Source organism: Crinia signifera, chromosome 3, assembly GCF_055691185.1.
Source record: "Crinia signifera chromosome 3, ASM5569118v1, whole genome shotgun sequence".
Lineage (NCBI taxonomy): Eukaryota > Metazoa > Chordata > Amphibia > Anura > Myobatrachidae > Crinia > Crinia signifera.
This window is the reverse complement of record NC_139219.1, coordinates 94,707,482-94,851,660: the sequence shown is the minus strand read 5'-3', so window position 1 is coordinate 94,851,660 and position 144,179 is coordinate 94,707,482. Positions and strand designations below refer to the sequence as shown.

The window sequence follows — 144,179 nt, the reverse complement described above, 5'->3', positions numbered from 1 at the left end:
CGCTTCAAGTGTGATCAAAACAGAATAGTAAGTTATTTACCAGTTTTATGATTTCTTAGTATTGAATAATTTAGCTTTGCACATTAGAGAACTGTAACTTTGAATGATTTGTACATTCCATCCTGCAACGTTTACCTTGTTTTCTCCTGTATGTATTAAGCGTGGCATAATTACTTCCAATGCCCTTTTCAGTAGAATGTGACCAATTTAATGTAAGGAATAAGTCTATAAAGGTGTGTCCTCATGCATCTAACCTCAGTACTCAGGTAGTGGGAGGTGCCTGGCATGAGTGAGCCCCTTCAAATCGCACCGTGTATGGGCACCTTTATTTAGTCCCAACACGATTTCATTAAGTGCCCATGGGAACGCCCAGCGTTTCATCGGATGTCAGCTGCCTGCCTACTTCCCCCCGAGGGTGCTGGTCAACCTTCCCCTTGTCAAACAACATATCCCATTGTCAGCGCATTATCAGTGTATGCCTTTTTCATGTCCCCATACTAGTGTATTATATTCAGGAAGGATTATTACACCTCAGAAAGCTCGGCATCTGTCTTCAATGGTGAACTCTCTTAGTAAACTATCCATCACCATCATCAGTCAGTTGTACGATATGGTTTGGAATACAGTCTTTATGTAGTTTTTATACTAAACAAAATGTTACCGTAATCTATATTATTGTGTTAAAGGTCCTTTAAACTTTATTTTCTAAAACGGAGTGACATGTACAGTGTAATGCTTTCCAATACTTTCCTAAGTTACAAATCCATTATCAAGCAGTACACTTACCTATCTGATTGTATTTGTAGGACTCCATCCCTCAGTTAATAACAGTATTGGAGAACTGTGACTATAACTTGATGTGGAGCACAGCGGCAGCATGCCCATTGACGATAAACACACACGATAATTGTCAAGTCACAAATCCTGCCACAGGTAATAAGGACTCTGATCATCTTATGGAAAACCTTAACTGGATTTGAATTGTAAAATTCATTTTAATTTAGTAGTGTTTTGGCTGCTGAATGTGTAACTTAAAGTATCTTTCCATTCCACTGACCTGGAATCTCACCCAGGTCCTTGGTAAGGACCTGGGTGAGATGCAGTGTAAACATGTAACTCAGGTCTTCCGACCCAGGACCAATTTACAGCATGATGCAAGAAGATGTTCACTTTAAGATCCAGCACTGCAGTGTGAATGGTGCCAATCCAGGAATAAGCTGGATCGGTGCAGCGTTGGAAAAGGATCTGACTTACTTTGGAACTGCTCCAAATTCTGGTTCAGACTAGGAACTTAGGTGGAAATGTAGTGTCTTGATTTATAGCTATATAACTAATTCTGTGTTATTTATAAGTATTTTATACTTTTAAACCATGTGATTGTAATAGTTCTTAGATTTGCCTGGACTATGATAAATTTAAAATGTAGTAACTATCCCCTACAGGTTATCTCTTTGATCTGTCATCGTTATCAAGCAACAATGATTATATTATTAAGGATGGGGAACGAGCAGTTCGGTTGAATATTTGTGGTGATGTTAAAAATAGCTTATGTGGCTCTGGAGTGGGTAAGTGGCAAAAACCTTGTCTACAAAGTTGTGTTTGTGACATGAAAACAGATGTATCATAGGCTCTGGGAAGGGAGGTTTGTGGTGAGGGATTGGCAAGGGGGTGTCTTGCCCCACCAAATATTTGAGGGCAGTACCAGTCAATATATTGGGTCACTCTACTAGTCAGAAGATGACTGACTCTTGCTTATTTAACAGTAATACACTGAAAAGGGTGCTCTACTGCCCCCCCTTCTGCCAATCAGGATCCAGTGAGTTAATGGAGGGTACATGTGTAATATCAGAATATGATGTGGGGGAAGCTATTACCCACCCTCGCTAATCAGCCTGTGTTAAGGCCACCATACACTGGGCTGATTTGCCAAATCTGAACTAGTGCGCGGTCCCGAGAACATTGGATGGGATCTGGAGGTCAGACCTACTTGACTCTGACCCCCCCTCCCGGTGGCAGAGATCGGGGTTGCATGTGATACATCACATGTGAAATGATGATCGCATGCAATCTTGCCTCCCAGGTAGGTCATGGACGACACAAGGGGGGTCAGATGTCCATACACTGCCTGTTTTAGAGTCTGCTCGAAACAGATAGGCGGAGTGGTGTCTGTGACGGAGAGAAAGCTGCAGGGACTTAAGCTGGGTACACGATTATCGCTAACGATATTTTCATGCACATTGAGAAATGGGTACGAGCTATATCGTTTACTCTGCGGGGCAAGGTCATTATCATCATCCTCTGTCACCTGTACATGCAGTCATATCCTGACTATGCTCCTGGATGTGGCCGCTGAGCGATATAGATAACAATATTATTCAGTGTGCAGTAATCGTTAATGATATGGTTGATGGGCGATATCATCTTATGTGTACCCAGCTTTAGGATGGTGATGAAAAGTAGCTGCTGCACCACTGTAACAGATGGAAAGAGGGCTGTCTGAGTTTATGATTTGTGCAGACAAGGGGCTAGGTGAGGACGATAGTGGAAAGGGTGTAAAGGGCTAACAGTCCATGTTATAAGGAGGGACAATTATTATGAGGAGGGGACTGTGGCAAAGAGGAGCTGTTGGCTTTAGGGGAGAGGGAGTCATTCTAGATAAATATATAGATACATATATAGGAGAATCAAGATTAAATTATATCCTAACCCCCCTGTCCTAAATTTGACAAGGCACCCAATCAGTCAAGATCACAGTTCTTTGTGGCGGACTCCATCGCACAGTAACACCACTCGCATTTGCACTGTGGGAGTGGACAGGCCTGAACAGGCTGTGACTTTTCAGTGCCTGGCCCAGCGACAGTGTGACCAGGCCAGCAGGCTGGCTGTGTGCTTGGCATACTTGTGCATTGGATGATAGTTGTTTCTGGTTTGGTCAGACAGTGCAGAGGGTCTGTTCTGCTAATGATCCTAACAACGCCAACAGGCAAACCCAGTTTTGGCTTAGGGGTTTCTGTCATGAGAGGACTGGATCTATAGTAACTATACTTTTTATGTGAGCTAGAACACCAAGCCATCTGATTATGTAGCTGGTAATTAATCTGCAGTTTTAGGAACTTTGACTGCATTTTTCTTGAACTACATTGTCACAAAGTAGCTTACAATACAACATGTAAAATTTGGAATGTGTTAGAACATTATGTAGGACATTTGGTGCGGATTGCCACTATCAGGATTCTCCTCCCCATCTTTGTATTATCATATAATGCTTCTCTCATCTTATATTGTCACAATGGTATTGGGATAAAAGCATTAAATAAGCATTTTATAACTCACTGTTCCTGTTGTGTGCTGGTCAGGTGTGTGCATACTGGAAGGTGGGAAGCACTTCAGTGCAGGGAAGTCTCAGAGCCAGATCACATATTCGGATCAAGTGTTGCGATTGGTTTATGAGGATGGTGAACGGTGCAGCAGTAACCTTATAATGAAACACCGGAGTGTTTTTACCTTTTTGTGTGGGGCGGACAACGCTGCCGGCAGTCAACCTTCGCTGGTGTCATTCATTGAAGAAACGTGTACGTGGCAGTTCTCCTGGCACACGTCCCTGGCCTGTGAAAGAGAGGTGTGTAATTAAGTTTTTATTTTAAGAACTGTTAAAAATCAGATCATTTTAGAACTGAAACGGATAGTCCTCCGTAAAATAACTATTTGTTTATTCCTGCAACAGATGAAGTGCTCAGTGGAGAACGGCACATCCATTATTGACCTGAGTCCCTTGATGATGCGCTTTGATAACTATGAAGTGTTGCACGGTGCTCAGGAGGATGTCTCTTCAGACTTTTACATCAATATCTGCAAGCCTTTAAATAATGATGTCGATGTTAAGTGTCCAGCAGGGGCAGCAGCGTGTTTGGTGACTGCTGGCGGACAATTCATTGTAAGTGCACATGCATTCAAAATACATTATTCTTATTTTCTTATGTTGATCTTTTCATGTCCTTTTTCTTCAAACGTGAAATTATTCAAATTCAACGTTCTGGGGGACTGAGGATTCCCCGAACGGTGAGGTTCACTGTTAATGTAGCGAGCCCACTGCATTTAATGAAGCGAGCCCGCTCGCTAATGAGCATAGAATACTGCCTAATATCTGAATCTTGACCACCTTCCTCCATTTTTCTGAATTGATTATAAAATACCCACCTCGATTTATTGTCAGTAACATGCTATCCTAGGTGATAAAGAGATTTGTGCGCTGCGATCTTCTGCTATGGTCCACTGAATATACAGCGCTGTGTAATAAATTGCACTGTTCTAGAGGGTGGAATTGGAAATGTGAGTTTATTTTATGCACTTTATGACCTTTAGCAGTTTATAATCTTCTTTCTGTTTTGTGAAGGACATTGGCCACTCAACTAGTGCCCCACAGATAGATGAAGCAAAGCAAACCATTTCAATTAAAATGGACAGCCCGACGATCTGTGATTCAGATAAACAATCAAACTATTCCACCCTGATTATCTTTCATTGTAACATGGGAACAGATTTGGTAAGTACACTGTGTAGTCATGATGATCTGATATATAATAATCTGAGTCAGGCTCCAGCCAATCAGGAGCCAGTCCATGAGGTATGAGTGGCTGACGGCTCAGATACACAGTGAAGGGGAAGGAGAGATGCGCAATGCGCTACCCTTCCCTGCCCTCCCCAAGGAAGCAGCAGCAGAGGCGATGGCAGCGGGGGGAGACCCAGAGACAGTGAGTTGTGCTGCTTCTGGCACTGTGGGGGCATATGTGTGGTACTGTGGGGGCATATGTGTGGCACTGTGGAGGCATATGTGTGGCGCTGTGGGGGCAAATATGTGTGGCGCTGTGGGGGCAAATAGGTGTGGCGCTGTGGGGGCAAATAGGTGTGGCGCTGTGGGGGCAAATAGGTGTGGCGCTGTGGGGGCAAATAGGTGTGGCGCAGTGGGGGCATATATGTGTGGCACTGGGGGCATAGCTGTCACTGTGGGGGCATATATGTGTGGCACTGTGGGGCGCATATTAGTAAACGTAATCAGTTGTGCGGCAGCGGCGCGTGAGGAATAATGTGTAATGGGCATTAAGGTGTGGGGAGTATTGTGTAATTTAATCAGTGTGGGGTGTAATGGGCATCACAGTGTGGGGTCTAATGGGCATCATGGTGTGCGACATAATGTGTAATTGTCATCACGGTGTGCGGCGTAATATGTAATTGTCATCACAGTATGCAGCGTAATGTGTAATTGTCATCACAGATAAACAGTGTATAATTATTTAAGTAGCCTGTCCTTGTTTGGCCTTGATCTGTGAGGCGTACTAGGTCACTGTGTGGCCTTCAGCCGGCCAACTTAAGTGCGCGAGGACTATGACAATTCCTGCGGTAACCAATGTCTGGTCATGCAGGTTGCAAATGTGTGATATAAGGTAATTGTTTTCCTGATAGACCACGCCCCCATATTAAGCCACACCACCTTTTAAATCCATCCACACCCCCTATTTCGTCGCACGCCTCGGTCGCGTGCAGTTTCTGCGATACCATGTTATGTATTGGGGGGGGGGGGAGGGGGGAGCATTTTTTATTTCTTCGCCCCGGGAGCTAAATTGTCTAGAAACTGCCCTGCTAGGCACTAGTGAGGGAGGTTTGGGATGGGCTGTGGGAAAGGTGGGTTTGGTTATGATAGTGTTGGGGGAGGGTTTAGTGTTCAGAGATACCCCATGCAGGAAAGAGGATGCAAGGGTTTTGAAAGGTGCAGGGTGCTAGAATGAATATAAGTTAAGATATGATAGGGACGGTTATGGTTGGGCACTAGTTAGGGGGTAGGCTACTGGGGGTACAGGGTTAGAAACTGGGATTATTCAGGCTAGTATTACCTTGCCACAGGATCTCTTGTAAATCATCAGTACATCACAGTTAATCCCAGAAGATGCTGCTAGAGAACTAGATCACCAATGGTATTGTAGGCCCCAAAGATCACCACGACTGATCTAATATGTAAATACAGTAATCACATAAACTACCAAAAAGCAGAACCTACAGAAGTGAGGCTGTCCTATTGCCTCTATAATCCATGGGGTCAATGCTTTTAGCGGCAGATGATTTGCGTATGCGAATCATCGCAACATCAGGCGCACTTTACAGCAGATGGAATTTGCCTAAAAGCGCTTAGGCTTGCAAGCAATTAAAGTGAATTTGGGTCAGCGAGGGGTGCAAGATTGGGTTAAATTGAGTGACATTGCCAGCGTTTGCGGCTAATACGGTCGACCCCCATATATTTCCAATTAAACAGTAGTTTTATTTTAAAAGCTTCCAATAAAAACAATATTTTTGACAAAAAAATAAATAAATGCTGGCACGTCACATAAACCCTACACATTCTCCGGTGGTCTCTTGGTTTATAATAGTATAAAGTGGGAAATAACAGTTTATTTCAGCAAATGAAACCCAGCATAAGATCAAGCAGTGACTCCACAGCTGCTCCATCTGGGGTCTTGTATTTGTACATTACAGTGAAGCTGAGTGAGTAGTTACTGTACATTGTTTGGTCTTACAAGCATTAACCGTGCCATGCCACGCCACAGGAGACTGCATGGGGCTGCCTGTCAGATAGTGTTGATATTATTGCCTAATGAATGTGTTTCTATTGTTCCACATAAATGTTATTCTGACACCAAAGTGCAGCTTATGAATGTAACCGAGATCGGCTAGCTAAAAGAAATATTTTGAAGCACAGTAACACATTTCCTTTTGTCATCCACAGGGAAAACCCAAGTTTGTCCAGCGCTCTGGCTGCACTTATCTGTTTGAATGGGACACCCCATTAGTGTGTCCAGATGATGAAAGCCTTTCAGGATGTTTATTGGCAGATCAGCAGCTCCAGTACACATTTAACTTATCCAGCCTCTCCGGGGAAACATACAAAGTAAGAAGCAGCTGCTTATAGAAGTGTAAATATATTTACACATAGAATTCTGTATAACTGTGTGATCAGTCCCAGCCAGTATCCTTAGCTGTGCTCATGTTACATAACCACGGAATAGTATACGTCATGTGTTTAATCATGGTTATTTGTTTGCACCATGAGAATAAACATGTGGTTTACTTGTTGGGATGGTTCGGAGTGAAATATGTGAATAAACATTACACATCTGTCCTGATTTTCCCCAACTGTCACTTATATTAGTCCTAAAGTGATTCATCATGGTCAGGAAATAGTCACACACTCGCTAGACTCGCAGAATTGTTTTCATGCCACCTCTAGGCCAAAAGGTTTGTCAATTGTGTTAATATGTCATCCTTAGGTTCAGTTATGTGGTGAGGGACAGGATTTGTGTTTGTTCACACAGTTTGATAGGAAGCAACAAGCACTGGTTTTGTTTATTACATTGATCATAAATAATAGTAATTGTTCCTGGACCACCATTTTTGTGGAAGATACCGTTTCTTGCAATTATTTTTCCTCAGTCAATACAATCTGCCAGGTGGAAGTTCTGTCCGGGAGCTTCCTGCAGAAACTGATAGGGGTAGCCTATTACCATGTTAAAATTTTAGTCATCTGCCATTTTCCTGATGTTTAGCAGGTTTTCTTTATCGGGCGATTCAATCGGATGAGACCTGCTTTGCACAAAAACACACAGGTTCATAGAAACCTGTGTTTTCTCAAAGCTGAGGCTGGGCTGCTTTCAGGAATTATGCCCTGTCTGCCTGAGAGCGAGAGCCCGAGGTTGTGGGTAATAGGATATTGTCTCTTAGGGATTCTTTTACAGTCACAGTAAAGGTGGCCATACACTACTGCAGTGTCTTGCAGCAGTTTATGGTCATCCGATCCCCTTAAGCCGCCCGGGATTTTCCAGAGTGGCAGGATGCATGGGATACACCGCATGCAGTCGTTTCACATGCGATGTTTCGCATGCAACCCTATGCCAGGATGTGGTCCAAGTCGGAGGTCGGACGGGCAGCAGGTCTGTCCTTCGACTTCAGAACAGATGGGATGTCATACACGTGATTTGGGCCGATTTTCATCGGATTTCCTGTCCCGATCAACAGAATCCAGTGACATCAGGCCAGAATCGCATAGTGTGTGGGGGGTCCTTTAGCGTTGACTCCTACAGCCATCTATGCAACCACCAGTCCAGATCGATATCCATCCCCTAACTTTGAGATCTTTTGTGTAGAATCGTTATCACTCCCTTGCTCAGGAAGCAGCTGTCAGTCTGTTAGATCCTAATGCGGCTGCTGCTGATTAATGCGCAAGAGGAGGGGCTATACACAGACAGGAGCTGTGAGGTCTATTGTTCTACCCATATGATTATCTGGTCCCAGTGTGGTTACTTACTGGGTGGGTAACTGCTCAGACCAGTAGGAGTAGATTGCAGAGGATGCGCATGTTAGTCCCTTCTTGCTTAACATATACATCCTCTGTAATCTCCTTCTGTTGCCTTGCAGGTTAGTTGTGGCTTGAATCTACATTCCCTGTGATTTATGTATATTCATCTATATATATGTCTAGTGTCCGTGAGTTTCTGAAACACTGCCATCTGCTGGCAGAGAGTGAAACTACAGCTCTTTCTCACACATGCACAAACACAGAAGGTAGCAGACTAGCTTTCGAAGCTTTTGCTTCGAGCAGGCTTACTGGTATCTTATATGATCATCTCAGAATGTGTTTTGTAAATTCGTAAAATGCCTAAAATGAATGAGTTGTTTAATTGTATTCCTTTATGTAGACATCTGACTCTAAGCCGTATTACATTGGAGTGTGTTCTGCTGCACGAAATGTACCTTCCGGTAAGTGTGACGGTGCAGTGTGTCTTCAGTCAGAAAACACAGCCTATTCTTATGGGAGCACCAAGCAAATGAAAATGGAGTATCGCCATCAGGAGGACATGATCGTACTTCAGTATTCAGGAGGAGACGAGTGCCCATCAAGTAAGCCTTTTCCTAAGTTACAATGACCTTAATGTCTACTGCTTCTGTTCACACACACACACACACACACACACACACACACACACACACACACACACAATGCAACATACCTTTGACACGTTTTCATATAGATTTCTAGAATAAGATTTTGTACATGCGCAGGGATATTACACAGAAAATTGTATAATGTACAGATGCGCCCTCATACGTCTTTGCTGCAGTCACAGCAAAAAGCCTCACCTGGCACGCCATGTTCTTGAGACTCTGCTAGTGTTGGCCATCATTTTATGAAGAAAATACATCTTAGTTGCAGTGCGATTCAGCTAATATGCATCTAGGACTATGCTGATTAATCTGATATGTAACCATAGTATATCTGTGTCTGACCGAGTCACTGAGTTTGTGTACTGAGTACTACAAGGTAGCAGCCAAAAGGTTTTTGTTCCAATACAAGCTCTCTTCTACTCCATATAGCATTGTGTTCTGTTTCAGATGCATTTTCTTTAAAAAAAATAAAATAATCCCCATCGTTAGCAGAGTTGCACGGGACCTTGCTGCTCACTCACACCAGGCATAATGGCAGCTAGATGTATGAAGACTCATATGCACATTAGTCTAATTATCTTTCCTCGTTATGGTATTGGAGTGGGTGATTTTCTTGCTGTGGTGTCTCCCTCAAGCTTATTGGTCTGCAAACAATAAATGCATTATATGTACTGGATAACAGATATTAGTGTTATACAGTGGCATCACTATGGGGTGACCCGCTGTTACCCACTGAGGATTGACACCAAAATGCCAACTCCTGCTCTATGACATTATGTGCAGCACACTAGCTCCTGTCACAGTAGCCAGCAGTCTCCAGGCAGCCATCACCCCTGTACTCCAGAAAGATGGAAACAGGGGTCAGGACATTAAGCCATTCCCGGAAAGTAACCTCTTTATGCAATACTCGCTTGTGATGCGCCCATCGACCCTTCTCTGCCCCACTGGATGTCAGCTATGTAATGGATGCCGCTGGTGTTATAGCCTAGAAATCTCTAGTAGGATGACATATAATAAAGTCAGACTTAGCCGCTCTCGTAGCACGATGGATGGTCACACAGAGATCTACTGTATCTAGGAATGATATTGCAGTTTTAAAGTTAATCTTTAATGAGATGTGAGTGATAACAGAAAATAATTAACAGCATAGTCTATTAAAAGAAAATAACTTTTCCTTTCACAGAGATGTCCTACAGTGATTTACTGAAATATTCTGTCAGTGTTAGGAAAAATATTACACTTGTTTAAGCATAATTTAAAGTACACAAACGAGCATTATACATACAGTAAGTGCTATGCATTACACAGGCAGGTGGTATACATATACAGTAAGTACTGTATAAATACGTATACCTTTTCTATAATGAACCAGATAAATGAAAGCTAGAAGCTGTTCACTTGACTTCTTCACTTGTCCTCTATTGAAGGTTTGATGCATAACCCCCATAATCTCCTATAAACTCTGTGACCCAATCTGTCTCCCCAATATCTCTGCCTCGCCCCTACCACCCAGCTGCTCACAATTGTTCTCTCCCTCATCTGATTGACCCCCGGTGCTCTCTGTCACCTGCCTTGCTTTAGTGCACTCTTTAACTTTGCTGTCTCACTTTTTTTGTCTCTACCTTGGCTCTATGCTGACTTTGGTTTTTTTTCTAGCCCAGCACACACTCACCATGTCTTTAACCCTGTCTCTACCTCAGTGCTCTTACCCATTCTTGGTCTCTAGCCAAGTGCCCCCTCACCTATGCTTGGTCTTTACCCCAGATCTCTCTTGCCTGTGTGCGGTCTCCAGCCCAGTGCTCTCTGTTACCTGTGCTTTGTTTTAGCTGAGCATTCACTCTGACCTATGCACTCATAGCTCTGTCTGTAGCCCAGCAATTTGTTTATAATGTGAAATCTGTCTCTACCCAAGCACTCACAACTCTGCTTTCTGTACCCGATCTTTTTGGTCTCCCATAGCCACTTTTTTAATTCTAGTATCCCCTCTCTCACACACACACACTCTCTCTCTCTCTCTCTCTCTCTCCCTCTCTCCTCTTTTTCTCTCTACCCCCTCTTTATCTCTCTACCCCCCTCTCTTTCTCTCTCTACCACCCTCCCCCTCCCTCTTTCTCCCTTTCCCCCTCTCCCAGGCCCTCTTATCAGGTCCCATTCTCATGTGTGGATTGCTGTAATGTGCTGGTATTAAATAGGGGATTATTTTGATCAGCATTAGCTGCATATCTTTTCTGAATTGCCATTCACAGACTGACTTGTTAGGCAGGCCAGAACAATTACTACAGTTGGCTCATGCTGGGTACACAATGGACTGCATAAAGGTCCGTCAATTGAATGGCCGATGTATCCGTTGTTCGTTGAACGGTGTGTACCAGCAGTGTGTCTGTGACTGATGCTGTTCCAATACATATTAGGGAGGCAGTGTAGCATATTGTGCTGTGTACGGGTGATCTGCGGACAGTCCATGCACCCTCTGACAGTGCTGTTTGGCAGCCTGATCCATCTGCAGATATGTCTATGTGTATACCCAGCCTCAGGTTTGGACAATCCAGGTAGTAATCTAAGACAAAGGTTAAAAATCAGGACAGTCTATTCAAAATCTGAGAAGTTAAGCCAGCCATACATCTACAGATTTATTGTCAGATCTGGCTGATTGGAACAGAAACCTGGTAATGGATAAGAGAAAATGACAGTTGGCCATTTGCTTCGAAATGCTGGAAAACTGACAAACTGTCATTTAGCTATTACCAGATTTTTTCATCCAACCAGCCAGATCTGACAAGCAATCTGTAGATGTATGGGCAGCTTTAGTTGAGCAATCCATCCAGCAGTCTGTCAAGTGTATGTCATTGCTCTGCAGTGGGCGATGGCAAATGAACTTTCCTATAGAAATAACACTGCCACCCTGAGGCCAAATGATCGTCATCTCTCTAATATTGCTTTCGCATTGCTATGCCGAGTCCGACCCAGGATCTCGATTTGGGTCCAGCACTTTAACACTGAAACCAGATTACCCATTCTACACAGGGCGACCCGGGTTTAACCCTCCTTTTAACGCGGGTCAAATTACCGAGTTGGTGGACCTGGGTTATTAGGTTTCGTGCTTTCACATTGTACCTCGACCCGGCAATATCCTGGGATTTTAATGCGATGTGAAAGGGTATAATACTCATATAACAAAAGCAACTGTTAACAGATACTGGAGAGTACTGTACAGTCAAGTGTTACAGTAATGTCAATTGTTCTCTTCCAGATAAAGACAGGAGACAGTCCACGATCTTGTTTAAATGTGATGAAAGTGCTGGAAAGGGAAACCCTACACTGCTGAGGGAGACCGACCAATGCTCGGCTACTTTTGAATGGAAAACACAGTTAGCTTGTCTTCCGAGGAAGCTGGACTGCAAGTTCATAATGCACCACAAGACCTATGACCTGAGAATGTTGTCTTCAATGACTGGATCCTGGCATTTCACTGATAAAGGCAATAAGTAAGTTGCTGCTGACTAATACTCAGTGAGAAGCCGTGGTTGGGATTTTGGCTGCACTAAAGAGGAAACAAAGATTTAGTCATTTTTTTTTTAAATTGCTGTCCCACAACTTGTGTAACTGCTACCACCAGTAATTGAGTAAAGCAGTGGTACCCAAACACGGTCCTCAAGGCACCCCAAAAGAAGAGGTTTTAGTGATATGCCTGCTTGTGCATAGATAGTATAATCAAACCTCAGGTACTAATTAAGTTACCTGTGCTTATACATGGATAGCATTAAAGCCTGGACTGATGGGGTGCTATGGGGGCCATATTTGGGAAGCAATAGAGTGAGGACATTAGTTTTTCACATTTTATGTAAAAGAACACACAATGGAGTTAGTAATACATTTTATTAAGCATTGCACACCTAATTTCTATCTTAATTTATTATAGGTATTATCTAAATCTTTGTCAAAGGGTGAACCAAGGGCCTAACGCCTGCTCAGAAAGTGCAAGTGTGTGCCGGGAAAGCAATGGAAAGGTTCAGGTGTTGGGTCAAGTTTATACACAGAATGTAACTGTGAAAAGTAAGTTATAGTGCCCAGTTTGTCTAGACTCATCCGCAGACATTGTACTCTTCCTAAGACAATGGAAGTATGTTCATAAGACGATTGGTCAGTTTGAATCCTTTTTTGTGTGGTCGCACTGATTTATTAGCATTTTATTTTCTGGGCATTTTGCAAGTATTCTGTGCTGCCTTTCGGACACCGTAAGGTGTGTATGGCTGTAGTTTTCAATGTTACCTTAGTGACGGCGTGTCCCTACTATGCTGAAAGTATATTGGCTACAACAGACATGTCCAAAATATGGCCCTCCGGCTGTTGTAAAACTACACATCCCAGTATGCCTTGCCACAGTTTTAGCATTCCCAAATAGAAAAACAGTAGCAAGACATGATGGGACTTGTAGTTTCACAACAGCGTGAGATCCATAGTTTGGACCTGCTTGGGCTACAGCAACCATAGCCTATTTTTGCCACTTCTGTCTGTACATTGTAGGCATAATGAGCAGAAAAACACCAAGCTCAGTACTGAGCAGAGAAAGTGCTAGTCTGGCACAACCCAGTGCACAGGAAGCTGCTGGTGCTACACTTGGAATTGGAAATTAAAGATACTTTATAGATAATCAATATCTTGTGCAGTTACACTATGCCAATATAAACGAAATAAGGCAACTGTGTGTGTGTGTGTGTGTGTGTTGTTTTAAGCAGAAATATTCCAATTGTATAAGACTCCATAACAATGTCACAGGTGCTCTCTGACACTAGTGTATGAATGCTGATCTATCCCACAATCCATGTATCTGCTTTGGCTGGTAGACAATGGGTGGTCTGACTCAATGGCTGAAACATATTGAATGTGGGCTGGAAGATTCAGTAGTACATTTGTATTGTACATTTCTTAATAAACCTATTTAAACATCTCCTCTGCACCTACCAGATGATGCCGTGTACGTGAGCTACTCAAATGGAGACCCTTGTGGAAAAGACGACAAAAGGTGGTCTACTACGATAGAACTGAAATGTGCAAATATAACTGGCAAGCCAATACTACAAAGGTAATTTGATGTACAGCAAGAGTGACTGTCGTACAGGGCATCCATTCATATAGCATGGTTTGCCTACATTAACTAGGACTGGGGAGAAATTGCCGGCAGTAGGTAATATTGGTAAAGACCTTTTGACAACAATGAAAATATTAAATTAGATGGCTTAAATGTTCTCTGCCATTCACATTTGGTATATAGTCAACATGCATTGGGTCTCCAACTGAAGGTTGACATGCATTTGTCGACACAACTGAAGGTCGACATGGACTTAGGTCAAGGTACGCATTAGGTCGACAACCAAAAAGTTGACATAGGGTTTATCACATTTTATTTGTGTAGCTGACATTTGCCGACGGGCTGTATTTTATGCCTTACCATCCACTAGGGCGTATAGGGAGAACAATATCGAGGCACCGCGCCCGAAGCATGGCGAGTGCAGCAGTGCACTTTTTCAGTGTCCATGTCGACATTTGGGAGAAAACAAAAAAAACGTGAAAAACCCCATGTCAACCGAATGTCCTGTTGACCAATTGTGACGACCTTGATGCATGTCGACATTCAGTGGTTGACCCAATGCATGTCGACCTTAGTGCTGTCAATGCTTTGACCCATACTCTTCACATTCATAAGACATTTTAATCTCATGTTCCCTTTATCAGTCTCTGTCCTGCTCCTGTTTCTCATCTGTTTTATCCCCTTCTCCCATCTGTCTTTCATCTCTGTGCTCCCCCCTCACCTATCTCATCTTTGCCCCCATCTTTTATTCTCTGTCATAGAAGTCTCCTCCCCGTGCATTTTTTTTTGTTGGTATTGGCTTCTATCACTGAGAAGAGGGTACAGATCTTTATGCAATTTATCACATTAAATAAAAAATAAAAAAAATACTAAATATGTAACTCAGTATCTTGATTAATCAATATAAGTTGTTTAAAAGTCATATGTCAGTTGTATGGGATAGAAATTATATTACCATCCTTGGTCCTCCTTACAGTTTTATGTAGAGGGTATTTGTCACCTGAGGGTTGTTACCAGGCAACGCGGGTCACTTTCCCCTATGCTTTGGCGCACTTCCGGGTCACATGATCGGTCACATGACCGGACTTTGTTGCCAAGCAATAGGAGGAATGCTGGTTCCTCTGCTTGCAGGGACCTTATCGCCCTAACCGCCTATACCGGCAATCAGCGGCGGGTGGTCGGACTCCCCGCAGCTAGGACCCTGAAGAGGTAAAACAACATCACTCATTAGATAGTGTAACCTTTTTATTGCTTGATTTGTTCTTCCCTTCTTGAATATATAGGACACTTCCGGGTCACATGACCCGTTCATACACAGATGTGGATGATTGTTCTTTTACATATTTAAGAATCATAAAATTGTTCTATTTGGTTTTATCATGCTTACTGCATTTTATGATTATTGTGGGACTGCCTCCCCTTGTGTATATATAGTAAAAATGTGTTTTACAAGACGGTGATCATATTTCTGTTTAGCCTAAGGGCGGTACTCACACAGGTGAGATAATTCAGCCAATTAGTATAAATCTAGCTACTGTGGACACAGTCAGCACTTGCTCCTGAGGAAGCCGGATACATACTAAGTAGGGGAAACGCGTTGAGCACCTTGATTGTCAGTTGATGGGACCTTTCTTTTGGAGACCTACCCACTTCTCCCGATAAGAGCACACCACGCTGAACTGCATCTGTGAGAAACACCGAGGCTGTGGGATAAAAGCACTATCCCTAATTAATCGGATGACAGGGTGAGCCACACTATAGGAGTCTTGAGCTCTTGAAATTATAGGGCACGGGGAAATATCGGTGTATGGGGCAGATGTATTAAGCCTTAACAAGAGATAAATGCAAGGGTGATAGAGAGATAAACATCCAGCCAATCACCTGCTAACTGCCATGTTACAGGCTGTGTTTAAAAAAAGTCCGTAAGGAGCTGATTGGCTGGATGTTTATCTCTCCTTATCACCCTTGCATTTATCTCTTGTTAAGTTAGTAGTAGTACGTTTATTTATAAGGCGCCGCAAAGTGTCCGCAGCGCCGTACATAGCAAACAAAAAAACAAATTACAAGGCTTAATACATCTGCCCCAATATACCTAAAAACCCTTGGATTACAAATACCCTCTAAATACAACTGTGAGGAGGACCAAGGATGGTAATATGATTTCTATCCCCATACAACTGACATATGTCTTTTAAACCACTTATATTGATTAATCAAGAGACTGAGTTATATATTTAGTCAATTTTTTATTTTTCATTTAATGTTTTAAATTGTGATATGTTATTTTATTGTATTTAGTAAGAAAAATATCAGTTGATCTACCGTCTTGTGTATATTATTCAGTATATATGGTATATCTTTTTTTCCTTATTACTTTGCGCAGTGGGCTATTAATGATCTCTCGTTCCAGTCTGCCTCCCTTTAGCTCTAGAACATATTTACTCTGTAATATTATATTATCTACTGTGCATTTTTTGTTTATTCACATTGACGTTGCAATCCTTTCAGTTATAAGTAGATGGTAACCTTCTGGTGGTTTTCCTACAGTTCCATCCATGCATAACTGATTTGACAAGTGACCTTTGTTATATCTTCTGTAGGGTTGATTCACCATCTTGTAACTATTTAATGGTGTGGGAAACACGAGCAGCTTGTGCTGTTGATCCAAAAGAGGCCTCCATGACTAATGGAATAGTACAAGTACACAATGGTGGGAGCCTGAACTTAACCAGCATCTACATCAAGTGAGTATTTTATATGCGGGTTTATGTGATGTGCTACTTTTATTATTTCACACCATTTAACCTGACATTATATACAATTTCACATGTTTTATACAACTTTCACTTCATGTAATATAAACGTATTGCGTAGATATCTGTGGAATGTGAACTGTACATACATTTTGAGCCGGTTACACACTGAAATAACAAATCAGCTAATCCATCACCTATCTGACACACATACACACTTAACCAGTTGTCAGCCTGATGTGTCGTGTCTCGCATCACATCTGGTGGGCATGTACATTAGGCCGCCCAGTTGGGATGTCAGTAACCAGCAGCCTCTGCGGCAAGTGTAAGACAGCCCATACACACAGCATAATGCGCTGATGTATCTGCATGTGCCCAGCTGACTTTTTATATGTCTTTCTGTCATTCAGACATTTTGCTGGACCACACCCACCGACGTGCCCACTATATATCAAGACTATCTTCAAATTGAATTTTACCTTTCTCAACGCTCTAATGTGTGTTTCTACCCCCAGATCATACAATGCCAGTGGTGATATAAGGCTGAAGGATCAGTATGTATATGAAATTCAGCTATCTGGGAGAGAGAACTCTGCCTATCAAAAATGTATTGGAGCCAGTGTATGCCAAGTAAAGACGAATGGAGATTTCACTAGAGTAGTCGGCACTTCTGGCAAAGCCAAATATTACCTTGATGGTGAGTTCACTCTTCCTTCATTCCTTATTAGATCCAAAGTAAATCAGAAATTTTAAAGAAATATAGACTTAAGGTTTCTATATTGATCGAATTACATTTATGTACAAGTGTTTATACCTACTCTAAAATAAGTCATTTGCAGCTCTGACTGGACCTGTCTAGGTGAATTCAGCTAAATGATGCAACACACTGATCTGACAGTGCTGTGCGCACAACCATATACAGTAAGCAATTTCTAGCTCACTGTGTACCTCTTCCAGATTTCTAACCTGGGCTGTGGGGGTGCCTTGATGATGTGTTTGGCTGGATAGTGCATTGGTGCCCAATCAGCCAATTATCAGCTGATCGGCAAATAATTGGATAGTATGTACCTAGTTTAAGTATGCAGTGAAAACATTGGGGTTATACATGTATGTATGTATGTATGTATGTATGTATCTTTCCTGTAGGAGCATACCCCTTTCACATTGCAGCTTTAACATGGTATGCCATTTTTTTACCGTTTTAAAACGGGTACAGCTGCAGTGTAAAAGCTCCATTATCAATTTACCGGTTACAGAATACCAGTAATTTGAAAAGTGTTAAAAGCAGGATCATACACGTTTCTGAGCCATTTTTCCTGCAGTCTGAACAGCTCAGAAACGGTATTTGCTACAAATGATAACCACACAAAGGTGATAGGTTATCTCCCTGCATGATCCCCGCCCACAAGCAGGAAATAAACAAAGGAGATTCATTGCGAAGGAGCACTGCTTGAACTTGTTGCTTGAAACGGGTTGAATCTGAAAGTACAATAACGGTATTGAAACTGCAATATATCGTTTACAACTAGGGGTTTAACTGGCTTTTGACCTGTTTTAAGACACGTTCACAAAAACGGGTTGAAAGCATGTTTGCAATGTGAAAGCAGTATCAGTGTGTTCAGTTTCTACATTGTATTTTGTTTTCATATTAGGTGCAGAAAAAGATCTGTGGCTGATTAGCACAGTCTGAGTGTGTTAACATACAAAATGTGACACCCTTAAGTGACAAAGAGTTCAAATATAAATAACTTTAGATGATATGATGTAGAACATTTTCCTTCATGTGGACGTCAAATGAACCCGAAAAGACATGAATAAAACACCCCTAACCCAAAATATGGGTATATCATAGGGGGCGAGTAACAAAAAGTCATGATAGTGTAGTATTTATGATATGAAAGCAAATTTAATTTTATACATAAAACTCACAATAGGCAGACGTAATTAGCGCATAAATAACACTTCAATGGCAACACTGAAACAAAGTGGACTGTCGCTGGATCCAGGCCTCCTTGATGACATCAACAGTGCGAGAGGACTCACAGAACCGGTATAGGAATCCTCTTAGTCAGGCACATGGAACCAGCAAAGTCAGTGGTGAAGTCAGGAGAGGTGTAGGGAAGTACCACCACTTAACGCATTTCGGACACACTGGTCCTTCTTCAAGTGTGGCAAGTATGAACAAACAGTGTCCTTTTATCCTCCAAATAATTGACATAAAGAATTACAGACAAGTAACAACATCTGGGGAAAAGATGGCCGCAGGGAGTTTCCACACCACATGGCTGCCAAAAGTGTCCTCAGTGCGGTGGGTGGAATTTCGAACTGCCCCACTTCCACCAGAAGTTATCGAAACATGCTGGCACATCCGCCGGAAGTCAGATCACGGTTACCGGAAGTCAGTTTGCGGCCATTTTGACACTAACAAAGGTGGAACTGATCTTCATTAATGCTGTACGGACCATATTGCGGGTCACTTTGCATTCCAATGAACAGGAAATCAGGGGTCAGTTTTTTTAATGAGTTGATTTTAAAAAGTGTGGCAAGCGCACGTGGATTACTTCACATGTGTTCCACGTCCCCTCGCGGGGCTCACTGCACTCGACACGCTTCGGGCTCGGTGGCTCGCTGCGCTCGACACACTTTTTTAAATAAACTCCACGCCGACGTGGAAAGTGGGGTTATGAACAGGTCGGGAGGGTGTGTAACGCGTCCCCTCGTGGGGCTGGTGTGGATACTGGGTGTTTGAAAATGCCTCTTTTATTGTGCATAGGATGCATTTGCGCCCACATACCCCCATTATGCATGAGGCGCACGTGCTAATAATTACTGAGATGCACCTGCGTCTCATACAGCTGAAGCGCCTCTCAGCTGGCGCCCACATGATCCCCTCTCCGCCGTCATCTGCCAGCGCAGGGGATCTGGCGGTTACCGGCGCTGTGTGAGAGGCGCTCACTATGCTTGCCATGGACACCGGGGCCAGAGCCATAGATGCCGGGTACAGAGCCGGGCTGCCGCGGAGTCACTACGCTAGGCAGCTGTTGGACTATGTTGGTCAACAATTTTTTTCCCCACGAGCATTCCAAAAGATCCACAAAAGACTGCTTGTCTAAAGCAGGTGGTGGACTCTTAGTATAAGCTATTACTTGAGCTGCACGCGTTGTGGTGTTTCTGCTGAACAGTTGTGCATGGCAACAATGTGGTCCTCGGTCCATACGTTCCTAAAGTTTTATGCCTTTGACAAATTTGCTTCTCGAGATGATTCTTTTGGTTGCCAGGTTTTTCTGGCCACCCCCAGGCGTCTTCCCGCCCTTAATTGTACAGCTTTTGACATCTCCGATGTTAATCCTGTGGGACTCAGGAACCCTGAAGAAGAAAAGGGGAGTAATGGTAAACCTACCTTCGGTTAACTCCCTTTCTTTGAGTTTCTTAGGACCACAGGGTGCCCACCCTGACACGCCTGAGAAAATTGGGTGCATCTTCGACCTTGGTCAGTGGTCCTCTTTCTCTGTATGAGTGAATGCACTGCTGTGTCCATTTTCTGTAGTCTTTCCTTCTCTGCTTCCTGCTGGGACTTTGAGTGTCCTATGCAAGGGGGTGGTTTTATAGAGGAGAGGTGCCAGGCATGCTGGAAAGCATTAATCTTTGGAGATTGTGCCCCAGTCCTCTGGATCCACATACAACCCCGATGTTAACCCTGTGGTACCAGGAACCTCAAAGAAAGGGAGTTAACCGAAGGTAGGTTTACCATAACTCCTTTTGTAAGCGCTGCTTATTACATTTGCATTTGTTATCCAAGTCACACTAGCCTGTGTACATCAATGCATGTATGAAAGCATCAGTAACTTATTTAAAGCAAGAAAGTGTCAGTGATACTTTTATTAATTAAGGTGAATAACTATGTTTTTTTTACAACTTTTTTTCAGATGATGATTTAGATGTGGTTTTTTCTTCCAACTCAAAATGTGGTAAAGATCCATCAAAAAATGCCACCTCCACCATAGTCTTCCATTGCAGCCAAACCCAGGGCGAGGGAAGGCCAGAATTCCTGCATGAAACAGCGGACTGTCAATACTTGTTCTCTTGGCACACCTCTGCTGTGTGTTCTCTGGTGTGAGTTATCATCTGGTGCCTTGCCACCAAGTTTCTTCTCATGATAACAGTATGACCATGATTTGTAAAGAGATTCAAATGATTTATTGGGGCTAAAGGCATACAAGGTTTTCTACCAAAGCTGCTTATAGATTGGGTCAACACCTTTTAGGATATGTACATACTCTCTTGAAACGCTTCTATCTACAATGCATCGTCTGTGGTAGATGCTTTTATTCTTGTACTATTTTCCGTATGTTTATTTTTAGGAAAAATGTGTTGCTTCTTTGCAATGTGACATGCTGTGGATTTCTCAGTACAAGTATATTCAGTGCAGGGAGCACATCAGAACTTTTTTATTAGTACCAAGAACAATTTAAAAACATAAAAATTATTGGAATTGTGCCCATAATATAATATTGGAGAAAATGCAAGTACAGATGCACCACTGGGCAGCACAGTAAGGACTGTTCCTGTATAGGCTGTTGTGGCTTGTAAGGGGAATGGATCTCAGGTGAAGGCACACTGTTGTACAGCAAGGTGCAGGTACTGTAATAGACAGTGACTACGTAGTCTGAGCAGGAATTGTGTTAGTAGCATTTATATAGTGAGTTTGCAGGAGTAAATAATAGCACATACCAGTTTTGACAAAGATTCCTCTGATGCATGCTGTGCCAATCTTGGCCTAGACTTTTTGTATTGAACATATGGATTGGTTCAGCATCTAAAAGGAATCCTATAACAACGCTGCTGCTCGCAGCCCTACCTGTATTTCCTCAGTCCCTTCCACCACGAAACACCTGGTCTGGTGGCCGCTCTATAAATCCTTGGATTATCTTTTGACAAGTCCATGCAATATCCAGTGGAGCAGGAAAGCGATTTCCTCACCTTGGTCTGATGATTGGCCAGATCACGTTGTATTTTTTGTCGCCCACTGCCATTGTGCATGACGCTCCAGAGACCAACTTCCAACATGTAGTTTGAGAAGAGCTTCTATAGAGGACTCTACTGTGCAGCCCAGTGGTACTGTACATAATTAGTATTTTCTCTGACATATGTTCTATGTCTGGTCTGTTTTTAAAATGTTCTTGCAACCTTAAACACACTGAGGGCCGAGATGTCGATTTTAGTTCTCAAACATTGTTTGCCCTAGTAGATATATATCGCCCCCAGTTTGTATCCAATATTAGTTTAATTTTTTTTTTTACTAGATTACTGTATTGGTATGTTTGTCATACTTTAATCGAGTTTAACCTGTGACTGTGCCTTTTGTGTTTAATTAATTAGCATACACTACTGCGTTGCTTCCTTTGATACATTTTGCCCTATCATTTACCACGGTACCCGCCAGCTTATGTCTCCCTTTTACCTTTTGTGGTGTGGACTTTCCTTACTAGGCTGTTACTGGCAAGGTACCATATACTGAAATCATTAGGGTGATTCAGGCACCAGGTGTCATATTGTCCTAATTTGTAGAAGAGAAACACAGAAATAAATCAGACTGATAAAGTGTATACAATTTGTAAAAGGAGGGTTTTCAAATAAATAGCGTCTACAAAAAAATAGAAAATGTGTTTCATTAGACACATTAAATTCTTGCAGTAATGACACCCGTTTGGTGCAGTTTCAGTGTGGCTGATTTGCTGCTGGCTTTCTTTCAGCATTTCCTCCCCTCTGTCTGTTTAGCTGTAACCTTGTGCTGTGCATTGGTTGTGGTGCAGCATGACTTCTGTATTCCCTCATCTAACTGGCATCCTGTTATTAGGTATGACAAACCGGAGGACACTGAGAAGAGTGATGACCTCCCCGATGATAGTCAGAATCAATACCAAGGCTTGTCAGGGAGAAGCCAAGCCGTAGGTGCTGTTCTCAGCATTCTCCTGGTGATCCTTGTGGTTTGCCTGATAGTGCTGCTGCTATACAAAAAAGAGAGGAGGTAAGCGGAATGTCACGGGAATGCCCATGAACTTCCTTCAGTTCTTTTAAAAAATATATTTTTAACCCGTAGATTGGCCTCTGGACATGGTCACGGGAATTATTATTACTTGTTAAAGACAATAGGCAGCATGCAGCAAAACAAAACATTACAATGGATAACATGGGAAATGTACCACTGACACGCATTTTCATTTCTATTTGCCTCCATTATTCCGGATATGGGTCATAGGGTCGACAGTAATTAGGTCGACAGTCAATGGGTGGACCACTATTGGTGGTTCAGTGCTTGTGTCAACATTTTGACCCAAAAAAAAGAGAGAGCTTCTCTTTCCTCTACTGGAGGGTTTTAATGCCCCCATACATTAAGCCGAGGAACCACATGCAGCTTGCATGTGATACATCGTATGCAGTTATTTTGATGTATCACATGCAATCCGTTTCACTGCTGCAGGATACAATGTATCCTTACTGCAGCAGTGACAATCTCCATATCCTATCCAATGTAATGTACATGAGACCATGCATCGGATTGGAATCATAAGTAAATTACATACCGTTTGTCCGTTTTTACGTATTTTATTGGGCCGATGTGTCAAAATTGTGTAGAAAAGTGTCAAATCGTACTCGCCTTTACACGGATTGCTCCCCTGTCAACTACTGGGCTGTATCCAGTAGTCCATCTGCCACAGGACATTATAGCGTATCTATTTTCTAAACAGTCACTGTCTGCTGTCATAGACGTGCACCTCACAGGATTATCATGAAGCTTATAATGCATCATTTCAGATACTTACATGTTTGAATGTATGAAATAAAAAAATATATATAAATAATATATATTTTTAGTCCTGATTAGTGGAAATACAAGTCCCAGGATTAGTTCAGTCACAGGCACCTAGGTTCGCTATAAAATTGGCAGCTCCACTTTCAGCCCAGTGGGCACCTGGATTCACAGGTAAAAAAATTCTAAAATGACAAATTGGAGCACTCCATTGTACTTTGATCAAGATTAAAAATGTGTTTTTATACAATTTTCCACGGTATAGATGGTAATAAATCACAAACCAACAGCAGGAATGACCGCATATGATCACCGTGTGTATAAACACAAGCCGGCGGAGCGGTTACACTCTCACAGTCTCCACACAAACAATGCTAGGCCATGCCCCTGTGCATTCCATCACAATATAGGGCTATTTATATTGTGTATAAAATGGAAAAATGTAGAGAATGTGAATTTTCAAATCCACCTGAAAACTTTTTATGTTTTTTTTTAAGGGAAACGGTGATGTACAAGATAACCAACTGCTGTAGAAGAAGTTCCAATGTGTCTTACAAGTACACCAAGGTAACATTCATCTTACAAAGGAAGCCCTGTCTCTCCCAGGAAATGCTCCCACACATAACTTTCGGTACTTGTTTCCTAGCACGGCCACAACGATCATGATCGTGCGCATCGTGAGGAAAAATCGGGGGCATCGCGGCCATCGCATGCACTAAAAAATCGGGTGCGATGGTACCGACGCGATGCCCGCGATTTCCCCATAGGGAACAATGTTAAATGCCTCAATTTAGCCGCGATGCCCCCGATTTCCCATAGGAATCAATGTTAAATGGCTCAATTTACCCAAATCATCATAGGGAACAATGGTAAATGGGCCAGAAAACCCAAAAAACACCCCTGAACAGTGAAATGTCCCCCCAAAAGTAGTTAACGCCACCCCACGATCAAAGCGAACCCGAAGCGTGGGGAGCGCAGCGAGCCCGCGAGGGGCGGCGGTACGCGTCCTCCGACCTTTTCATACCCCCACTATCCCGCGATTTCCCCATAGGGAACAATGTTAAATGCCTCAATTTAGCCGCGATGCCCCCGATTTCCCATAGGAATCAATGTTAAATGGCTCAATTTACCCAAATCATCATAGGGAACAATGGTAAATGGGCCAGAAAACCCCAAAAACACCCCTGGACAGTGAAATGTCCCCCCAAAAGTAGTTAACGCCACCCCACGATCAACGCGAACCCGAAGCGTGGGGAGCGCAGCGAGCCCGCGAGGGGTGGCGGTACGCGTCCTCCGACCTTTTCATACCCCCACTATCCACGTCGGCGTGGAGTTGAGAAAAGAATAGTGTGGCGAGCGCAGCGAGCCACCGAGCCCGAAGCGTGACGAGCGGACGCGGATACCTGTGAAGCCCGCAAAGGGACGCGTTTACCTGTGAAGGTATCCGCGTCCCCTCGCGGGGCTCGCTACGCTCGCCACGCTTCAGGCTCGGTGGCTCGCTGCGCTCGCCACACTATTCTATTCTCAACTCCACGCCGACGTGGATAGTGGGGGTATGAAAAGGTCGGAGGACGCGTACCGCCGCCCCTCGCGGGCTCGCTGCGCTCACCACGCTTCTGGTTCGCGTTGATCGTGGGGTGGCGTCAACTACTTTTGTGGGGACATTTCACTGTTCAGGGGTGTTTTTGGGGGTTTCTGGCCCATTAACCATTGTTCCCTATGATGATTTTGTGAAATTGAGGCATTTAACATTGTTTCCTATGGGAAATCGGGGGCATCGCGGCTAAATTGAGGCATTTAACATTGTTCCCTATGGGGAAATCGGGGGCATCGCGTCTGGACCATTTAAGCCTTTTTTAGCCGCATACGACGTGACCGACGCGATTTTGACTTTTTTTAATGCATTTCAATGGGAAAATCGGGGGCATCGCGTCGGTCGCGTCGCAGACCACTAAAAATGACACCCGATGGCCGCGATTGTGGCCGTGCTAGGAAACAAGTACCTAACTTTCTAATCTATCCAAGGTGGGGGTATATTATATAAAAGCTCATCAGTTCTCTGGTATCATCATGTACACATCTGTGTTTGCAGTTATTGACTGGTCTTGACAAAACAAAAAAGAAAAATATGCATTCCTAATGGTTCAGATTCTTAGATATACTTTAGAAAAAATATTTATTTATCTATCTTGTACTTACATTAAGAGTAGAATAAAGCTTCAGAAATTGCTAACTATATAGTGAAGATGCTCCAACTCACAGAGGGGTATTCAAAGCTCCTGATGGTGAGAAGTGCCGATAGCTCGCCATCAGTATTCAACTCCCTCCCCTTCACTCCGTTTCCACCTCGCTTATTCCCTGAGGTGAGGTGGAAACGGCAAGTGTGGCCATCACAAAATACAGTGGACATGCTACATTTGCGGCAAACCTCACCGTTTCAGGGAATCCTCGCTGTCCTCTCACACCGAGGGTTTGTCCCTTACATTAAATACAGATAGGTGTTTTGACGGTGAGGATGGCTTGTTTTATTTTATGAAAAGCAAACTCCCTTGTTTGTATTGTTAAAGATTATTATTCATATTTCTATGTACGCAGTGATGCTCATCTGGTTTATATCCCGTAGATCAATACTGAAGAAGAGGTAAATGAAACGGAGTGGCTTATGGAAGAAGTGTCCGCAAACCATGCAAAGCCACACCATGAGAATGGCCATGTCCGAAGCGTCAAGGCCGAAGCCTTCACTTCACTGCACGTTGACGATCTTGACAGCGAAGACGAAGTCTTGACGATACCAGAGGTCAGAATACAGTCTTCAAGGAGCAATCCGAGAAATGCAAACCAGGCCATAGGCAGATACAATTCTGGCCATGAAGAGAACTTGATAGGAATAGTAAATGGAGGACAAGAAAAGACTGGAAAGTCAAGGTCGGTCCAGCATAAAAAGGAGGATGAGCGGAACATAGCTTCATTTCATGATGACAGTGATGAGGATATGCTTAATATCTAGTACAAACTCTGCATCTTCAATCCTTCCTAATTGTGCCTAAAATAAAATCGTGTTTGAATGGACAATGCTACTGCAACCAAATAACCATAACTCAAGTTTTTTTTTGTCTTTTGACCTTCAACAGGTTAAATATAAAATGTATACATGTACATTAGGGAAGACTAGGATTGTTTGTTTGCTTTATTTTTTGTTTTGGACTACAGCGATTTATTGCATTGGCGGTTTGGATTGGTTTTTATGTTTTAACGCATCCCTGCTCTAAATGGGATTTGTAATGATTGGGACTTGTGTTTTTTATTTTTTTTCCTTTTACATATGGGAGCTGGAATCTTCTTCTTGTATGATGTAAATTGCGCTAAATAATCAATGAAAGTCAGAAAATGCAAACTGTTTCCATGCATATGAGATGCTCTGCCGCTGGTGACATGAAGTTTGACTACTATTTATTCACTTGAACTAAAACTCAGGTTGGCAAAAAAAAAAAAGCATAGAGCTTTTCCTGCCGGCAGGGTGTTAATGTAAACCTTAGATCAACGAAAAGGAGACAGTTCCAATAAGTGATTGATAAAAATGCACTCCTACTTGGTAATATTTACAGGTACCATTGTCATAGACTATAATTTCAATGTGTGTTGTTAATATCCTAGTTTTGGATTCAGTTCAGAAGCATTTAAGTGAAGGATGGGGAAGTGTGATTGTTTAAATATATGTACATATATCTGCTGCTGTCCTGTGCACGGTACCCAATGGCAAACCTAATGGATTGAAACGTGTTTTGGAAATAAGTTACGAATTTAAAGCAGAATAATGGAATCTGTATACGGATTAAAATTAATTTAAGTTATATTTCTGCGGTATGCTTAGAACACAGTCCAGATTATCAGACTTTTTTTGCTGCCAAAAATTCAAGTGGTGTATATTTCCATTGTTCAAAACCGATTACCTATAAGAAGCCTTAATTTGCACATGTGGACTTTTTATATATTAAAGGGAATAAGTATAACAAGCCAAATAGGTAATGATAGGACCACCTAAAATAGATTCAGTATCTACGGCTGCAAAAATCCCTTCTCTCTGTCGTGTATTACAGTGTTTTTGTTTTATGATCTCTCTTGTAATAGAGGGATTACAGCTGTAATTCTGAACAGCTTTTTGCTCTGAGCAAACAAGTTTTTAAAACTGTTTAAACTTGAAAATCGACCTGTTCTGAAAATCTTCTTACTCAGTATTGTGTCATTTCTAATATGTGGACGATGAGGGAGATTTTCAGTGTATGATCATTTCGGAGTCGTCATTAAAATGTAATGGTAATAAATAATAGTCTCCTGCATTTTTAAGTGCTGTGCATAATAATAATAATCTAGCACAATTCTCCTAAATCAGTTTAAGGAACTGCTGATATGTGAAAAGATTTTGCTGCACAAGATTGTTATGTAAAGGCTGCGTATATTCCATTTTTATGCAGAACAGAAATGACGGCACTGCTTAAAACAGGATCTCCATATTAGTCCTTATGGTATCATCCTGTAACTACGTACTGGTACACCACCTCCGTCTAATCTCCTTAGTTTTGTATCTTCCAATTGATTTCTTTGGGTCAAATGGTACTATGGACTTTTTCATTTTGGATCTACTTGTAATATAAAAGTATTGAACAAATAAATTAAAAGATAAGTTATAACAAACTGTGTTCTTTTCTATTTTGTTCTTTTTGCGTCAGGATCACTTACGGCAGGCAGCCGCCAGGGAATTGGTAACTTGCACACGCTAGTATAATAAGCAATGTAAGAAATTGGTAGGTTACATACTGTTATTGAAGTCTGATTATTCATTTAACGCAAGTATACTTAATTATGCGAACGGGCTGCGCAATTCTCTAGCTCTACCCACCTAGTAATAAGTAAATGTCCAGAAATATAATCAATGAATAATATTTATGTAAGTAGATGAATAAACAGCATTAAAGGTTACACATTATATGATAAACAACATTCCAGTTATTACATTTATAAACCAATATCCTTAATACATTTAAGTTTAAGTTCAATGTTGTTATATGTGTGTGTGTGTGTGTGTGTGTGTGTGTGTATACGGGGCTGGAGGCTTGGCTAAGAGGACAGCAGCCATCTTCCTTATCTAACAATGGTTCACCGCATGGCACAGGGGCCATTTTTGGAGTAGACAATACAAAGCACACATTGTCGGCCATCTTGTCACGACCTAAACTCATGGTTGCAGATCGAAACCATGACCTTCAATACAAAGATATTCTTCAGCACAATATAACATTCTATAATAACACTGAACTGACTGCACCTTCAATCATCCGTCCACAACATTACATCAAATTACCACTAAACAGCATCATGCAATACTCACAATCCTGCATGTAACTCTCACATTCAGCAACCATGGCAAGCCTACAACATATGCACATTTAATCCTTGAGTTATAATGTATTCTCTATTTAATGCACCTAAATGGCACTATACAATCCAAGGCCTTGCTATACCAAAATACATCACATGGCTAGAGGGCCTTGCTGAATCTAGGCCCAAACACATGGCCGTACACAAAGCACATCACAGATCTTTGGTCACATTGAATGAGAGAAAAATACTATTCCTAGAATCACTGTGCTTTCCTAATAACCATTTTAAGACCATACTGGGTTCAATCTATCACTAAAACAGCATGTAACCATCACCAAGACTTATCATTCCAAATACCAAGCTACATTTAGATAAGGGTAATGCAGGGTAACAATCCATCACACAGATCTTGTCTAAAACAGGCTTAAGAACTTGCTTCTTAGGCCTGGCCTTGAGCACATGGGAACACAGAAATCTAGGCCTCATCCTGAACACTTGGTACTATGCTGAGTCTTAACCATTGTACAAACTTATTATATCTATAGAATCACTAGACAATTCATTCACCTACACAGGCTAGTTCATGCAAACCACCAAGCTGCAATTCATCTCACTATCCGGCCACCGCTATTGAAACATACCATGTTAACAATCCGTGGAATACCATATTCCTGGCTAGCTTCTGGCTAGCTAGAGTCTTAAGGATCAGAACTCACTACAGATGCAATCTAGTATGTTCCACTCACAGACACAATTCTCACCCATCCAGCAATATCTACCTGACTAAACATATATCTGAAGTTACTATGCTTCTTCCATTTTATCCATTTTCCAAAGCCATGAGTCCTATTTGCCAAATTCTAGAATAAAACCTAATACTGATACTTAATACATCCTTCCTGGGGAGTCTAGATCCATCTTGTGTGTTGTCCTTCCAACAGTTGGCCAGCACTGAGCTGTGGTTGTCTGTGCCTTTTCAAGTGTCTCTCTGGGGGGAGGGGGAAGCTCCTTGCCCATTGTTTAAACTGGTTTCCCCATGCAACACTGTCTCAATAGTCAGCCACACCCCTCTGCTGGTATCATGGAAACTCTGGTCAAAGTTTCTATGTAAATGCCCTTCAATAGCCACAGCTCGGCAGGGTCAAACGTCTCTTTAGATCTTAATTATGGAAATTAGTATGCTGTGGGAAAGTAGACTTTGACACTGTATAACAAATAACAAAATTAAGTATGTTGAAACAATAACTATGGTATATGTGCCATATTACAATTCTGTGACTGAACACACTAAATATTAAATTATATTAATGATATGAATATTAAATAGCTGCACAGGAAAACCTATTCAGCGGACAACTGTTTTTATCCACATTTTTCAAACGTTTGCACCTCTATGTTTTCCTGTGTTCATTTACTGGTTGTCAGAACATTATAGGAATTTTGGTTTCAGTGCTGCGCTCTGTCACTAAGATTCTACAAGTTGGTAATTTAATTGGTTTTTATTGTGCAAAAAAACCTGTATATAACAAATGCTCTTTTCAATACCAGTGTCCAGTCACTTGGGGCTGGAAGATATGTATTCCTTCATGGGCAATTAGTCTATACAGGATGAAATAAAAATAGAACAAATGGAAGGAAAAAATAGAAAGAAAAAAAGGAGAAAAAAGAAGAAAAAAGTGTACGGGGTAGAAATTAGATCATAATTAATTGAACAGACAATCGCAATCAGCATCATTTTGCAATTTTTTCACCATCATCATCCTGCACTGTCGGTCAAACAATAACATTTCTCAAGCAGTGACAATTTGTTCAAAATCGATAATACTGTATATATTTATGATCTAATTTCTACCCCGTACACTTTTTTCTTCTTTTTTCTCCTTTTTTTCTTTCTATTTTTTCCTTCCATTTGTTCTATTTTTATTTCATCCTGTATAGACTAATTGCCCTTGAAGGAATACATATCTTCCAGCCCCAAGTGACTGGACACTGGTATTGAAAAGAGCATTTGTTATATACAGGTTTTTTTGCACAATAAAAACCAATTAAATTACCAACTTGTAGAATCTTAGTGACAGAGCGCAGCACTGAAACCAAAATTCCTATACTGTAATCCACAAACGGACATAGTCACCCGTTCTGAGTGCAGCTGCTAGTCCTAGGTACACACCAATAGAATCTGTGCGCAGGTATACCAAAAACAGCCCCCTGTTTTTTCCTACTGTATTGTCAGAACATTAGTTTTAAAAAAATTCGGAAAGGTAGCATACAAAATAAATAAATAAATATATATATATATATATATATATATATATATATATATATATATATATATATATATATATATATATATATATATATAAAGATAAGGGAGGTAATTCAGTTAGCTCCATTAATTAATGGGGGTGTAAACGGGAGGTTGCCTCAAGCTTTAAAGCCTGGTGCTATTCAATTAGAGACCATTTTCTCACCCGTTAAATTAACCTGTTTTCAGGGCATTAACTCATAGAATCTGGGATAAGATCTTATTGAATTGTTAAATGTTTAAAATATTAGCTTGATAATAAAGAAATTAGAGATGGGAAATAAGGGAAGAACTATGATGACCTATAACTAAATAATCCTCACATACAGGACAATGGGGGTTATTCTGATTCTCTCGGAAAGGCACAATCGCTCTCTAATGGACAAAACCATGTGCACTGCAGGTGGGGCTGATGTAACATGTGCAGAGAGTTAGATTTGGGTGTTTTTTATTGTTTTATTTTTACATTGCACTATCTCTGCGCATGTTACATCAGCCCCACCCGTAGTGCACATGGTTATGTCCATTAGAGACTGATTGTGCCTTTCTGACTCAGAATTATTATTTTTTGTGAGCAGCATAGTGTAAGGGCGGTTTCACACACTCCGGCTCCTGCCGGGCGGCGAAAACCCACACGGCCAGGAAGCTGTGCAGCACACAGTAGTTTATCATGGAGGGGATGGCCACAGCCCGGCAGCCATCCCTTCCAGTGGCGGGGTCCGGCTGCAACCGGACGGCCGGGCCGTGGCCGTCCCGTGGGAATGGACACAATAGTGTCCATTCACAACTTCTGTGCACGGCACGGCTTCCTGGCCGTGCGGGATTTCGCCGTCCGGCAGGAGCCGGACAGTGTGAAATAGCCCAAAGTTAAATAATTTGTAGGTTAAAAAGAGTGTGCAATTAATATGGAAAGTGTAGGCTGCACATAGGGATATTAGAATAGTTTACTGTACAAATAACCTCAGTTTCAGAGTTGCATGTATCCAGTGTGGCAGTTAAAAGGCCAAGCAGCCTGACTGGTCAAAAACGCCGTAAGGCAGTGGCTCCCAACCCCAGTCCTCAAGTACACCTAACAGTTCAGGTTTTCCCAGTCACCTAGCCTGTGTTCTGTGTATCACCAACTGTCACAAGGTCAGCATTGGCAAACTGTTGACAAAAGGTTGACATGCGTTTTCCATGATATTTCTTTTCTTCGATCTTTAGACTTTTTTATACTTGAACATCCATGTGGGCTCCGATCAGGAGATGTAAAGTGTGCCGGGCGGCAGCAAGGCAATTACCCGAAGCATGGTGAACAAAGCTCTACACTAATTGGAGGTCCACGTGCTCAGGTGTTGACATTGACACCAAAGAAAAACCTGGAAAACTCATATTGAGCTTTTTATCTGCCAACCTTTTCCACTTTCTGTCCACATAATTATCCAATAGATCAAAGCTTTACATTTATATAGCCAATATATTAATTGAAGATGTGTATAATATTTTTCACCTTTTTTTATATTTTTAAACTGTGTAATATGGTAATAGCTTCGATTGAATTGACACAGATTTTTGCTATAAGTCCAGGTGATACCTACATCTAAGCTGCCCCTGCTGCAAGAAAAACACAATAACCACCGATGTCTTTACCTTAACTACAACTTCAGCCAACATGCACTTTGTCTAGTTAAACCCCTCTCAGATTGCTATTCTGAGTGCTCACACAGGGATTTTTTCCATGGGTCCATCCCGGGTAAAACCCAGCCAGCACCCCTTTAAGACTGGCAGCTCAACCTGGCCTTTTGCGTGATTGGTGACATCACCTCTGACTGGTCCCAAGCCGGCACTTGAGCAGGAGTTAATCTCTAAGCGCTGGCCTTTCCTGAGGTGTGAACAGATGCTAGGTCTCATCGACTCAGCAGCCCTGCTTGCTACCCAAGTTATTATGTTGGGTTGCTCAACCTGGCTTATTTCAACTGGGTGATTTCACACTGCATAGTATCCCAGGTTGCTGCTTGGTCACATGCAATAACTAAAGATATTGAAGGCAATGTGAAAGGGGTATCATTATAATGCCTGGTGATGTTACCTTGCCTATCCTCTCTACTGGTTTGAAGAGAAGACTATTTTCTGTTTTATCCAGAACTGTAGATTGCTGCAACTTAACTTGTTTAAATATAATTATTTTCCCTTCATTGTGGTCATTCTTTGTATTTATTTATTTGCTTGGTAACTTTTTGTTCTGATATCCGTGTGAATGTTTTCTGTATGCCACTTGTTCTCTCAATGCATCCATGTATTATTCTGTGCACTCGTGGGTCGGGATGCTGAATTATGTTGCTGTATGCCGTTCAATGTAATTCTGTTAATTGCATCAATTTACTTTGTTTAGTTATGTCTCATCATATAGGGTGCTAATTTATTTTCTGTATGCCAATTATATTTATTATGTTAATTGAATTAATGTATTAAGTATTTTAACATAATTAGTTATACCAACTTATCTGTTCATTTTTTAGCCTTTTTATTTTTAACATTCTTCTGTTACCTTTCTTCTGTTAGCATATATGTACGGGGCTATTTAAAATATGGCACCATATGTCTTTCTTCCTTTTTCTCCCCTCCCTCTTTCCCTATCCCCCCCCACCTCTCCGTGCTCCCCCCCCCCCCCCCCCTGTTCAAAAGTATCCAAACTTCCGATTGCTTACTTGACACTGTCAGGATTTCTTGTGTTTTACTTCTCTTGACCAAGTAAATGTTTTTTTTATAAGATTCTTAATCCTTAGCTGTTACTTTGTTTAAAACTTTCTGTTAAATTGGAGAAACTAATCGTACCAATGCCATGCCACAAATATAATTTTGCTTACCATGTACATTATATACTCATGACTCTTGTATATTTGCTCTGATGCTTATTTACCTTTCTGAAAGCAATAAAAAATGCATAAAAAAAAAAATATGGCACCACATAAGTAAATTAGTCTGATCCTTGGAATGTAAGCTCTCACGAGCAGGGCCCCCTCTCCTCATGTGCTTTTCTTAGAATATATATCTCTCTGCCACCCTAGTAACTGCTTCAGTTTCCTGTCCCCTGATGTAACACACTTTCTTTACAATGTCCTAAATTGCCTTGTACTGTTCTTTTTTCTTTTTTTTCTTTTCTCATTTATGTATTGTTAGATGCTGCATAAACCTTGTGATGCCATATAAAGGATAATAAAAATGTTACTACATAAAGGGCGGTATTCAATGTACATGGCGAGCGGGGGCGTGGAAAAGCCATTCTCGCCATCCAGTCCGCTTGCATATTCAACGCTCTGGGGGATTCTCCGGAACTTCGAGGTTCGCCGAAAATGCAGGGAGCCCGCTGCATATAGCGGCAAGCCTTGACGTTCTGACGGCCACGCAAAGATCATCATTTTACAGGGTGATGAATGCCACAGTTATTCCATTATTTAGCCTTTTACTGTGTAGTAAAATATCTGGAAATGTGGAATATAATGAGTTTTCCGATGGAGGAACGCATTTCATGCAGTTTTTTGTGCGGATTACATGAGGGTTCAGCAGCTAATTGAATCAGGCAGTGCTGGCAATTAGTCAGCTAATATGCTATTGCTTTATCCTGGCAGTCATTCATTGATAGATTACGGTTTTACTAAATAAGATCACATGCCCTCTACCCCATGAATAAACAGCACCAATGCAATTGGCTTATAGAAGCAGCTACCATTATTCGGTAATGCCAATGGGCTGTTCACACTATAACAGAGATATCAGCAAAATCTAAAAATTTGCGGGCACCAATAGCACGTAGAACTCCTCTAATGAATAGCACTTGGGCTCTTACTGGCACCATCTGTGCAATTAGTGTCAAGGTAGAGAGATAATGTGAAAAATGCACAAGTGTGCAAAGCTGCCATCCCCAGCAAGACCTGACCACTATTCATTGCTTTGGCATGCTGCCACTTGTAAGAACTATAGATGACGGAATATCCATGGCTGCCAGAGTAGATTGACCCTGGTAGTCAGGACAGGTTCACAGGTCTTTGACTACACCCTACAAACTATAGATTAGCTACCTCCCTCCCTCATCAGGGATAATAAAAGGATGGCGTATGCAGCAAAAAGGGTTGTGGTCTCAAGGAAGTGACATGACACAATAGTACACTCAATTTAAATTCCAACACACAGTAGAGCAATCTTATTCGTATTTCACAGCATGATTCATGTATTTTTTTCATCTTATGATGTACAGTAGTGCTTCTTATTTACATTACTTTACACAATAATGCCCTTATTTACTTTGTGCTACACAGTGGTACCACTTGCAGTAGTGCCACTTATGCACATAATGATTACAGTAGTAGTACCCCCTATACACATTATGCTCATAGGATGGTGGGGAGAGAAGAGGGGGTACAACATGCTGGGCACACTGACACCCTCTCACCATTAACCTGTAATAATGCTGTATTAAAAGCTCTCGTGTATTAAACACATTTCAGTAGGCAGGGATATTCTATATGTGAAAAACACTGGAGTTACCCTCCTGTCACCTCACAACCACTTACACTCCTTTTCTATTAATCCAGTTATCCAACAAATTGTGTCTATCCGCAACTGTTTGGATAGTGGGGCTTTTGGTGCCCCTCAGGTGGGGATGAATGGGGATCTGGAGTTACCTTATTTGAGGGTATTGGAGATTTGAAGTTTCATCAGTTGGGGATGTGTTTATTTGGAAGATGTCTCAGGTGGGGGTAAGTAGGTTTCACAATCCTGCCTGAATCCTGTTTATCTGGCTTGCCATGTCTGCTATTCACTTCTGTGTATTCCAGCCAGCTTCAATTAGACTGCAATCATGCTTCCTAGAACTTAACACCTGTGATAGGCTGTGTGAGATCTTCTGCTGAAAATCACCTGTAGTCTGGTTCCTTGTCGTAATTGCCCAGCCAATACCGGTTTCTCAGTGGGTATATGTATGCTGGGAGATCCAAGACACATTGGTAGTGCTTCAATTGTCTCCTGTTGGTACAGTTGTGTCTCTCTGCTGCAGTGTGCTTCGTTCCAGGTATTCTGTGATCCTGTGTCCAGGTGAAAAGATACTCACCTCAGCAGTTCTTTGCCTAGCTCCAGTCAATGTTCCAGCCATCGTTCCTTCATTCGATGTTCCAACCATCGTTCCTGTATTCGATGTTCCAGCCATCGTTCCTGTATTCGATGTTCCAGGCATCATTCCTGTATTCGATGTTCCAACCATCGTTCCTGCATTTGATGTTTCAACCATTTTTCCTGCATCCGATGTTCTAACCATTGCTCTCAAGCATCCGATGTTCTGAACAACATCCCTATTCATTAGTATTCGCAGGCAACACCAAGTAACGTACTTTGCCCTCATTATGATTACCAGCTTTTAGCCGCATTTACGAACTGCATCAGTGCACTGCACCTTAGCATCTCATTGTATCACAGTCATGTGTACCAATTCCTTCTCTTGTGCATACGTTACTATCTGCCAGTTGCCAAGTACAATCTTCTCTGTTATCATCTGCTGAGCTTTAATAAAAGTGATTGTACTTTTACCATTGTCTTCTCCATGCTCCTCCTGCCTCTGGGTGCACTACAGTGCAATTCCGTGTGTACAAGTACAAAGGTCTATTCAAGCCTCCCCGATTCATACATCAGTCCAAGCCTACTCCTGAGGCCTTCATCACGTTGACAGACCTCAGGCGTGACAGTAAGCACTAGCCTACTGGATCCAGCTGCAGGCCAAACCCCGCCCTCCAGCCCCGTTCAACAGCTGGCTGCCCGCTTGGATCAACAAAAAGCGGTGCAGGGTCAGATGTTTCATTGTCTCCAAGGTCTTAACGCTAGGCTGGATAAAATTCAGACCACTCTAAGTGGCCCAGAGACTGTTCATGCTTCCCAAGTAGAACTTCTTCCTCTGATTGCTACTGCTGCTCCTCGGCTTCATCTGTCAACTCCTACAAAATTTGATGGATCTCCTAAAGCTTGCAGAGGTTTTCTGAATCAGTGTGAAATTCATTTAGAATTACAGCCCAGTAACTTTCCTACAGAGAGAACAAAAGTTGCATACATTATCTCTCTTTTGTCCGGATCAGCCCTGGAGTGGGCATCACCGCTGCGGGAGAGATCTGATGACATCTTGTCCTCTTATAAGAACTTTGTGTAGACATTCCACTGCATCTTCGACGAGCCTGGGCGTGTAACCTGTGCATCCACTGAAATTCTTCACCTCCGGCAAGGATCCCGTTCCGTGCGACAGCATTTAGTTCAGTTCCAGGTCCTAGCTAATGAACTTTCCTGGAATGACGGGGCCTTGTATGCAGCATTCTGGCATGGTCTGTCCGACTTAAAGATGAACTTGCTACTCGTGAGTTACCATCTAAATTATATTAACTTATTTCTTTGTGTATAAAAGTGGACTTAAGTTTCCGAGAGAGGGCAGTTGAGCGCGGTAAAAATTATGTTGAGACGCCATCTTCGAAATCTTCTACACCTCCTTCTCCGGTGCCTCAGACAGATGAAGAACCCATGGAGGTTAATCACTTCCGTCTGACTCCAGAAGAGCGTTGATTTTGCCACAAGACACATTTATGCCTTTACTGTGCGGCTAATTCCCAAATTATATCTGCCTTCCCTAAGCATAAGGAAAAACTCCACCTCCTAGCCCATCAAGAAGAGAGTCGGCTAGGAGTGATTAAAACCTCTTCATCTTCGTCTGATTGTATTCTACCAGTATCTCTACAAGTTGGCCAGCGTTTCAGGATGGTCTCTGCACTTCTAGATTCCTGAGCGGCTGGGAACTTTGTAATGGCTGAACTGGATCAGCAGTGGGCATTACCCACTGAGACTCTTCCTAATGCTGTTTATCTTACTGCTGTGGATGGCAGCAGGATTTCTGATGCAACATTTACTCTCAGAACTCTCTGCCTCTTCAAGTTAAAGTGGGGGTTCTTCATCATGAACTTCTGTCATTTCTTGTGATACCTGGAGCCACACATCCACATCCAACCCTCAGATTTATTGGAGGACTTTGAAATTTACCACCTGGGGTCCTTCCTGCTCATGTACCTGTCACCAAAAGGTACTTGCAGCTCACATAGCTACCGTGGAAGCAGTGGATCTTCCGTTCCCTCAGTATAGTGAGTATACAGATGTCTTACCTCCTCACAGACCACGAGACTGCCTCATGGATCTCTTTCCTAATAAAAGTCTTCCGGGAGGTCATACGTACCCACTATGTATTCCAGAGATACAGTCCATGGTTGGGCATATCAAGGTAGACCCTGCCAAGGGGTTTATCCATCCTTCCACGTCTTCTGCTTCGAATGAGGGATTCCGATCCAAGTTGTGCCGCAGGCTCTCAGTGAAGGAACGTGAGCTTCGCAGAAGGCACCATCTCTGTTTATATTGTGGAGGTTCAGATCATATTATTGAAAGTTGTTCTATTCGCAGACCCAAAGGAAGAACTACTCCACAATAACTTCCTCGTCTCCTATGTCTCACCTTCTGGACAAGGAGAGCATCAAATGCTTCAGAAAGAAGTTGTCTAAAAATTATTTTTCCAAGAGTATTGCCCAAAAAGGGGCATCTATTGACTTTGCTTCTACACAAGCATCGGTTCTGCCATCTCCTGACGGAACATCTAGTGTTCAGATTCGAGAAGTGGCATCGGAGTCATCCAGTTTGTTTACCTCAAGTGGATTACTGGTGTCGCAAACTTCTAAGGGGATCTCCAGCAATAGTTCTCCAAAAGGGATACGGGATTCGCAAACCCCTAAAAGGACTCCCACCAATGGTTCCCCAAAAGGGAGTATCCAGGACCAAGTTCATAAGTAGAAATTTCAGAGTCACAAACAAAGCTATGAACTCTTGCTTGTCAGCTGCTCTAAGTGCTCCCAGCACAGTCCAGCATCATGTTGGATTATCTGAACATTTTGTTGTCTCTGCATCCAATCCAGTTCCATCTGTAGGTCCAAAGACTCAGCCGGTCCCAGCCGGTTCAAGTATCTCCAGTGACAATCCGGTTCCAGCTGTCTGTTAGGAGATTCATTCGGTCACAGCCGATTCAAACACCTCTGGGCCTCATCCGGTTCTACCCATTAGTCCAGAGTCCATGCTGGTCCCAGATGGTTCAAGCATATCCAGTGACATTCCGGTTCCAGCTGTCCATCAGGAGATTCATTCGGCCCCAGCCAATTCCTCAGTCTCTGGATTTGATCCGGTGTTACCCGTAGGTTCACAGACTTCCCCATTTCCAGTCAAAAATACTTCTGTTACCCACGATGACTATGATTCTATGCCTCTTCCTAGTGGTCCTCTTCGACCTAGCCAAGTTTTCTTTCAGGACGGAAGTCATCCCCACTATCGCTTCAGATGGAATGAGAATTCTGTTTATGTTGTTGATGGATGGTCCACCTGTTCTGAGGATGAGGCAGAATTGTGACTTTTCTTAAAGTTTCCTAAGGTGTCCGGAGGCCACCCTGATGGAGGGGGTACTGTCACAATCCTGCCTGAATCCTGTGTATCTGGCCTGTCATGTCTGCTATTAACTTCTGTGTATTATAGCCAGCTGCAATTAGACTGCAATCATGCCTCCTAGAGAGACTATGCGGTACTTGTGTAGTTTCACGGCGCCACTAGATAGGATACTAGATAGGATACGATTTAGTATGCGATTTGACATAAGATATCGCATAAGATTTACTATCCATTTCATTGCCCCACTATCCACTAGGGCGTGGAGTTGATTTTATATAGCGTGGCGAGCGCAGCGAGCCCGAAGCGTGGCCCGAAGCCCGAAGCGTGGCGAGCGCACACGGATGTTGTTTCATAGTAAGTCACCATTTGCATGCAATTCCATAAAATACAGCGCTCGCCACGCTTTATAAAATCAACTCCACTCCCTAGTGGATAGTGGGGTAATGAAATGGATAGTAAATCTTATACTATATCTTATGCGATATCTTATGTCAAATCGCATACTAAATCGTATCCCATCTATCCTATCTAGTGGCGCCGTGAAACTACACAAGTACCGACTATGCTTGCTAGTAATTAACACCTGCGATAGGCTGTGTGATATCTTCTGCTGCCAATCATGTGTAGTCTGGTTCCTGTCATAATTGCCCAGCCAATACCGGCTTCTCAGTGAGTATATGTATGCTGAGAGATCCAAGACACATTGCTAGTGCATCAATTGTCTCCTGTTAGTACAGTTTTGTCTCTCTGCTGCAGTGTGCTTCGTTCCGGGTATTCCAGCTCCTCTGATCCTGTGTCCAGTTAAAGGGATACTTACCTCAGCAGTTCATTGCCTAGCTCCAGTCGATGTTCCAGTCATCGTTCACAGTCGATGTTCTAACCATCGTTCCTACATTCGATGTTCCAGGCATCGTTCCTGCATTCGATGTTCCAGGCATCGTTCCTGTATTCGATGTTCCAAACATCATTCCTGCATCACATGTTCTAACCATCGCTCTCAAGCATCCGATGTTCTAAGCATCGCACTCAAGCATCCGATGTTCTGAACAACATCCCTATTCATCAGTATTCAGTAGGGACCTGGGGTAACCATATGTGAGGGGTATTGGAGAATTGAGGTTTTATCAGTTGGGGGGAGAGTGTTTATTTGGGGAATGCTCAAATGAGGGTATGTGAGTGTTTGGAGTTTGATATGCCTGGCATGGAGAATTCACACAGAAAAGGAGTAGAGTAACAGATATCAGCTAGGGAAAGTGTCTGTCTGGCTTCCTTATATCAAGTATCAGGCCCCTTTCAACAATATTTATAAACATATCTGCTTTTAGTTTATTTGTGTTTTCCTATTTTTGCTGCTTTTTTATCTACATTTTTTTACACTTCTATTGATAACAAAGGTACCAGTGACACTCATTTGCATGTATTATCTAGCCTGCATTTCCTTTTTGCCTATAGCCTTCACTCCAGTGCTGCTTCAACAGCCAGCTCTGCCATGGCTTCCCCTGTAGAGACACTGTAGTTATGGGGGCAACTACTACTGTGTGGCACTATTATGATGTGTCTAGATGTGTAAGTGGCACTGCTAGTGTGTGGCTTAATGCATAAGGGGCACTTCTAGTGTGCGGCTAAATGTGTATAAGGAAAACTACTTTGTGGTGTAATGTAAATAATGGGCATTACTGCGGGGCATAATTTGAATTACAGGTATTAGTGCCTAGTCATGCCCTTTTCTCATAAGACCATACACACAAATGCCATTATTCATTATCTCTATTCCGATATTTGGGGAGGAGGGGCACCAATGCTTTTTATCCTGCATGTGCCACAAAAATGTCTAATTATGGCTCTGTGCAGTACACATCCAGAGTCTGCGAGTGGTCTGTGACAGATGTGCATCTCACAGGTTATTACATTTTACTCACAGCAGCAAATGTAGGCTGCTAAGCGAGCCAACCTGAATCAGTCCCCATGTGCACTGCAGGTGGAGCAAATGTGCAGACAAAGTTAGATTTACTGTAGGTGGAGTGTGTTCAAAGTGAAATCTAAACTGCACAGAAACAAAATCACTTACCCAAATCTTACTCTCTCTCTGCATATATTACATCAGCTCCACCTGCAGTGCAGTATGGTTGCACCCATGTTGAGAAAGATTTTGCATTTGCGATCAACTCTAAATCAGGCCCTAAACTGAGGAGGATGGGAGTCAGAATGGCATCCACCATGGTGTTACTCTAATTTTATGCGTGAGTCATATGATGATGGTGTCCATAGCCTCTGGCTTTATAATAATAAATGTAAATATGTTTTTGTGTTGTGCATTTTTAGTTTATCAATTACTGTATCTTAACAAGGGACCAGGCTTGGGCAGTAGCTCGTAGTTTCACATTATTATTTTGTGTCTGTGTAACAGGTTTCGCCCACCCTAAGTACATTATATAAAATGAAAGGTAGAAGCTGCTATGGTCCACTTCTCCACTCTTTTCATTGAATGATACATTAATCTCCAAAGTTTCATTGCAGCAGGTGTGAGTACTAGTGAGTCCTGGGTAGCACCGTAACAAACCACCAGCAACAGAATTCCGCAGTAGCTAACTGTCTGCAGTGGTAGCACACGTCATCAGCATGCAGTGTAGCAGAGGGCCAGCAGCTCAGCAGGCATTACATAAAGGGCCAGGGAAGCTGAGTAGCTGCACACTAGCACCTCAGATAGAAAGCATGGTTCAGCAGAGCTCTCTGGCTAAAAACAGCTGAGTCGTTCTCTGCCTCACCCAGCTCCCAATAATGGCCGGGTTGGTGAGAAGTTCGGATGAAATTTCATCCATGTCTTGATTGAAAGATTGTAGCGAGAGACTGGAATTGCATGCAACTGTTCCTGTAAATTCACAGCCATTGTTGGTGGGAGAAGTTACACAATGCCATTTGACTTCAGGAGGTAAGTCATGTAGACAAAAAAGGGAATCGCACTTCTCATGGTGTAGATAGTATTAAAAGAAGAGAGCTATTTTTCTTATAAACCAAGATCTGCTCTATGCTCGGTACCAGAATTGAGCCTTAATTTAGACCACAAGATAATTTGTGTTGTATCGCAAATGCTCTAGCATACAATCTTCACTCTATAATTCTTCATATACCTCTGAGAAAAGTTAAAATGCTCCACATAGTGTAAGTAAGCATTTGTTATAAACAATAAAATAATACAAGGGGCATAATACCATTTCCGGCCTTCTGATCAAGGCTATTTGTGTCGCTGTTCAACAGAGGAGTATGTTTAAGGAGGTCACAGGTCTCCAAAAAGCCCACTTCTAAGATAGTAAATCAAAAGGTCCAGTCCATCAGTCTTTATGTCCCCTTTATATCCACCAACTTGTTTCTGCTTAGTAGTAAGCCTTCCTCAGGATGTATTTCCTGGGTGAAATTTAATGGGCTGAGAGATTCAGAAAGTGAGAGATTTGGTAAGGAATCTCCAGTTTTTTAAAGCGGCAATCCTCTCTTACTTTCTGAATATCGCATCCTATTAAATTTCACCCTCTGTATCTAGAGCTGGGTTTCTATACCCTCCCTCTCTTACTCCTTCTTCTTGCAAAGTCTCATGGGATTATTCTATAAATAAATCAAGGATACCCCGCACTCCCTGTATTTGTATTTACTAGAGTGTGTGTTCACAGGCCACTGCACCCCAACCTGGGAATTGTGGATGCTGTTTGTACCCCATTTGTATGTATTCTGTATCTTTATATGTGGGTTAATTTTTAAATAACAGTTCTGTAATCATAGCTTTCTTATGCACCCCAATGTTTCGGGGTCAAGTGTACCCCTTTGTCAAGGTCAACAAGTGAATCAACCTTGACAAAGGGGTACACTTGACCCCGAAACGTTAGTATGTTTGTCACAATATATTACTTCTTTGAAAAATCCTCTGAGTGCCGCTTTCATTAACCACGTACCTATCATCTCTCTGGATGGGCACCGGGGTAGGAGACCACAGAGAGGAAGAGTGCCAAGCCGCAACTACACTATATATATATATATATATATATATATCCAAACCAATAGTGTTATATAGCGCCCTGTATAATTATCAGGATACTTCCTGTCAGTGCTATTTTTGTAGGAAAATAGGTTCAGGAACTGTGGGCGGGGCAGAAAGTGGGTGGTGATGTGGGAGGAGCTACAAAAGGGGCGGGGCATTACATAAAAAAAGGGTGGGAAAAAAGAAAAAACATAATTCCTCACTCCGTCACGCTTATTATACATATGCCACACACCGTGATTCTCCATTATACATATGCCACACACAGTGATGCCCATTATACATATGCCCCACACCTTGATGCCCATTATACATATGCCCCACACCGTGATGGCCATTATACATATGCCCCACACCGTGATGCCCATTATACATATGCCACACACCGTGATGCCCATTATACATATGTCACACACCGTGATGCCCATTATACATATGCCCCACACCGTGATGCCCATTATACATATGCCCCACGCACAGAGATTCCCATTATACATATGGCCCACACCGTGATGCCCATTATACATATGCCACACACCGTGATGCCCATTATACGTCATTGCATACGGCTGTGGCCGGATAGGCTGTGGGCCGATTTTATCTGTGGGCCTAGATTGAAGTGGGCCGTTATTAAAGTGGGAAAACTGATTCATAACTACAGCGTTATACCAGATTCATCTGACTCATCATCTCTTGTCTCCAACAGGTAACACACTGAACATCTCCTCTGTACTGCAGAGCATTACATCTATTGTGTGGGATTGATTTGTACTTCTAGGTAACACACTGAACATCTCCTCTGTACTGCAGAGCATTACATCTATTGTGTGGGATTGATTTGTACTTCTAGGTAACACACTGAACATCTCCTCTGTACTGCAGAGCATTACATCTATTGTGTGGGATTGATTTGTACTTCTAGGTAACACACTGAACATCTCCTCTGTACTGCAGAGCATTACATCTATTGTGTGGGATTGATTTGTACTTCTAGGTAACACACTGAACATCTCCTCTGTACTGCAGAGCATTACATCTATTGTGTGGGATTGATTTGTACTTCTAGGTAACACACTGAACATCTCCTCTGTACTGCAGAGCATTACATCTATTGTGTGGGATTGATTTGTACTTCTAGGTAACACACTGAACATCTCCTCTGTACTGCAGAGCATTACATCTATTGTGTGGGATTGATTTGTACTTCTAGGTAACACACTGAACATCTCCTCTGTGTAATTCACAACAGTACCTAGCCTGTGTGTAGGGGGGAATTTATTTGTATTCTAGATGATATATAGTATCCTGGAATGCTAGTTTTGTTTTTCTAAGCCACTTTTATTGCTATGTGTTGTAGGGGGTGAGGACTGAGCGAGTGGATTCCAATTATTGGGAATTGGGAACTCATGCATTGTTAGAGTACTTAAGTAGTCATTGCATACGGCTGTGGCCGGATAGGCTGTGGGCCGATTTTATCTGTGGGCCTAGATTGAAGTGGGCCGTTATTAAAGTGGGAAAACTGATTCATAACTACAGCGTTATACCAGCGTTAAACCGAAGTGAAACTGAAGGACAAAACAACAACGGAGAAAACCAAAGTCTGCTTTGAGTGTGTTAAATTCATTCACACAACATACTACTCCTGGCTGCTTAATCTGGCAATTCAAGCATAACATTAGCATTTTACATCTGCAAACAACTTTTACTATCACTGTTAAAGCTTGTACTTGCACTGTCTGTTTTGAAAATGACCAGCTGTACCTCTAATGACCTCACCTGTCCTGCTCTTCCATTGATAGTAGGTGTCCTCTTTCTCTATACGTCCTCTCTGGGTGAGCTTATGTGCTCACTCGACTTCCACTATCACATCTATGCTGATAACACTGAAATCTACCTCTCCTCTCCTGATCTCTCTCCCTCTATCCTCACTCATATCTCCAACTGTCTCTCTGCTGTCTACTCTTGGATGACTCAGCGCTTCTTTAGACTTAAAATATCAAAGACTAAGCTGTCATCTTCCCACCCTCCTGCATAAAACCTGACCATCTCTCATTCTAACCTACTGTTTATGCCCACTTCTTCCCCTTCTGTGTCACCCCTGTCTGTCTAACCCTCCCCTTTTAGAATGTAAGCTCGCACGGGCAGGGCCCTCTCTCCTCATGTGCCTTTCTTAGAATATATAAACCACTGCCACCCTGATGATTGCTTCAGTGTCCTGTCCCCTGATGCAACTATCCATATTAACCATGTACTTGTCCTAAACTGTCTTGTAATGTAATTTGTTATGTGTTTTTGATTATAACTATGCTCTGTAAAGCGCTGCGGAATCTGTGTGCGCTATATAAGAAACTGTTAATAAATAATAAATAAATAAATTATACATATACCACACACCGTGATGCCCATTATACATATGCCACACACCGTGATGGCCATTATACATATGCCAAACACAGAGATGCCCGTTATACATATGCCACACACAGAGATGCCCATTATACATATGCCACACACCGTGATGGCCATTATACATATGCCACACACCGTGATGGCCATTATACATATGCCACACACAGAGATGCCCATTATACATATGCCACACACAGAGATGCCCATTATTATATATATACACACATACACTCTGAGACAACAGGTTATGTAACACTGAACACACTGACACCATTTCTCATTAAAGTGGGAAATGTAGCACTGGGGGCTGTTCAAATCCCAACCCAATATAAGGCAAACAAGACTGAGAAGGCCACCAGGGCAGGGACAAGAACCACAAGTACCAGCTGGCTCCAGCACTAGAACGGAATGCACATGTAATATTCCTGTACATGCCTCACCCTGCGCTCAGCTGGGAGGCTATGGGCACTAGTAGAGCACCCCCTGCCCAGGGGAGCTCACTCCACATCGCCTGCTGCAGTGAGCCCACAGCTCGGATCAGGGGCTTCCACCAATGTAGCAGCAATGGGAACCTTGGGAGTCCTCATGATGACAGTCTCCCTGTTCTACAAGATAGGGACTATATTATTACAACTAAGACAGGCAGCTTTCCCTGTGCTGGGGGTTGGAGATGTTTGGGTGCCCCTTATGGAGGCAGCTGCAGGTAGCGCATACAAGAAGCCCATGAGAAGTTCTCAGGAGCAACAGCAGCAGGCAGGAGTCCAGGCTGTGCAGCCAGTGCAGGGTGCTGGCACACCCCCGCCCCGCATGTGCCCGGGACTAGGTCACACATGACGGAGCACTACATGTCAAAGTCCAGTCAGAACAGCTGCAGCCTGCAGCTAACGCCGGTCGCCGTACGGAGACCCCCGCACACAGACAGCAGGGCTAAGCCGTAGGAGATAACCCCTTCCCAGCCATAGGAGATCCGTGCAGGGGCAGAGAGAGGCACGGTATTGCCCAGCAGGCTGCAACAGGTGATGTGACACACAGCGTGCCAGCGGCTCTCACTCACCCAAGTCGTGTCTGGCTGCCGGGCTGATCCGGGGAGTCTCTAGTCCAGCATCAACGAGCATCCCGCGGCATCCATTGGCTAGCTGTCCAGTGTGAGACGTGCTGCACGTCTCTCTCCTGGACTCCATAAACAGCGGGGAGAGGGGTGCGGGGAGCGGGCAGGCGATGCGGGTGCTGGGCGGCCTGGAGCAGGTTCCGGAACGCCGTTCCTGATGATGTCATTTTTAATTTGAGCTTCAGGAACAGCGTTCCGGACCGTTCCGGCTGAAAAATAGCCCTGCTTCCTGTCTTTCCTTTATAATACCATATTCACCATAAACAATTTTCAATACAAAACATTTATTTAAAACATTTAAAACAGAAATCTCATAACAAATCTTGAGGTAGGTTTTCGGGAATATACTCCAATTTCCAATATGCGATCTCCTTATGGATCACATGAGTGAAGATGTGGTCCAACAAAAGACTTGGTGTTTGGACACAGGAGAGCACACACCTCTAGGAGCCAGAAAGGTCTTTTGTTGGACCACATCTTCACTCATGTGATCCATAAGGAGATCGCATATTGGAAATTGGAGTATATTCCCGAATACTCTATAAGGGGACTACACTTCAAAAATTATATTCTAAAAACTCTATTCAAAAATTATAATCAAACTAGGAGTTAAGGAACACTAAAGTTCTATTAATAGTACCTAAATATCTGAATAAATTTAACAGAAGTTCTTCAAGTTTCAAGTACGGGCAACCGCCCATTGCCTAGAGATCTCTTACATAATAGAGAGATTCAGGATTACACTCCTCTATCCACTACAGCAAAAAGCTTGAGCCTGTAATCGGACCTTATATTACTACAAATTAATAAAGTTATTGTTGATAAAAGACCTATTAAGATCTAATATAAAACTGTTCACCCCTGATAAAGTCTCATAAAGAGACGAAACGCGTTGGGTAACCATTGACAACCATTGTGATCCATAATCCAAAGAACACACCTGTATTAGAAAACCTACCTCAAGATTTGTTATGAGATTTCTGTTTTAAATGTTTTAAATAAATGTTTTGTATTGGAAATTGTTTATGGTGAATATGGTATTATAAAGGAAAGACAGGAAGTATCCTGATAATTATACAGGGCGCTATATAACACTATTGGTTTGGATATTGGCTTTTGGATCTCTCTAGTAGGGGATCAAGTGTTATTAAGCGACCGACCCAGCTTAGCGCAAATTCTGGAGGTATTGTACATTATATATATATATATATATATATAAAAAAAGATGTGGCCCCAATAATGCGCTTTAAGAGCAGCACCTCTATCGTACCTTGCTGCTAAATAAAGGCACAGATTTAGATAGGATGAAGAAAGAGAAGATAGGGGTGCGCTAAATATACCACTCTGTGGCTTTACATACAATGAGTCAGATAAAACTTAAATAAAAACAAGTAACATTTATTATAAGGTACAAATCCAGCATTCAGTTTTCATTTCGCAGTTTTTATATATATATATGCCACATATAGTTCAGATCCGCTGCCCAACGCGTTTCGTCCCTTGGGACTTCATCAGGGGCGATGAGCCTCGTGTTGGCTCGGCCATTCCATCCTCTCCTCTTTGTTTGGGGGTCATATATACCTCCCATAAATGTTTATATGATGTAGACATGTTATTATTATGTAGACATGTTATTATTATATATTTTTTTCGCTACACCTCCTTTCTTCTATTTGGGGTTACATATACCCTTCACAACTGTATATTTGATGTTGTATCATTTTATGTATTTGTTTTTATTTAAGTTTTATCTGACTCATTGTATGTAAAGCCACAGAGTGGTATATTTAGCGCACCCCTATCTTCTCTTTCTTCATCATACATATATATATATATATAGATAGATAGTCCAGGGCCGGCACTCCGTTGCAGAGACTCTGTATAAAATGCCTGGTGCCTTCCAAGTTACCCTGTACAACTCCCAGGGAAATGAATAATGCAAGTGGGTGGGCTGCACTCCAAGGCTGTAAATAAACGAGTTGCAAGCAAGCAGCTTCACATCAACGTTTTTCTTCAGGCACAAAGGAAAAAAGTTTGGTACCGTGTTAGCCAGTTGATAAGAAAAGTTTTATTGTTCCTCAGTGAGAAAAACAAAATAGCAATCTAGCAAATATGATACCTTTTAATGGCTAACAAAAATAAATGTTGTTAAAATGCAAGCTTTCGAGACTTCTTAGGTCTCTTCCTCAGGCATGGTATAACAAGGTGTGTGAAGAACCACATATATATACACAGCAGAGTAGGAACAAGATGTGATAGATGGACATTCTTAAGATCAAAACAAAACAAAATAACAGAATGAGCTTGTAAATTGAGTCCTTAATTGGTTTGTAGATAAGTAGTGTGAAAGTTTTATTGTCTCTAAGTTGATGACAGACCAGAGTTAGAGCTCCGATGCCCTCACTCTCTCTGGGCCAGATTCCTCAGATGTTGTAGTGGGCCATAAATCCCTCGGATAGATTCAGTCCTGTGTTAAGGGTGTCAAACGTTGTCATTAATTTGTATTCCCAGACCCTCCTGTCTCTTTGTGATTTGAAATTTCCTTTTAGTATAATCACTTTCATATGATCCTGATTGTGTCCTGGGCTGCAGAAATGTTTGGCCACAGGAAAGTGTGTCTTTTTTTCCTTTATTGTGTGGCGATGGGACCTCATCCTTGCCTTAAGTTTTTGTCCTGTTTCTCCAACATACAGACCCCCAATAGGACATTTGGTGCACAGAATCAGGTACACTACATTGGTAGTTCACATGTTCACATAGACATTCACATGTTCTACTACCAATGTAGTGTACCTGATTCTGTGCACCAAATGTCCTATTGGGGGTCTGTATGTTGGAGAAACAGGACAAAAACTTAAGGCAAGGATGAGGTCCCATCGCCACACAATAAAGGAAAAAAAGACACACTTTCCTGTGGCCAAACATTTCTGCAGCCCAGGACACAATCAGGATCATATGAAAGTGATTATACTAAAAGGAAATTTCAAATCACAAAGAGACAGGAGGGTCTGGGAATACAAATTAATGACAACGTTTGACACCCTTAACACAGGACTGAATCTATCCGAGGGATTTATGGCCCACTACAACATCTGAGGAATCTGGCCCAGAAAGAGTGAGGGCATCGGAGCTCTAACTCTGGTCTGTCATCAACTTAGAGACAATAAAACTTTCACACTACTTATCTACAAACTAATTAAGGACTCAATTTACAAGCTCATTCTGTTATTTTGTTTTGTTTTGATCTTAAGAATGTCCATCTATCACATCTTGTTCCTACTCTGCTGTGTATATATATGTGGTTCTTCACACACCTTGTTATACCATGCCTGAGGAAGAGACCTAAGAAGTCTCGAAAGCTTGCATTTTAACAACATTTATTTTTGTTAGCCATTAAAAGGTATCATATTTGCTAGATTGCTATTTTGTTTTTCTCACTGAGGAACAATAAAACTTTTCTTCAGGCACAAACCTGGCAGAGAGACAAGGATCGCGACCCTTCCCAACTCCGTAACTAACAAATCATTCACAAGCTTCAAACTTTATTAAAATGCAGGCAGTTAGAACAGTTTTCATGCATTATTGTTAATTATCATTCACAGTGATTAAGTACAAACCAGTGATAATCAAAATCTGGCATAACAAGGTACTGCCTTGCAATAGATCTCACTTCTGTGAAAGTCCTGCATCACTAAACAAAGAACTTTATATTAAGGTTACCTCTTCATTTAAATAAGTTATTTATATCCAATATTAAACTATTCTATAGCATAATAAAATCTTATATAATATAAATGAAACTAACCGAAACTCATTATACTAGTAATACCAACAGTGAAATAGCAAGATATATAATTTTCTACAACTGAATTATAAGTTTACATATGTTACTTACACAACATCACATTCATGGAATTTTTCAGCAAGTACTTTTCAGAAAGAGATATATGGCCCATATAGCTTCTATTAACATACTGTATGACATGCGGTGTAAACCATTTACAGTGTTTTACTTCCTAATCCTTTCTAATTTGCCAAGTGATGTAAGGAATACACTCTAAGCAAAGGTTGAACTCGATGGACGCACGTGTTTATATTCAGCCTTAACTACTATGTAACTAATCTATTACTATCCAGTGGAACATGTGTAGGGAATATAGCTTTGGCCGTGTTACGGAGCACAGTGCTGTACACTCCATACTCAATTGTGGCCAATACTGTCTTAGGGGGATTCAATTAAGTTCTGATTTTTAAAATAGTTGAAAAACTGCATTTTTTTTTTACATTTTAAGGTAAAAATTACACTTGACCTATTCAATTAATGTGCTAATTTTTTGACTAGGATGCATGGGAGGGTAGAGGGAAATGGGGTGCATGCTGGTACGACCTAAGATCCCCCCTTCCATCAGTGGGAAATAGGTTTTGCATGTGATACATCACAGGTGAAAAGACTGCATGCGATCCTGCTGTCCGGGAAGGTCCCGGGTGGCTAGCGGGGGATCGGATGGCCATACGCTACAGCTACAGCAATACATCGCAATAGTGTATGGCCACCTTAAGGTTACTGTTGCTAAGGCTGCCTTTAGATACAGTACAATTACATTTCACACATTCAGGACATGATTTATTGCAATGGCAGCAGGTTGAGTGTTCCATTTTGCAATGCAGGAGAATTGTCTCCCCAATAGATAAAATTAAAAAGGGAAGCAATCAACTGGCTACGAGTTCCCTATATTATAATGCAAATGTTGGCTAGAATTTGATATTTCCTAATTCTATACTTCATTAATACATTTCTTTAAACAAAAAACCACTATTGTATTGCGTGAAATTACAGTTTTCCAACTTTATAGTGTCAATTCAATTTAGTGACTTATAAAAGACAATTCCCCTTAAGCTGGCCAAGCGTTCTTATGTTGGATTAAGCTGGTTTAGAGTGTAATACAAAGTACAATGTGCAAAAAGTGTTTGCTCATCATTCAACACAGATAAGTTGTCACTTGCTGTCAGAATTACACCTCTTGAAAGCATTTTGGGGACTATCATTTATTTTACAGTGCTCTGTGTAGAAGACTGGGCTCACGATTAAACATAAATCTCTCGCAATCTATTCAAAAGATGCCTTCATTTGACGACATTCTGGAGGATGTTGGGCAGTTTGGTTTGTTTCAGAAACAGTTGTTTTTTATTATGTGCCTGGTATCTGCTGTGTACAGTCCAATATACGTGGGCATAGTCTTTCTAGGCTTCGTGCCGGAATTCAGGTGCAATAATTCTGCCATTTCTGAGGTTCTAAGGACTAACTGTGGTTGGAACATTGAGGATGGAACGAACTACACTGTTCCAGAACTGGATGACTCCACAGATGTTTCCTACATAAATCAGTGTTTTCAGTATGATACAGCCTGGAATGGAACATCTCTCAGTTGTAATGATTCAATTAGGAGCCTTACATCTAATAATAATGACATACGTCTTACTAGCTGTACCGATGGGTGGGTATATGAAACTACGGGATCGTCTATAGTGACAGAGGTAAGGAACATTGTCCAATGTAGGATAAAATATGTACAGATTTATTTAACTTGATAGAAGTTATACATTAAAAATAGTTTTTAATACATTTTATATTAAGCTGTAATGTTTTAAGTTTCCCAGCAGAAATTATTTACATACATCTCAAATCATCTGTATTCCTGCACAAATAAAGGATACTAGAAAGATATCACTCGAAAAATGTGTCTAAAGTTGCCCATACACTAGGGTGATATACCTGCGGCGATCAGTCACATTAAAAGCATCCAAATCACATGTATTTGACAGCAGGTCCGGCACCGCCATCAGGAGAGATCTGTCGGATCACAGCCAAGCCAGGCAGGCTGTGATCGCATGCGATATATATCATATACAAAGGACCACATATGATATATATCGGGGGCAGGGGTTCATTCAATTTCTCAGCTCGGATCGTTAATTTTGAACTACTGTATAAATGGTTTCATCTAGCTTGGGACATTGTGTGCCCTGATTCCACTACAGTACATCTTAGGGGCATACACACAGGGCGATTTTAGCCTATTTTTTAAGTGATCTGTCCAGGTCACTTAGAAATTAGGAACAGATCGCTCCATTTGTACGCCCCAGAGCAATGGAGATGCACGTTCCCACGCGATGCTATCGCCCACCTAGATCTTGAGCACATGCAGTCAAGATCACGCTGAATGTGCATCAAGAAACTGAAGTTAGCACAGATTGCTCAGTACACATCGCTCTGTGTGCTGTGATATAAAGCCAGTGATGTGTGCTGAGTGTGTACGAGGCTTTAGTTTTATTTTTCTGATCAGTGTTTTGTTAATATTAGTTTAGAATCTGATTCAGAGTTGATGGCTGATTCGCATTGAATAACTGCTCATGTGTACAGATCGTACCTCACATGCTACTGCCCAAATAGCAACAATAATTGCATATGGATTGTAAACGCAATGCACTCGCCTTCATAAAGGTCCACAGGACCGAAATGTGTCAGAAGAACCAGCGTTTGAGCAGCCATATTTTTTATCCAGACACTCGTCGTATGTATTTTAACTGTTATGCATTATTTGGACTTTTACATTTATTGTTTATTTAATATTTGGACTTTTACATTTATTGTTTATTTAATATTTTTTTCTCCTAAAATATTTTTTCTTCTATTTTTGTTGGATTTTGTACTTTGGTCAATGGACTTTATATGAGCTAATTTTTGTGAATCAGGTCCCCCTTTGTGTGGAGGAGGATACTATTTTAATAATTCAATTATTTTTTGGGGCTCAGTGATGTCTCAGAAATCCTATACGTGTTGACCTATTTTTGTTTTCTGTGAGTGAATATACCTTTTATATACTTCATATTCCTCATATTGAGGTGAGCGAGGTGCGCTAGAAGGGATACGCAAAGGATACCTGATTTAAAGAAACTGTTACATGTGTTGTTGAATCCCCATTCAATGTGATTGAGGTACGTCATCTCAGTCCTTTGTAATATACCTTCACACGTTTCCCTGTCCCTCATGTAGAGGTGAACGAGTCATGTGCAGGAACACACAATCATCTTAACAGCTCAGACATTTTTGTTGTTCATGATAAATTCCGTGCACTGAATGATTTTACACATTTGTCTCTTTTTGAATTTTTTCACACATTCGTTGAGCAACACCAGCTATAACACCAAGATCACCAGCTAAACACTTGGGATACCCATACTTGCCTACCCTCCTGGAATGACTGTGATGGTCCCGTAAATTGGGTCCCCCTCCCGGCCCCCCAGGAAAGTGGGCAAGTCTCCCGCATTGTAGCCACAGCCCCTGCTCCCCGCGGTATAAATTTCCAAATTCCGCGGGTCCGTGGGGAGGGGGCGGGGCTAAATGACGCAAATCGCATCATTTCGTATTATTTAGCCCCTCCCTCCATCCACAGACCCACAAATCAATGCGGCTGTCGGTCCTGGGAGCGGGGCTAGTGACATCAGCATCGCCCCCAAAACGGAGCCTCGTCCAGCCCCCCTTTCACTCCTCTCCGGTCTTCTCCCGGAGAGGAGTTTTTAAAAGTAGGCAGGTATGGTGATACCTCAAGATTCCATCTTCTTTCCATCACCAGGATCGGAATTATTCATATTCGCTCCTACAAGGACTTTTCACTACCTAATTTGAACATATATTTTTTGCCAGCGTTTCAAACAGGATATTTTTGGAGAGAATTAATAAATTGTGGATTGTGTTAGTTAATGACAACCGACATATGAAAATGATGATCATTATCACTTGTGTGGTATGACTGGTTAATCATACACATCACTTTAATCTTACAAAGCCCTGACAGTGCAAATGTCAGAAGAATTGAAGGCAAATATTGACTTGATTTATGTTTTTTTTGGTTCATTCATTTTGTTAATTGCTAACTATTAACACTTCTATTTTTGAAAGCACTCCTTTGCAGCATGTTTTTCCAGTCCTGTCTAAAACTTTTGCACAGTATTGTCTATATGTTCATTAAATATAATGGGGAAATTTACTATGTGATGTTGCTATGGGCAACCAATCAGATCCTGTCTACTATCTTCTAGAGGGTGTTAAATAAACAAGAAGTAGATTCTGATTGGTTGCCCTAGCACCATTACATGTGAAGTAGAATACACATCTTAGTAAATTTCTCCCAATATGTATTGTGTGTATTGTTTCCGTTGATTCAGGTCATGGATTTGCCCCTGGCTACCTACAGCACACCTATATTAAATTCACAGACCCATTCCAACCCTGCACAAATGTAATGATGCACCCATTCGATGTGAGATTACCAAGATTCCAGTGAGGCTGCTCAATTTTTTTAAATTGGCAATCATTTAGCGGGCAAAACCAAGCATTTTACCAAATCAGGCAGACCCGCTGGAATCTCACCGATGTCTGCATATTGAATTTCTTCCCCAGGACTCTTGTTGCTAGAAAGAAGTGTGCTATACCCACCAGACTACATGCTGGAATCCCCAAGCTGCCTTACCCACAGGGTGGCATCCCCATGTTAAGGACATGGCTGGGACCCCACACTTTGGATACAGTAGGCAACCCCTGCACTGCCTACACCGCCGTCAACCTCACACTGAATACACAACAGGAACTCCTGCAATGCCACACCACAGTCACACCCATACGGAGTAGAAAACAGGTACTTGGTGAGTTGGTGGTTGGCATCCATCAAACGATTTCTCTCCCCTTCGGCCACATGCGAGGGGATGTGTTTGCGTACATGTTACCAAGCTGATTCGGCGGCGCAGGGGGTGGGCGTTTGGCAGGTGGGCAGCATTAAGCTGCTTGCTATATGTGAGGTGGTGAAAATTTACTCAGAATTAATGTCACTGAGGTTATTAATACTCTAGGAACAAAAAAGGCCCAAATGTTTTATTTTATTTTTTTGTTTTTGTAATTTTTGAGAAAAAAAAAAAATCAAAATTAAGGACAAATCCAAATCCAGCAAAAATGGTCTGGTGCACAACTCTAATGTATGTAATGTAATATATAGTGTTCATTCTAGCACCCGCCACCTTTGAAAACCCATGCAGTTCCTGTTTCCTGCCTGGGGCGTCGCTGTCTGCTGTGGTTTTTCTAGCATAGGTCTGATTTTCATATCAGTGCTGATATACAGACCACACTGTGCTAGAAGCACTACAGCAGACAGCGACACCCCAGACAGGGAACAGGAATTGCATGGGTTTTCAAAGATGGCGAGTGCTAGAATGAACACAACTATAAATGCATGTATATACTGTTCATGTATCTATCTATGGCAGGCATGTCCAAACTGTGGCCCTCCAGCTGTTGTGCAACTACACATCCCAGCATGCCTTGCCACAGGTTTAGCATTCCCTAATAGCAAAAACTGTGGCAAGGCATGATGGGACTTGTAGTTTCAAAACAGCTGGAGGGCCATAGTTTGGACATGCCTGATCTATTGGCTCAGTCCTAGTAATTGAGGAAGCAGACACACTTTACAGTGCCCCAAACTCATCACTGCCCCTAAGAGCTCCAAGCAAGTTATTGAGAATCTGGGCTGAAACCAGCTTGGGAAGGGTGCGAGATCAGATGCCATTGTCGCAAATCGAAACCCTGCGGCAATGGCAAATCTCACCCTTCGTAAGCAATTTGATTGATGTCTCTGTTAACATTTCTATCTATTGGGAAATGCCTTTGCAATGATCAGGGCCCTCTTGACATTGTAGGCCCTGGGCAAAGCGATGCATTTGGGGCCCATCCACACCCATTCATGTTAAAAAAATTTAAACAAATTCATAACATGCACCTTCCGTGTTCCCGTACCATATCTTCACTTGCTTCCATACAGTGATTGGCTGTCAACATAGGTATTTGCAGCCTGATATAGGATAACTTACTGCAGTGATTTTTGAATCACAATGCCCTAGGTCAGTGGTCACCAACCTGTCGCTCGCGAGCTACTGGTTGCTCACGTTAGTGATCCGGGTGGCTCGAACAATTTGCGCCTGCCCGTCCCTCCATCGCCCGCCGCCTTCCCCTGAGACAGACGCTCGAGGTAATATTTCATCTCTAGCGTCTGGCGGAGCACAGCACTAAGTGCTCCCGGCACATCAGATGCTAGAAAAATTATTTCTAGTGTCTGTCTCAGGCAGGGGAGATTGTGTGATTGATGCCTGCTGTCCTCTGCCCGCCCGGGTACCTGATTCCTGCTGCCCGTCCGCAGGTTAAAAAAATTAAATATGTTTTGAGGAGCATTTTTTTTATGTTTTTAGAATTTAGATAATGAAAGCATGGTGAGGGGGATGGAGAGGTGCCGGGGGAGCACCGATGGATGGGATTCCGTCGATGAAGTCCCAAACATAGGAAAAGGGATGAAACGCGTTGGTCACTCTGGACACTAACCTCCACCCTCCATGGTGCATGAGGCACACTGCAGATAAGCTTTTATACTTAGTTTGAATTGTACGAGTCCATTACCTGTCTTTTATTTTCATTAAAAATCCTTTTAAAACGTTACTACACTATCTTCTTCTTACCCCCCTGGGTGGGAGGTTTTTTTGTATTTAAGGTAACCCAAACCCTGAAAGGCTACAGGGGTCCCTGCTGCTAACGGACCCTTGTTTAAAGTGAGTCATTCATTCATAATTTGTTTCTCACATTAAACACTACAACTGGGTGTTATTTAATTTTTGACCACACGGTGGCAGCAGATCACCATTTATCACTAATCACTTTTAAAAGCAATTTTGCTTTCTACTAAATATATTCCTCTCCTTTGTATTGGTACAACTCTATCCGAGCCATACACCCACGGATAAGGAGGACCAGTCAGGAGACGGACACAAGAAAGATATCTCTACAAGCATATTCTATCTTTCAATCTGGTACTTATATCACGTCACTGTTTTAAGCAGGGCTGGGCAACACCGGCCCTCCAGATGTTAGTGAACTACACATCCCAGCATGCCTTGCATCAGTTTCAGCATGACCACATAGCAAAACTAATGCAAAGCATCCTGGGACGTGTAGTTCACTAACATATGGAGGGCCAGTGTTGCCCAGCCCTGCCCTAGATCATGGGTCTTCAACCTGTGGCCCTCCAGATGTTGGGAAACTACATGTTCCAACATGCATTGCCATATTTTTCCCTATAAGAGCATGCCAAAACTGTCAGGGCATGCTGGGAAATGTAGTTCCACAACATCTGGAGGGCCACAGTTTGAAGACTCATGCCCTAGATCTGGGCTGGACAACACTGCCTCTCCAGATGTTGATGAACTACACATCCCAGCATGCCTTGCATCAGTTTCAGCATGGCCACATAGCAAAACTAATGCAAAGCATCCTGGGATGTGTAGTTCATTAACATCTGGAGGGCCAGTGTTGCCCAGCCCTGGTTTTAAGGATATGCACTATTGATGTTTCACACTGAAGGCGCAGTTGTCTACCAATGACTCTATTTGTAAATCGGCCACGTCGGAAAAACGTGACCACCTGAGACATTTTGCAGCCCCTTGTATTTTCTTGGAGTGTCTTTTTTCATATTTATTGTGCACTTATTTATTGTACACATTTATTTTTCACCGATAACAGGTTGCAGCGCTTAGTGCACCACACACCTTTATATATATATATATATATATATATATATATATATATATATATATGAGCACTTACTCCCCTTCTTGTGAGAGTGAGGATGGAACCGGCACACGGAATTGTAGGTAAAGTAAAGTTGGTTTATTGCACATTCTTCGTTTGCACAAACAGACAGCTGTTTCCTGACAGCTGTTTCAACTACTTCCTCTGATGAAAACTACTATGAAGTAGTTGAAACAGCTGTCAGGAAACAGCTGTCTGTTTGTGCAAATGATGTATGTGCAATAAACCAACTTTACTTTACCTACAATTCCGTGTGCCGGTTCCATCCTCACTCTCACAAGAAGGGGGGTAAGTGCTCTCATATTGTTCATTTAAGTTCCAGGCACCGGAGCCCTGTTATCTGCTTATTGAGTGCCATCCTGCTAAACCAACTGCTCTCTCTCTCTCTCTCTCTCTCTCTCTCTCTCTCTCTCTCTCTCTCTCTCTCTCTCTCTCTCTCTCTCTCTCTCTCTCTCTATATATATATATATATATATATATATATATATATATATACACACAGACACACATATACATTTATATATATATTTATGCATGATCTAATAAAATCTTACTTGTGCTGCTTGTCCCAGCCCGGGTCCCCTGCTCCAGGGATCCCACCCCCTTCCTCTGGGCAGCCTGCCCCCAACCAATCAGGGTCCGGCAGGCTGCAGATTCAATTATCAGTGGACCGGTGGCAGAGAGCACAGCTCCGGTGCCAGGTGATATGTCGGCGCCTGGAGCTAGTGCTCCACTGGCTCCACCCTAGCTATGTCCCTGCTCCCACCCGCCCAACGGCTTTTTCCCGGGAGTCAAATACAGGGGATTTCTCGCAAGAGGTCGGTAGTTCTCGTGAGATTCCTCTTAATCAACAGTAGCCGGAGACTGTCAGTCCTATTCAGCTGCAGTCACCGGAGCGTGGGACGGCTGCAGCAGGACAATTTGTAAGATATTTTTTTACATATGGCCCCGAAGGATTTGTTCCCCATACAAACGGCCCTTGGCACAAAAAAGGTTCACCACCCCTGCTGTAGGGTAATTGATAGGAGGCTAGATGGAGTGGCAGGTATTTGTGACTAAGTGCACAGGGTGCCGGCTAATAAAGCCCGACAGTCGGGATTCAAATGGTCAGTATACCGACATTGGAATCTCGACTGTTCAAATGCCCGACAGTCAGGATCCCGACTGACAGAGGTTCGTAAGGGGCTTCTTTGCGTTTACCCCCCTGTCGGAGCACCGATGGATGGGATTCCGTCATGCCCTTAGAATTTACCTATACTGCCTATGCCTAGTGCTGGCTCCACCTGTATTTAACCAAAGTTTTATTATATATTTGTATATGTATGTACAGTATGTTAGCGTTGGTTGCCTCTAACAATGCCGATTACACCCTTTTACAGTTTAACCTTGTGTGTGATGATGCATGGAAGCTGGATCTGTTCCAGTCACTTGTGAATCTCGGATTCTTTATTGGCTCACTGTTCATTGGATACATTGCAGACAGGTACTCTACCATTGGTTATATCATGTTGTAAACAAGTCTAAAAATAAATAAGGTACTTGTGTAGTTTCACGGCGGCAGCTTTCGCTACGTTTGAAGCTACGCTAATAGCGTAGCCCAACGGCTGCCTTACTTGTGTAGTTTCACGGTGGCAGCCTAAGCAACGTTATCAGTATAGCCCAACGGCAGCCTTACTTGTGTAGTTTCATGGCGGCAGTCTAAGCTACGTTATCAGTGTAGCCCAACGGCTGCCTTACTTGTGTAGTTTCACTTCGGAAGCCTAAGCAACGTTATCAGTGTAGCCCAACGGCAGCCTTACTTGTGTAGTTTCACGACGGCAGCCTAAGCTAGGTTATCAGTGTAGCCCAACGGCTGCCTTACTTGTGTAGTTTCACGGCGGCAGCCTAAGCTACGTTAAGAGCGTAGGCTGCCGCCATTTAGCAGCGTAGGCTGCTGCCGGGAAACTACACAAATGTTGCTGTGAACTGCATCTCTGTCCCCGGCGTCCCTGGCAAGCCTAGTCAGCGCCTCTCTTTGGTGTAGAGGGGATCATGCTGGCGCCGGCAGAGAGGCGCTCCATCTGTTTGAGATGCAGGAGCGTCTCAGACGCTCCAGCAATGAGACACTCCTGCGTCTGAGTAGCTATTGCAGCAGGGTACAACGACAAGGTTTGGGGTTCTGTAGCCCATGCGTCTCCTGTCCAAAGAGGGGGTGCGGATGCAGGTGTGTCTCATTCACAATGAACGAGGCATTTGCCATTGTTCCATGGTACATACTGGCAAATGCCTCCGTTTCAAACCCCCATTATCCACGGCAGCCTGAAGGGTGACGAGCGGACACGTTACGCATCCTCCTGTCCTTTTCATACCCCCACTATCCACGTCGACGTTGCGTTGATTTTATATAGTGTGGCAAGCGCAGCGAGCCACCGAACCCGAAGCGTGGGGAGTGGACGCGGATTACATGTAAGGTACATGTAAGGGGCTCGCTTCAGGCTCAGTGGCTTGCTGCGCTCGCCACACTATATAACATCAACTCCAAGCTGACGTGGATAGTGGGGGTATGAATAGGTTGGAAGGACGCGTGACGCGTCCCCACACTTCAGGCTGCCATGTATAGTGGTGGGGGTTTCAGGAACACATTCACACCTGCCATATCATACATCTGAGACAGTAATGACAACATGTGTTAACTTGTAACTGGATTTTAGTTAATAATAAAGGAGAAAAGATCACATTAACAAATAACAATAAAATCAATTAATCACGAGAAAAAATAATAAATCATTCATTCTTCTGAATCTGCATTGGCAGAAACAGCATCAGAAGTGGATCTGCGCCGTCGCCTTTCTCAGCCTGGGGGAGCAGGGTTAGCGCATGGAGGATACGCTCAAAAGTGTTTTTGGCGCCCACAGTCTTTCGCCATATGAAGTCCTGCAAGTAGGATTCAAGCTAATGGCGCACAGTGCCCCTTTGGCGTTTGTTGCACCACTTGCAGGATCCCTAAAGGCGCTCGATGTTCTGGGTGTGAACCCCGGTCTCCGGATCCACAAAGTTGTACTGGTGGTTCACCCGAGCATAGTGGTACCCTGCCAGCTCCAGCTGCTCTGTGTTGTAGGCACGCCAGCAATCGGAGAAGATGGTCATCCCCGGTTTGATGTGCTTCTCTATGGCGGCTATCGGGGTGCTGCCATCACGTCTTTCAACTGCTGTGATGAAACACTCACCGGTCTCCCTAGAAATGCCTCCGAACAACCACTGCTGGGGTAGCATACGTCCAACATGGCTTTTCCTTTGAACGAAGAGGATCTCGTCCACCTCGACGATCTTGCCTGGGCCACCAATCCATCATTGGGGTTGCAACATTAGGTCGATGGTGCAGGCCTCCCGCATCAGATTTTTGTACTGCACTGTGGTTTTTTTGGGAGATGGCCAGATGCCGCTCACAAAAGGTGATGCTGGTAAGCTCCTCTGCCCAACAAAAGACGAATGGAATCAGCGTCACAAAGGTGAGATGGCACCCACTGTGCGGCCCTGACGCTGACCTTTTTGTGGCAGCATCTCAGGGAGAAACTTGTGACCACAGACTCCTCCTCCTTCAGCGGCAGGTTAAAAATAGTAAGCTTTTCAGCAGCCATAACTGACCTCAATGTAACTCTGAGACAGTACCTGATGACTGACTACACTAACTGCGTACCGCTGACTGACTACGCTGTCAGCGGGAACACTAAGCTGGATCTGACAGGGACGCTAAGCGGCTGCGTGAACACTATGCTACTTCTGACAGGGACGCTCGCGGGAACACTACGCTACTTCTGACAGGACGCTACGCTAACTACGCAAGCTGCCGCAGTGAAACTACACAAGTACCATAAATTACTTTCATTGTAGTCATTAACCTCTTCCAAGAATATATATTTTTTGTTTTTACCATGCCAAAGAGTAAAACAAATATCAGAATCAACTTATTGGTCATGTATACTTGCGCATACTAGGAATTTAACTTGGATTGCTGATATAGATACAGGAAGCACATACCCGGCGCAACCACAGAGTTCACCCTGAGCTGGGGGGGCCTACGGGGGGGAACTACCATCCTCTGGGTGTCCTGCCGAGGCCCCGTGGCCAATGCGTCTCCTGTCCCGGCCGGGGGAGGGGGAATAGTTGGATGGGGTTGGGTTGCCGAGTGTGCTGGGTCCTCCTCACCAGAGTGTGCTGGGTCCTCCATGTTCATGGAGAGAGGGAGCTGGAGGTGGTCTAGCTCCTCCCAGGGGCGCAGCCCAGACCGATGGTACAGCCGGGGGCTGCGGTGCTCTCCTTCTTCTGACTCGCCGGCCGGCCCTGGCTTCAAGCATACTTCCCAACTGTCCCTATTTTCATAGGACAGTCCCATTTTTTTGGGCTGTCCCACATCCCACCAGCAGCTGTCAGTGTCCTGCTGTAGGAGGGGGCAGTTGGGAGTCCCCCCTGCTATTTGCTGCTCTGCTTAGCACACCAGCGGGCAGTAGATGCTGTGCGCATGCGCACAGCATTTATCCACTGCAGAGAGGGGTAGGGGGAGTGGCCAGCAGCTCTCACAGCACTGGCCACCCCCACAGTGGTGAAAAAAGGGCATGGCCTGGCGCGAGTGCTGCAATCATAGGCCACCATCCCTAATTTCTGGTGCGCATGCTTTTTTCCCTTAATCAGAAACATTGGTACATATGGGGAGTATTTTTTTGAGTGGTTCCCGCACAGGATTCACCGCCTTGACCTTAACAAAAATTTAGGTCGAGATAAGTGGCGGATACAATTCTGAAATTATCCAAATGCCAATTAAATAACCTCAATAGTAAGTCAGTGTTGTATTTCAAAAGGGTTGGAGGTGCTCCCCTGAGTCAGAAATAGCATATATCACACATGTAGAAAAAGAAGACTCTTTTTTGGGGGCACACTTTGAATGGATGGCATATGTGTCAAAAAGTATACTGTATATATAATGGGTAATTAATAGTTTAAAACTTAACTTAATAGAGTCAAATTATAAGATAAAGTGATCTCAGAGCATGAGATACATTGAAAGACACACAACACATGATTTAAAAGGCAAAATCACCCGCCTTAAAAGCGGGGATACTAAACTACACCCCTGATTGTAATAACTAGATTGTAGAAATCTAAGCAAAGCAGAAACGTTAAAGGATCTCCGATGTAACAAAATTCAATAATGACTAAACTCAGATATAAGAGAAGATAATAAATAGTACTAGCAGATAATTCACAAGTTCAGTTTATCAAAATAAGTAAGTAAACAGTTTAATTATGGTAGTTTAAATTAACTACTGGTTACTTCTTTACGAGGTTAATACTCAGACATAAAAGACATTGGGCGAGATTCTCTATTACAGAAATGCGGTAAAAACCCAGTTATCGGGGTTTTTACCGCATTTCTGTATTCTCTAACCTCCCTCCGCAGTGTCACCGCTGCGGAGGGAATCGCCAGCAAAAGCTGGCGGTTCCCTGCAGAAGCCTATGGGCTTCTTACCGCAGCGGTGTGTGAGGGATCCGTCACGGATCCCTCCCAGCATGCCCTGCGGCCGGCGCGTCAGTCTGCGCATGCGCAGACGGACTACCGGGTCATAGACCCGGAAGTCCAGCAACGGCGCCGCATCGCAAGGGAAAGCTCTTACCGCAAGAGCTGTCCCTTGCGTTAATGACCGCATATTTTAGAGAATATGCGGTCATTAGAAATGCGATGCCGGACGAAGAGGGCTGCGGATTTTAGAGAATCCCGCCCATTAGTAGTACTATGAGACAATTTCAAGGTTCAGTGTCAGAGATAATAAGTCAGCAGTTTGTTTATATGGTCAGTGATAACTACTGTTTTATAATTTGAGTATTATACAGTAACAACTGGTATGCAGATAATATTTTCTCCTTTTGAGTTTGAGTAGAAAACTACTGCAGATCAGATTAAACTCAAAAGGAGAAAATATTATCTGCATACCAGTTGTTGCTGTATAATACTCAAATTATAAAACAGTAGTTATCACTGACCATATAAATATGGATTGATATCGTTAACGATACCGTGTGCATATCATCCAGTGTGTTTGTGCCGGTGACTTCTGTTCATGCATCTTAATCTGACAATACCGTCAGCGACTGCATGTATGGAGCAGGGGGCGTGTGACGTCACTGACCGATATCCTGAATGCTATCGGTCAGTGTGTCAGTCTATACTGACTTTTATACTATAACTTTTATTTATAAAACACTGGGTGTTCCCCTACTGCTGTCCCCTGCGTGCCTCCAGCCCTCCCAGAAGCTGTTCACTTCTGGGGTTTGCTCATGTGCAGAAATGCGAATGTGAAAACCCTGACTATCGGGTCAGATCGCAGCGACTAATCCTGAATCGGCCCCAATATGCAGCAGTAAGTCACAGGGCTGTATTGCACATGTGAATATGAAGTTCATGCACCTTATGTTATGTCTCTCACAATTGTGAAGAAGCCCTCGCGGGGACAGACCATTATCATGTGGTTTAGTTAATCATAACAAATGATATAAATAGGGAAATATTTTGAATGTGATATGACGAGAAATAGAGTAGTATTATATATACCACTTGTTGGCTCTCTTTTAAAATTGACCCAATAGAGGGAGAAAAAAAAGCAGAGCCCGGTAGAATGACTAGTACAATGAGGATTGTTCAGACCTGATGCGAATTTACAGCATGAGCGATTATCGAACGACTGAGCATGTGTACAGATCGTACCAAGCATCCTCGAAGCTACCCTCCATAAGCAAGCACTGACAGGAAGCCGGGGTGTGCGGGAGTCACCCGGACATATTCTCGGAGTGTCAGAAAAAAGGCAGGCGTCTGTAGGGAGGGTGCATGACATTAGCTCCGGCCTCAATCCTCATGTTTCTATTGGCTACACACACACACTTCACATAGTGGGAAAATTATTTGATGGTGAGTAAGTTGCGAATGCAGGGCCGGTGCTAGGGTGTCCGGCGCCCTCCTGCAAACCATACATTTTGCGCCCCTTCACATTGCCATTGCAACAAGCTGCAGCCCGATTGTGGGAGCATATGCAACATGCGATCCTATGGAGGATCTCGGGTGCATGTACCTGTATGCATACACCATCTCAGTGCTGTGTCCACAAAATGTTGCAGGCCTAAAGGTGCACATACACGCTGCGAGAATCGCATACGTTATGGGCTAGATCGCATCGTACGGCATGCATGCAATGTGTGTGCGATGTGATCCGAAAGCAGTACAAAAAGTATGTGCAGCACATGCTTTTTGTACTGTGCGATGCGATGCCCGCAGGAGCGCACATTGCATCGCACGCTGCTATTGCAGCATGTATGGCCACCTTTAGGCACATAACCCAGCCCATTATTTAAAAAGTGTCTAAATTTAATATTTAAAAAAATCTACAATTATTAAAAAAGACTCACTGTTCTTTTGCTGTTTAACTCTTGTGTAGTCCCTCCCCTTCTATCTGCGTAGGCAGGACGCTGAGGACGCCATTACACCCCTCTCGTGACTGAGGGGGAAAGGAGGGGAGAGAAGGAGGAGATGGACGAAGAGGGGAGTAGATATAGGGGGCGGAGTGTTGAGCACTGGCACAGAACACTGAGAAGAGGGAAAGATGGGCGGCGCTGCTGCCTGTTCGTCATTTGAATGACAGCTGACAGGCGCAGGGAGCAATGGATAGGGGGTGGATGTCATCCAGGCATTCAAAGACAGCACTACATGCCTCAGCGCAAGTGTCCGTGAGGAAGAGGGGGCAGGTCACAGGAGGAGGACAGTGTGTGTGCGGTGCAGGTAGCTGCTCAGCCTCTCCATACTGCCGTCAGCTGTCAGACAGGCACTGCGGGCGGCATGCAGACTGTGTGCACTCATGGTGCAGGGAGCAGCTCTTTATACTGCCGCCCGCCCGCTGTCAGACAGGTGCTGCGGGCGGCGTGCAGGAGGCAGTGACAGTGAGGGCTGAGGCAGCTTTAGCAGAGCAGGGAGGGAGACAGCGCCTTTTCAGCATGGCGCCTCCCTGCTTTGCAGGAGCTGCTGAGTGGGTAGCGCCAGCCCTGTGCGAATGGATTTGCAGCTGATCGGAAACCTGCAATAGTATTGCAGGCTTGCACGGCGCGAGACTGGGCAGCAGCTTTTTATTAACAGGGTGATCACAGGACGCTGCTTAATTGTGCTGTAGCGATCAGGTCTGAATGATGGCATGCGATGGGAGCCGTGATAATCCACAAGTACCATTAAAAGCATCTGCATATAAATATATAAAAAATAGAGAGATACAAAAATACCAAAAATGTATATATATAAATATATATCGGCATCTAAAAACAGTTAATAATATACATGAAATTTGATGCCCAGTCTCAGCCTGAAACATCAAAATACATATTAGCAAAGAAAATTATTATTATACCGTGCAGTTTCATAGTCTTAAAAAAACGACATATTCCTTCATATGTCCTAATTACCAACACTATGTATATAATTTTGAACATTCCATAAGTTTAGTAACACTATTATAAAAACAATATACGGAGTTATTATTTTATATACATATAGAGAATAGCAGCATAAAGAGAGCAATATTTAAAATAGTGATAGCAGCAAGATATATCAACTTAATAAAAAGAAAATAACATTTCTCAGGAGATGATAACATTTAAAGAGATAGCAGCAAGATATATCACCTCAAAGATGTCGACATCACCACTGTGAACACAATGGGGTTTATTCTAGTTCATTCTTTCTGACAAAATCCTTCTTAGATGGACAAAACCATGTGCACTGCAGGGGGGCAGATGTAACATGTGCAGAGAGAATTAGATTTGGGTGAGTTTTTTTGTTTCTGTGCAGGGAAAATACTGACTGCATGATTTTACACTGCAATATAGATCTCACTTTGAAGAAGAACCCCACCCAAATCTAATTCTCTCTGCACAAGTTACATCTGCCCCACCCGCAGTGCACATGGTTTTGTCCATCTAAGAAGGATTTTGTCAGAAAGAATGAACTAGAATAACCCCCAATGTCGGGTCACAACTTCTTTTTGGCCAGAAGGACAGAGCACAGCTCAACAGTGTCCAACAAACCAGACAGCTAGCAACACGCGACTATCGCTCAATCACAGAAAGTGGGTAATGTCGCAACCCTCATTTAGACCTCGAGGGGCCAGGGTCCCTAATGTGTAAATCCAGAATGTTTCTCTTTTACTTAATTTTTTCTGGATGTCCCCACCACGCTCGTCCAGAGTAACATGCTCTATTGCTTTGAATGTTAAATTATCCAAGCCAGAATTACAGCAGTTCAAGAAGTGTCTAGGTACGCTATGTAAGACAACTTTATTTTTAATGCTACGAGCATGTTCTAATATATATATATATATATATATATATATATATATACATTTGAACAGTGACCCCCAAGTGCGCCCCACAAATTAAAGCAGCTACTCTATAGATCACCCCTGTTAGTAGAAGACAAAAGGCATGTAGAAAAAAGGAACTATAGATAGGGCTGATGTACTCCACCACCTGATGTTTGAAGACAGATAAACACAATATGTACAAATGTTAGTAAAACAGTATATATTTTATTAAAGAATCTTCACTTAAAACTCCATGGTTTGCATCCATTCATTTCTTTCAAGATGATTTAAAAACCACCCTACGCATTTCGTCTTTAGAAAGACTTCATCAAGGTTTTTCTTTTTTACACAAATAAAGCAATGATTCAGAAGTAAGGTGCAAATAACACTCTTTTCACTCTTTTCAGAGATCCCAAGTTAAAGGTTAAAATGTCCTGTAGGACACGTTGAGTGGCCAATGCCTCAAGATGGTGCTTAAATTACCAAATAGCGGTCAAAAGTAATGACAGCCAAGAATAGATGAAAAAAGCCACACCTGACTTAAAAAAAATATATCACGTCTCCCAAATACAAATACGGTAAAATACCCTGGATAGTGTCAGTGTCGGGAATAGCTCTAGCTAGGATCACAACCAGCAGCAGACTGAATGTCTGTTAAGAAAACCAGAAAGAAAAGGGGCACTTCATGGTGCAGGTAACACTTTCTCCAAAACAACATAAAAGCAATTGCTTGTACTATAAACTACAGCACTGTGGGCTGGGTACCACATGATATAGCATAAATACCCGAGCACACTGCTTCACCACAAGTTCCCTCACCTCAGGATACCATAGAGCCACTGGCGCTGGTTTGCGCTGCCGCGTCTGAAAACCATCAGCCGGAGAGAACCACGGGCGGAGATAGATGCTGGGAGTGCGAGTGTCACAAGCCACGCCCTAATGCATTTAGTCAGGTCAGAGGGCGTGGCCTTGTGACTACTCAACAATGTTAAGAGGAATTCTCCTGTAATTTAATCAAATTGTATAGATAAGTAAACCTGTTAAATACATGTAGCTGTCATCTGTTTCTCCAGATTTGGTCGCAAACCTTGCCTATTAATTTCTCTCTCCATCACTGCTGTTTTTGGCGTCCTTGTGGCTTTTGCTCCTTCATACCCATGGCTTGTTACCTTCCGCTTCATTCAGGGGCTAGTTAGCAAAGGCAGCTGGTTGTCGGGATATATTCTAGGTAAGTTCCTGTCATCTGAAATTCATGTTAATTCCGAGTAATTATTAATTCAATAAATTTAATAAATGGCGCGAAATGGTGCGATTGCGTCATTTAAGCCCCGCCCCCTCACCACGGACCCGCGATTTACAGTAAATTAAACCAGAGGGCATGGGGGGATCGGGGGTATCAGTTGAAAGGGGAGACTTGCCCACCTTCCTGGGGGGTGGTGGTGGGAGGGGGGGGGGCTGGGTGAAGGATCCGATTTCCAGGGAGACTCCCGGCCATCATTCCGGGAGGGTAGGCAAGCCTGGGTAAGACATCTCCAGTTTTTTTAAAGTGGCAATCATTTACAGTGCACAACCAGACTGCTAATTTTATGTGTATTATTATGTATTATTCTCTCAAATGGCTTTAGTTGTTGAGAAATGAATGATTTAGCAATAAGTTGTTTGTTCCTACTTCATAAACTTTTTGATATGGGGTACTGTGAAACAAATGAGGCATACGTCCCTACTTTTTTATTTATTTTTTTTTTTATATTTATTTTTTTATTGTGTAATGCATTGCAATACAAATATATCAAAGACATTGCATAGTTTACAAAGTGATTTTACAAATTTTTCAATTGAATTTTAAACATTTACTTAATCATATAGTTTAACAATATTCAAAATTTCGTCTGCACGCTACTCCATTAAAAAGGCAATATATAAGTACCCAATAAGTCTCCTGTGATTTGTTATTTATTATTTATTTGTATGCATGGAGGTTTCTTCCCCTTCAAGCCATTTAGGTGAGAGTAAAAGCGTGGTGACCCCTCTCTCCCAATCAAAGTCAATTCAAGGGTTTCCACTCGTCTAAACCACTACTATTGGTGGGTCTCCCAGCAGCCTCCTCGTCTCGTACCACTCCGTGTGTTGTAAGGTGTTTTGGATCCTCTCTTGAAAGTCTGCTGGTAAGGTCACAATGTAACTTTCCCAGGTTTCAAAGAATTTTGCTGTACGCTTTTCTTTATCTAGGGTTGTCTCCAACCAATCCATCTGAAAGATGTGGTGGAGTTTAGTTTTGAAGAGGGCCAACGAAGGAGACTGCGTGGACACCCAACCATGCAAAATTGTTTTACAAGCGGCTGCCTGCACTGCCAGCACCAGTTTTCTACATCCCCTCGTCACTCTCTGTTCAGGAGGAATGATTCCAAATATGGCCCACTCTGCATTAAAGGGAATGTAGTTTATTAACTTATCTAATGCGAATTTCCTCACTTGTAGCCAGAAACCTCTTGTTATTGGGCATGACCAGAGGCAGTGTAATAACCCTGCCTCCGACTCACCGCATCGAGGGCAGGATCCATTTGTTGGCATCCCCGCTAAAAGCTGTCTGTGCGGTGAAAAGTAAGCTCTATGAAAAAGGTTTAAAAATTGCTCTTGGTATTGGGCGGCAGGCATCATACGGCAGGAGCTTATCAAAGCTTTTAGCAATATTTCACATGATAAATCAGGGAAATCCTTCAACCACAGTTTCACGCCTGACCTTGTATCCTCATGTACTATGAGTGGTCTAAGGTAATTGTAGTGCAAAGATATGGCTTTTTCAATTACAGGACTAGCTCTCAGTACACCATCTAGGTCGTTATACCAATCTTTGTCTGAAAGGTGTTTGATTGTTATTTTAGCATAGTGGCTCATTTGAAAGTAGGCGAGGGGGAATTTAGTCAGTATTGGGAATTTTTGGCAGGCTTGTTGGAAGGTTAATACTTTATTTAGGGAGGGGTCACAGATGTCTTTCAGACTTGAGATCCCTTCTCTGACAAATAGGGTAAATGGGAAGGCAGCCTCCCCATGCTGGAAGTCTCCATTGCCCACGAATGTTAGGAATAGCGAGTGGTGTGAATTCAAATATTTTGCATGTCTCAGTTTGTGCCATAATTTGTAGGTAGTCCACAACAATGGATTGTCTTTGATGTATTGTGGGATCTCCGCTTCAAATTTGTGTAGAAAGCTTATTAAATTGCCGTCTGGTAGGAATTGCTTTTCAATAATCGTATTAGCGTAGGTTTCTCCGTTGTGCAACCAGTCGCGCAGGTAGCGCAGCAAGGTCGCATAATTATATGATTGAACATTGGGGAAATTTATGCCCCCGTTGATCTTTGGCTGTTGCAATTTTATTAATGCTATACGGGGTTTTTTCCCCTTCCATATAAAATTCCTAAACAGACTGTTTATTTTATTGACATCTGAATTGTTTATCAAAATGGGGAGAGATTGTAAAATATATAAAAGTCGTGGAAATGTTGTCATTTTGATTAAGTTGGCTCTTCCCAAGTATGACAGAGATAGTGTCTTCCATTTGTCTAATTCTGCGGCAGTGATTTTGATGGCCTCTGTGACGTTGATTCTATAAAGGTCTGCTGGATTTTTTGGGAGTTTAACCCCAAGGTATGTTATGTACGAAGTTGCCCATTTTAGGGGTAGGTGGGTGCTCCACCTAGGGTGTGATATTCCAGGGGTTAAGTACATACCTATTGATTTTGTCAAATTAATCTCAAAACCTGATATAATCCCATAGTCTTTTAGCAATTTTAAAATATTTTGTAGGGTTTCTCTGGGATTAGTAATATATATCATCAAATCATCTGCGAAAGCAGAAACCCTGACCTCTTCATTCCCTATCTCGATACCTTTAAATGTTGCGGTTGATTGTAGCATTCTCAAAAGGGGGTCTATAGACAAATTAAAGAGGAGGGGAGACAGGGGACACCCCTGTCGTGTGCCTCTGAGCATCTGTACCGGTGAACTTTTCATCCCATTTACCATTAAAGTCGTTATTGGGCTCTGGTAAAAATACTGAATTAGATTTGTGAATTCCCCATTAAAGCCTCTAGTCTCCAGAATCTGGAATAAGTGCGGCCAGGCCACCGTATCAAATGCCCTTTGTGTGTCTAAACTCAGTAGCATATGCTCAGAGTTTTTGGATTGCACCGCTGCTATTGTTGCTGCGATGGCCGTTCGAATGGCCTTGACCGAATGGCGTCCCCGCACAAAGCCCAGCTGGTGGGAGGTCAGTAAGTCAGGTAATATATTTTGTAGCCTATTTGCTATGATTTTGGATAATATTTTGAAGTCCACATTAAGTAGCGTTATTGGGCGGTATGAGTCGACTCGAAGCGGGTCTCTATCTGGTTTTGGTATTAATGTGGTATATGCAGTGGTGAAGGAGGGGTAATTTGGTTTGTTTTGATATATATTATTATATAGCTCCAGAAGGGCAGGGGTTATTTCAGTGTGAAGTATTTTACGTCCCTACTTTTAAATTCTCGTGTCTGGGAAAAGCTTTACAAGGAAGCATGTGGGATACAGGAGACCTGGTCATTCTTTTGTGGGTGCAGGAGACTGACCTAAAAAAGTTGTGTGTCTCCAGCCACTGGTGGTAGAGTAGGCAAGGACCCCTTAAAAGTGAGGAGGGCAAGAATATTGGCAAGGTCAACAGTTTCACATTTTTTTTGTCCCAAATTTTGACATAGTAGACATGGACCCCATGAAAGTGTACTGTGTCCCCTCTCATGACGAGCATTCGGGCTCGGTGCTTTGATGAGCTCGACACACTATTTTATTCTCCCACCATGCCGTAGTGGATGGTAGTGCATGAAATACAGCCTGTTGGCACATGTCCTCTTAAATAAAACATGAAAAACTCATTTCGACCTTTTGACTGTCGCCCTAATGCTTGTATCGACTTTCAATCAATGTCCACCTAAGCCCTGTCGACCTTTAGTGCTTGACCCAATGCATGTCGACTTAAATAAGGTCAACCTAGTGACCATATCCCAGAACATTTGGGAACCACTCGGTTACATTATTTCATATATCTCTTTTGAAGAGCTGGGAGAGGAGCACCAGAAGTAATTACAGGTAGTTATTTCCCGGCAGTGGTCTGATTGCTAAGGGGATGATTCTTATTGGCTGTAGGTGTAGTCATTTACCGTCAGGCAATTAAATACTGGCCTTTGGAGTACATTTACTAAGCCTGGGAGAGACATAAAGTGAATGGAGTGAAAGTACCAGCCAACCAGTTCCTACTGTAATTGTGATTTTTCAAACACGGAGGTAGGAGCTTATTGGCTGGTACTATGTCTGACCACCTTATCTCTAAGTAGAACCCTTTAATATTATGTTGGGTTTTCTGCGGAGTTCAGTGCTTTCTGTTCAGTTATATCAGAAAGTAAAGTGAAAATAAGAAATCTAATATTTGGAAATACTTTAGTAACATTTCTAACCATCTTCAGTTGCAGAGTTTGTTGGCTTGGAGCATAGAAAAACTATTGGAATTGTTTACCAAGTTGCATTCACTGTTGGACTTCTGGCGCTTACAGGCGTGGCTTACGTCATTACGAACTGGAGATGGCTGCAGCTGGCGGTCACATTGCCAAACTTTGCATTCTTGACATATTACTGGTAAATCCCCCACTCTACCAAACTAGCCTTCCAAACATGAATTTCTTGAATCATATTGAAATTAAAAAAAGTTTTCTCTAATTATAATACAGTAATATATAAACCACATTTGAATTAGGTCTATGTGATATAATTTACAGTATAAGGTTGTTTCCTTTATGCTTGCATTTGCAGGTGATAGCCAAGGAATAAAATAAAGGCCTAATTTATTCCGTGCTTGTGAACTATCACCTGACCCAATGTATTGTGGGGAGGTAATATTATTAAGGTGACTGTCAGATGTCTGTGCCAATGTATCTTACTAATGGGGCCATTACTTTATGTACAGTGTGCTACAGCACCAACTGGGCAGCTTAAAGCCAAAGTCTACTTTCCACCCCACAAGCATTGGATCCTACATGCCAGGTGTAAACCCTTTGGGCCTTATTTTGGTTCATTCTTTCTGACAAAATCCTTCTTAGATGGGCAAAACCATGTGCACTGCAGGTGGGGCAGGTGTTACTTGTGCAGAGAGAATTAGATTTGGGTGGGGTTTTACTTCAAAGTGAGATCTATATTGCAGTGTAAAAATAAAGCAGTCAGTATTTTCCCTGCACAGAAACAAAAATAACTCACCCAAATCTAATTCTCTCTGCACATGTTTCATATGCCCCCCCTGCAGTGCACATGGTTTTGTCCATCTAAGAAGGGTTTTGTCAGAAAGAATGAACCAAAATAAGGCCCTTTGTTACATGCACATGGGCAGTATGACTGGTGAGTCCCTGAGTGCCCATACACATGTGTTTTGCAGCATTAAAATGGGAGTTACATGTCTATTTGCCATGGGCACCTGGAACCTTTAATCAGGCCTGCTTTGCATGTCTATACCCACACATTGTACTGATAGTAGACTAGGGGGCCCATTTATTATAGCTCGCATGTTCAAAGCAAAGTACCACCCAGGATTGCATGGTTAATATTACACTCGCTGAGAGATGTGTGTGGCCAGCTGTTGGGGCAGGTGTGGCCTCCGGAGTCTGATAGATACTTTCACATTACCTTAATGCACACTTGCTTAACTTTTGTGCCTCCTCTCCTGGAGAGGAGACTGTCAGCTGCACTTTCGGGGGTGGGGACTGTTCTCAATGTCATCATGCTCAGGGCTTAAATGATAACTCTTTATGACATATTAGCCCTGACCCCTTCCCAAAGAGCCGCGAATCGCAGTAAATGAACTGCAGAGTGGGGAACATGGCTTACCCACCTTTCTGGGGGGCAGGGAGGGGGACCCAAATTTCAGGAAGGTAGGCAAGTATGCCTTAATGTATTATATTTTCACTTGTTATAGGTGTGTTCCAGAATCACCAAGGTGGCTTATATCCCAGAACCGGAGAACCGAAGCTAATGTAATTATACAGCATATAGCCAAGAAGAATAACAGAGCACTGTCACCCACTTTACAGGTACATTATTCTCACTACCTTTTGGTTGTTAACCCCTTCCCGACATTTGACGTACATTTACGTCATGGTCGGGAAGTACTTCCCGACACATGGCATAAATGTACGTCATGGTTTGTAACTGTCACTGCGTCTATAGACGCAGTGACAGTTAGGTGATGTCTGCTGTCCCTGACAGCAGACATCCCCCCTCGCCGCCCGGGGGGGGCAGGGGTGCCCCCCCCGGTCGGCGATCGCTGTGATTGGCTGTTCAAATCTGAACAGCCATTCACAGCGTTTCCTGTGTTACCGGCGGCTAAGCCGCTCGGTAACACAGAAAACGGTGGTGATCGGTGCAGCACCGATCACCACCGAGCGGCAGCACCCCCCTCCCACCCGCCGGGCACTCACCCGGCAGCAGCAGCAGCTCCCCCGGCTCCACCGCTACGTCCGGAGCGTCCGGAGCGCACGCTGCGCTCCCCTCCTCCCCCCTCCCCCCCGCAGCAGCAGCAGCAGCAGCAGCAGCATCATGCTGCTGCTGGAAAAGTATAAAATAAAATGAAAAATGTGCAAATGTGTATATATATATATATATATATATATATATACACACACATATATATATATATATATATATATATATATGTGTGTGTATATATATGTATATATATGTATATATATATATATATATATACACACATATATATATATATATATATATGTGTGTGTGTGTGTGTGTGTGTGTGTGTGTGTGCGTATACCGCACCGATCACCAACGATCGCCAGCCCCCCCCCCCTCCCACCCGGCAGCCCCCCTCCCTCCCACCCACCCGGCTGCCGCAGCGCCAGCACCCCTCCCACCCCCCCGCCAGCCGCAGCGCCAGCCCCCCTCCCAAAGCTGGTGACCAAAATGGGGTCACTTGTGGGGGGGTTCCACTGTATTGGTGCTTCGGGGGTCTTGCTAATGCGACATAGCACCCGCCATTCATTCCACCACCAAAAATCACTCCTTCCCTTCTGAGTCCTGCCATGCACCCAACTGGTATTTTTTGGTCACATGTGAGGCATTGCCGTACCCGGGAGAAATTGGGGCACAGATTTTGGGGTGCTTTGTCTCCTTCATTCCTTGTGAAAATTAAAAATTTTGAGCCAGAACTGCATTTTTGTGTAAAAAAATATTTTTTTTTACACAAAAATGCAGATCTGGCTCAAAATTTTTCATTTTCACAAGGAATGAAGGAGACAAAGCACCCCAAAATCTGTGCCCCAATTTCTCCCGGGTACGGCAATGCCTCACATGTGACCAAAAAATACCAGTTGGGTGCATGGCAGGACTCAGAAGGGAAGGAGTGATTTTTGGATTTTGCAGCACAGATTCTGGTTGAATGACCCCCGAAACACCCATACAGTGGAACCCCCCCACAAGTGACCCTATTTTGCAAACTACACCCCTCAGGGAATTCATCTAGGGGTATAGAGTACATTTCAAACCCCCCGGGGTTTCACCAATTTTGATACAACTGAGCTGTGAAAATGAAAAATTATTTTTTTTCATTTTCACTGCCCAGTTGTACCACAATTGGTGAAACCCCTGGGGGTTTGAAATGTACACTATACCCCTAGATGAATTCCCTGAGGGGTGTAGTTTGCAAAATGGGGTCACTTGTGGGGGGGTTCCTAACTTTTAGCATCTTATGGTGCCTAGAAACCTACATGGTGCCTAAAAAATAATCTCATAAAAAGGAGGCTCCAAAATCAAGTAGGTGCTCCTTCTATTATGAAGCCGGTGGTTTGGTCACCGTGCACACTAGGGCCACATATAGGATATTTATGAAAACCAAAGAATTGGGGGAATCAATTTTTAGTCACATTTCTCTAGTAAAATCTACTGTGTTCCTTAGAAAAATGTATTAAAATTGAAAATCCGAAAAAAAAATGAAATTTTGAAATTTCACCTACACTTTGTTTTAATTCCTGTGAAACACCTAAAGGGTTAACAAACTTCCAAAATGCTGTTTTGAATACTGTGAGGGGTGCAGTTTTTGAAATGGCATCATTTATGGGGGTGTCTCACATACAAGTCCCTCAAAGTCACATCAGAACTGAACTGGTCCCTAAAAAAATCAGTGTTTGAAATTTTCTTGAAAATTTGAGAATTTGCTAGTCATATTTGAAGCCTCCTAGTGTCCAAAAAAATGAAAAGGAGGTTGAAATAATAATTGCAACATAAAGTAGACATATGGTCTTTGTTAGTTATTAACTATTTTGAGTGGTATGATTATTTGTCTCACAAGCAGAAAATGTGACATTTTGCATATTGCTAAATTTTCCATTTTTTCACGATATTTTGGTATTTTTCACAAAAAAACACAGACTGTATCGACCCAAATTTACCACTAACTTGAAGTACAATGTGTCACGAGAAAACAATCTCAAAATCACTGGGATAAGTAAAAGCAAAAAAAAGTTATCCCCACTTAAGTGAGACATGTCAGATTTGAAAAAAATGGCTCTGTCAGGAACGCAAAAACTAGCTCTGTCAGGAAGGGGTTAAGAGATGCATACACACAGACATAAAGATACATCCTCATACACCTATCCTCACTACACCATGCAGTGCAAGATGCCTGGATTTGGGTGAACCCTTAGATCCCATGCAGCTCTGCTAATCTTGACGATTCTTTGTGGAATGGATGTGGCCAGTTTACATTCATCAATCCCACATGGAAGCCATGTGGATCTTTTTAAACAGCCTTGAGACACTGTTGGAATTTCACCACTATTTAAATTTGGAATTGTGGATACTTACTTTATCTTTTACTAGTTATTACTTCCTTTTTGTAATAATAATAATAATAATATTAATAATAATAATAATAATAATGATTTTATTTATATAGCGCTCTTTTTCCAACAGGCTTAAAAGTGCTATTTGATGATTACAAGCTACATGTGTCGGGATGTGCCATGGAGTCCAACTTAGCCCCTTTTTTTTGCAAATGTATATATGTTTCAACACAGAGCAATATTTTTGAAGTTGCCTGAAATTCAACCACACATAAGTCTCTATACTAGATATATAGATGTCTTATTTATTCTGAGGAACGGGGGGCTATTAGGCATTTGAAAAAATTATGATAGACATTAACTCACCCTTCCCCATTAAGCTTACATATTGCTTTAGTAATAAACATTAACTTTTTGAATTTATCTAGACACATACTGTACATAAAGGTAAATAAACAACTTAAGTGTTCTGTAAAAGTACAGAACACTTTTTAAATGAAATAGGTCACCTGTTGTCTGCTCTCAACTAATATACCATTGACCATATACCTCCTATATACCCCCCTCCAAACACACACACACACACACACACACACACACACACACACACCTAGAGGAGGGAAAGGATACCATCATAAACCAGACATTAGGTTGCATGAATTTTCTGGTTTACCACTGTATCTAATGAGTCTGAACAAACACATTGCTTAGTATAGCCTTAATTACTTAAAAATAACATTGCCCTAGTCCTGTAGATTTACTGATGTGTACACCACCTATATAACAAGATATCTCCATTTTCATTATAAGAACTGGGTGTATTATATCTTTGGATTACGAATATTCCTTAACTGAAAAAGAACATAAGGAGAGGCAGCTATTATCAGGGCCAGATTAGCAATGGGGCAGATGGAGCTGATGATCACCAGACAGACACCAGCCGGCCGCAAGGTTGTCGATAAATCATACATTTTTCAAAATTGCATTACTACATATTTTACACATTTATGCAATTTTTGTACTTTTATATCTTCAGTTAGCTATAGAAGTGTCAGCATTGACCCACAAGACAACCACTTCAATGTCAATTGTGAATATATTGATGAACCTTTTTAATTCTACAGAGTCTGACTGCAGTTGAGGAATCTGGTGATAAGCAAATTCCATCTTTCATGCATCTTATAAGAACACCTCAGATTAGGAAGCACACTTTCATTCTGATGTACACATGGTAAGGGGCTTTTTATATTATTCTGATTTGTATTGGATAATACCTGTAGTTGACTTTAGTGTAAATGCAGTTAAAATGTGCAATTTTGACTTGTGACAAATTATAATCTTGGTTATACTTAAGGGAGGGGACACATCTGAAATGTGCATATTTAGAAGTGGGATAGGGAGGGGCACTGGCAAGCCACTGTTTATTGTAAAACTATTCAGTATATGTGCACTGCATAGGCATGGCCATCAGTGGGTTTACAATCGATGGCTGCCATTGATTGCAAAACTGAGAGTGGCCATCCATGTAACCAAATATGCTATGGGAAACCATGAATGGTTTTACCCATCGATGGTCATCCCTTTTCTCGAATAGCCCAAGGGTCAATCACAGCCTGGGGGCAGGGCTTCACTGCTGTCAGGGGTAGACCGAAGCATTTTGTCCTGTATTTTTCACTTTTTGGTGTTGACAACTGTTGACATGGGCCCCGCAATTAGTGTACACGTACTTCGCTTTGATCACCATGCTTCAGGTTTGGTGCCTCGCTCCCTCTATGCCGACATTAGATGTGAAGTAAGAACCTGACGGTTTTAAAAGAAAATGAATGAAAAACATGTCGACCTTGTCATTGACTACTGTTTTCATGTCGCCATTTTGACCATATCGCCATTTTGGCCATATCGCCATTTTGACCCTGTTGACCTATTGTTTGTTGAACTTTTTCATGTTGACATCCCCCTATGTGATGCCGGACGATTTACCAATATCCAGAATGTGAATCGGTACTTGTGTAGTTTCATGGCACCAGCGGGGCTTGCTTCGCTCGCCCATGCTTGCTTCGCTCGCCCACGCCCATGCTGCGGGCTCGGTGTCTTGCTACGCTCACACGCTATCTAAAATCAACTCCATGCCAACATGGATAGTGGGGGTATGAACTATCCACATTGGCATGAAGTTAAGTTACTTTATTTTAGATAGTTTGCCATGCGTAGAATACAGAAGTAGCCATGCTGGCACCGTGAAACTACACAAGTACCTGTGAAGCATTCTGAAATTGGTCCCCGGAGATACCACCATCTGGCAGAGTGGGCAGTAGCCATGATTGACTTGTGAGGTAGCAGGCTGTAGCAATGTAGTGCAATGTAAGCCTGACAACTGTGGAAGTGCAGGATCAGGTGTAACATGAAGGACATGGGATAATCTGGATGCAGGCGTCAGTAGGAAGAAGTGGAGGGTTGTGAGAAAAGTGTAGGTAATGTGAATAATGTGAAGGCAAATGGGTGACAGAGATGACTTCGAGAATTATGGAGTAGAGGATTTATAGTATCAAGGTGGTAGGATCGGATATGAAGGGTCAAGAGGCAATAGGCCATGTGGAGATAAGTTATTTTGAAGATTAAGGGGGGGTGATAAGTTAGTGGTGTAGGGTCAGTCAGGGAGTGAGAGGTGATGCAGAGCATCAGGCAAGGTTGAAGCAACAGGGGGGCTGTGAGACGATGCAGCGCATTTGGGGGGGGGGGGGCTTAGAGGTAATGTGAAGCATCATGGTGGTTTTTAGAGGTGATGCGATGAATTGAAAGAGTTTGGAGATGATGGAAGCACCAGTTGGGATTGAGAGGGGGTGTGAAGCCACATGTGAGGGATTGAAAGGTGATGCAGAGCATCAGGGGCTTTGAGAGGTGATGCAGAGCATCAAGGGGGGGGGGGTGTGTGTGTGTGTGTGTTGCAAAGTGATGTGAAACATCATGGGGGGGGTTGAGAGGTGATGTAAAGCATCATAGGGGGGTTATGAAGGGATGTGGAGAATCCTGGCAGCTGCAGGAGGAATAGGCATGACTGGATGGAACCACCACCTGGCAGCATTAACACACACCAGTCCAGTACCATTACTGACATAATCATTTGACTGACTGTTCAGATTTCCTATATTATTTTGCTTGCAGTGAGTGGCAATAGGCGGTGCTTGCCTAGACATGCCTGATGGGAGGTGCTAGTTACACCCCTCTGACAGTGCACCCCCTTATAAAATGTGCTGCGCACGCAGAACCGGATGTCTCATTATATAAATGGGGGGCGGCAAAAATGTTGTGCCCAGTGGCGGCCTGACTAGTAAATCCGGTGGCCTGACTAGTAAATACCTCCCCTCATGCGCAAGCTTATGGCTGACTTCTCATACACACAAAATTAGCACATTTCTTTAAATAATATGACATTTTTTTTCTCAAATTAACTGTATGCGATTAATCCTCAGTGCTAACTGAATTTGTTCAAATAGGTGTGAAAATTGCCAAGCAAACATTTGTATTCATTATAATGACCTGTAATGTTTACCTTATATAGGAATTTAAATGTAATCTTTTGTTACACAACATTTTTTATTACGAATATCTGCGCCACTGGCATTTTTAGCAGATATTTTGCGCATCTCTCACGGAGATGTTGGCACTCAAAGGGTTAATAGATATTAAACGGTATGTTCCTATAAATCTTTAAATTGATTGGTGTACATCACAACAGCCAACTGTCCCCTCCCATGTGTTCTGTGGACTTCCTGTCAGTTTACCTTAAGGTGCCCATACGCGATAGCACCCGTGCTTTTTGTACTAAATCGCATCAGATCGCATGCACGCATGGGGGAGCAATGTTTTGCATCGGTGGGGGGGGGGGGGGCGCATGGGGCAACAGGCCGGGGGATTCGGCCATGGGAGCACCCAGCATTTCATGGGCATTCTTATGAAAATGCTGGCCGTTCTCATGCAAATTGCCTGATAACGTGGGTGCAGGGGGCGGGCAGCTTTAGCAGCCTTGCGAGTCAACCAGAATAAGCTCCCTGATGTGGTTCTCAGATACAGATACAAACAACAAAACTGTGATAAAAACAGCCAAGCGGCACCAAGCATCTGAAGGTTCCTCTCTGCCAGTACACTAGTACTGTTACATTTAAATATAGTTTGTAAACAAAAAGTGACTACTTGATTATATTATATTCTCTTTATATTCCCACCCCCTTCCCTTCCCCTGAGGATACTGGGAACAATCCTAAGTAGGTTGGTATATGACTTAAGAGCACTAAATGTAGCTAAGATATTATAATTTTTATTATTTCCTATAATTGCAGGTTTGCCTGTGCTATCGTTTACCAGGGACTGATTATGCACGTGGGAGCTACCGGTAGTGACATTTATTTTGATTTTTTTGTCTCCGCTATGGTTGAATTCCCTTCTGCCTTTATAATAATAGTTACAGTGGATCGTATTGGTCGTCGGTATCCATGGGCAGTGGGATGTATAATAACAGGACTGGCATGCCTTGTTACTGCGTTCATTCCTGAAGGTGAGCAACGTAAAGGATCAAGGTCTGGTCTACAAATTACAGTAAATTTGCATGTTGATGAGTGAGCTCTGCTGTACATGAGAGCTCCAGCATAGCTGGACCATTGCAACGTACTGAATGGATTACTTTGTAGTCTATTAAAAATAGGTATGTAATGTAATTGCACGTACTGGCCAATGCATACCTCCCAACTCTCCCAATTTTCCCGTTTCAGTGCTGGCCATGCCCCCATTTCCCTCTGTGATAGGGGGACAACCAACTGCCCCCCCCACCAATGGGCACTGCTGGGTGTGGGTGGAACAGTCTAAAAAAAATGTGGCAGTTGGGAGGTATGGATATGTGTTCAAGATGGACTGGGAAGGGCCCAGGGCAGAACAGCAGAGCAGGGGGCTGGAACAGGGTGGGTGGGGAAACTGGGGTGATCGGGCTCAATATACTTGTACTAGAGAGAGAGAGAGAGACACACACACACACACACACACAAACAAGCATAAGTTCACCCTAATTGCTTTAGACATAAACAGATTTTTTTGTATCTTTTTTTATACAACCCTTATCTACCGCACCTTCCTTCCCTTTCACCAACACAGCCCAATTACTGTACCTGGTTTCTGGAGCTAATATGGGCATGGCCATGGGTACAGAGGATGGAAAAGAGGTGACAGGGGGCAGGTGCAGGCCATGATGAAAGTGGGTAAGGGAGGAGGATGGGAGACAGGAGAGGGCCAGCTTGGAGAGAAATCAACTAATACTTGGCTGGTCCCAGATGAGGGACCAGTCACTGTACACTATTGGTAAAATGGGACTGTCTCTAATAATCCTGAAAGAAAACTCTTTGTACTGTTACCGGCTGTGTCTGTGACCTAAATGCCCCATATCCTCCCTCCCAAAACTCTGCCACCAATGGCCACGCTGTGAGGCTTTCTTCAAAATGTCCGGGAACACTCTCTGCTTGCCTCCCAGCCTCAACATGCGCTTAGTGCCTGTGACCCAAGCAACAATATTCTGCTGGCCCTGGGAGCAGATGACACCCGCCTCCCAGCCACTGCCAGGGTCTGGTTGACTGGGATTTTAACTGGGATGCCGTTAGCACACTGGCAGATATGATGCTGACAGAATACCAATGCCGTCATCTCAACTACCGACTAGAAGAAGCACTGGCCCATGAACAATTCAGTTTAGTTACGTATCTGCATAAACCAGCTAGCAGCTAGCCTATGTCCACTAGAATTTAAATACTAGATTTAGGCTAAGAGTTATACCAATCATAATAATAAACAATAGTAATAACAATAATAAAATGGCAGGGACAACAGCAGCAGGGAGCAGCAGCAGTGGCAGCGGAGGGGTCAGCATCATGGCCAGCCGCAGCCCCGTCCTGCCTTGAGGTCAGAGCTGCCTGAGTACTGAGTATCACTTAACAAAGTCCACACAGTAGTAATTGCATAATGATGAAACAAGACAGTGTGGAGGAGTCAAAACCAGTTATAAGGTGTTATATGACTCACCATGTGATGTGGCACCAAAGCTCCGTCCTCTCAATCTCCGTCGGCGGGCGACGGGAACCCTGTCCGTCTCCGCCTCAGGGAGACGGACAGGGTTAGGGGGGTGCAGGCAGGCGGAGGGGATTTCGGGTTACCGCCGACAAGCCGGCGGTGACCCGGGGGAGCGGCTGGAAGCGCAGTCGGAAGGGGACACCCACGCCTCTCGTGCGCACGCGTCCCCTTCTTGTTATGCAGATGGCGCTGGTGGGGGATGGCGGCTGGCGTCGCCATCGCCATCCCCTGCCAAGATGGGACCTGCCCCATCTGTATGATGCCCATTGCATACTATATAACGCACCGCAATGCCCATCACATACTATATAAAACACTGTAATGCCCATCGCATACTATATAAAACACTGTAATGCCCATCACATACTATTTAACAAAACGTAATGCCCGTTACACATTTAACACATAAGTGCCACTTACCTACATGCTCGATGCCAAGGGGGACTGAAATTGCTTACAGGGAGGGAAGGTGGGAGTAATAGTGCAGAGCAGGGAGGGTGGGAGTGATAGGGCAGAGCAGGAAAGGAGGGTGGGAGTGATAGTGCAGAGCAGGGAGGGAGGGTGGGAGTGATAGTGCAGAGCAGGGAGGGAGGGTGGGAGTAGTAGTGTGGAGTGAGGGTGGGAGGGAGTAGTGTGGAGTGAGGGTGGGAGGAAGTAGTGTGGAACAGGGAATGAGGGAGGGAGTAGTGTGGAACAGGGAGGGAGGGAGTAGTGTGGAACAGGGAGGGAGGGAGTAATGTGGAACAGGGAGCGAGGGAGTAGTGTGGAACAGGGAGGGTGGGAGTCAGGGGCGTAAGTTCAGAAGGGGAGCCTGGAGGCGATACAGATCCTGTAGCTGTCGCTGCCGTCGGCCCCTCCTGCACCACATTGGGGTCAGGATGGCGAGAGGCAGACCCAGGGCATGTTCTCTCCCCCTCCTGAGGCATCGATCCACTGCAGCCTCTATCGGTGCACCCCCTCCCCGCTGTGTCCGGGAGACGTGCACAGTGCTGCTATTTAAAATTCACATCTCCCGCTGGACCGCGCTAGCCAATAGGTGCTCGCGGTCCAGCAGCCACCAGTTGATTGGCTGCTGGACCACAAGCGCCTATTGGCTAGCGGTACAGCGGGAGACGTGAATTTTAAATAGCACCATGTCTCCCGGACACAGCGGGGAGCCGGGAGCTGGCGGGGGAGACGGAGCGGGCGAGCTGGCTGTGCCGGCACGGCTCCGGCGCCATGATAGCTTCACGTGCCTGGAGCTTGTGCTCTGCAGAGGAGTACAGCAAGTACTAAAATTTGTGGCAATGCAGTTTTACATACTCAGGGCCTGATTCAGAGCCAATCGCTGATTTGCAAAGTTAATGATTGACTGCAAGTTAATAGTCGCTGAGCAGACATAAAAATTAAAAAAAACAAGTGTACATTTGTGAGAGAATTGCAAATAGATCCCTATTCTCCATCCACTCACAAATTCATACGGAAATCCTGAACCATCAAATGATTTTCCTAATCTATGCAAATGTGACTATGTCTGCCCCTACCATTCATCTGTGATAGACACAGGCTGATCAAGGGAGGTGCTGACATCACAGTCCCTCCCTTAAAACACCTGGACACACCTCCAATTTTTCAGACACTCCCTGAAATCGGCAGGTGTCCACCCCTAATGCCGACTTCCTGTCAGTTAACCTCACCTTAACCACAGTTTCTGTTGTTTTACATCCTTGTGCATCATGATCCGTACACATGTGCAGTCACTCAATTGCTCGATCTGTGAATTCACTGATAAACGATCGACTCTGAATCGAGCCCTTAAACCAGTTTATATCGCTCCATGATTTGATAAGACTCCCCATACGTCCATCCTTAAATGTTGTACTGAAAAAAGCCTTGAAAGGTGGGTAATCATTGCAAACAGAGAATTGTCAGTGGATATCATTGTGACTAACATTAATCTTATGTTTCTAATGTGCAGGATTACATTGGCTTAGAGTCACACTGGGCTGTGTGAGCAGAATGGGCATTACACTGTCTTATGAAATGGTTTGTTTGGTGAATGCTGAGCTGTATCCAACTTTTATCAGGTACATAGTCGACATATTGCCAATATCATTTTTGCAACAATAATGATACATGATCTAAAACAGAAATTGCATGAGAAAAATAATATCTGTATTACTATCTCTCTAATCCAGGGGTTCCCAATCTTTTTTGAATCACGGCACCCTAGAATATCGGAATGTTTTCACGGCACCATTAGGCCCTTCAAAATTTAATTAGATTGTATTTATATGCGATTCTTAGGGTCAGTTATGTGGTAAAGGGCAGGATTTGCTTCGGTTTGTACACATTTTATGATTGGCAGCCAGCTCTGGTTTTGCCCATAAACAGGGGCGGATCCAGGAGAAAATGACAGGGGGGGCACCATGATAGGGGAGGGGGGTGATAGTGGTGCCAGTGTGCCCGGTCAGAGAGTGGAGAGAGAGAGATAGAGGAGGAGAGCTGAGAGATGGTGGGAATGGGATTATAAATAGGCCCTTGCCTTTTAAGTACACAGGCCCACCTTGGCATCAAACATGAAGGATGCAGTTGTGCGCGCGCGGTTTGAAAAAAGGGAGTGTGGACTCGTGAAAAGGGGGAGTGTTCTTGATTGTAGTGTACCACACCATATACCACTTCTACACATTATGCAACAAAATATTAGACCCAATTATAGGAAATGAGCCCAAGGGAATGAGCCCAAATTGGTGTAGTGTACCACACCATATACCACTTCTACACATTATTCTACACAAAATTCACATAATGCTACATTGATTGAGCCAAAATTCACATAACGCCACATGGATTGCGCCAAAATTCACATAACGCCACATGGATTGAGCCAAAATTCACATAATGCCACATGGAGTGAGCCAAAATTCACATAATGCCACACAGATTACACGAAAACTCCTAACATGCCCAACAAAGTAGGACAATGCACGCCGGAGGTGCGCCAAAATTTTGCATCATAATTCCCATTAAAGCCACGGACCATAATATTCATTATGTATTATGCCAAACATCATAATGCCTATTATACAAATTATGCTACATAAGTGCTGCTTACCTACATGCTTGTTGCCATGTGGGATGTCTAGCTAATGTCTTCACAGCCAGGCAGAGAGCAGCTGTATTCAGTGTCAGAGCACTGCAGTAGCCCTACAGTTGTATCGGGCCTTATTGTTGCTGGCGATCCCGCCACTGTGGGGGGGGGTGCGGTCGCCCGGTGTGGGCACCGGGCGACCGAGGGAAGCACCGTCGGAAGGGGACGCGCGCGCACCTCGTGCGCGCACGTCCCCTTCCGGCATACAGATGGCGGCGGGGCAGGGGATGGCGATGGCGACGCCATCGCCATCACCTGCAAAGATGAATCCCGCTACATCTGTAGGTCCCAGCTATTTTAAATCTTGCACTGCCGCGGCCGTCTGTCAATACTCATAGTGTACATGAACTAGCCACCACCGGAAAGAATTTACAGCCGGGCAGAGAGCGTTGAGTACCCGGCAGTTGCGGATCTAGACTTTTCTTCTAGGGGGGGCGGTTTATTGACCCTCCCCTTCCCAGTCCTGACCACTCCCCTTATAGGTGTATGTATACTGGCTATAACTACAGTAACTGCATATACAGTAGGTACTGGCTATAATGACGTATACACAAATTTTACGTCCCAACATATTAAAAAATATAAATACACCCGTGGGTAAATATGTATAATAAGTACATGTGGCAATCTCCCAATGCCATACCCAGCATAGGCAGAAATCCCCCCCCCCCCCCCCCCACTCTGTATCCGCCCCTGATCCTAAGCAAGGTGTTTTTGCAGCAATAAACAGCCGGAAGCCACATCAGTAATACAAGGGCAGGATGGTGAGTACTTGAATCAGGCTGTTCCCAGAGATCTGCCTAATTGTTTTTTTATTCTTGGGTATAATTATAGTCTCCACTGTCAGCACTGCCATCACTGGCCACTGCAATGCATTATAATAGTGGTGCACTCAGCTATTTCAAAACGCGTGCTGGCTCACAAGCCAATCGGAGCTCCTGGTCCTGCAGCTAATCAGGAGCGGCAGTGGTGGCTCCTGATTGGCTGTCATACAGTGAGCTCAAATTGGCTTTCGAGCCTACACAAATTTCGAAAGAGCCGCTGACCTGCCGGGTGGGTTTTCTACAACTTTGCCTGGCTCACACCACCGGGGCTATCCTCTCACGGCACCGTGTCTCCCATCTCACCCGGCCAGGGCACCATCCCCCTGGCAGAGCGCTGCATGTAGCACCCCAAGTCCCGCAGTTACAAGGGGCTCATCCCTCCTGTGGTCACTGGCTGGCTGCGGGACTTGGGGTGGTACATGCAGCGCGTTGCTAGGGGGAGGGAGCCCCGGCCGGGTAAGATGAGAGACACGGCGCCAGTGACCACAGGAGGGATGAGCCCCTTGTAGCTGTGGGTGCGGGGACCTGTAACAGCGCACACACTGCCACTTCCTAGTTCCCCGGGCGGTCATCACCACTGCGTGCAATAGACCTGGCAGCACGCAGCATGGAGTGGGGCTGCTGCATAACTCACTGCTGCAGTGCTGGCTGTCCAGCATGAGGTGTGAGGACTCTAGTCTAGGGGGTGCGACCGCCCCCCTCTGTATCCACCCCCCAGGTACCCGGCTGTATTCAGTCAGTGTCAGAGAGCACTTGATCCCGGCTCCCAGCTATTTTAAATCTCGCGCTGCCGCGGCTGTCTGCCTGTCGGGTCCCCGAGCCATTTGGAGCTCGCTCGGGGACCGGCAGCCAATCAGGAGCAACCATTCCTGATTGGCTGCCGGGCTGCGAGCGAGCTCCAATTGGTTTGCAGACCCGACAGCAGCACAAGATAAAAAAAAAATCGGGAACCGGGATTGAGGTGTGCTGCACTAGTGCTCTCTGACACTGAATACAGCCGGGTACTCGACGCTCTCTGCCCGGCTGTAAATTCTTTCCTACGGTGGCGGGCGGCAGCTTAAGTGAAAAAAAAAAGTGTCAGAAATGACAGGGGGGCATGTGCCCGGGTGCCCCCTCCCCCTAAATCCGCCAGTGCCCATAAATAATTAACTGTCCATAAATAATTTGAATTGATCTTGGACCACCAACCTTGGACACCTCTGCAAGTGTCCCGAGGCACCCCAGGGAGCCACGGCACACACTTGGGAACCACTGCTCTAATATCTTCTATACTTGTCAAATAGTTAACAACATTACAGTGACTGAGGGCAGGATGTATTAATAGTGCGAAATACATCCCGCCCCCCTCTGTATCCACCCCCCAGGTACCCGGCTGTATTCAGTCAGTGTCAGAGAGCACTTGATCCCGGCTCCCAGCTATTTTAAATCTCGCGCTGCCGCGGCTGTCTGCCTGTCGGGTCCCCGAGCCATTTGGAGCTCGCTCGGGGACCGGCAGCCAATCAGGAGCAACCATTCCTGATTGGCTGCCGGGCTGCGAGCGAGCTCCAATTGGTTTGCAGACCCGACAGCAGCACAAGATAAAAAAAAAATCGGGAACCGGGATTGAGGTGTGCTGCACTAGTGCTCTCTGACACTGAATACAGCCGGGTACTCGACGCTCTCTGCCCGGCTGTAAATTCTTTCCTACGGTGGCGGGCGGCAGCTTAAGTGAAAAAAAAAAGTGTCAGAAATGACAGGGGGGCACGTGCCCGGGTGCCCCCTCCCCCTAAATCCGCCAGTGCCCATAAATAATTAACTGTCCATAAATAATTTGAATTGATCTTGGACCACCAACCTTGGACACCTCTGCAAGTGTCCCGAGGCACCCCAGGGAGCCACGGCACACACTTGGGAACCACTGCTCTAATATCTTCTATACTTGTCAAATAGTTAACAACATTACAGTGACTGAGGGCAGGATGTATTAATAGTGCGAAATACATCCCGCCCAGCATCTCACCGATGCTAATCGGATATGTATTAACATATGCCATTAGTATTGCAAAGAACAGCACTTGCGAAAAGAGCTTCACTTTGTGAAGAGGCCGGATCCAAGCGAGAGGGGCCCCACGGGTCTCTCTCACATCCATCTGCAGTGACTCAAGGGCTCCTCCCTGCACCCAGAAGGGGAAGTCATTGTTGCTAGCTAGGAGGTCACTGGGTCTGGGGAGCGCACCAGGAGGCTGCCCTGACAGCATATAAGGGGGTGGTGCAGGCAAGGTGTTGGAATGTAGTAAGAAGCCCATAGTCTATAGGGTAATGCCAGAAAAATCTGGAGTTACCCTTCGCCTTGGTGGCCCTGGGTTGATACATTTGAGAATGCAGTAAAAACCCTGAGAACGTCAAATGTGACCATGGTATAGCGGATAGGTATGTAATCTAACCACCTATGCGACACCGCGGTAAGGCTAGACTAATATCTCCGGGATCTGCTGTGAGACAAACAAACAAGAAACACAAACAAAACAAGTAGCATGCGGTTAGGTAGGCCTGTGTCCTAACCGCCTCCATGACTCTGTTGCGGGACAAGTGAGAATACCAATGGCAGATAGTAATGAAAGGTGCAACTTCCTCCACAATGTGTGGGCAAACCACTGGTACTCACAGAAGGTGGACACAGACAAGATCTCACAGACTAGATGCAATGGTTCTCTGACACCGGCAGAATCTCACAGGGTACATGGCAGGTACTGGAATACTCAGACACAGCTGCTGCACTGAGGTCCTAGATCCACAGGCTGGATTACAATGGAATAATCTCAGACAGGAGTTTGCTAGGAATCTCTGAGAATCTCTGGGACAGTATAAATCACCCTAATTCCTACTTGCTGCCATGTTTTTGTTCATGTTCTAATGTGGATAAGGGTTAGACCAGTGGTTCCCAAACTTTTTTGTATAGCACCCTCGAGGATCAGAATTGGTTTCACGGCGTCCCTAGGCCTAAAGAAAAAAATATTATATCAATTATATTGTGTTATATGTCATCCTTAGATTCAATTCTGTGATGAGGGACACGAGTTGCTTTAAATGTCCACTTATGTTATGATTGGAAGCCACAAGCACTGGTTTTGAGTCAATAAATGTATTGAATTGGTCCTGGACCAACAATCCAATGCACCCCTGCATGTGCCACAAGGCACCACAGGGTGACACGGCACACAGTTTGGGAACCACTGGGTTAGACACATAGAAGGAGGGTGGTAAGGTTACAAGGCAAAACGGTTAGATGTGGGTATGAGGGTTAGAGTTAGGCACTAGAGGTTAAGCTGCGGAGAGAAAGTGTTAGGAAAGTGCAGAGCGAAGGCAAGTATACTTAACGGATTCCCTCTATTGAGATGCTGGTATCCATATTGTGACTGCCGACATACCGTCTGTCAGTCATCTGTTTGTATCCTAAATCTCCCTGCGAATTGCAGTAGACGGGGCTCTTGCGCTGCAAAAAGGGGGCATGGACTAACATTATACCACACACCGCAATGCCCAATGCAGATTTTAGTGAACTTTATAATACCCATTACACATAAAGCCACTTGCCGTAATGCCAATTACACATAAGGCCACACATGATGCCCATTACTTTCTATATAACATACAATGCCCATTACACATTTGACACATAAGTGCCACTTACCTACATGCTCATTGTTGGGAACTTCATGCTCAATGACGAGGGGCTTCATGCTCGATGCCAAGGGGCTTCATGCTCGTTGTCAAGGGGGACTGAAATTTCTTGTTGCCAAGGGGGACTGAAATTTTTCATTGCCAAGGGGGACTGACAGTGCTCATTGCCAAGGAGGACTGACTCCTCATTGCCAAGGGGACTGAAATAGCTCATTGCCAAGGGGAACTGACATTGCTTGTTGCCAAGGGGGACTGACAATGCTCGTTGCCAAGAGGGTCTAACAAATTTCAAATATACTTTATATAATTAAACGTATATTATATCATCAGCCTTGCTATTTAATTGCTACAGCTTATAGTAGGCCAGTCTTATATATTTATGTTTTATGTTCTTTTTCAGAAATCTTGGCATAATGGTCTGCTCATCAATGTGTGATATTGGCGGAACCATAACGCCATTCATTGTTTACCGATTGGCAAATGTCTGGAAGGAGCTACCACTTATAGTATTTGGTAAGAAAGCCATAACAATAAGATAAGAGATATTTGCAAATGAACAGTTCTATAAACAACCTATATGTAAAAAGTTAGCGCAAAACAGGCATATATTTGGTTATTTCGTTATTACATATTTTATTGTAAGGAGTAGTGGTGGTGGGTTAAGGTAATCTGGGCAATTGTTGATATGTAATCTACAGACCTAAACCCGCAAACAAATCTCAGTGACATGTTAAATTACGATATTTGTCTATATCACACATGGCAGATGATGCACTGTGGCAAGACTATTTGGTCTTGTTACACGTAATGCACCTAACCCTCTAGCTTCGTGTCACATTTGTAGTCCAACTCCCCAATTTAACACCTCCCCCATCCCATACTACATGTAGTTTATACCTCCCTCCCATTGCCACAAATATCCTCCAACTCTGCAACTGTAACCCTTCCCCCATCCTATGTCACATATAACTTATACCTTCACACCTCCCCTCCCATTGTCACATTTGTGCTCCATCTCCCCAACTGTAACACTTCCCCCAAACCTGTGTCACATATATCTTATACCTTAACACCTTCCCATCTGTTGTCACATATATCTTCCAACTCCCCAAATGTAACACCTCCTCCATCCCATGTCACATATAATTTATACCTTTACACCTTCTCTCCCATGGTCACATTTGTCCCCCAATTCCCAACTGTAACACCTCCCCCATCCCATGTCACATATAGCTTATACCTTCTACCTTCCCAACCATTGTCACAGGTGTCCTTCAGCTCTGCAACTGTAACACCTCCCCCACCCTATGTCATATATAGATTATACCTTGTCACCTCCCCTCCCATTGTAAGATTTGTGCTCTAACGCCCCAACTGTAACACCTCCCCCATCCTGTCACGGCCTGGACTGTCTGTGTTCCCGGCACTGACCTGGGTGCGCCAGTGGAGGGCGCAGGGAACTGGAAGCGAGGAGGCTTGAGATAGCTGGAGCTCATGCACGGAGACAGGAGGGAGATGAACTGCCGGGGACACAGGGGATTGGCTGAAACCTAAAGCAAAGGCGCGGGGTCTAAGCCGACAGTGGTATTCACCAGGGACCCCCGCAAGGGGATATGGACTTCGCTGCAACTGCCGACCAGGTCGCGGCCCTCTGCCCAGGTTCCCCTGTGGCTTTGGCGGAGTTGAGGCACAAGAGTCTTTTAACGGGGTACTTAAACCATCGATGGTGGTCGATGGCACTGAATGCTATACAGCAACACGGAGGGTACTTGAGAGATGAGTGATGCGGCCTGGAACCCGAGGATGACACGGGGGTAACACAGAGGGACGCTGGAGATACTGGAGACACTTGGTGACACTGGGGCGGCTAGGGAGCCGATACCTGAGGTCTCTGGGGATCGCTGGAGCGGCTAGGGAGCCGGTACTTGAGATCACTGGGGATCGCTGGAGCGGCTAGGGAGCCGGTACTTGAGATCACTGAGGATCGCTGGAGCGGCCTGAGAGCCGAGGGGAGACGGGTAGGGAACCCACGGATAACCGGACACTGAGAGAGTAACCTGGGCTGCACGAGAAGACAGGATCACACGGCAGATGGAAACACGTGGAGACTTCTGGCAGGAGTGGAATAACCAGGACGCTGAGAGTAACACAGGTGACAGCGGACTCAGGAAACCGGACCTCTGGAGCACGTGGGGAGTCTTGACAGGAGCTTAACGCTGGAGAACTCACAGGTAAACTGACGAGTTGTTCAAGACAAGGAGGAGACTGTGAGCTGGGTTTTTATCCCTCCAGGTGATGAGGGAATCAGACGCAGGTGATGGAATTAGCCGCAGCAGCAGCACACAGACCAGGAAGTGAGTTGGAGCTTACCTGGATCATGTGACCCGCAGCTTGATCAGGGAATACACCTGGATCTCACAGTGACGCAGGGGCGACTTAGAAGCAAAAGACATCACGCCAGGGATTGCCGACTGTGCCGGCAGCCGACCTACGGAGGACACTACCCCAGCGTGCCGGTAAGGGGCGCATGCGAGCAGTGCGAGAACCGGGGTTCATGACAGTACCCCCCCCTTTAAGGGTGGGCACCGAACACCCTTTGGGCTTACTCGGATTGTCTTTATGAAAAGCTGCAATCAAACGGGGAGCATGCACATCTGCAGCATTGATCCAGCTTCTTTCTTCTGGGCCATAGCCCTTCCAATCGATGAGGTATTGGATGTTTCCATATCTTTTGCGAGAATCCACCACCTTATCGACCTCGAATTCAACTCCTCGATGGGTATAGACTCTGGGGAGCTCAGGAGTGGTACTTTGGAACCGGTTGAGGACGAGAGGTCGCAATAAGGATATGTGGAAGGAATTTGGGATCTTCAGGTATGGTGGTAACTTCAGCTTGTAAGCTACCGGGTTGATCCTTCGGATCACAGGGAATGGCCCAATGAATCGGGGGGCGAATTTCATGGACGGGACTCGTAGGCGAAGATTTCGAGTGGAGAGCCATACTTTGTCACCAAGTTTTAACTGAGGAACTGCTCTTCTTTTACGGTCAGCAAAGAATTTGTATCTTTTTGAGGCTTTCTTGAGAGAAACATGCACATTTTTCCAGACTTGTGAAAAATGTTTGAGTGTGGACGATGCGGCAGGCACTTCCAAGGCTGGTAAAGACTCAAAGGTTGGTGGTCGTGGGTGTTGACCGTAAACTACGTAGAAAGGAGAGTAGCCAGTAGCAGAGTGGTATCTGAAGTTGTGGGCAAATTCAGCCCAAGGCAGTAGACTGACCCAGTTGTCTTGTGACGAGGAGGTATACAGACGGAGGAATGCTTCCAGATCTTGGTTAACTCTCTCTGTTTGCCCGTTAGACTGCGGGTGGTACGCTGTGGAAAAGTTCAATTTTACCTTCAGGGCAGAACAGAGAGCTCTCCAGAAGCGGGCTACAAATTGCACTCCACGATCGGAGACAATGTCTGCAGGGAGTCCATGAATTCGAAAGATGTGTTGAATGAAGATCTGGGCGAGCTTGGGAGCAGAGGGCAGGCCAGTCAATGGGATGAAATGTGCCATTTTGGAGAACCGGTCTACCACCACCCAGATGGTATTACATTCTTGAGACTTAGGGAGTTCAGAGATAAAGTCCATGGAAATGTGCGTCCAGGGATGCATGGGAGTGGGCAACGGAAGGAGAGAACCTGCAGGGGACTGACGATGGACTTTATGCTGGGCACAGGTAGGACATGAGGCCACGAAATCCTGGACATCTTTTTTCATGTGAGGCCACCAATATGACCGGCGAAGAATTTCCAGGGTTTTGTGAACGCCTGGGTGACCGGAGAAAGGCGAGGCGTGAGCCCACGATAAGATTTTGGGCTGGAGCCCTGGTAGAACCAGCATCTTTCCTTGAGGTGGCACGGGTGACACATGGGTGGCGGCAAAGGCTGTAGGACTGATGATGGGACGCTGTTCTTGTAGCACTGTGTCATCTTCCATAGAGCGGGACAGTGCATCAGCTTTTGCATTCTGGGACCCAGGACGATAGAAAATTTTAAAACTGAATCGTGAGAAGAATAAGGACCAACGAGCTTGGTGGGAATTAAGACACTGGGCTGTCTGGACGTACAGTAAGTTCTTGTGATCTGTGAAGATGGACACGGGAAACTTGGCCCCTTCTAACAGATAACGCCATTCTTCCAGTGCAAGTTTAATTGCCAACAACTCTTGATCGCCAATGGAGTAGTTTTTCTCGGCAGGGAGGAATTTCCGGGAGAAAAACCCACAGGGGTGCTGTTTGCCATCGTCTGTAACTTGAGAGAGCACAGCACCAACACCCACATTCGAGGCGTCGACTTCCAAGAGGAAGGGTTTGTCTGTGTCTGGCTGCTTGAGAATGGGGGCAGATATGAAGGCTTGTTTTAGCAGGTGGAATGCAGACAAGGCTTCTTCGGACCAGACAGCTGGATTGGCACCTTTTTGGGTGAGAGCTGTGATAGGAGCGATGAGGGTGGAGAATCCTTTGACAAATTTTCTGTAGTAATTGGCAAAGCCAATAAAACGCTGGACTGCTTTGAGAGTGGTTGGTTGGGACCAACTGTTGATGGCTTCGAGTTTTGCGGGATCCATTCGCAACTCTGAGCCAGACACGATATATCCTAGGAAGGATATCTGGGGAACTTCGAATGTGCACTTGGAGAGTTTACCGTACAACTTATTAGCACGTAAACGGGACAGCACTTCTTTGACTTGAGAACGATGGGACTGGAGATCTGAAGAAAAAATGAGAATGTCGTCGAGGTAAACAACAAGATATTTATATAGAACATCTCTAAAAATTTCATTGACGAATTCTTGAAAGACGGCGGGTGCATTACTGAGACCGAAGGGCATCACTAGATACTCGTAATGCCCATCTCTAGTGTTGAAGGCAGTCTTCCATTCGTCGCCTTGGCGAATTCTGATCAGATTATACGCCCCTCTGAGGTCAAGCTTGGTAAAAATTTTCGCACCTTTGATGCGATCAAATAACTCAGTGATCAAGGGAAGAGGATAACTGTTCTTGATGGTTATCTCATTGAGACCTCTATAGTCTATGCATGGGCGTAACCCTCCATCTTTTTTTTTCACGAAAAAGAATCCTGCACCAGCAGGGGAGGTAGAGGGTCGGATGAAACCTTTCTGGAGATTTTCTTGGATATACTCAGACATCGCTTTGGTCTCAGGGATTGACAGAGGATAGGTACGCCACTTAGGAGGGGACTTCCCAGGGAGGAGATCGATGGGACAATCCCACCGGCGGTGTGGAGGCAGAACATCAGCGGCTTGTTCACTGAATACATCACTGAATGCATGGTACACTGAGGGAAGACCCGGAAGGCTTTTGACTGCGGAAGATCGGACCGGAGTTACTTCAGTCAAGCAATGTTTCTGGCAGTATTCGCTCCATTCCACAATTTGGAGAGATCTCCAATCGATACGGGGGTTGTGGAGTTGTAGCCATGGTAGCCCTAACACAAGGTCATAAGAGGATTTCGGAATGACCAGGAAGTCCATACATTCTTGATGAAGTACACCTACATGGAATGAGACAGGAACTGTCCGATACACAATATCGCTTCCGGGGATTCTGCTTCCATCCACTGCTGTTAGGAAGTGAGGCTGGGAAAGGGGCAGAATTGGAATTTTACACTTCTTTACTAGCTCGGCTGAGATAAAGTTCCCTGCAGCCCCGGAGTCTGCCAGGGCTGAGACTTGCAGGGTACCCACAGGAGACACAAGGGCAACAGGTAGAATCAAGTCAGTGGTGGGAGGAGTTTTACTGAGACAACCTAACCTGACTCCCCCACTGCAGGTTAGGGCTTGGCGTTTCCCGGACGCTCGGGACAGGACCCAATGAAGTGACCGGGGGCGGCACAGTAAATACATAATTTTTCTTTCTGCCTCCTAGACCGTTCTTCTGTGGATAACCTAGATCTACCTATTTGCATAGGTTCTTCTGTAGTGGTTGTCGCAGGACGGTGCTGAGGCGGAGACGGAACTCGGGGAACTACTTTCTTTAACTTTTCTAGACCTCGCTCCCTTAGGCGCAGGTCTATTTTGACACACAAGGAAATTAATTCTTCAAGCTGCTCAGGGAGATCTCGGGTGGCAAGTTCGTCTTTGATGCGTTCTGAGACGCCCAACCAGAAGGCGGCTGTTAGCGCCTCATTGTTCCATTTGAGCTCGGAGGCAAGCGTCTGGAATTGAACCACGTATTGGCCCATGGAGCGAGAGCCCTGTTTGAGGCGGAGAATTTCTGTAGAGGCTGATGCAGGCCTTCCTGGCTCATCGAATATCCGTCGGAAGAGAGAGACGAATCTGTCATAGTCGGTGAGAATTGGATCAGATCTTTCCCAGAGGGGTGATATCCAATCTAGGGCAGAACCAGTGAGCAAGGAAACGATATATGCTATCTTGGTCCTGGCAGTCGGAAAGTTCTGTGGTAGAAGCTCAAATTGGATATCACATTGGTTTAAGAAGCCTCTACAGCCTTTGGGATTGCCATCATATTTATTAGGGGTAGGCAGCTGAAGACGGGGAATATACGTTGGGGCATGAGTGGCAGGCTGATTAGATACCGGTGGCGGAGGTGGCCGGAGGGACTGCTGGAGGGAATCCAGACGAGTGGACACATCCTGGAGGTATGTAATCACCTGCTGCTGCGTCGCTTCCTGCGTTTCTATACGCGAGGTGACATCTTGGAGAGCCGCTGGCCCCACACTATGGTCGCGTGCCGAGTCCATCGGTCTTGAACAATCTGTCACGGCCTGGACTGTCTGTGTTCCCGGCACTGACCTGGGTGCGCCAGTGGAGGGCGCAGGGAACTGGAAGCGAGGAGGCTTGAGATAGCTGGAGCTCATGCACGGAGACAGGAGGGAGATGAACTGCCGGGGACACAGGGGATTGGCTGAAACCTAAAGCGGAGGCGCGGGGTCTAAGCCGACAGTGGTATTCACCAGGGACCCCCGCAAGGGGATATGGACTTCGCTGCAACTGCCGACCAGGTCGCGGCCCTCTGCCCAGGTTCCCCTGTGGCTTTGGCGGAGTTGAGGCACAAGAGTCTTTTAACGGGGTACTTAAACCATCGATGGTGGTCGATGGCACTGAATGCTATACAGCAACACGGAGGGTACTTGAGAGATGAGTGATGCGGCCTGGAAGCCGAGGATGACACGGGGGTAACACAGAGGGACGCTGGAGATACTGGAGACACTTGGTGACACTGGGGCGGCTAGGGAGCCGATACCTGAGGTCTCTGGGGATCGCTGGAGCGGCTAGGGAGCCGGTACTTGAGATCACTGGGGATCGCTGGAGCGGCTAGGGAGCCGGTACTTGAGATCACTGAGGATCGCTGGAGCGGCCTGAGAGCTGAGGGGAGACGGGTAGGGAACCCACGGATAACCGGACACTGAGAGAGTAACCTGGGCTGCACGAGAAGACAGGATCAAACGGCAGATGGAAACACGTGGAGACTTCTGGCAGGAGTGGAATAACCAGGACGCTGAGAGTAACACAGGTGACAGCGGACTCAGGAAACCGGACCTCTGGAGCACGTGGGGAGTCTTGACAGGAGCTTAACGCTGGAGAACTCACAGGTAAACTGACGAGTTGTTCAAGACAAGGAGGAGACTGTGAGCTGGGTTTTTATCCCTCCAGGTGATGAGGGAATCAGACGCAGGTGATGGAATTAGCCGCAGCAGCAGCACACAGACCAGGAAGTGAGTTGGACCTTACCTGGATCATGTGACCCGCAGCTTGATCAGGGAATACACCTGGAGCTCACAGTGACGCAGGGGCGACTTAGAAGCAAAAGACATCACGCCAGGGATTGCCGACTGTGCCGGCAGCCGACCTACGGAGGACACTACCCCAGCGTGCCGGTAAGGGGCGCATGCGAGCAGTGCGAGAACCGGGGTTCATGACACATCCCATGTCACATATAGCTTATACCGTGACACCTCCCCTCCCATTGTCACATATCTCCTCCGACTCCCCTACTGTAACTCCTCCCCCATGCCATGTCACATATAGCTTATACCTTCACACCTTCCCTCCCATTGTCATATATGTCATCCAACTCCCTAACTGTAACACCTCCCCCATCCCATGTCACATATAGCTTATACCTTCACCTTCCCTCCCATTTTCACATATGTCATCCAACTCCCAAACTGTAACACCTCCCCCCATGCCATGTCACATATAGCTTATACCTTCACACCTTCCTTGCCATTGTCACATATGTCCTCCAACTCCCCAAACGTAACACCTCCCCCATCCCATATTACGTGTAGCTTATACCTTGGCACCTCCCCTGTCTTTTGTCACATATGTCCTCCAACTCCCCAACTGTAACACCTCCCCCATCCCATATTACGTGTAGCTTATACCTTCACACCTCCCCTCCCATTGTCACATATGTCCTCCAACTCCCCAACTGTAACACCCCCCCATCCCATGTCACATATAGCTTATACCTTCACACTTCCCCTCCCAATGTCACATTTGTGCTCCAAATCCCCAACTGTAACACCTCCCCCATCCTATGTCACATATAGCTTATACCTTAACACCTCCCCTTCCATTGTCACATATGTCCTCCAACTCCCCAACTGTAACACCTCCCCCATTCCATGTCACATGTAGCTTATACCTTGACACCTCCCCTGTCTTTGTCACATATGTCCTCCAACTCCCCAACTGTAACACCTCCCCCATCCCATATTACGTGTAGCTTATACCATCACACCTCCCCTCCCATTGTCACATATGTCCTCCAACTCCCCAACTGTACCACCTCCCCCATCCCATGTCACATATAGTTTATACTTTGACACCTCCCCTCCCTTTCTCACATATGTCCACCAACTCCCCAACTGTACCACCTCCCCCATCCCATGTCACATATAGTTTATACTTTGACACCTCCCCTCCCTTTCTCACATATGTTCACCAACTCCCCAACTGTAACACCTCCCCCATCCCATGTCACATATAGCTTATACCTTCACCTTCCCTCCCATTTTCACATATGTCCTCAAACTCCCCAACTGTAACACCTCCCCCATCCCATGTTACATATAGCTTATATCTTCACACCTTTCCTCCCTTTGTCACATATGTCCTCCAACTCCCAAACTGTAAAATCTCCACCATCCAATGCAACTCCTCATCTGCTTTATAAAGATTGATACATCTCCCCCTTATATACATAAAACCATGACATGTGCCAGAGGCTTTCGACTCCATGTACCCACCTTAAATAATCATATCATAATCTGCAGCTGCAGACAGGGGCGTAACTAGATGTTCGTAGGCCCCATAGCAAAAAGGGCCCTTTTTTTGTAAGGGCCCCTATTTAGCAACTGATGGTGATAAATGCATGTAAAACATATTAATTAGATGGTAAAGATGGGCCCCCTTCAGCTCTGGGCCCCATAGCAGCTGCACCCCTTGCACCAATGATAGTTACGCCTTTGGCTGCAGACCATTGGGAAATCACAGATAATCTTTGCCAATCTCTGATCTCTGACCGCTCTCAGGGGTAAGTTTACTAAAATGGGAATTCTATTGAAGATGGGATGTTGCCTATAGCAACCAATCAGATTCTACTTCTTATTTATTTATCACCTTCTAGAAGATAATAGATTTATTTATTAACAGTTTCTTATATAGCGCACACATATTCCGCAGAGCTTTACAGAGAATATTTGAACACTCCCCAGAGTCCCTGACCCAGTGGAGCTTACAATCTATATTCCCTACCCAGGGCCGGCTCTACCATTAGGCAGCTTTAGGCAGCTGCCTAGGGCACCAGGATCTGGGGGGCGCCACCAAGTCTGCCTATCAAAAAAATGGATGTCTATAAGGATCTTTGTTGTACTTAATATAGGTGTCTACTGTGGAACTTCTAAGACCTCACCTCCAAACTTTCCCTTGAGGCATACTGTCCTACTTTGCTGCCTGCCCCCCTTCTTGTATTCTATTGTGGATGGCAAAGAGGAGCCTCCAATTGTTGCTGGGTGGACCACCCATTTTTTGGGTGCATCCCTGCCATTCTGGAATGTTAGTTAAGTATGCCTTAAGGGGTTGGTATTGGTGGCAGTATGGGATGGGTGCAGTAGGCTGATGTTTTGCCTAGGGTGCTGAGAAGCCTTACACCGGCCCTGTCCCTACCACATATACACACACACACACAGACATTCTAGGGTTAATTTTGTTAGGAGCCAAATAACCAACCAGTATATTTTTGGATTGTGGAAGGAAACCGGAGTACCCGGAGTAAACCCACGCAAGTACGGGGAGAATATACAAACTCAGCACAGTTGGAGCCATGGTGGGGATCAAACCCATGACCTCAGCGCTGTGAGGCAGTAATGCTAGTCATTACACCATCCGTGCTGCCCAATCTATATATAACATCTAGATATAATCTATGCTACTGTATGGGCAACATCCCATAACTTTACCCCTCTTTGTGTGGGTATCCCAGAAACTGATGCCACACTAAGCCTTTCCCCGCCCCATGCCATACCTTTCATATCCTATATGAGTGTCACACTAATGTGCTTCCACATGTCACCTCGCAAGCACAATCTTTGCATGTAAAGTGATGTGATATAAGTGCTAAACTAAAACATATGAAGCATTACAGACTAAGCGGGTATTCAATCTTGTCAGAATTTTGGGGCTTGCGGAACCTACTGTAGATACACTATGGCGATTATTCTGGTTAACTCGCAATGGCAAGTTCCTTCTCAAATGGGCAAAGCCATATGCACTGCAGGTGGGGCTGATGTAACATGTGCAGAGAGAAATAGATTTGGGTGAGTTATTTTGTTTTTGTGCAGAGAAAATACTGGCTGCTTTATATTTACACTGCAATATTGATCTCACTTTGAAGTAAAACCCCACCCAAATTTAACTCTCTCTGCACAAGTTACATCTGCCCCCTCTGCTGTGCACAAGGTTTTGTCTAGTTGAGACGATATTTGCCTTTGCAAGTGAATCAGAATAACCCCCATTGAGTGTCAATGAAAGATGAAACGATCACGTTCCATCCCTCATGAGCATAAATTTTTTGGCTAGCAATATCGTCAGGTATGATCACGCATTCCGGGCATCTGTAGTGCAGCCAGAGGGCTTCATCCTGGAAGTGTGTACCTTGTGTGAGTGTGTATAGAACAGAGCATTTCTACAAGCCTCTTTTTTACTTAAGTGCTTTATAAGTGGGCAAAATATTGAGTTACAGTACCTAATGATGCCGTCATTTCTCAGGATAAAGTAACTGCATTACATTATGTGACAGTTACTCTCCACAGTTCTGAGCTCATGCTATGTTCTTGCCTATATTGCCTATACAGCTGTGATCGGAATACTGTCTGGAGTGCTTGTGCTGTTTCTCCCGGAAACCAAAGGACGGGCTCTCCCAGAAACCATTGAGGAAGCAGAGAGTTTGCACAAGTAAGTTAGATGCAGTGCTGGGAGTTTATGCATTCCTATTCTTCATTGTTTGCATTGTGCTCTTTGTCATTTTGGGCCTTATTCTAGTTCACTCTTTCTGACAAAATCCTTCTTAGATGGACAAAACCATGTGGGGGGGGCAGATGTAAAATGTGCAGAGAGAATTAGATTTGGGTGAGTTATTTTGTTTCTGTGCAGGGTAAATACTGGTTGCTTTATTTTTACACTGCAATATAGATCTCACTTTGAAGTAAAACCCCACCCAAATCTAATTCTCTCTGCACAAGTAACATCTGCCCCACCTGCAGTGCACATGGTTTTGTCCATCTAAGAAGGATTTTGTCAGAAAGAGTGAACTAGAATAACCCCCTTTGTTATGTATTAGTAAGGGACAGTGGTGGGTTTTACCTATGGGCCTCAGGACTGCAGTACCTGCATATCCGCCACCTCCTCTGCGTTAGTAAAGCCAATGGCTTCACTATGACTGGTAGTGACTTCCTATTGGAAGTTGTACATGCCAGTCACCCACATGACAGGCAGTCCCATTGGAAGGTGTTCCCTTCCTCCAGGACTGCCAGTCAGGGCTTGGATAGGCATAGATCTGGCTTCCTGTAGGAAGCCTTACCATGCAGCCCTTGACAGCTGCTATAGGCTGCACTCGACGCAGCTCACAGAAGCTAGTCTTTTAAACATGTGCATTACCGCCATTGGTACTGCGCATGCGTTGAGCCCGGCTCCTGACAACTGTATTTTACAGGCATTGGGACCCTGGCAAGGGAAACCGGTAAAGTCCCATCAGCAGGGACTGGCAGGACTGCAGGAGCCGCCACTGGTAAGGGTATAAAGGTTCTCGGCACCGAAGGCAATACATTAATCTGCTGCCAATACTCCCCCCCCACACACGCTGCCACCAATACCCATTTTCCAGTAGTGAAACTGGGAATGTGGCGTCTTAGTCTTTCCACATCCACTACATGTACAACAAGGATGTCTTCCTCATAAACCTCCTAAACTTTGTGATAGGCAGACTCTGTGGCACTGCCTAAAGCTGCCTAATGGTAGCGTTGCCCCTGCCCCTAATTATTTAGAATAGCATATGTCCCCTCAGAATTCGGGTACTTTTATAATGCACTAAGCCAGAGGTGGGGAACCTTTTTTGTGCCAAGGGCCGTTTGTATGGTGAAAAAATCCTTCGGGGGCCAGAAGTAAAAATTTATCTTACAAAATTGTCCTGCTGCAGCCGCCCCACACTGCCGCTGAATAGGACTTAAGCCCCGTACACACGGGGGAGATATATTGCTCAGCCATATATTGCTAGCAATATATTACTGAGCAATATATTGCTCAGTGTCCCCTTTTCATCAGCGACCAGAGATGGTCGCTGATGAAAAGGAAACTCAGCCGGCGGTGCCGCAGAGGTAATCAGCTCCTGCGACCAGCGATTAGAATGGGGCAGAAAACGGGAGCGCGCACTCCCATCACTAGCAATATGGTCGCCAGCAACCATATTCCCAGCGATTTCAGCCCCTATCGCCCCCGTCTGTACACAGCATGACAGTCTCCGGCTGTTGTTGATTAAGAGGAATCTTGCGAGAACTACCGGCCTCTTGCGAGAATTCCCCTGTACTTGACTCCCAGCAAAGCCACCAGGTGGGTGGAAGGGCCACTCAGACTGGCTACGGGGGCCGCATACGGCCCCCGGGCCTGAGGTTCCCCACCCCTGCACTAAGCTTTCACCTTTATGTGCTCACAGAACTCCTTAGTGACCTGTATTTACAGGAGGTGGGACCACTTTTGTTAATAATGCCACATAAAAGGAAACAATGACATAAATATATAGGTAAGAGGTAGAACTACATTTTTGCTCTTTCTGTAACCTATGCATACTGGTTTCTGATTTTGTCAGAACTACAGTTATAGGTGGTAATTCAGACCTGATCGGTGCTGTGTAAATTTGCATTTGATCCATCTTGAAAAAGTTTCCAGTGAACAAGTGGTTACGAAACGCGTCAACATAGCTTCCTGTGTGGTCTCCTGATCGTTGTAACTCTATTCTGCCTGATCACGCTGCACGCTGTACGCTGTGCCTCAGACTTGACTGGAGCATCTGCTTACCATCACGGCAGCACGGCCAGCGGGATTGTCTGGAGATTGTGGCTGTATATTCCGGTCCTGCAAACACGTGCCTGCAAACTAAAGGCTTTTATCTGCAGCAACGGAAACAGCTACTGAGATGACTAACCTTTTTACAGGGATTGGACACCGCTTATATTTAGGTGAGCAAAGACCAGTCTGCACGCTCCCTATTTCCATCTTGCAAGGGTATAAACCTACAACTAATATTACTGACTGTGCTAACAGACTGTGCCAACTAATACTATCTGCATGTTTGCCTACATGCTAAAAGGATTGGCTTCTCTTGCAATATCGGCTTATTAACCCCTGCATGTGTGGTCCTCCCTAATGCTAAGTATCTATACTGCTATATTTATGGTGCACGAATACATAGTATAAGGGACTAGGAGACCCTTATACTAAATGCTATTTTAAATTGACCGAATTATATTTTTCTTAGTTTGTGTTTGTCTTTTTTTTTTTTTTCAAACATATTTTATTTGATTTTCAAATTTTACAGAACAAAGAAGAGAAATAATTATTCGGTGGAACTTCGAAATGCAATAGCTTAGCAATGACATATAATACGTAACATCTGTAATGACTTTGAGAGTAATTCCCGGAGGGGGTACCGCTGGTATCCTCACGGGGTGTTTGTCTGCTCCGTGAACAGAGCTGGAATTCCACAATCATTCAATTAAACAATACCTTAAATTACTGTAAACACAAATAGGGGGAAGAAGTCGAGAAAGAGATGGGACAGATAGGGGAGATGAGAGAGAGATGGGGGGGGGGGGGGGGGATAACCTGGATGTGCACGCTGGTTTTGTGGAAAAGCGTTAGCAATTGCCAGCATTTGCTATCTGCCTAGTAAGATTTATACAGTGGTTCAAAATTGCTCAAATACAATTTTTTCATATTGAGTTTCAATTTTTATTCAGTCGTTTCCAGGAGGCGTGGTGAGTTGTGTTCTGTTATGTTATGGGGGGGGGATGTCGCTGTGATATTTTCAAAGTGCTCCCATCTTTTGGTGAAGCCTGTTATGGTGTTGGAGGGGAGGGAGGAATCAAATTTATCAAAGTGCATCATCTTGGTCAGCATCAGTAGTAGATTTTTCAAGGAGGGTATCTTGGGGGATATCCAGTTTTTGAGAAGTAGCTTCTTCGCTGCTGTGACTAGGATGATAAGAAAGGGTATGTGACGTGTTTGGGGTCCAGTTATACGCCAAACATCAAAATTAGCAAACAGTAATGGGATGGGGTGTAATAGGGGGGTGATGTCGAAGTGGGTCTTGATATAGTTTATGACTTTGTTCCAGAATTTTTTGGTGTGCCCACAGGTCCACATATTGTGGAAGAGGGTAGCCGAGTTGGCAGTGCATTTGGGGCATCTTCCTGTCTCGTCTTCCACATAGTGACTTCTTTGTCCCTGAGAGATATAAGCTCTGTTTAGTGTCTTAAGGTGAGTTTCCTGTAATGTGGAGGACTTCAACGTGCTCATTATGATTCCGTGATACTTGAACAGAGAATCCCGGTCTAACATGTCAGGGAGGTCTCGGTTCCATTTGAGTGTGATTTGGGACCAGAGAGATTCCGTGTGGGGGGCGAGTAATTCTGCATAGATCAGCTTAGTTTTGAATTTTTTTAATTTGAATTTAGATATGATCTTTTGGAGTGGGTCCAGCGGGGATTGAGTGAAAGTGTTATTTGGTAGGGATTTCACGTAATGTGTGAGTTGCATGATTGGGAAGAGAGAATTGTGAGGCAATCCGTGAATCTCCCGAAGTTGGGAGAAGGAATAAATCTTTCCCCCTGGGTCGTATACCTGTGAGGTGAGACTGAGTCCTTTTGCTTTGATGCGGTTGAACGCAGCAGACCTCACAGCTGGGGTAAACATTTGATTGCCCCAAATTGTCAGCCATGGGGAGTTGAGTGGGTTTTTTTTCTCTATTTTACATAGATAGTGCCATGCTTCGTATGTGTCTCTGAAGAAGATATGTGTATATATTGTGTCGGGTATAAGTTTTTTGGGGGAGTGTAACAGGGCCGATGGGGAGAAGGGGGCTAGAATAGTTTTGTCTAGATCTGGGATCGTGTAATGATCTAGGTCTAGGAGCCAGTCTAAGGCATATCTGTTTAATAGCGCTTTTGAATATAGGGAAAGGTTTGGGAATCCCAGACCTTCGAGATGTTTTGGTTGCTGTAGTTTCTGCATGGATATTCTCGTTTTTTTTGAGTGCCATATGAATGCGCTACATTTCTTGGTGATGCGGATAGTGTCTGCTTTGGAGATGCAAATAGGGAGGAGCTGCATGATATAGGTGAGTTTAGGGAATAATACTGATTTGACTACCTCTGTGCGTCCCAGCAATGATAAGGGGAGGTCCTTCCAACCTTCCAGTGAGTTGGTGATTTTTACTAGTGCCGGTGAAAACATTAATTGGTACAGGTTTTCTATTTTATTTGGAATTTGAATGCCTAAGTATTTAATGTGTGAGGGTTGTAGTCGAATCGAGTCAAGTTCCGGGTTGTTTGAAAATATTGGGGGTTGTCCTGATATGATCAGGAGTTCTGATTTCCCTATATTTATCTTATACCCTGAGAAGGCTCCGAATTGTGTAATAAGTTTTAAGGTTGTGGGGATGGAGTGTTGGGGATTTGACAAGAAGAGTAGCATGTCGTCTGCAAAAAGTGACACTCGTATGTCGGTTTGTCCTACTGTGATGCCTGTATAGTGAGGGGATGTGCGGAGAGCCACGGCCAGTGGTTCTAGGGCTAGAGCAAATAGAAGTGGTGACATGGGACAACCCTGTCTCGTGCCTCTGAGGACTTTAAAGGGTTCTGAAATATTGCCATTGCAGATAATTCTTGAAGACGAATCTTCATAAAGGGTCTGTAGCCAGGATACAAACGCATCCAGGAAGCCAAATTTATTTAGAGTGTTGTACAAGTGATCCCAGTGGACCATGTCGAAGGCCTTCTCCGCATCGAGTGACAGAATGGCTTTTGGGGCCCCCGACATGGTCCCCTGGTTCTGGGTGATCACCGTTAGGACTTTTCTTATGTTTGTCATCGGGTGTCTCCCTGCCACAAAACCCGTCTGGTCAGGATGAACTAGATCTGGTACCACCATCTTTAATCTGTCTGAAAGAATTTTAGTAAGTATTTTATAGTCTAGGTTTAGTAATGATATGGGTCTGTATGAGGCAGGGTCAGATGGGTTCCTGCCTGGCTTGGGAAGGACTCGAATGTTAGCTGCGTTAAAGAATTTGGGGGCTGTATTAGAGTGGAGTATAGCGTTAAACATAGATGTCATGCAAGGTGCTATGTGGGGTAGGAGGAGCTTATAATAGTCGGCAGTGAAGCCGTCTGGACCTGGTGTTTTCCTGATTTTAGGTGGGAGATGGCCTTTGTCACCTCTTCCAGTGTTATATCTGAGATTATGGTGGCTTTTGTTGAGTCATTTAGTTGGGGCAGGGAGATATTTTCCCAAAATTGGCATTTGTGGGAGTCGTTTGAGCTTGGGAGTGAGTAGAGAGAGGAATAGAAGTTGTTTAGGACCTCGGCTATTTGGCGGTTAGTGGTAGTGCGGGTGCCGTTAGGTTTGAGAAGGGGGTGGATTGTGGCAGGGGGTCGTTGGCCTTGGAGTAGATTGGATAGGAGTCTGCTCGACTTATTGCCAAACTTGTGGAATTTGTATTCTTTTTTAAATGTGTAGCGAGCTTCTAGTTTGGCAAGTAGTTTGTCAAAGTGGGCCCTAGTTGTATTGTAGGTGATGCGAGTTTGTGGGGAGGGGTGGGACTTGTATGTTTGATAATCCTTTGTGAGATTATTTTGAGCTGTGATGTAATCTGCAGTTAATCTTCGTTTTTGGTGTGTGGAGAAGGATATTATGGCCCCTCTGAGGACTGCTTTAGAGGCTTGCCAGTATAATATTGGGTTGGTAAGAAGGGTTTCTGCATTATCTTTATGATAGTTGTCCCACGCCTTCAGTACCTTCTCCCTCAATGATAAGGAGGAGGACAGGGAGGTGGGGCATCTCCACGATATAAACGTAGATGGTTCAGTTGTGAGGGTTATTTTTATCCACGTGACTGCGTGGTCCGAAAGTGTGATGGGTTCTATTTTAGTTTCTTCAATTTTGGGGAGGAGGGTAGATGAGGTTAGTATATAATCAATTCGGGAGAGACCTCCCGTGGCAGCAGATAAGCAGGTGAATTCGGAGTCAGTGGGATGAAGTGTGCGCCAGATGTCTAGGAGTTGGAGTTTTGATGCTAGGGCCAATACACCGAATTTAGGTTGGCGTCTTTTGATTTTTGGCTGTCTTTGTCTATCTAATGCGGGATGTGCTAGTAGGTTGAAGTCACCGCACAGTAGGATCGGGAGGTGGAGATGGGGAGAGATCAGTGATATAAGTTTGTCCAGGAACACTTTCGAGTATGTATTTGGGGCATAGATATTTACACATACATAGGTCTTGTCAGAAATCGTCAGATGACACAGTAGGAAGCGGCCCTCTGGGTCGGCTGTCACATTATCTGCTTTAACTGGGACTGAGTTTTTAGCTAAAATCACCAGGCCTCTTGCTTTGGAGGTGTAGGGGGCAGCTGCTTGTACCGTCCATCCTAGGATAGACAGCTTGCGAGTTTCTGAGGCTGTTAGATGGGTTTCTTGGATACATGCTATATCAATATGCAATTTATTCAAATACAACAAAATCTTCTTGCGTTTGCAGGGGGAGTTAATCCCACCTACATTCCAAGATGCTACTTTCACTGACATTTCAAAAAGGGAGGGTGGCTGGGGGGGGGTTGCTGGGATTAAGGGGTGGTTCCCTGTACCCCTTTCAGAGGAATCGGTTTCCAGATGAAGGTCTTGGGGGGTTGATGTGGGGAGGTAGGTGGGTTGGATGAGACGGCTCCTCCTTCACTGATCACTGGGTGTGGATGCTAGGGCATCAGGGAGTAGGGGGGGAATGGGGGAAAGCAAGTATGAGACATCTTTGGCGAGGGCCTGGGGTTTTCTTGGGGTATAATTGAATTGGCTTGTGCGGGGGAGTTCAACGTAGGTCACCCTGTTGTTTTCATTCGGTGTGGTCAGTCTCTCGGCATGAGTTCGGTGTTGTTCACACTCCGGGATAGTAAGTGGAGGGGTGGTTTGTGAGGATCATTCTCAGGTGGAAATGCGTGAGTTCTTCGGTTAAGGTCACAGTTATCAATTCAGTCGCATTCGGACATGGAGCGTGGGGATGAGTGAGCGTGAGATTCTTCCTCAAGGTACTGTTCTGCATCCGAGGGGGTAGAGAATTCTTTGTATGAGGATCCTGTAAAGATGCGGAGCTTGGCTGGGTATACGAGAGCAAACTTCCTCTCAAGTTTGATTAGTCTGGTGCACAAAGGGGAAAAATCCTTTCTGGCCTTGGCCACTTCAGCTGAGAAGTCTTGAAATAGGAGGATTTTGTTTCCCTCCCAATATTCCCAGTCAATATTCCTGTGTCTGCGGGAGGCACTCCATATCAGCTCTTTGGGCCTTATTTTGATTCATTCTTTCTGACAAAATCCTTCTTAGATGGGCAAAACCATGTGCACTGCAGGTGGGGCAGATGTAACATGTGCAGAGATAATTAGATTTGGGTGGGGTTTTACTTCAAAGTGAGATCTATATTGCGGTGTGAAAATAAAGCAGTCAGTATTTTCCCTGCACAGAAACAAAATTACTCACCCAAATCTAATTCTCTCTGCACATGTTACATCTGCCCCCCCTGCAGTGCACATGGTTTTGTCCATCTAAGAAGGATTTTGTCAGAAAGAATGAACCAAAATAAGGCCCTTTGTGCAGGTAGTTCAGCAGCTTGAAGATCACAGCCCTTGGTCTCGCTCCCTCCTGCTGTCGCTGTGGGCCCAATCTGTGTGCTCTCTCCAGGACCATATCTGCACATCGGTCTTGGATGTGCAGTATTGTGGGGAGAGTGATTTTAATGAAATCGTATAAACATTGTCCCTTGACTGCCTCAGGAAGCCCAATAATTCTAAGATTATTTCTTCTGGACCTGTTTTCCAGGTCCTGGAGCTTGTTGTGAACTTGGTGCAGCTCCTTGGTGTGTCTGTGAGATTCCTTTCGTATTTCTTCTATTGCCATAAAATTCTCACCCACCCTGTGCTCCATTATCAGGGTTCTCTGGCTCAGTTGTGCTATCTGCTGCTTTATGTCTGCAGTCTGTTCTTTGAGTAAAGGGCCTATAGCAGCCCTGATTGCCTGCACTATGTCCCCATAGGAGCCTAGGTGTGATGGTGCAGGGGGTACCTGTAAGTCTCCTTGTGATGATTCAGCCAGGATGGGGTCTGCAGGGGTATCCGCATCAGGACTGGAGTGGTCTCTGTATGCAGGGATGTCCACAGGGAGCAGTGAGGGTCCGGGCACTCCGTCTAATGTGGCTGGCGCCATCTTGGATTCCCTTGTTTTTTTTTCCTCCTCGCGCTGAGCGCGGCTTTTAGTGGCGGGCATCGCGGCGGGTTGCGGGTATAGGCGGTCGGAGTTATCCGGGGGGGAGTAGAGGGTATGTGGCGGCGTCTGTGCGGCTTAATTGCCGTGTAAACGGTGTCTGGGCCGGCGCTGAGAGCGGAGCTGCAGTGATCAGCCTCCTCTCATTCGGCTGCCGGAACCGGAAGTCTAGTTTGTGTTTGTCTTATGTGTACATGTATTTACTTATATTTGTAAAAAAATCTTTTTTTATATTTTATTCGGCGGATAGACTCAGCAAATTATATATCCAGCAGCGCAAGGTATCTCAATTATTTTTTTTTGTGTTGATAAATTTGCATGGTGACTGATTATTGAATGAATGCGGATGCGGCTGGTGCACGTGCGCGACGGCACATAGCGCCGTTTGTAGGTGGAATTTTCAGGGAGTATGAGTAACGTCAGCTTCAGCCTTGATCAGCCTGTGGTGGAGAAGTTATTTGGGTTTTTACCGCATTTCCCCATGCACTAAAATCCGATCTTCAGGTTATCGCAATATAAAGTAACACCAATAAAAACTGGTGTTACTCTATGGGCTTCTCTCTGGCGCTGTGTTTGAGGGATCTGTCAAGGATCCCTCCCAGCTTTCCCCCCTGCCAGCCCATCACTCTGCAGAGGGACTCCCGGGTCTCAGACCTGGATGTCGGGCACCAGAGCTGCTTCGCAAAGGACAGCTCATGTTAGTACATATGCGATTATTAACAATGCAGTAGGTGGCAACTGCCGGCAATTTGGGGCAGCGGTTGTTAGGGCATCCCCCCTGTGTCTGTTGCAGAGTTGTGGAAGGGTCAGGGTTACGCACAGACTGCACACAGTGGAGAAATCATTAGATGGTGACTGAGTTGAAAATGGATTTGCAGCTGTGCGACAAACGGTCATATTTTTCGCACGCTTGCAGGGGCGGGCTTACACTCACGGGCGGGATAGCAGCTATCTGATTGCACAAAAGTGATCGAGTCTGAATAACCCCAATAGGACCTTGGAAGGGACATGACACATTTATAAATTTATCATTGCACTGTTTGTGTGGCATAAGTGTAGCCCTTGGTGCAATTAAGTATAATTTAATTAGGGCATCACCCAGGATAAAATAAAGTATATGTTTACTATGATTTTTGAACTTGGGCTTCATTTTCGGTGGAGTTTAATAGGAAATAACTGTGTCTATCCCCGCCAGCAGATAACTCACAATTGCAGTTGCACATGGACACGGCAGGATCCACGAGTTTTGGAGTGTTTTATCATTGCACACTGTATGTGTGGCATAAGTGTAGCCCTTGGTGCAATTAAGTATAATTTAATTAGGGATTAAATAAAGTATATGTTTACTATATATCAGGTGACATTTAATGGGATGAGAGTTTTAAACACTTTTAAAAATTGCCCATTATCGCACTTTTTGAAATCACATTTTTTGCTGTAAAATCGCATATTTAATGAGCTGCGTGTTCAGGCAAAAAAGTGCGATAATGGACGATTTTTAGTCATGAAAATGTGCGATTTTAGGCATGAAAATAAAAATTTTAAGAAATGTGCGGATTTGTGTTAAAAAAAAGAAAAATAATGGGAGGGGTCCCCCCTCCTGAGCATAACCAGCCCCTGGCTCACTGAGCCGGAACTGGTTCTAAAAATACAGGGGACAAAAAGCGTAGGGGTCCCCCGTATTTCTGGAACTAGCCCCGGACTCTTGGACCGGTGCTGGTTCAAAAATACGGGGGGGGGGGGGGCAAAAAATCTGGGGGTCCCCCGTATTTTGAAACCAGCACCAGGCTCCAACAGCCCGCGGTGTCATGCCACAGCCGGGGGACACTTTTTACATACCATGAGCACCGTGTCTGGTCAGCCTTGGACGGGGTACCTGGGGGAGTGGGGACCCCCCCAATAAAGGGGTACCCCCCAGGCTTCACACGTCCAGGGTTGAAGCCCGGTGCTGTCACCACTGTCCCTGGACTTTGGACGCCGGCCTGATAGGGTTAAAACAATCATTGATAACATTGCTTTATACAGGTGAACTACAAGTGCCAGCAGGCCTCCCCCACATTATCAAAGAAGCCAATAAAAGGGGGGGGGGGTTGTTATTCTAAATAGACATTATTATTTAACGGAATCATACAGACAAGATATTTTATACAATATTAGATAAAGATCCAACTAAAGAATTCTTATGTGAACTCAAAACATTGTTAAATAATGCCCTTCTCTCAGGGGTTACGTCCAAGAAAGAACATAGGTTTCTTCTACCACTTCACCCTACATTTTATTTTCTTCCCAAAGTACACAAATGTCTTTCTGCACCTCCTGGGTGACCCATAGTTTCCGGTATTAATTCTATTACTGCCAATCTTTCACATTATGTTGATTTTATTCTGCAGCCCTATGTTCCGACCCTTAAATCGTATATAAAAGATACAACAGATTTGTTGACGAAATTACAAAATATTGTGTGGAAAGACAATTACGCTTTCATCACTTTAGATGTCAATGCTTTATACACACACATACATCATCAGTTAGGATGTGATGTTGTACGAAGAAGACTCATGATGGATGATCTATTAGGATCGGAGCATAGGGATTTTATTTTGGACAGTATTTCATTTATCCTCACTCACAACTATTTCACTTTTCATGGTAATTTTTATTTACAGATAATGGGGACGGCCATGGGGACCAGGTTTGCACCCACACCCATGTGTGGGGGAGCGACTGGGGGGCGAGCCTGGTCTTCTATGGCCATTACATTGATGATTTGATTATTATTTGGGATGGGGACATTACTTCGGCTTCTAATTTTGTTCAGTCACTTCATTTTAACCCATATGATTTATCCTTCACTCACACCTATAGCAAAGCCTCTGTTGACTTTCTGGACATAACATTCGAGATTAGGGGAGACAGAATTATTTCTTCAAATTATATAAAACCTGTTAACACCAACTCCTATATTCATTATAGAAGTTTGCATATACCCCTTGGAAAACAAACATTCCCAAGGGACAATTCATGCGTCTCCGTCGCAACTGCACGGATACGGAAACATTTATCACACAAGCTCAAGCCATGTCTAAATCTTTCCGCGATAGAGAATATCCTGGGAGTCTGATACAAGGAGCGTTCTCCGAGGTCTTAGAAATGGAAAGAGAAAATTTACTAAAACCCCAAAGTCCCAAACATAAAAGAAAAGAGACAAACCAGGGAGATAAAGAGATTGCCTTTATAAGCAAATTTAATAGTCATGCAAATGACATAAAAATATAGTACAACGTAACTATAGAGTATTATAAGATAAAATTCTATCGGATATCATCCCTAAACAACCTGTAGTTATATATAAAAAGAATAAAACACTTAAGACTATACTAGCACCCAGTCATCTACGGAAGAACAGGCCGGAGCAAAATAAAAAAAAAACCAGATGATCATTTATCCTGGCTTCCTAACAGACCCAAAGGGTTTTATTAACCCCTTCATGACAGAGCCAGTTTGTGCCTTCATGACAGAGCCCTTTTTTTCAAATCTGACATGTCTCACTTAAGTGGGGATAACTTTTTTTTGCTTTTACTTATCCCAGTGATTTTGAGATTGTTTTCTCGTGACATATTGTACTTCAAGTTAGTGGTAAATTTGGGTCGATACAGTCTGTGTTTTTTTGTGAAAAATACCAAAATATCGTGAAAAAATGGAAAATTTAGCAATTTGCAAAATGTTAAATTTTCTGCTTGTGAGACAAATAATCATACCACTCAAAATAGTTAATAACTAACATAGACCATATGTCTACTTTATGTTTCCATCATTATTTCAACTTCCTTTTAATTTTTTTGGACACTAGGAGGCTTACAATATGAATAGCAAATTCTCAAATTTTCAAGAAAATTTCAAACACTGATTTTTTTAGGGATCAGTTCAGTTCTGATGTGACTTTGAGGGACTTGTATGTGAGACACCCCCATAAATGATGCCATTTCAAAAACTGCACCCCTCACAGTATTCAAAACAGCATTTTGGAAGTTTGTTAACCCTTTAGGTGTTTCACAGGAATTAAAACAAAGTGTAGGTGAAATTTCAAAATTTCTTTTTTTTTGCAGAGTTTCAATTTTAATACATTTTTCTAACGAATACAGTAGATTTTACTAGAGAAATGTGACTAAAAATTGATTCCCCCAATTCTTTTGTTTTCAAAAATATCCTATATGTGGCCCTAGTGTGCACGTTGACCAAACCACAGGCTTCATAATAGAAGGAGCACCTACTTGATTTTGGAGCCTCCTTTTTATGAGATTTTTTTTTAGGCACCATGTAGGTTTCTAGGCACCATAAGTGCTAAAAGTTAGGAACCTCCCCCACAAGTCACCCCATTTTGCAATCTACACCCCTCAGGGAATTCATCTAGGGGTATAGTGTACATTTCAAACCCCCAGGGGTTTCACCAATTTTGGTACAACTGGGATGTGAAAATGGAAAATTACATTTTTTTACACAAACATGCAGTTCTGGCTCAAAATTTTTCATTTTCACAAGGTATGAAGGAGAAAAAGCACCCCAAAATCTGTGCCCCAATTTCTCCCGAGTACGGCAATGCCTCACATGTGACCAAAAAATACCAGTTGGGTGCATGGCAGGACTCAGAAGGGAAGGAGTGTTTTTGGGATTTTGCAGCACAGATTTTGGTGGAATGAATGGTGGGTGCTATGTTGCACCAATACAGTGGAACCCCCCCACAAGTCACCCCATTTAGCAAAGTACACCCCTCAGGGAATTCATCTAGGGGTATAGTGTACATTTCAAACCCCCAGGGGTTTCACCAATTTTGGTACAACTGGGCTGTGAAAATGAAAAATTACATTTTTTTACACAAACATGCACTTCTGGCTCAAGATTTTTCATTTTCACAAGGAATGAAGGAGAAAAAGCACCCCAAAATCTGTGCCCCAATTTCTCCCGAGTACGGCAATGCCTCACATGTGACCAAAAAATACCAGTTGGGTGCATGGCAGGACTCAGAAGGGAAGGAGTGATTTTTGGATTTTGCAGCTCAGATTCTGGTGGAATTTTGGTGGGTGCTATGTTGCATTAGCAAGACCCCCCAAGCACCAATACAGTGGAACCCCCCCACAAGTCACCCCATTTTGCAAAGTACACCCCTCAGGGAATTCATCTAGGGGTATAGTGTACATTTCAAACCCCCAGGGGTTTCACCAATTTTGATACAAGTGGGCAGTGAAAATGAAAAATTACATTTTTTTACACAAAAATGCAGTTCTGGCTCAAAATTTTTCATTTTCAGAAGGTATGAAGGAGAAAAAGCACCCCAAAATCTGTGCCCCAATTTCTCCCGAGTACGGCAATGCCTCACATGTGACCAAAAAATACCAGTTGGGTGCATGGCAGGACTCAGAAGGGAAGGAGTGATTTTTGGATTTTGCAGCTCAGATTCTGGTGGAATTTTGGTGGGTGCTATGTTGCATTAGCAAGACCCCCCAAGCACCAATACAGTGGAACCCCCCCACAAGTCACCCCATTTTGCAAAGTACACCCCTCAGGGAATTCATCTAGGGGTATAGTGTACATTTCAAACCCCCAGGGGTTTCACCAATTTTGATACAAGTGGGCAGTGAAAATGAAAAATTACATTTTTTTACACAAAAATGCAGTTCTGGCTCAAAATTTTTCATTTTCAGAAGGTATGAAGGAGAAAAAGCACCCCAAAATCTGTGCCCCAATTTCTCCCGAGTACGGCAATGCCTCACATGTGACCAAAAAATACCAGTTGGGTGCATGGCAGGACTCAGAAGGGAAGGAGTGATTTTTGGATTTTGCAGCTCAGATTCTGGTGGAATTTTGGTGGGTGCTATGTTGCATTAGCAAGACCCCCCAAGCACCAATACAGTGGAACCCCCCCACAAGTCACCCCATTTTGCAAAGTACACCCCTCAGGGAATTCATCTAGGGGTATAGTGTACATTTCAAACCCCCAGGGGTTTCACCAATTTTGATACAAGTGGGCAGTGAAAATGAAAAATTACATTTTTTTACACAAAAATGCAGTTCTGGCTCAAAATTTTTCATTTTCAGAAGGTATGAAGGAGAAAAAGCACCCCAAAATCTGTGCCCCAATTTCTCCCGAGTACGGCAATGCCTCACATGTGACCAAAAAATACCAGTTGGGTGCATGGCAGGACTCAGAAGGGAAGGAGTGATTTTTGGATTTTGCAGCTCAGATTCTGGTGGAATTTTGGTGGGTGCTATGTCGCATTAGCAAGACCCCCCAAGCACCAATACAGTGGAACCCCCCCACAAGTCACCCCATTTTGCAAAGTACACCCCTCAGGGAATTCATCTAGGGGTATAGTGTACATTTCAAACCCCCAGGGGTTTCACCAATTTTGATACAAGTGGGCAGTGAAAATGAAAAATTACATTTTTTTACACAAAAATGCAGTTCTGGCTCAAAATTTTTCATTTTCAGAAGGTATGAAGGAGAAAAAGCACCCCAAAATCTGTGCCCCAATTTCTCCCGAGTACGGCAATGCCTCACATGTGACCAAAAAATACCAGTTGGGTGCATGGCAGGACTCAGAAGGAAAGGAGTGATTTTTGGATTTTGCAGCTCAGATTCTGGTGGAATTTTGGTGGGTGCTATGTCGCATTAGCAAGACCCCCCAAGCACCAATACAGTGGAACCCCCCCACAAGTCACCCCATTTTGCAAAGTACACCCCTCAGGGAATTCATCTAGGGGTATAGTGTACATTTCAAACCCCCAGGGGTTTCACCAATTTTGATACAAGTGGGCAGTGAAAATGAAAAATTACATTTTTTTACACAAAAATGCAGTTCTGGCTCAAAATTTTTCATTTTCAGAAGGTATGAAGGAGAAAAAGCACCCCAAAATCTGTGCCCCAATTTCTCCCGAGTACGGCAATGCCTCACATGTGACCAAAAAATACCAGTTGGGCGCATGGCAGGACTCAGAAGGGAAGGAGTGATTTTTGGATTTTGGAGCACAGATTTTGGTGGAATGAATGGTGGGTGCTATGTTGCATTACCAATACAGTGGAACCCCCCCACAAGTCACCCCATTTTGCAAAGTACACCCCTCAGGGAATTCATCTAGGGGTATAGTGTACATTTCAAACCCCCAGGGGTTTCACCAATTGTGGTACAACTGGGCTGTGAAAATGAAAAATTACATTTTTTTTTACACAAAAATGCAGTTCTGGCTCAAAATTTTTCATTTTCACAAGGAATGAAGGAGACAAAGCACCCCAAAGTCTGTGCCCCAATTTCTCCCGAGTACGGCAATGCCTCACATGTGACCAAAAAATACCAGTTGGGTGCATGGCAGGACTCAGAAGGGAAGGAGTGATTTTTGGATTTTGCAGCTCAGATTCTGGTGGAATGAATGGTGGGTGCTATATGGCATTAGCAAGACCCCCGAAGCACGGTGAAATGATGAACCTAATAATCCATAGATGTGTGGTATATTTTGAAACACTCCTTCATACATAGGCCGGGTTTGTCGGGGCAAGTTTCACAGTGGAAAATAGTTTCCTTTCTTATTCCCTTTTTATAGCAAACTTTGCACCTTTTTTGTGTCCTGCCCTTTCTTGCAGTGGAGGGGATTTCGTTGGGAAAATGCTGCCCTGGTACAATACGGGGGCCAGTACTAGAAGTACTGGGGCCCTCTGCCTGCTGGTTCCCAAATACTAGGCCCTTTATGACTTCCTCTTGAAAGTGCATAAATGTCCCCCTCTGGCCGGTAGAACGGAATAGCACGTAAGCGTTATACAGTGCCATCTGGATGATATACACGGCCAGCTTCTTGTACCAGATATTTGTTTTCCGCAGGGCACTGTACGGCTTCAGTACCTGATCTGAAAGATCCACTCCGCCCATGTACTTATTGTAATCTAGGATACAATTTGGTTTTGAGGTGTGGGTACTGGTACCTCGTACAGGGATGGAGGTGGTACTGTCTCCATGAATTGTTGTCAGTATAAGGACATCCCTCTTGTCCTTATATTTGACCAACAACATATTTTCGGTGCATATTCCCCTGCTTTCACCCCTTCTTAGTACTTGGGCAATGTGCGTTTTGGGGAGGCCTCTTTGGTTCTTGCGCACAGTACCGCAAGCTGCTGTACCTCTTGAACCAAGGGCCTTAAACAGGGGGATGCTGGTGTAAAAGTTATCCACATAGAGGTGATAACCTTTATCCAGGAAGGGGTGCACTAAATCCCAGACAATTTTTCCACTAACACCTACGAGGGAGGGGGGGCATTCTGGCGGTTCAATTCTTGAATCCTTCCCTTCATATACCCTAAACTTGTGGGTGTACCCTGTGGTGCTTTCACACAGCTTATACATTTTTATGCCATACCTTGCCCTCTTACTGGGAAGGTACTGGCGGAATTTAACCCTTCCTTTAAAATGTATAAGGGACTCGTCGATACTAATACATTTATCAGGGATGTATAGCTCTGCAAATTTGGCACTGAAATGATCAATGACCGGCCTGACTTTGAATAGCCTGTCAAAGGTGGGATCATCTCTGGGTGGGCACTGTGCATTATCGGTGTAATGTATAAATTTATGGATTGCCTCAAAACGAGCCCGGGGCATGGCCATACGGTGAAATGGGGTGCTGTACAGAACATCTGTACTCCAATATTGCCTAATTTGTGGCTTTTTTACTATGCCCATATGTAACACCAGACCCCAAAACGTCATCATCTCTACTGCATCTACAGGGGTCCACCTAGCAAATGATGACGTGGGGTTTTGAGCAATAAACTGCTGGGCATATAAATTAGTTTGGTCCACCATTAAATTTATAAAATCATCAGAGAAAAATAATTTGAAAAAGTCAATTTCTCTGAGACCTGTTGAATCAAATTGGATTCCTGGGATGGCCAAAAACTCAGGAACCTGGGGCTCAAAATTGTCTGGTGGTGGGGTCCATACGAGATCAATTATTGGGGGGGGGTCTCAGCTGCTCTACGGGGGCGTCTTTGAGGGGGTCCCTCATCATCAGAGGAGGAAGAGGAGCTTAAGACAAATCCTTCAAATTCCCCGCTTGCCTCACTGGCTGTGTCAGAGTCAGAGGCAAGCATACCCCACCGAATACATTCTCCTGGATGACTGGGACGACATTTGGGATGACATTTGGGATGCCATTTATATTTTTGTGTTACTGGTAGTGAAATGTTTCAACACGTGTATAGTGTAGGGGGGGGTACAAACTTTATTTCAACCCGGGGGGTATGTAGTGTGTAGTGTGTATGTAGTGCAGAAAAAAAAAAATACAAAAAAAAAAAAAATGGAAGGGGTTAAAAAAAAAAAATGGAAGGGGTTAAAAAAAAAAAAAAATGGAAGGGGTTAAAAAAAAAAAAAGGTCCTGCGCCAAAAATTGAGCACAGATGTTGGTCAGTAACGTCCGTCACTGAACAGCGCTCAAAGGCAACAGGAATTTGATCCAAAAAAAAAAAAAAAATAGATCAACCCTGTGCCGAAAAAGCTGATCAGTGATGTACGTCACTGATCAGCGCACAGTGGCCACAGGACACACACAAAATCACAGTGTGTGTAAAAAAAAAAATGTAAAAAAGACCCCACAGCACTCACAAAAAATAAAAAAAGGTGATCAGTGATGCGACACTGATTACCAGTGAGGGGCAGCAGGTGCACAACCTTTGTTGGTACTGACAGGTATATATAAAAAAAAAAAACTCTGTACCCCCAAAAAGTTGCTGATCACCTCAGATATAGTGATCAGCACAAAAGGCGGGGGCAGCAGACACAAAATTTAGCACTCTCTATCACTCTCTGTCACTATCTCTCTCTATCTCTCTATCTCTCACTATCTATCACTCTATGACACTGCAGCAGCAGCACTGACAGGTATATCTATATATAAAAAAAAAACTGCGCCCCCAAAAAGTTGCTGATCAGTTAATTTATACTGATCAGCACAAAAGGGGGGGCAGCAGTCAGTTATATAAAAAATATATAGCACAATCTGTCACTATCTCTCTATCTCTCTCTCTCTATCTCTCTCTATCTCTCTCTATCTATCTATAGCTCTATCACACTGCAGCAGCACAAAATATAGCACTAGGCCTCTCTATCTCTCTCTATCTCTCTCTATCTCTTTCAGTTATATAAAAAATATATAGCACAATCTGTCACTATCTCTCTCTCTATCTCTCTCTCTCTATCTCTCTCTATCTCTCTCTATCTCTCTATCTATAGCTATATCACACTGCAGCAGCACAAAATATAGCACTAGGCCTCTCTATCTCTCTCTATCTCTCTCTATCTCTCTCTCTCTAACTCTCTCTCTATCTAATAAATCGCAGCAGCACAAGATGTCACAGGATGTCACAAGATGTCACAAGCATAAGCAATATCAATGATCAGGTAAGTATTTTGGATGGGTTCTGGTCAGTATAGGCGGCAGCTGGGCACGGTGACCGCACTGCACGCTATTCCAGACCGGAATGGCGTCTGCAGTGCAGTCACCGTTAGTTTAAACCCCCCTCCATGGCTGTGATTGGTCCGTCGGTCCGACGAACCAATCACGGCCTTTGGGGGCGGGAGGGGTGAGGTGGGGTGACACCAGTGTCACCCTTACACCCCGCGGTGATTGGTGCTGTACTTTACAGCACCAATCACCTCCGATCCCGTGTCACCGGCGAACGTTATTCGCCGGTGACACAGAAAACGCTGTGAATGGCTGTTCACAATGAACAGCCAATCACAGCGATCGCCGACGGGGGGGCGGCATCGCACGGACATGCACGGACATGTCTGCTGTCAGGGACAGCAGACATCGTCCCTCTGTCACTGCGTCTCTAGACGCAGTGACAGTTTTAAGCCATGACGTATATCATGGGTCCTCAAACTGCGGCCCTCCAGATGTTGTGAAACTACAAATCCCAGCATGCCTTGTCACAGTTTTGCTATAAGGGAGTGTTAAAACTGTGGCAAGGCATGCTGGGATTTGTAGTTTTACAACATCTGGAGGGCCGCAGTTTGAGGACCCATGACGTATATATACGTCAACGGTCGGGAAGTACTTCCCGGCCATGACGTATATATACGTCAAATGTCGTGAAGGGGTTAATGCGGTAAAAACAAATGCACCATATGCACTTATATTCCTAAGAACAATACCCCTGTAATTATATCACCCTTGGAACCCCCCTTTCTGTTTAAAAGTTTTATCAATTGTGATTCTACCTATATAATTTATCTATTGAAATGTAGTTGCAATCTGCCATATATTGGGAGAACTACGAGAACACTATGCACCAGATTTATGGAGCATAGAAGAAACATCCAAAAGGGTTATATGCAACATATAGTGTTTCTCGACATTATAAACTAAAACATTCATCCGACCCTACATGTTTAAAGATCATAGGTCTTGAACATATTGCGTTTACCCCACGAGGGGGCGATAGATACAATTTATTATGTAAAAGAGAAGTTTACTGGACTCTGAAATTTAGTTCGCTTTGTCCAGATGGATTAAATGAGACAATAGAACTGAACTCATATATTTTTTTCTGTTTTATGATTACTAATGAAAGTTTATGCATATTCTTTATAGTTTGTATTTTTTATGCTATGTATGATTTTTCATTATATATATTCGAGTTGATTATATAATTATGGATATTTATTATTATTTTTAATTTAATAAAAAAGATGTCAAACTATCAAAATATATGTTTTTAATATATTAGTCTGGTTAGATAATTTAAATATCATGTCATTATTACTCCTCTACTGTTATTGTCAATATATTCGCATTTAGATTTGGGTTTATATATATTCTTTAAATGATGATAAAATAGCAAAACCAATGTTATTATAATATATTTTTTTATCATTTTTTATTTTTATTGATAATGTTACCACACCCTTGCTGAATGATAACATTTCATAAAAACTGGTATTTAACCCTCTTATATTGTATAATACAAATGTTGTGAACAATTAATGAATTCAATGTGCCCCTCTTATCCCATGCGGGGGATTGTGTGCCGGGTGATGTACTAGACGTCACAGTGGACGCTTCCCACGTTGCCTGGCAACACAGGGAGCGCCAACGGGCATCAGGTCCACGTGACAACACTCTGGGGTGGTCTCCCTGACAACCCGGGTCACAAAGGGGACGTCCACTCTGTTGCCGGATGGCACCTCTGACGCGGCATGCTCCGTGTCATATGGACGCCGTAACCTAGCAACACGGCACACACAGTACAGGACGCGCGTGGGGATCTCGCCGCCCTAACCGCCTATACCGGCAATCGGCGGTGGGTAGCGTGGTCCCCTGTCTGAAGCTGCATTGGGGTACATACCTTAAATCCATATGGAGTATCATTCCAGATTGTTTAAATGCTATAGGTAGTGTCTAGATCCCATGCAGTTTTGGTAATTTTCCCATCATGCCCTGGGTCCACGTATACCTGGAGGGGGGATATAAATCTGTGGCGAGCGAAGCGAGCCACCGTGCCCGAAGCGTGCGAGCGTAGCGAGCCCGCGAGGGTACAATGCTGCAAAAATAAAACAAAATAACCGACACCTACATGAATTACACATGAATGAAAAAACATTGTGAGGGCATCTAACAACTTCCGCCCTCACTGAACGTCACATCCTGTAACCTATACTGCATGGGAACTAGTCTCTACCAAATGCTATATGTTCTGTCATGTTCATTCCACTTCCGGGTCATGTGACCCAGAGGCCAAAGATATATTTGGCAACTTGTACACATTCAATTTTGTTAGAAACAATTTGACAACAATCTTAACTGCCTCCTAGATTAGTGTAATCATCAGATGGTTCTCTTATTAATATATTATTATACGGTTTTAACCTGTTATTACATCTCAAACATGAGCACTATCCCACTGAGCTCTGAGCTGTCAGCAGTGGTGTAACTATAAATTTTGCTCCCCCCTGCCAAAAAGTTTGTGTTGCCCCCCCCCCCTCCTCTCCAGCATGTTTCCCCAGTGTGAGGTGATGACGTCACACGCATAACTGAGAACCTGAAGCACGATAGAGGAAGAGAAACCAGCAGACACTGCCAATTCCCTTGGCTCCGCAGCATCCCAGCATGCCCATCCACCCGCCCATCCTGTACACAGTAACCAATAGCCGGGTCTGTGTACAGTCAATTGAATCAGTGGGGGGATTTGTCGTCTCTGCCATGGCTGCACCCGCGCTGCGGCTGACTCGCCTCTGGTGCTCAGCAAGGGGGCAAGGGCAGGCAGCAGCATGTCAGTGCGTCCAGCGGGTGCTGGCGCCCACATAGACCTCACTGTGGCTTGCTCCCCCAAGCGGCAGCTGGGGCTGCCTTACAGAAGTTACGCCACTGGCTCTCAGCCCACACTTGCACCTGAGGAAGCCGGACAGAGAACATCTGGGGAAACGCGTTGAGCTTATTGAATGACCGGTTATCCATCCACCTGTACCAAATGATGTCCCACCTCCCACTGACGTCCACAATTCTCCTGTTTTCTTTGGATTACAACTATCTTTTGGGATACCTGCATTATTCCTAATATCCAACACATAAGGAGAAGATGCCCAATAGGGAGGTATTTGAACCGTCAATAAGGGAACTTTGGGACTCTATCATCACTCTGTTCTGGTCCACAAATATCGTCAGAAAACATCGGATGGTAATATACATCATCATATAACCATCTATCATTTAAAAACAAGCCATTCTATATGGAGTGCTACATTATATGATAAACACATCTGTGATATCTTCATTGCTCATTAGCATTATATATGATTTTAGGATTCTTTGTATGTCCAATGTATTTTTTTATATGTAAGCATTAAATTGTCTTTTTAAATTGAGAACCGTCTAGTCTACATATTGGTTCAGCCAGCGCTGGCACATTTTCCAATTTTTACTCCCCCGCATGCTGGGACTTGGCGAACCACAAGTCCCAGCATGCAGGGCATTAATGGGCCCGCTGGGACTTGTAGTCCACCTGTAAAAAGAATGTTAAAATAAAATACACACACACAGAAAAGTAGAACTTTATTACACACAAACACACACCTCCATTTTACACCAATATACTTACCGACCCAGGGACCAGCACTGACTACCTCCTCCAGAGCCAGCTCACCCGGCACTGACATGCGTCTCTTCATGGAGATGCATCAATGCCTCTATAGTGCCGGGACAGTGCTATAGAAGCTGTGATCAGCGCCGGAGGAAGCCGGCTCACCCCGCTCTCAGTGCGGGGTGAGCTGGCTCTGGAGGAGGGAGTCAGTGCTGGACCCTCGGTTGGTAAGTATATTGGTGTAAAAGTGAGGTGTGTGTGTAATAAAGTTCTACATTTCTGTGTGTGTGTGTTTTATGTTAACATTCTTTTTACAGGTGGACTACAAGTCCCAGCGGGCCCATTAATGCATATTGGATTTTGCTGCGAAATCGCACATTCTGAAGGTGTGATTTTTAGTATCGCCGGAACTCGCATGTTTTCGCATTGTAAAGTATACAAATCGCATATTTAAAGAAATGGGGAAATGTTACTAAAAATCGGCAGAAATGCAGACCAGGTTCTGACAGACGAATTTGCCAGAACTATTCACAGATCATTACGATCTGTGCATGGTCCTGTCTTAAAAAATGTGTAAAAGTTAATAAAAAAAAAAATGGCGTGAGGCCCCCGCTCCTGAGCATAACCAGCCCCGGGCTCATTGGGCTGGACCTGGTTCCAAAAATACGGGGGACAAAAAGCGTAGGGGTCCCCCCGTATTTTTGGAAAAACGTGCGATTTTGGACGTTTTTTGCCTAAAAATCGCAAAAATCAATCACATGAAGGCTATGGTGGTCTTGTCTTTGCTTCAGGCCTCCCACTGCATCTTGACTTTTATGCTATACGCAGCATACCTCTGGCCTATTATCTTGCTTTCACACAGCATTGGGCACAGGGCTGGTGTGCAGAGGATGCAGCCACCTTGGGCAGGACAGCCTGGAGGCGGTATCAGTCCTACCTGTCCTAGACCTTATTCCGCCCCCCTAGCTAGTGGGTTAAGATACATAGACTTAAAATGTTAACATATATTATAAAACCAACATAACGCACTGACTATGGATTTATCCATAATTTAGACATTTTGGAGAATCGGTGCCCCCCTCATACTTAAAATAGGGACAGTGTGTGCTGAAGACAATCATCAACAATTTATGGACGTGGCTTATTGGGGAAGAGGCATAGTAACATACAGTAATAGTACCAATTCACATTACACCACAGTGCAACTTGTACACACGGCACTAGGTAGAGCCCCTTGTTCACACTGCACTGCTGCCGAGAAATAGCCTTGTCCAGTGAGACTTCATTCATTGTGCTAGCACTTCTGTGACCATGGCAGTGCCAGTGGCTGGCCTTTAAATAAGATGTTTCCCTGAAGGTTCCGCCCCCATTAGAAATAGGGAGTAAAATAGGCTATCGGAACGAAAGTGTCAGGAATAGAGAGAGGGGGTGAGAGAAGGGGGTTAGAGAGCACGGGTGTAAGGGATTGAGAGAGAGACATGGGGTGTATGGCAAGATGCTAGAGGTGGCGGCCTCCTCTAGCATCTTCAAAAATGGTCTGCGGTTTAGGGCAGCCATTTTGTGAAGGTCATTTTCATTAGCAGGAACCAGCCAGGAGGAGAGCTGGGACCACAGACAAGTAGATCTGCGGGTCCCAGTGGCGGCGGGCAGAGGGGTTAGCAGTGGGGTAAGGCAGGGTTGCGGGTTGGCAGGCTTTATTTTACAGGGGCTGCTGCCGAAGTTTCCCGGGGCTGTCCTTTACACTCCCACTTGCATATCCATAAGTGTTATCTCTATCTGTATTGTCAATGTATGTATGATTCATCGCTCCATAGGACTTGTTTCCATTGCTCCACCGTCCAGTTTTTCTGCTCCTTACACCAACAAAGTCTCTGCCGTGTATTGGTTTTTGTGATCAGGGGCTTGTGAGCCGCAGCTCGACCATGATAACCAAGTGCGTTTTCTGTCCGTCATTTTATCAGCAAATGATCTGCTACGACGCTTGCTTCTACATTTATACATGTAGGAAGAGTCCATATTCACATTCAGGAAGATTCCATTATTTCAGAGTTAAACCAGGGTGTCCAATGACTTTCTTCCACATAGTGTATATATATATATATATATATATATATATATATATATATATATATATATATATATATATATATATATATATATATAGGTAGCAGTATAAATCATACAGCGGCACTCCACAGACGATTTTTAAAGAGGTGCTTTATAGTGTCCAACGTTTCGGGGGATGGATACCCCTTTATCAAGGTGTACAAAGTGGTATCCATCCCCCGAAACGTTGGACACTATAAAGCACCTCTTTAAAATCGTCTGTGGAGTGCCGCTGTATGATTTATACTGCTACCTATTCTACTGTGCCAGGAGGCACCCACAGCAGCTGTTAAAAGTTCTGGGAGTGCCAGGCTGAACGCGCATATATATATATATATATATATATATATATATATATATATATATATATATATATATATATATATAGTGAGAGAGAGAATGTATGTATTGTATTTAGAAACAAAGGCACGTACAGGTGACTTTAATATATTTTATGGAAAGTACATTTTGGTCCAGAACAGGTTCCGGAACCCAGTACATGATGATGTCATATTTAATAAGAGGTTCAGGATCTGAGTTCCTGCTGAAAAATAACACTACTTGTTACCTTGTACCTGGCTGTTGCACAGCAATCCAATTCTAATTCCTAGTACAGTATACTCAATATACTCAAGTATACCAGTCCAAATAAAGCTGATTCTGATATTGCGAAAACCCAGCGATCAGGTTTTAGTGCATGGGGATATGCACTAAAAAGCCAGATAATGCGTTTTTTTACTGCATTTTCCCTTTAGTGCATCTCTTCCAGAGAGATAGAGGCACAGGAGGGATGTCACGCAAAGAGAGAGAGAGTGTTTCAGGGATGAAGGGTGGGATGTAATAAGCTGCAAAAAGTGATAAACAACCAGCCAATCAGCTCCTACCTGTCATTTTTCAAACACATCCTGTAACATGGCAGGTAGGAGCTGATTGCCTGCTGGTTTATCACTCTCCATTTTATCACTTTTCAAGCTTAGTATAGCTGGTCCGAAAAGAGAGGTGGATGAGAGAGCATCAGGGATAGAGATAGAGAGGGGGATGAGAGAGGGGGTATCAGGCTAAGAGAGAGAGAGAGAAATAGGGATCTGAAGGAAGATCTTTTTTCCAACCCCAACAGGAGTCAGGTCCTACTGCAGAGAGCACTAATCAGGCAGTCTTACTTCAGACCACACCTCAATTCCCTGAAATGGTTTGAACTCTCTTAGGTAGAGATTCCATAAAGCAGAATGCGGTAAAAACCCCGTTATCTGGGTTTTTACCGCATTCTGATATGCAGCAAAACCCACACGGCGGGTTTTCACTGCGCTGTAAACGCTGGCGATACCACATAGAAACCTATGGGCTTCTCAACGTCCCGCACTTTGCCATAATTATCGCATATGCGATTATTATGTCTGCATTAGCCGGCGATGTGCAGCGGACAGGGCGCGAGGATGTTAGAGCATCCCTCCCTTAGGCATTCAGGAAATCTCAGAATTCTCACAACAGTCCCTGGGGGAGATTCTCTAAGAATCTCCGCCCCCCTTTGCCGCCCATCGCAATTATAATTATCGCATATGTTGTAACATATGCGATAATTATAGCAAAGGACAGCTCTTGCGTTAAGCAGGTCCCAGCAGGTCCCAGCAGGTCCCGGCGGCTCCCCCCTCCCACACCCAGCGCTGCTGCTGCTGCGCCGGGCTCTCCTCCTCCCTGCACCCGGAAGAGGATCAGTGCAGGGAGGAGGTCACAGGTCCGGGCAGCACAGCTCTGTGCTGCCCAGACACAGGTGAGGGGGCGATGCGGGGCGGCGGGGGTCCGTGCGGGGCGGCGGTGGGTCGGCGGAGGGTTGCGGTAGAAGCCCATTGGCTTCTATGGGGCATCGCCAGATTTTTCTAGCGATGCCCCCCGCCGCGGTAACCCGGCGGGGGATGCTTACAGCATCCCAAAATGCGGTAAAAACCCGATTATCGGGTTTTTACTGCATTTCTAGCTTAGTGAATCTCCCCCACTGGGTTCTGGAGCTTGCCTTTCAGAACACATAATCTTTTTAGATCTGGCTGTCCGCTTACTTGACTATTCCGACAGTCAGAATCTGAGCACAACAACAATAATACTCACAGTCAGAATGATCCACAGAACAGGGGAACCTTCGGTGGGCCCAACTACACGAGGACCTCTCTCTCAGGTGTCCAGAACTATATATCATACATATGTTACATTATACTGCACAGGACTATAGCTGCGTCTACGCATTGCGTTTAGCAGGATACAGCTGAACAGGATCCTGTTTAGCAGGATACAGTTTCTTGTATGTACACATTGCGTTTAAGCAGGATGCAGTAGGCTTGTGTATATATCCTCTCTTAATCTGGTACACTATTGTGTGTGTGTAGTACTAGCAATATTTACTTATTATATATTTAGAAAGGGGCTCATGCATTCTGTAATGGTTAGTGAAGCTCTCTCTCAATCTGGAGGCTGTTCACACAACTATGCATGAGCCCCTACCATTGTATATCTTGGTGGGCCCTTCATGCACCAGTCTGAAACTCACAATACCTCACTTAGGGCCTTATTCTAGTTCACTCTTTCTGACAAAATCCTTCTTAGATGGACAAAACCATGTGCACTGCAGGTGGGGCAGATGCTACTTGTGCAGAGAGAGTTAGATTTGGGTGGGGTTTTACTTCAAAGTGAGATTTATATTGCAGTGTAAAAATAAAGCAGTCAGTATTTACCCTGCACAGAAACAAAATAACTCACCCAAATCTAATTCTCTCTGCAATCTGCCCCCTGCAGTGCACATGGTTTTTTCCATCTAAGAAGGATATTGTCAGAAAGAGTGAACTAGAATAAGGCCATTAGTCAGGGTTAATTCTATGGGAAATGACACATTTGTTTCAGCAGTACACATTAGTGTTAAACAGTCCAACCTGCCCCTACACATGATCCATGATATCCTCCTGCACATACCTTGGTACCTAATTACTGGGGAGTCATCAACCACTCTTATTTATTAATGGGTCATTTCTTATAAAAGGGCTGCTAATTACATTTTTTTGACTTATTGAAACAAATGTTTCATAAAGTTAAACTGCTAAGTTTGTGTAGTGTGAAGTGGGGGAACTTATTGTTTGTGTATAACAGACCGTCTAGCATGGAGTTTAGGTAAATACCAGCAGTGTACTGAAAGCTGATTAGCTTATATCTTACTATGGGTTTCTTTATGTTCACTTTATGTTTTCTTTTATGTTGCAGAAAAGACAAACCCAGCAGAAACATAACATACCTGGAGGTAAAAACTACAGACTGACTAAATTATTGCTGCACATGGACTTCTGATTGGAATACAAAGCAATAAAATGAGCTACTGTACAAAATGACATCAGACTGTGGAGGTTTTTTTTCTAAGCAATTGAGTGAAATAATTAAATGATAAGTGACACTCTGATGTATGATTAATGACGCTGATCTGAGAGATCGGTTGGGCGCAGGTAATGGGGACATGTTCTAATGGAAGGGGGTGTGAGTATGCTTTCTTCCCTCCCAAAAATAATGAAAATAGTATTTATGGCAACACTCCACCCTCTGGCTAGGGGTGCCGGACGGGGTCCCGACAGGCATTTACCCGACGTCGGGATCCCGACTGTCAAAACACTGACAGCCGGGTTCAGGACGGCCACCTGCTATTTTCCCTCATGGGGGTCCACGACCCCCATAGAGGGAGAATAGAATAGGTGGCTCGCATAGAGAGCCACCATGCCCGCAGTGTGGCGAGTGCAGAGTGGCGAGCGCAGCGAGCCCGCAAGGGGCTTAGTTGCGCTCACCATGCTGTCTGGGTTCGTCCAGTCGGGATCCCGATGTCGGGCTAATGACTGTCAGGATCCCGACTGTCGGACCCCTGTACCACACCCCTGGCTAGGGTATATGACAGGCGCACCATCTGTACCTGTCATTTTTCAAACCCAGCCTGTAACATGACAGGTAGGTGCTGATTGGTTGGTAGTTTATCACTCTCCATTTTATCACTTTTCAAGACTTAGTACATCTAGCCTAGAAAGAGGGAAGTACTGAAACAGAGCATTGTGTCCCTTCTGGAGAGGGTCATGTTGGGAGGTATGACAGAACCACACTCAGTGGTGTAACAATGCTGCCACATACCCTGAAGTGGCTTGGGGGAGCCAGCGCCAGCTGGGTCTACAGGAGTGCAGGAAGTGTGACACCTAAGAGCATAGGCGAATCTAGAATTATGGTAATGGGTGGTCCCAGATCTAAACACAACAGCAGGGGGACCTTTGCGCGGCAAAAAGGGTCATGGCCTCATAGGAAGGAGGCGTGGCATCACAAAAAGGAGTGTGGTATTACACTTTAGACCATACACAGTAATGCCCATTACACATTTTAGCAAACTCTGTAATACCCATTGCACATAAAGCCACACGCCATAATGCCCATTCCATATAAGGCCACACACCATAATGCCCATTACACATTGTGCCACACATCATGATGCCCATTACATACTATATAACAAACCGTAATGCCCATTACATATTTGCCACATAAGTGCTGCTTACCTACGTGCTCATTGCTAGGGGGTTCTGGCTTGATGGCACCATAGTACCCATTACACATGATGCCACACACCATAGTACCCATTACACATGATGCCGCACACCATAGTACCCATTACACATGATGCCGCACACCATAGTACCCATTACACATGATGCCGCGCACCATGATGCTGCACACATAATGCCCCTTACACATGATGCTGCATACATAATGCCCCTTACACATGATGCTGCACACCGTAAAGCCCCTTACACATTAAGGCACACATTATGCGTAATGCCCCCACATACCGCCACTTGTAGCGTCCCTTAAGCAATGCCCCCAAAGTGCCACTTACTGTAAATTTTTATATGAGCTTTCGCTGCTGCTGCAGGGAGAGATGGAGAGCAGTGTAGCTGCTTCTATGGGGAGAGGAGCAGAGCGCAGTACAGAGCACGCTCCCACTCCCCCTCCTGGTGTCCCCTCTAGCGCTGTTGTGCGTGCCGTTGGGGGAGCACGCCGGGTGCCGGCACCACATGATTAAAGGGGGGGGGGGGGCGGGCTGAGGTGAAAGCGGGGAGAAGAATTGGAGCGGAAGCTGCAGGGGTGACAGTCATTGACAGCTGGGCAGAGAGCAGGGGGCTGCCCGGCTGTATTCAGAGCACTACAGGTCACGGCTGTTTGAAATAATGTCCCTTTCACAACAGAAAATGCAGGGATTTACCCAGGAATATGGTCCCAGGATCATGCAGGGACATTCCCAGGCTGACCCCTTATACACCAGCCTAGTCCCTGCATTTTCTGGTGTGAGGGGGAGAGACAACCACTCCCCTCTCCCTACCCCCCTTTAACCAACCAGCTATATCTTCGGAACAAACTGACCCATTTACATGAGACCAGTATCATATTGAAGAACTTTTGAGTTGGCTTCGAATGATTTTGGTCCTGTGAAACTGGGCTGTTTGGTTCCAGAGAAATCTGCCCTCAAAGAACATAAACAGTCATGAAATTACATTTAAGAAATGAAAAAAACGGTTTAACCTCAATATCCCTGGAACCAAATAACCCATATGGATCCAGCCTGGTATCAGATTAAAGGCCCTGCGATTTGGGTTAGACTGAGATACACCTTGAGCTTCAGTGATGCCGAAGGGGGAACTGGCAGCCGTTGAACTGGGTGGGGGTCGGAATTAGCGGGTCCCATGTTATCCTATAGGGAAAACGTTCCAGCTTTACCTGGCAGTATCTCCGGTTCCCAGGGGGCTAGAGACACGGGGCTGGTCTCGTTGGAAAGCCCTCAGCTCAACTGGGCTAATGGGTGGTCCTGTGCACCCCCGGACCACCCCCTAGATTTGCCTATGCCTAAGAGCATCACTGTGCTGGAATATCCCTGTCTGGGTATACAGCAGCTGGAGGCTAGAGCCTGTCCACCTCCACCGGGCATCCATGTGGTGTGCACCCAGCTCCTGTTCCTGCTTAGATGCACCCAGTGGAATCCCCCTGCTGGGATTCACCCAGCTCGCAGTTTGGCTGCCACTGGTACCCCCACCAGGCACACAGGTGGGGTTTGCCCAGCTCCCTGACCCCTGCCCCCAGTTAAGCCGCCAATGGAGCCCCTGCTCCCAGGTCCTGCCTCTGCCACCGCTGATTTTTTGTCTTCCCCCTGCTGCTTCCCCCCCCTGTATACCATTCCTGGCTCCAGCAACTTGCTCTGCAACCCCCTCCTTACCATTACTCCTAGCCCACACACAGGGGGGTAGAGAGCAGTATGATCAGTGTTGGCTGCTCCCCTAGAACTAGTAAGTGGCATTGCGGCGTGTGGCGTATAGTGTAGCTGGCATTACGAATCGCATGGGGCATTTTAGGGCCATGCGATGTGCGATGCGATGGGATTTTCCTATGTAATTTATTCACTGCTCTCTCAGCCCCGGGCCATCGCATTGAATCACATCTGCCGCAAAATTGCATGCGATGCCATGACATTAGGTATACAATAATATGATTGTATGTCCCAAAAATAGGTTTAACGCACCCCCCACTATCCACGCCCCTCCAAAGCGTGACGGGCGCAGCGGAACGCGTCCTACGACTTTTTCATTACCCCACTATCCACGTCGGCATGGAGTTGATTTTATATAGTGTGGCGAGCACAGCAAGCCACCGAGCCCGAAGCCTGGAGAGTGCAGCGAGCCCCACGAGGGGACGTGGAACACATGTAAAGTAATCCACGTCCCCTCGCGGGGCTCACTGCACTCCCCACGCTTTGGGCTCGCTGCGCTCGCCAGACTATATAAAATCAACTCCACGCCGACGTGGATAGTGGGGTAATGAAAAAGTCAGAGGACGTGTTCCGCCGCCCCTCACGGGGCTCGCTATGCTTTGGGGTGGCGTGGATAGTGAGGGGGTGCATTAAACCTATTTTTGGGACATACAATCATATTATTGTATACCTAATGTAATGGCATCGCACACCCTGTAAAATCGCATGCGATCGCATGCAATTTTGCGGGACATGCGATGCAATGCGATGCGATATAGTGGGGTACAATGAGCCTAGAAAAAATTACATTAAAAAATCACATCGCATGCCGCTATAATGGCCCATGCGATGCAATGCAATTTCCCTACGGTGCCGTGTGTAGGAAATCTGGGCGCTGTGCTAGGAAACAAGTACGTACCGCAAATTTTGTAATGGACAAAACCATTTGCCCTGCAGGTGGGGCACATGGAACAGAAAGAGAGAGATGCTGCTTCCAGACTGCAAAACTGGCTTCGACCAGGTATTTTAAAATGTTTCTAAAAACGGGTCTGCCAGCTAAAACCCCTTTCACGCCGCATATCTTTAAACGGTATTTCAGTGCCGTTTTTGTCCTTTCACAACACAGAACCCATTTAAACCCATAGAAAACAGTGGATAAAAAAAACCGGGTCTGAAACGGGTAGGACCCTGCTTTATTACCGTTTAGAAATACCAGTTTCATAGAACCAGTAAATTCACTCTGCACTTTTCAGACTGCACAAATTACCGTTTTGAAACGGTAAAAAAACGCCAAAATACTGGGTAAAAAGTGCAGTCTGAAAGGGGCAAGAGAGAGTTAGATAGTTAGATTTGGGTGTTATTTTGTTTCTGTGCAGAGTAAATACTGGCAGCTTTATTTTTACACTGCAATATAGATATAATTTTGAAGTACAAACTCCACCCTAATCTAACTCTCTCTGCACATGTTACATCTGCCTCACCTGCAATCATACTTGCCTACTTTTGAAAACTTGTTTCAGGGAGATTATAGTTGGTAGTAGAATTTTGCGCAGCGCCCCATTGAGGGGGGGGGGGGGGTGTCATGCGCCACCCAAAGCGCGCGTCTAGTTCCATATATGGAGAGATTGTGAAAAAAGATTGTTAATGTGGCACCTCTAAGCTTGGGTGTGTACTGCTACATCTGAGAGGAATTTTTTAAAATGACTTATATCCAAATGTAGATGAGCCCCAAAGCAGTTAGTAAGAGATACTATACTTGCTTATGTGCTGGGATATGGTGCTGATGATTCAATGTAACTATCTCTCTCTCATTCCTTTTATCCCCAAAAATGTAACAGTGTAATGTGGGCTAGATGAAATGAGGGAGATTGCTAAACTAATGAGGGAGAGAGGGAGATTGCTGCTATTTCAGGGAGTCTCCTGCAGAATGCAGGAGGGTAGGCAACTATGCCTGCAATGCACATGGTTTTGTCCATTAGAAAGAGAATTGGGTTTTGCAAGTGAACCAGAATGAGGCCTTTGGTGTGGTTTAGCAAAGGGCATCTCTTTTCAGAAGAGCTGTCCTTTACGATACTAATAGCATACATTAATACTCATGCGATTAGTATACTTGGCGGGATGCAGGGCCGGAGCGCCCCAGGTTGGGAGGGGGTGGGCGCCCCGGTGCTCAAACACTTACCCGCTCCAGGGAGGCCACGCTGCTGGGTCCAGTGATGCGGCGCATGGTGCCGTGACCTACGCGGGGGCTTGCTGTGTGATGCGGCGCTGTCTGCCGCAACTCTGCCCAGGGACGGGAGGAGAGGGGGGGTGTCCGGCGGCACCGTGACTTTCCGGGGGGGGGGGCTTGGCGGGTGATGCAGCGCGGACAAGCTCCAAACTGCCGCCCTCCAGTGGCCGGCGCCCTAGGCAAATGCCTAAGGCTGCCTAGTGGTGGTGCCGGCCCTGGGATGCATTACACATTAATACATCCTGTCCTCTGAGTCATACTAATGAAATGCACTGGGTGCAACCGTCCAATGTTTCCCTCTGCACAAGTTTCTGAGATGTATTGCATGTGCAGATTTGCAACTGTGTGTAGAGCCAGGCTATTTGCAAGGGACATTTCTGGATAGTAAATGTGTGGGGTGACTAACAGGTGGGGGCGCGTTGCTGGTGTGATGGTGTCAGTGACTGAGTCTGAAGATGCAGTTGCACTGTGACACCAGCAGTCATGATCTATGAAATATTGCCAATGTTGAGACAGATGGTCACAGACCCATTATCAATTGTTTCTATCTCAATAGGACACCCATTGGCTGTGGCATTAACATCAAAATGCAGCCGAGCAACTTTACTGCAACTGTGTCCTCCTCTGAATCTTTCCCTTATCCTCTAACCATAATCAGAGAACCAATTCTTAAGGTGCCCACACACAGAAAGTTATCAGATCCAATCCAATTTCCTTTGAAATCCAGGACACCCCAGATCATGGCCCACACAGAACATTGAGTAAATGATCAGAGGTTTTACTCAATAATTCAGTGTGGCCATGTTTAGGGGTGATCAAGGTCTCCGCACCCACCCCGCTCTCTCAGAGAGAGAGGCCGGCAACGAGCAGATTTCAAATAAATAGGCTACTTATTGGCTGAGAGAGCTCTCTCAGCCAATCAGCAGGTGCCGATTCATTTGAATAGGGCAACCACTATAGGGCATGCCGGGCCCCCCTCCGCTGCCGCTGCCCCCGCCGCGATCCCCACACCCACCTTCATGGTCCCGGCCACCGGTCCCCTGCACGGGCAGCACATGCGCTGGCCCAAGCCTCCATGGGCTACCTTTGCAGCAGCTTCCGGAGACTTAATCAGGTTCCCGGGTCTGGTGCATGAGTCCGCGGGGTACTCTTTACTTAGTTGGGCGCCCGTCGCGGTCATCGCGGGTACATTTATGTCTGGCCGCGACGCGACCGACGTGATGCCCGCGATTTCCCATTGAAACCCATGTTAAACATGGAAATCGTGTCGGTCGCGTCGCGGCCGGCCATAAATGTACCCGCGATGCCCGCGACGCGATGCTCCCGATTTACCATAGGAATCAATGTTAAAAGGCCCGATGGACCCGATTTTACTGTTAAATGGCTCAATGGACCCGATTTGGCCATAGGAATCAATGTTAAATGGGCCACAGAGCCCATTAACCCTTAAATGTCCCCCCAAATTTTTAACGCCACCCCACGATCCACGCCAACCCGAAGCGTGGCGAGCGCAGCGAGCCCGCGAGGGGCGGCGGTACGCGTCCTCCGACCTTTTCATGCCCTACTATCCACTAGGGCGTGGAGTGAGAATAGAATAGTGTGGCGAGCGCAGGGAGCCACCGAGCCCGAAGCGTGGCGAGCGCACGCGGATACCTTCACAGTTATACGCGTCCCCTCGCGGGCTTCACAGGTGTCCGTGGCGACGCCGACACCTGTGAAGCCCGCGAGGGGACGCGTCTACCTGTGAAGGTATCCGCGTCCCCGCGCGGGGCTCGCTGCGCTCGCCACGCTTCGGGCTCGGTGGCTCGCTGCGCTCGCCACACTATTCTATTCTCACTCCACGCCCTAGTGGATAGTAGGGCATGAAAAGGTCGGAGGACGCATACCGCCGCCCCTCGCGGGCTCGCTGCGCTCGCCACGCTTCGGGTTGGCGTGGATCGTGGGGTGGCGTTAAAAATTGGGGAGAACATTTAAGGGTTAATTGTGCCTATTTGGGCTCTGTGGCCCATTTAACATTGATTCCTATGGCCAAATCGGGTCCATTGAGGCATTTAACAGTAAAATCGCGGTCAATCAGCCTTTTTAACATTGTTCCCTATGGGAAAATCGCGGTCACTGCGATGACCGCGATTTTTACCCCCGACGCCCGCGATTTCAATCGCTGGCGCCCATCTAGGTAAAGAGTACCGTCCGCGGTACTGCGCATGCACAGAACCTGATTTGGGGGCTGCTGCAGATTTGCGCCCAGAGAGGCATCCCGGAGGGAGGGAACACCTCCCAATGGGACTGCCTTGAGTGACTGGCAGGTCGGACTTACAATAGGAAGTTACTGTCAGTCACAGTGAAGCCAGAGCAGTCTCACAGACTGCATCTGGCTTCACTTTGAGCAGAGACAGTGGCATATTTTTACCTGGGGGGGGGGGGGGGGGGGAGGGGGGGGGGGGCTGCAGCCCTGCTGCCCATAGGTAAAAACCGCCACTGGTAATTGTAGAAAGCATAATGGATACAATTGTTATAATACATACAGTTCAAATAAAGAAATTCCAATACACGAAAATGAAAACAAAATATAAAACCTAAAATCAACAACATATTGAAATTTAAGATAAAAATGAAACTATACATTTCTTAAAGCAGCTGCACATTTCATGGTAACAGGCCCAGGTCCTCAGGCAGGAATATGACACTATGAAAAGTGTCCAGGAGATGGCAGCAGCACTACATGTAATATGCATCATACGGTGAGTACTGTAGACAAGAATTATAGAAGCCAAACTAATAGTGTGTACAAATGGTAAGATTTGGCTTCCGATGTTCCCGATATAGTGAACATCGGAAGCCATATCGCATGCAAATCGCATCCCGTGTGAGCGCAAATCGGCAGCCAGATAGAGAGGGCAGGCAAGACTATAGTGCAGATCGTGTAAATTGTGCCCCTCTAGCATGCCGTGAGATGTGAGTCCTGATGCGATCTGATCGTATCGGGACTCGCAACTCATGGCAGGATCTGCCGTGTGTACACACCTTTACTCTAATGTTCTACTGTAGGTATACTTTATCAAAATACCTTGGGGTCTATGTACAATGCCTTTTAGAGAGATAAAGTGGAAGGAGATAATGTACTACCCAAGCAGCTCCTAACTGCCATGTTACAGGCTGTTTGAAAAATCACAGTCAGGAGCTTTTTACCTGGTACTTTGAGGGCTAGCAAATTCACAAGCTGGATGATTATTGATCAAGTGCGCATGTTTACAGCTGGCAGTCCGCATCCACAAGGCCATCATGTGATAATTTCTAACTGGCTGTAATTTAGTTGATTGACAGGAAGCCTGCGTATGTTGGTCTCACCCTACCATTTACTGGGAGTGTTAGGCTGGTTTCACACACTCCGGCTCCTGCCGGACGGTGAAATCCCGCACGGCCAGGTAGCCGTGCCGCACACATTAGATTATCATGGAGGGGATGGCCACAGCCCGGCAGCGGTCCCTTCCAGTGGCGGGATCCGGCTGCAACCGTGCGGCCGGGTCGTGGCCGTCCCGTGTGAATGGACACAATAGTGTCCATTCACAACTAATGTGTGCGGCACGGCTCCCTGACCGTGCGGGATTTCACCGTCCGGCAGGAGCCGGAGTGTGTGAAACCGGCCTTAGGCTTTTTCAGGGAGGATATGTGATGTCAGCTCTGTCCCGATCAGCACGTTTTTATTGCACTGCCCGAGTGTAAGTGGTTGCGAATGCATTTGCAGCTAATCACCGGCTGCGATATTTTAGCAAGCTTTTCACAGGCTTGGGCAGGGCAGGATTTCTGGCTAGAAGGCGATCACCTGATCGCAGGGCTCTACAAATTAGCAGCCCAGTGATCAGGTCTGAATAACCCCCTTTGTCTCCTTCCATTTTATCTCTCTCCAGTTCTTAGTACATAGGGGGTTATTTTGGTTGATTCCCAAGGCTAGGAATTCGCAGCCTTGCGAGTCCACCAAACCCCACCTTGCGAATAGTTGGCTCAGAGCCGGCCTTAGGCATAGGCAAACTAGGCAATTGCCTAGGGCATTTGGAATGCCTAGGGGCATGAGCAGCTTCTGCTGATTAAAATGATATGCAGCATGCCTATATTCTGTGTGTGAGTGAGGCTGTATCTGCATATGAAATAGTGTATTCATGGAAATCACTGTAACATAGCATTCCGTATGCAGGTACAGCCACAGTCGCACACAGAATATAGGCATGCCGCATATCATTTTAATCATCGTAAGTTCCTTGTGTGTGCTGGTCATAACAATGCAAAGAAGACGAATTTTCAGCAAAAAAGGCACCCAACAACTGTCCAGGAGCTGCATGGCCTATTGAGGCAAGATGTATGAGGAAACATCTGTATCCAAGCAGAGGCAGAGGTCACAGTGTTAACAGCTGTGCAAGTGCTGTCTGCGGGTGGGTTAGTTGTGCAATAGGGTACTTGTGCTATATCTGGGCGCCCGATTTTGTCATCGCATCGCATGCAATATAGTGGCATAAGCGATTTTTCATTGTAAAGACCCAATTTTTAATTGTATAATCACCCATGGGTAATTTCGTACCCCCACTATCCAACCACGCATGGAGTTGATTTTATATAGTGTGGCGAGCGCAGCGAGCCACCGAGCCCGAAGCATGGCGAGCACAGCGAGCCCCGCGAGGGGACACAGAATACATGTAAAGTAATCCGTGTCCCCACGCGGGGCTCGCTGCGCTCGCCACGCTTCGGGCTCGATGGCTCACTGTGCTCACCACACTATATAAAATCAACTCTATGCGTAGTTGGATAGTGGGGGTATGAAATCACCCATGGGTGATTATACAATTAAAAATCTGGTCTTTACAATGAAAAATCGCATTACATGCCTTAAGTAGTGGCATCCAATGATAAAATCGGGTGCCCAGATAATACACAAGTACCTGCAATAGTGTTCCGCATATGTGTAAGGGGCATTATGTGTGTCATGCATAAATGCATTAATAATGTGCGACATATGTGTAACAGGCATTATGTATGTCATGTGTATAAGGGCATTTATAATGTGCAACATATGTGTAATGGGCATTATGTGTGTCATTATGTGTGTCATTATCCATTAATAAAGGTTGGCATAATGTGTAAGGGGCATTTTGGTTAGAAGGACATTAATAATGTGTGTCATGTGTAAGGGGCAATACTGTGTGGTATTATCAGGGGTGCCGAGAGAAAGGGGTAGGGGGTACAAATTATGCAGGCCAAAGTCTGATGGAAGGGCCCAGTGGGGGCCACGGGCCCCCTCCCCTTAAGTGACAGCTGCAGCTCTTCTCCTCTGCCCAGCACACACTGCTTTGCGCTGGGTTGCAGTGTGACCATGGAGGTGCTTAAAATACAATATTTTCTCAGGATTTTTTTCTAAGGGTATAATGTGAATAATGTGAGGAGTAATGTACATAAGGTAAAGTGGTAATACTGTGTGATGTAACGTGAATAAGGGACACCATCGCATGATATAATGTGAATAAACTTGCACTACTGTGTGGCATAATTTGGATTGGGGGTACTATTGTGTGGCCATGCCCCTTCCCAGCAAGAACACACCCCTGTTTGGGCCGCGCACCGAATGTGTGTACTGTTTCTATTTAAAATATTGCGGGTAGGAGCACCAAAATGATGACTGCTATGATGAGGGTTGATGGTGCTGGGAAAGGGGAGCAGGGTCAGAGGTGGAACTAGTGGCGGTGCTAGGGGGCTCCAGACAAAATCTTGCCTAGGGTGTCATTTAGGCTAGGGCCGGCTCTGAGTTGGCTAGCACTACCCATTCGGAAGGGCGACTCGCTCGCAAGGGCTTGCGAATGGATGTTACACAATAAGGAAAGCAAATGGAAAGGGGTGGGCAGCTGACTTCCAGTGATGTCAGCTGCCTGCCCCATGACCTTATTAGTGTGAGAATGCTAAGCATTCTCATGAGAACGCCCATGAAACGCTGGGGGTTTCCATATGCTAATGAGGCCGCCTGCCACCCCCCAGCCTGGGCACGTGCACCTAGTGAACAGTCTGTTTGCTGTATTAGCACGCACCCTGTGTATGCACATGCGCAGAAATGCGCATGCACAGAAAAAAAGGTTTACGTGCCAAGGCAGCCCTGCTGCTAGCAAACCAGAAAAACCTCCATAAATCCTAAATCCCGATAACACTTTTTTTTTAACCATATTCCATGTTTGTATACAAAGGTCTTCCATTTTTATTTGTAAGGCGCCTATTGAATTATCGTGATGGACATTTACTTTAACTTAACTCTAATTTACCCTTAGAAATAAATCACACGGACACCTTAACCTAAAATAATCACACGGACAACAACTGCATTAGTTAAATGGTCAACAGTATTTATTAATGGTATGAACCTATTGAAAGGGATGGCCAGGAAAACACTTGGAGACCAGCTAAGTCAGAAAATGTTAGTAATGGCGGGCGACTACAACGCCCCAACTTATAACTAGGGCGATGAACCGCCTCCATTGAATTTAAGGCACAGCCTGCACTGTGACGGTCTTACTGCCCCTACTGTTGCATGGCGAGGAAGTGGCCAATGTCCCCTCTCGGGGGCAGGACTCACCAGCAGTCCTGGCAGAGGGTGGCAATACCACACAGTGGCCACCTGTACCTCAAAATTGACCGCTGGTCAAGAGCGCCTTCCCGACAATTATTAATTCATTTTTGTGAAGCCAAATTAGGTGAAGGCCGAAAGGCCAGGTGGAAATTGAAAAAAGCAAGGGAGGGAGGGTGGGAATCCTGACTCAAAGAGGAAGCAGAATCACCTGACTACCCTTTATATATCCCTGCATAAGCTACCACCCATTCTACACCTGATTGGCTACACATATCATCCATGACTTCTGTGGGTAAGAACTTATTCAACATAACTTTATCGGGACAATCACAAAATTCTCAGGCTCTTAAATGCCTTCATGCCTATATAGCCCTCGCTTAATCTAATCGTCTCTTCCTTGATTGCAAGCTTGTTAGAAGAGCAAGACCCCTTTGTCTGTCTGTTATTACACAGTCTTTATTATTTCACAAATGGAAAGTTCAAAAGAGTATTTTGGCGCTATATTTTTTTAACAATATTTTTATTGAAAGTTTCATTAATCAGAGGGAGGGGATACAGAAAGGAAAAAGGCGGGGTTATAATAATCATACTAAAAACATAGAAAACCAGGTGTCACGATCCGAGCTGTCAGACAGACTTTCCTACCGGCTAAGTGCCTCCGCAGGTTCAGCTTGCGGTCCAGACGTCATCTCTGCCAGCGTCCTGTCTCCCAGTGACAGTCCCCAGGGCACGGC

At 44.5% G+C, this 144,179-nt stretch overlaps 2 protein-coding genes across 3 annotated transcripts in view; both read left to right on the top strand.

The window, feature by feature from the left end:
* Positions 1 to 28,333, top strand: part of IGF2R (insulin like growth factor 2 receptor) — a 143,358-nt gene extending 115,025 nt beyond the window's left edge. The window contains exons 31-47 of the mRNA XM_083176221.1: positions 1 to 27; positions 807 to 933; positions 1,443 to 1,565; positions 3,357 to 3,619; positions 3,725 to 3,934; positions 4,394 to 4,543; positions 6,776 to 6,937; positions 8,742 to 8,943; positions 12,239 to 12,473; positions 12,908 to 13,041; positions 13,954 to 14,071; positions 16,678 to 16,821; positions 17,346 to 17,527; positions 20,757 to 20,943; positions 22,688 to 22,858; positions 24,139 to 24,208; positions 26,265 to 28,333. The exon at positions 1 to 27 is cut by the window's left edge and continues 164 nt beyond it. Of these exons, the coding sequence (XP_083032347.1) occupies positions 1 to 27; positions 807 to 933; positions 1,443 to 1,565; positions 3,357 to 3,619; positions 3,725 to 3,934; positions 4,394 to 4,543; positions 6,776 to 6,937; positions 8,742 to 8,943; positions 12,239 to 12,473; positions 12,908 to 13,041; positions 13,954 to 14,071; positions 16,678 to 16,821; positions 17,346 to 17,527; positions 20,757 to 20,943; positions 22,688 to 22,858; positions 24,139 to 24,208; positions 26,265 to 26,648 (2,889 nt within the window). The 3' untranslated portion in view covers positions 26,649 to 28,333. The remainder of the gene's footprint in view (positions 28 to 806; positions 934 to 1,442; positions 1,566 to 3,356; positions 3,620 to 3,724; positions 3,935 to 4,393; positions 4,544 to 6,775; positions 6,938 to 8,741; positions 8,944 to 12,238; positions 12,474 to 12,907; positions 13,042 to 13,953; positions 14,072 to 16,677; positions 16,822 to 17,345; positions 17,528 to 20,756; positions 20,944 to 22,687; positions 22,859 to 24,138; positions 24,209 to 26,264) is intronic.
* A 24,069-nt stretch (positions 28,334 to 52,402) lies between these two features.
* Positions 52,403 to 131,693, top strand: SLC22A2 (solute carrier family 22 member 2). Of its 2 annotated transcripts, XM_083174655.1 has the most exons (11): positions 52,403 to 52,885; positions 60,413 to 60,516; positions 69,475 to 69,629; positions 73,894 to 74,062; positions 75,390 to 75,504; positions 79,392 to 79,498; positions 82,605 to 82,819; positions 86,333 to 86,441; positions 92,390 to 92,502; positions 103,380 to 103,479; positions 131,560 to 131,693. In XM_083174655.1, the coding sequence occupies exons 1-11, from the start codon at positions 52,469 to 52,471 to the stop codon at positions 131,612 to 131,614; spliced, it is 1,659 nt and encodes a 552-aa protein (XP_083030781.1). In that variant the 5' UTR covers positions 52,403 to 52,468; the 3' UTR covers positions 131,615 to 131,693. The 2 variants fall into 2 exon arrangements, 1 of the variants encoding a protein (XP_083030781.1); XR_014471379.1 differs by lacking the exons at positions 52,403 to 52,885; positions 60,413 to 60,516; positions 69,475 to 69,629; ... (5 more) ...; positions 92,390 to 92,502; positions 103,380 to 103,479 and adding an exon at positions 124,235 to 124,474 and having other exon boundaries at positions 131,560 to 131,675.
* Positions 131,694 to 144,179: the final 12,486 nt, after the last annotated feature.

What these genes read in the sequence shown, in the direction of transcription:
- SLC22A2 (XM_083174655.1), top strand. Translation starts at nt 52,469, where the DNA reads ATGCCTTCATTTGACGACATTCTGGAGGATGTTGGGCAGTTTGGTTTG. An exon ending in GTTGTCGGGATATATTCTAG is followed by an intron (nt 69,630 to 73,893) that starts GTAAGTTCCTGT and finishes AACCATCTTCAG; the next exon opens with TTGCAGAGTTTGTTGGCTTG. An exon ending in TACTGCGTTCATTCCTGAAG is followed by an intron (nt 82,820 to 86,332) that starts GTGAGCAACGTA and finishes TCTAATGTGCAG; the next exon opens with GATTACATTGGCTTAGAGTC.